Source organism: Osmerus mordax, chromosome 6, assembly GCF_038355195.1.
Source record: "Osmerus mordax isolate fOsmMor3 chromosome 6, fOsmMor3.pri, whole genome shotgun sequence".
In the NCBI taxonomy this organism is placed as follows: domain Eukaryota; kingdom Metazoa; phylum Chordata; class Actinopteri; order Osmeriformes; family Osmeridae; genus Osmerus; species Osmerus mordax.
Genome location: NC_090055.1, coordinates 13,768,348 through 13,897,196, shown reverse-complemented (window position 1 = coordinate 13,897,196; position 128,849 = coordinate 13,768,348). Strand labels below are relative to the sequence as shown.

General features: G+C 41.0%; 1 protein-coding gene and 1 long non-coding RNA gene across 3 annotated transcripts; one reads left to right on the top strand and one right to left on the bottom strand.

Annotated features, from left to right (window-relative positions):
- Nucleotides 1–12,738: 12,738 nt before the first annotated feature.
- Nucleotides 12,739–13,688, bottom strand: LOC136943729 (uncharacterized). Its single transcript, XR_010876717.1, has 4 exons — nucleotides 13,626–13,688; nucleotides 13,157–13,347; nucleotides 12,961–13,063; nucleotides 12,739–12,773 (listed from the first exon to the last, which is right to left on the bottom strand). It is a non-coding gene; the product is annotated as an uncharacterized lncRNA (long non-coding RNA).
- A 4,759-nt stretch (nucleotides 13,689–18,447) lies between these two features.
- washc5 (WASH complex subunit 5) lies at nucleotides 18,448–96,283 on the top strand. Of its 2 annotated transcripts, XM_067238387.1 has the most exons (29): nucleotides 18,448–18,495; nucleotides 18,685–18,940; nucleotides 20,913–21,058; nucleotides 21,877–21,961; nucleotides 22,254–22,354; nucleotides 22,537–22,729; nucleotides 22,998–23,150; nucleotides 33,318–33,431; nucleotides 34,235–34,406; nucleotides 61,964–62,091; nucleotides 62,257–62,386; nucleotides 69,179–69,291; nucleotides 69,380–69,546; nucleotides 73,134–73,209; nucleotides 73,380–73,490; nucleotides 78,351–78,491; nucleotides 78,743–78,823; nucleotides 79,701–79,802; nucleotides 81,180–81,359; nucleotides 81,618–81,742; nucleotides 92,914–93,076; nucleotides 94,109–94,211; nucleotides 94,301–94,380; nucleotides 94,511–94,614; nucleotides 94,809–94,938; nucleotides 95,063–95,159; nucleotides 95,354–95,507; nucleotides 95,843–95,930; nucleotides 96,035–96,283. In XM_067238387.1, exons 2-29 carry the CDS (start codon nucleotides 18,755–18,757, stop codon nucleotides 96,089–96,091), a joined length of 3,480 nt encoding a protein of 1,159 aa, XP_067094488.1. In that variant the 5' UTR covers nucleotides 18,448–18,495; nucleotides 18,685–18,754; the 3' UTR covers nucleotides 96,092–96,283. The 2 variants fall into 2 exon arrangements, with proteins under 2 accessions (XP_067094488.1, XP_067094489.1); XM_067238388.1 differs by having other exon boundaries at nucleotides 18,492–18,940.
- Nucleotides 96,284–128,849: the final 32,566 nt, after the last annotated feature.

The window sequence follows — 128,849 nt, the reverse complement described above, 5'->3', positions numbered from 1 at the left end:
GGATGCATGTAACAGGTGATGTTAATTGTAGAAACAATAATCTATATCAATATTAATTGTTGAATTTGCTGAATTACTATTTTGACCAAGAGATGGTGTACTTAGGGCAGAAGAATAAAGGCTGATCTTGTAAGGCTATCAACCTGCCCCCACCTCTCATATGGTTAAATCTGGAGTTACTGGATGGAGTCTCAACTTGATGGCTCTCACACATCATTGTGTAACTTACTGTGGCATTGCTAGTCATGTTGATAAGTAAGGGTCAAGATTGTGGTGTTATTATTTGTTTTGGGTATAAAAGGAATTGTGAAGCATCTGTGGATTCTTGATCTCCTGAGACCTTCTCCTCAGCTCTGGCTTGTCCTACTCCTTCTTCCTCACCTCTAGTTTACAATAATCATGGTAGAGTAGGTAAGAGTTAACCTTCATTGATTTCATTCATTTGCAATATGATTAAATTATTATATTATTTAACCTTACTTTGACCATTCTTGCTCTGATTTAACCCATAGAGTCGAATAACTGTAATTCCATTGGTATTGGCATTATTTGGTTAATGTTAATACACTGTTCAGTTTCCCATCTTCCTTCAAACCATAGGGGAATTAGTTTCAGTTGTTTGGCCAATATTGACCCCCTACAATGTTGAAATAGATTTGCTGAAACACCAGTTACAGGATGGTACATGGTCACAGGTGAATCATGTAAATTATAGGAACAATAGCCAATAAACATACTCATTGTTAGATTTCTATTTGTAGGCAATGAAGAAGACTAAATACAATTTCAATTATTTGTCTTTATTTCAGTGCCAAAAAGCATTTGGTCAGTTCTGAGTGCATGTCCACGGCGAGTAACATTAGCGATGTTGGCCTAAGGGCTGACAATGTTGCTAAAATACATTACAGATTGTGACGGGAAACGGTAACGTTAACCTAGGTATTCATCAGGGAATTAAAGCACATCGAATCGCAGTCTTGAAATCCTCTCCCGGCGTATAACTAAGCGAATTACATTTTGTTCGAGATCGGTTGGCTGAACCAGGAAAGGATATCCCTAGTCTGCCAACGCTATCAGGCTCAGAAAGAGGGAGGGGATAGATAAAAACGCAGAGTTTGGCATGGAAAACCTTCTAGCGAGCAGGTTAGTTTCACGGAGTAAGTTACCATGGAAACTTACCAAAAGGTTTCGTTACCTCTCTTTCTGGAACGGAAACCTCGGAGTAAGCCTCTTTTCAGGGTTAAACAACTCAAAGTTTTCACTAAACCTGCTACCTGGAATACCCCCCTGGAACCGTCTGATAGCCCAAACAATACATCCTTCCAAAACAAACAAAAATCTGCCTCAATATTTTCAGTAACAAACTTACAAATATTTAGCCAAAATTATTTTACAATTGGACAATGCCAGAATAAATGCACAACCGTTTCTTCACATTCATTAAAAAAACTGCAAACAACATCAATGTCTTTCTTAAATCTTTTCTTAATATAGCTTTTTGCTGGATAACATTTATGGATAAGTTTAAATGAAATTTCCTTCACTTTATTTGTGACTAAATATTAATTAGGTAAAAGCAAGACATTCTTCCAAACAATATCATTGACAAAACGATTCCAGTAAGGAATAACATAAGACACCGTAGTTATATCTCTCTGAAACAAAGATCGAAGAGATCTATTACTATTTCTACAAATATTGGAGAAGCAGGTTTTGCCTATGGGGGAGTCTGTACCAAGATTATGCACATGGGGCCAATGTTGGAGTGTAACCCTTGGCTGAGATTTAAAGAGCATACAAATACCAGAGGGTATTGCTCCGAATACTTTTGCATAATCCCCAGGTGTGACTTGTATCCTGTATTTAGCAATAAAACTCTTCATAAGTGAAAGGACGACCCTTCTCATTAAATAATTGATCTCCCGGCAAGATATTATTACAGACCCAATTTTCCAAAAAGAGAGATTTGTGTTTGTATAAAATGTTCTTGTTATTCCAGATCAAATAGTTGTGAGGAGAAAAATTATGTTTGTATATAAGAGACCAAGCCAGAAAAGCCTGTCAATGATACGCAGATAGTTTTACGGGAATTTTGTCAATGTCATAGTCACAAGCAAGAAAAAAGTTTAGGTCACCAAGATTAGAAAACAAAAAATTGTTTTTAGCCAATTTATCTTAAAAGTATTATTTAAAGTACAAAAATCCAATACATTTCGTCCACCATTTTCATAGGAATCCATAAGAACAGTCTTTCTTATATAATGTGTCTTATTTTTCCAGATGAAATTGAATATCAGTTTGTCTATCTCCTTTAGAAGCAAACAAGAGAGACCCTCTGCCTCAGTAATCAACACTCTACCTCTCAATGATAGATCTCTTAATAGCCATTGATTAAATATTTTTTGAGTTTTTTTAATGACAGGAGAAAAATTGTAATGACTTCTCTTATGTTGGTCTTTGGTAACTACAATACCCAAATACACAACTTCATTTTTAATTGGAATATTGTAAAGAGAAGAGGAAGTGCACTCCTTAATAGACATAAGTTCACACTTATTAACATTCTAATGTAGACCAGATAACTCAGAAATAGTGTGGTATCGTCTGCCAGCTGCGTCAATAGTAATTAGTTGCCAATTAGACAGATACCTTTCACAGCACTAGCTTTAATATGGTCAGCCAATAACTGAGCCACTAAAAGGAAGAGATAGGGGGAGGTAGAGCATCCCTGCCTCATAACTTTAGACACCTTGAATCTAGGGGATGTGCCGCCCGTTAACTTAATAGAACTATTACTATGCATATACAAAGTTTTAATAGCTGTAGAAAAGTAATTACCAAATCCAAACTTTCTCAAAGAATGCCAAATGAACAGATACTCCACAGTATCGAAGGCCTTGTAAAAATCCCAAAACAAAATAAAGCCATTATCATCAATCACATCTGAATAATCCAAAATGTCCAAAACTAGCCTTATATTATTTGTAATATGTCTTTTTGCCATGAAACCAGATTGTGTTTCATCAATAATAGAAGCCAACACCATCTGGAGTCTTTTAGCCAAAAGTAACACTAGAAGTTTATAGTCATTACAGATGACTTCAAAGTGATATCCAATTATTGTAGCACTTATTATAAAAATGTATATAGCTCTAAGTTTTGCCATAGAACTGCAGATAATTACTTGAACTCTCTGAATGTTAAAACTATCGATAAGAGCCAAATGGAGATGTGCGATAAGATGATCTCTCTACAGGAGATTAAGAATAATTTGAATCTGCTAAAAAACAACAAATCACCTGGTACTGATGGGTCAGAATTTTACAAGGCATTTGCCTTTATGATGGCTGCACATCCAGGAGCTCCACTGTAAAATACATAGTACCGCAGGGTTCAGTTCTAGGCCCTCTGTTATTTTCACTCTATATGTTGCCTTTAGGAAACATAATTAGAAGCTCTGGGGTAAATTTTCACTGTTATGCAGATGATACTCAGCTATATATGTATATAAAGTCTGGAGAATTTCCACATGCTATGGAAAAATGTGTTTCTGGGTTAAGAACTTGGATGACTGCAAATTTCCTTCTTCTTAATTCGGATAAAACCGAGGTTCAAATTTTAGGTCCTAAAAAATACAGAAATAATTTATCCAATCTGACCTTAGACCTAGACGGCGTCAAAGTCTCTCAAAACCAGCTGGTAAAAAATTTAGGAGTCACAATGGACCCAGACCTTTCGTTTGAGTACCATATTAAGCAAATTACCAGAACTGCATTTTTCCATCTACGTAATATTGCCAAAATACGAAAATTCCTCTCAAAGGATGATGCGGAAAAACTAATACATGCATTTGTTACGTCCCGATTGGACAACTGCAATGTGTTGTTCTCTGGCCTCCCAATTACCTACCTAAAACATTTACAGCGGGTGCAAAATGCTGCTGCTAGACTATTGACTAGAACAAGAAAGTTTGATCACATAAAATCTACTCTTGTCTCTTTACACTGGCTCCCTATCCAAGCCAGAGCTGACTTCAAAGTTCTACTACTAACCTACAAATCGCTGCATGGATTGGCACCACTGTACCTCTCAAGTCTCCTTGCACCCTATTGCCCCGCAAGGATACTTAGATCTCAAGATGCCGGCTATCTGGTGGTTCCCAAAATTAAGAAAAAAACAGCTGGAGGTAGGGCGTTCTCATATAGAGCACCTCTTCTCTGGAACAAATTACCTGTCTCAATTAAGGAGGCTGATACTGTTTCAACATTCAAAATTAGGTTAAAAACGTTATTGTTTAGTCAATTCTACGATTGTTAAAGGTAAGTATGTGTGTATTTACTTCTATGTGAATCTGGGGTGTGTGTTTGCCTATGTGTGTATCACATGTAACTTTTAAATTGTAATTATAGCTTATATGTTCACATTGCCCCATCTGGATGTTACATCTAGGTGTTACAAATAAAGTTAATCTGTTACTGTATATTGTCACTGTTATAGTTTCCGTTGCTGTATATTGTTACTATTATTGTTTCTGTTACTAGTTGGAGGCAACGGGGGACGGGTTGTTTTCATCCTTATTCTATAAGTATAACTTATTTTAGAGTTCTTTCCCCTGGAACAGATTTCATGTTCCAACCGAGGGGGGCTGTTTGCCTATGTGTGTATCACATGTAACTTTTAAATTGTAATTATAGCTTATATGTTCACATTGCCCCATCTGGATGTTACATCTAGGTGTTACAAATAAAGTTAATCTGTTACTGTATATTGTCACTGTTATAGTTTCCGTTGCTGTATATTGTTACTATTATTGTTTCTGTTACTAGTTGGAGGCAACGGGGGACGGGTTGTTTTCATCCTTATTCTATAAGTATAACTTATTTTAGAGTTCTTTCCCCTGGAACAGATTTCATGTTCCAACCGAGGGGGGCTGTTTGCCTATGTGTGTATCACATGTAACTTTTAAATTGTAATTATAGCTTATATGTTCACATTGCCCCATCTGGATGTTACATCTAGGTGTTACAAATAAAGTTAATCTGTTACTGTATATTGTCACTGTTATAGTTTCCGTTGCTGTATATTGTTACTATTATTGTTTCTGTTACTAGTTGGAGGCAACGGGGGACGGGTTGTTTTCATCCTTATTCTATAAGTATAACTTATTTTAGAGTTCTTTCCCCTGGAACAGATTTCATGTTCCAACCGAGGGGGGCTGTCGCTGTCTTGGTGTGTGGGGCTGCATCAAATACCCCTTTTTTGCTCTGTTAAATTGCTGCACCAGTCCACACTTGACCGGTGGGGATCTCATTCTATTATGACTGTAACTGTTAGCTGCTCCTGGCATTCTCTAATCCCTGCTCTCCTCTCTCTGCCCCCCCCCCCACACACACACACACATCCCTTGTTGTGTTGGGGGTTTGAGCTGTCAGCACCTGCCTGGTCGTCGGTCGGCCAACGCTGGACCTGGTCGCGAGTCTCCCGGTCCTGTCCTACATCTATAAAGTTGAACAATGGATTTTGGTGTTTCAAAACCCATTGACACTGTATGACTATGTTTAGCCTGTGTTCTGCTCCTCTCTCTCACCAACCGTCTCTGGAGGAGGGGATCCCTCTCTGAATTGCTCCTCCATAGGTTTCTTCCATTTTTTCTCCTGTTGGGAGTTTTTCTGGGAGTTTTTCCTTGTCTTCCTTGAGGGTTTAGGTTGGTTGAGGGGCAGTTCTATGGGCGTATGTGAAGCCCTCTGTGACATGCTTGCATGTAAAAAGGGCTATACAAATAAATTAGATTTGATCAATAAAGTACGAGTAAGAGAAACTTGAGTAACTTTAAAGTATATCACTTCTGTAAGCCATACGCCTATATCTCAGACATTAATAGCCTATCATTTCACCCAGCACCAATATAGAAAGTAAATTGCACCAATATAGAAAGTCAATTACACAAACAGCTGTTTGCTCCACCAGATACATTCAACGCTTCAATGAACCTGAGATATTGTAAGATACCCATAACAGGACTCTACCTTACAATCTTAGTAATATTCTACCCGCAACACAGTACTGAAGGTGACTTTGTGAGGTAGGTGGGGGAGGGGGGGGGGGGGTGGTTGGGGAGAAGCCACCTCACGTAAATGAGTCTCTGCAGGTTGGGATGTCTGTATATGTGGTGTCAGAAGGAGCTGTGATGTCATGGTAAATACGGCTATTGCCTCTAAACAACCCCAAATACATAATTAGTAGCCTACTTTCGGGTAGTGTCGATGGGAACCAGTTGTTTCAGAAGAAGCCAAAACAAGATTTTACCTGAAGGCCAACGTAGTTAATAAATACATAACGATTTATCTAGTCTTTCATGAGCTAGAATAGTTTGCAGTGTAAAGCAGTGGGCTTTGGTGTAATATGTGTTTTTGCTCTAGCGATCGAATCCCACTTCATGCGAGCCTGCAAATGTTTTATTTTGTCTCCATTTATTTTGTTGTGAATGGATGTAATGTAGTGCGCACGTAGCCTATACTTTCATATTCGGCGCAGCAAATATGAGATCCAACTTGAAAATCGCCAGTAATATGTTTGTGAATTTGTGACGAATCAGGTGATTGAGGAAGACTGATAAGTGAACGCACAGCTGGGGAACCAGTTAGTGTGGAAACCAGTTGGGCGATAACACCGGTGTTGGACCGAATTCTCACTCCCCCGCAGAATCCCACTCCCCTCCGCGTGAACGCGTACTGCCTTCCTAGCGTATTGCTAGTTGTAGTGTGACGAACCGAGGCGATTTTTACAAGCCTAGGTTCCCTCGTCTTAGGCTTTGAGGAAACTGTCAGTAGGCTCTTTAATTCATGTTTCATCAAAATATAAGTTATGTTGTGCTGCACTTGAGAGCCTATACGATTTGTATGTCGTGCTACTCATAAAATCCGAATGATTGTCTCAAGAAAATAGACGTAGGCCTACTTTGGAGCTGCACTTGAAAAACAATGTTGATGTTGATGTTGTGCTACACTGTCCTATTATCGGAATGAGGGTAATATGTGAATTATGTTGTAGTTGCTGTTATGTCACTGTCTGGTAAAAACGAGCATCCTTTGTATTCATTTGTACAAATCACTTTTAGTAGAACTATTCATTTCTGATTCTTGATTACGTTGTACTTGCTGTTATAGGTATATTTACTAAATGCACTATATGCCAATTAATTGTCATATAATCGTCTGGTAAATGAGTATAGCTACATTATTTTACAAATGTAGGCTATGTAAAAAGGCCCCTGCTCACAGGTCCCTCCTACCAGAATTCAACTTCTATTTCCCTCTCAGTAAACTACTTGCCACACAACTGTTTTGTGTTTACAATCATATCCATTTCATAGATCCTGCTTCCCACAGCCTAGTTTGTGTCTTCTAACTTGCAATGTACAGTGCTTGGTTTTAGTACCTGATAAGCCAAGCCTGGACCTTCCCTTTGTGAATGGCTAGTGAAAAACATCTAATAAATGACATTTTGATTGGTTCCATCACATTTATTTTAAACAAAAAACTATAATGTTATTTTTAACAAAAGGTAGAAAAAAAAAGAAAAGTGATAATTTAAATAAGAGTTTTAACAAGTTTGAGGCTTGATCATGAAAACAGGTCAGGAATGTTTACAGCAGGCAGCACAGAAATATTCCTCTCAGTTGGATTTTAGCACAACAGTGATGGAACCTTCTGAGGCAGCTGGCACAGCCAACCTGAGATTTTGGATAAACATTAAGATTAATTTGTGGAATGATAATGAATGATCAAACATTAGGAATGGCAAAAACTGTCACTGTCACCTATAATAACATTACCACTTCTAAAAAGAAATACCAATGCTTCATTATAAATGTGTCTAGTAGTTAAAAAAGTATTGTATTCAATACCAGTTGACAAGCTATTACCCAGTTAGTGTCGGCATCCAGATTGTCCACATCCCTGCATAGTTGGGGTGTGTCAGATCTTATAGCCCCAAGATATGGGGGGGGGAGGATTTCGGCAGGTATGTGTACAGTGTTGCCAAAATCCTACTCCCCTTCCAACGTTTACATTTTTGCAACTAGTATCAAAAGCTTTTTATGGCACACTTTACAGGGCATGAGGAGCCACCAAAATAATTTTGGGGTGTGTCAGATATTATAGTCCCAAGATATATTATATTATATATTTAGCAGACGCTCTTATCCAGAGCGACTTACAGTAAAGCTTAATTTATACTTCGGTCGCGGACACTTTTGAAATGGTCGCCGACGAAAAAAATAAAGTGTCGCTCAGGCTGCTGCATTTATACTTCGGAAAACAGTCGCCTGTGCTAAAGGTTGGCGTGACGTAAACAGAATCATTTTACCGTTACATTCATAGCTATGGTTACGTTGTTAACGCTTTGTAGCCTAGGTGATCAATCGGAAAAACTGACAATTTTAATTTTTCACTATGTGACGACATCCGCGCCAGTAGAAATTTCTCCTGGTAGGCGACACTTCTAAGCGACGGTTAAAAGTTTTCGACCGAGACGTCATTTCTGTCGGCGACCTTTTCAAAAGTGTCTGCAACCTAAGTATAAATTGGGCTTAAGTACAGGGACATTCCCACAAGGCAAGTAGGGTGAAGTTCCTTGCCCAAGGACACAACGTCAGTTGGCACAGCCGGGAATCAAACTCACAACCTTCGTATTACTAGCCCGATTCCCTCACCGCTCAGCCACCTGACTCCCCAGACATGGGGGGGGGGGGGGGGGAGGATTTCGGCAGGTAGGATGTTATCCACCATCATCCCTGTGCCCAAAAAGCCAAGACCAACAGGACATAATGACTACAGACCCGTCGCCCTGACCTCTGTGGTAATGAAGTATTTTGAGCGCCTGGTGCTGGCATACCTCAAATCCATCACAGACCCCCTCCTGGACCCCCTGCAGTTTGCCTACAGTTTGCCTACAGAGCCAACAGGTCTGTGGACGACGCAGTTAACATGGCCCTCCACTTCACCCTACAGCACCTGGACTCCCCAGCATCCTATGCCAGGATCCTGTTTGTGGACTTCAGCTCTACCTTCAACACCATCAACCCCGCCCTGCTTCAAGACAAGCTGTCCCAGCTGAACGTGTGTTAAGCTGGGAACACACGTCTCTGACTCCCGGTCCATCAGCACCAGATCTCCTCAGGGCTGCGTCCTTTCCCCTCTGCTCTTCTCCCTGTACACCAACAGCTGCACTTCCAGACATCCATCCGTCAAACTCGAAGTTGGCGGACGACACCACCCTCATTGGGCTCATCTCTGACGGGGACGAGTCTGATTACAGCTGGGAAGCTGACAACCTGGTGACCTGGAGCAGCCAGAACAACTTAGAGCTCAATGCTTTTAAGACAGTGGAGATGGTTGTGGACTTCAGGAAGAATACAGCCCCATTCACCCCCATCACCCTGTGCGACTCCCCAGTCAACACTGTGGAGTCCTTCCGCTTCCTGGGCACTATCCTCTCCCAGGACCTCAAGTGGGAACTGAACATCAGCTCCCTCACCAAGAAACCACAACAGAGGATGTACTTCCTACAGCAGCAAAAGAAATTCAACCTGCCAAAGACAATGATGGTGCACTTCTACACCGCCATCATTGAGTCCATCCTCACCTCCTCCATCACCATCTGGTACGCTGCTGCCAAGGACAAGAGCAGACTGCAGCGTATCATCCGCACTGCTGAGAAGGTGATCGGCTGCAATCTGCCTACCCTCAAAGACCTGCACACCTAGAGGACCCTGAGGCGAGCAAGGAAGATTGTGAACACACTCTGTTTCAGCCACTCCCCTCCGTCAGAAGGCTGCGGTCCATCAGGACCAATACCACACGCCACAAAAACAGTTTCTTCCCATCCGCTGTTGGCCTCTTCAACAAGGTTAAGGGCTCACACTGACTTAAATGACTTTAATCACAATATGCACAATGACACCTTGCCACATTGCAATTTGCACTATATTACACTATTTGTATCTTTTGTACTATTTGTATTTTTTGTGTTTTTATATTGTAAATTATGGCTACTTTATATTTTATTCTAAATACCCTTAGTATTAGCTAGACTTTGTACCTTTTGTATAGTTAGACCACATATTTAAGTTTTAAGGTTCCTATATGTTAAATGTATGCACCTTCCTGCCAAAGTAAATTCTTTGTCTGTGCAAAATTTCATGGCAATTAAAACCCTTTCTGATTCTGATGAAAAACAGTGTTGCCAAAATCCTACTCCCCCAGTAAGTTAAAAAGAAATACTGAATTGCTGCATCATTAAATAGTTGATTAGAGTAGCAGTTGGTTTTTAGGATTGTTAAATTGGTGAGGTAGCGTGTGAGATAAAGAGAAGTCATACACAGTAGCCTACTGCAATGCATACAAGGTGAAAATAATGGGGCATTAAGTTGTATTAAACATACATGAACACAGCTCTATTTGAACATTTCATGGATATAGGAGGTGGAAGAAAAGAAAATACATTTCCTATGTGCTTATGCTGATCACAATAGCCATTTCCTTATCACCTGTTCATACAGCCAACTCTAGAATTACTGGCAACACATTGGCAAATATAAGTGAACGATGTGTTAAAAAAAAATACAAATACACAGTAATATTTAGGAATTTACCAGCAGTAAAATATTGTAGCCTTTATAGATAAGGTGACACAAAGGCAATATTTATTTAACCCTATTGCAAACCTGTAGGCTGAGCTGAAGAGGAGTGCACAAGAGAGTAGGACCCTGGCGTATCGGGAGAGATTCTGTAAAGAGGATTGCTCTCTGATTCCTGACAAACCCTATTTGACTGTAAATCATGTAATATTTGTTTTCTCTATTCACTATCAACACCGTCCTATCCTCAGAGACTTCATTTTAAGTTGTGTTATTTAAACATTCTCTCTAATCTGCAGATTGATAATAGGCTTCTTATAAAACCCACAACTCAGCTTAATTTTGTAACTCTGTTAGTAAAATGACAAACACTTTCTCCATTAAGGAGTTAACAGTTTGCCCTGTAGCAGAACGGCAATAAGATGTTTTGCAATCCGCAGACATTATCCTACATAATCAGTTGTGAAACGTCGCATTTGCACTACAATGCATTTCACAATGCATTTTAGAAACAGTATAATAAAACTGAATTCCCTGAAATGTTCAAATAGAGCTGTGTTTATCTATGTTTAATACAACTAAATGCCCCATTATTTTCACCTTGTATGCATTGCAGTAGGCTAATGTGTATGAGTTCTCTTTATCTCGCACGTTACCTCACCAATTTAACAATCCTAAAAACCATCTGCTACTTGAATCAACTATTTAATGAGGCAGCAATTCAGTATTTCTTTTTAACTTACTGGGGGAGTAGGATTTTGACAACACTGTTCATCATACCTGCCGAAATCCTCCCCCCCATATCTTGGGACTATAAGATCTGACACCCCCCCCCCCCCAAAATTATTTTGGTGGCTCCTCATGCCCTGTAGAGTGTGCCATAAAAAGCTATTGATACTAGTTGCATAAATGTAAAAGTTAGAAGGGGAGTAGGATTTTGGAAACACTTTTTCATACCTGCCGAAATCCTCCCCCCCTCATATCTTGGGACTATAAAATCTGACACCCCCCCCCAAAAATTATTTTGGTGGCTCCTCATGCCCTGTAGAGTGTGCCATAAAAAGCTCTTGATACTAGTTGCATAAATGTAAAAGTTAGAAGGGGAGTAGGATTTTGGCAACACTGTTTTTCATACCTGCCGAAATTCTCCCCCCCCTCATATCTTGGGACTATAAGATCTGACACCCCCCCAAATTATTTTGGTGGCTCCTCATGCCCTGTAGAGTGTGCCATAAAAAGCTCTTGATACTAGTTGCATAAATGTAAAAGTTAGAAGGGGAGTAGGATTTTGGCAAAACTGTTTTTCATACCTGCCGAAATCCTCCCCCCCCCCCCCATATCTTGGGGCTATAAGATCTGACACACCCCAACTATGCAGGGATGTGGACAATCTGGATGGCGACACTAACTGGGTAATAGCTTGTCAACTGGTATTGAATACAATACTTTTTTCACTTCTAGACACATTTATAATGAAGCATTGGTATTTCTTTGTATAAGTGGTAACCCAGCTAACACAGTTACGTTGCCCTTACGTTGCCGCAAATTCATTCGATGACCAAACATACGTTGCCGCAATGTCTTTGGCGACGTTGTGGCAACGTGGGAAGTGAAAGACGCCATGAGGTAACGGCAACGTCACAAAATCACGTTGCCAGTCCGTAACCGCGACGTCGTGGCAACGTTATTTTCCGACGTTGCCAGTCCGTAACCGTGACCTCCTAGCAACGTAATTTTGTGACGTTGCCAGTCCGTGACCACGACGTCGTGGCAACGTTATTTTCCGACGTTGCCAGTCCGTAACCGTGACCTCCTAGCAACGTAATTTTGTGACGTTGCCAGTCCGTAACTGCAACGTTAATTAAGTAACCTATATTTTTCAATTCAACTGCTTATATTGGGGCGGTTCATATGCAGACCTCATTTGCCCAAAATGCTACTTGTTCTTGTATAATTGGCTACATGGTAGCCAACTTTAGGAGGACTATGTTTGTGTGATGTGTAGCCTAACTCAAGCTAATCATAAACAAGGAAGCATTTCCATGTAACATTCAGTCATTTTATTTCAAACAAAGTACCAAACAGTGAATTAAAATCTTCTGCCAGTCCCCACTCTAGGTCCTGTCTGTTGGCTCTGACAATGAAGCACAAAAGTTAGTGTTCTATCAACATAATTGCACGTGTGAAAGGGGCTATACAAGTCATAAAAAATCACATCTAAAATAATATACATCATCAAAAAAATATTATGGGATTCTACTTTTTTGTCACATAGCCATGTGAAAGGTTGGATATGGAAGCTGCAATCATGATTCATTCACCTGGCTTGTTTTGAATGGGCTTCCGGGGCGTGTTTGAGTGTCTCCGCTATGAGGAGCTCCACAGCCTTCTCTCCCAGTCCTGTCTTCCACTTCATCACAGTGTCTGCAATTAGAAGTCATGAACTTATTGTCAGCACCAATTTGATTGTTGAACGCTGCGTATAAGCCATAGTTCATGACATCCCCAAACACGTACCACTCTCTTTTGGAACTCCAGCACCTTAAGGCGCTCCTCAAGGTCTTGGAGTTCAGCCTGTGTTTGGGCCACCTGTAGGTCCATCACTGGCACCTCTTCAGTGTGTCTGCCCTGTAGTCGCCTTAATAGCAGAGCCTCTCGCTGGTTCTCCTCCAATGTCTCCATCTTCCGGAGCATAACCTGTAATGTGTCTGTAATTAAGGACAAGTAAAACAAGTTTACAAGAGTTTGCATGATTGGCATACACTGGTTCTTCTAGATTAGCTGTAACATTGATGTACATAAAAAATGTTACATGGTCTTTGCCCAAGATGATACAGCTGAATGGGGTATACAAAGCATTAGTATGACAACATTTGTTGTTTTGACAAATATGTTTCCCCCCACGAACAGAACAACTTAGGTATGCCTTACAATGAGTTGGCAATGGTTTGAGTATTTTTTTTGAGTGTCTTATATTTGCACTTGCCTGGCTGCCAGCTGTTTTCCTGGGCCCCATGGGTTCTCCTCCACCAAACCACAGTTGACACCTAGGGGTATGGCATCTGGTGATGCAAAAGTTTTAAAGATCCTGTAAAGTAAATTCCATGTTTTGCTTTTAAGTACATTCTATACATGTGAAATGAGTTCCTGAAAGCATGTGAAAAGCGCTAAAACTTTGTCGCACTGAAATGTGGAGTTAGACCGAAGAACAGTTTCTCTTCCGTTTTCAGATCAGGTTTTAATGGGCGGAGCCAAAAAATGCCTTATCTACGTCATTTCGCCCCATCTATGTCAGATCACTGAATGGCTCCTCCTGCTGTACTGTTATTGTAGCTTACATCAGCTAGCTAGCTAGCTTCAGGATGTCTCCCACACCCGCAACTGCATCTTCCCTGGATGCAAGAACTCCAGCTGCGCTGCAACGCCATTTAAGTTCCCTGTTGATAATGAAAGGAAAAGTAGGTGGATAGATTTTGTGAAGAGCCACGTTCATGGAAAGCTTCGGATAAACTCCAACAGCCGCCTCTGCGCCACTGACCATTTCACGGCGGACAGTTTTAACATGGACCAGAGACAGACGGGGTTCACCAACACACGGCTTCTCTTGCAGCGCGGAGCCGTACCGAGCATCGCCCCACAAGCCGTTCATCCTCCGGTTGCACCTGGACCATCCACCGCCGCCAGCAGTTCATCACTCAGTACTGTGTGTTTGTTAGAATCAGAATCAGAATGGGATTTATTCGCCATGAAAGTTTGCACAGACAAGGAATTTGCTTTGGCAGGAAGGTGCATACAATAAACATATAGGGACCTAAAATTTAAATATGTGGACTATCTATACTAAGGGTACATAAACTAGCAGTACTAAGTGGGATTAGAATTAAATATACAATAAAATAAAATATAAGTTGCCGTAAATTACAATATAAAAATACAAATATTACAAAAAATACAAATGTACAAGATACAATTTTGTAATGCAGTGCAAAAAGCAGTGTGTTTTAACCCTTGTGTTCTCTTCGGGTCATTCTGACCCATCAGTCATTGTTACCCACCGTCGTATTGCGACAACTTTACTGCATACAAAAACAAAGTGAAGCATTTTCTTTTAACCATCGGGCTGTCTCAGACCCTCCACATTGCGAAGGTTAAAATAAAATTATTTTTATTTGTTTTTTGTTGGGTAAAATTGGGTAAACACAACAATGGTTCGTTATGAACCTTTCGATCATGTGACCTGAAGGCAGCACAGGGGCCTTGTTGAAGAGGCCAACAGCAGAAGGGAAGAAACTGTTTTTGTGGCGTGAGGTATTGGTCCTGATGGACCGCAGCCTTCTGCCGGAGGGGAGTGACTGAAACAGGGAGTGTCCAGGGTGGGAGGAATCGGCCACAATCTTCCTCGCTCGCCTCAGGGTCCTTGAGGTGTGCAGGTCCTCGAGGGTAGGCAGATTGCAGCCAATCACCTTCTCAGCAGTGCGGATGATACGCTGCAGCCTGCTCTTGTCCTTGGCACTTGCAGCAGCGTACCAGGGGGGGTATTCGTCGTAGCTCGCTAAGCGGTTTAGCGAGCTCATTTTCAGGCTAAGATAAAAAACGCCCCTCTTTTTGGTTCGTGGAAGCAACTTTCGATAAATCACCATAGTAACATATCAATTAGCACTAACCTGCTCCGGAGCAGGCTAACGTAAGTGTAGCTGGATAAGCTTGCCACACCCCCGGAAAATAACATGGCAGCTCCCTTTTTGAAAGATCCCAGTTGACCAAGGAGCTATATTTTAGTTCGATTAGCTTTCCATACCAATAGAGTTCTTCGCGATTGCCAAGATCCTTTATTTCACACGGATGAGTTCTTGTTTGAGCGATATCGATTCAGCGGACAAGGACTCATTTATTTGCAAGACCTTCTCGGGCCGTACATTGCAAATATCATACGCCGCAGCAAGCGTTATGAGCTTATGCTGCTGTATGTGAATATGTAACGCTATGTTTTAAGAAATGTCTTGTCTTATCTGTTGTGCCTGTGCTTTTTATATGTTTCACTGTGGGAGAGTGGGAAACGTCATATCGATTCCTTTTTATGTCTTGGCATGTGAAGAAATTGACAATAAACTTTAACTGTGCTTCAGACTCTGCATAGCCTTGAGGTTTTTTGCGTCAGGTATAGGCTAAATTTGTATACAGTATAGGCGATGCAGAAAACATTGGCAAAGACGCAGCATGCGTTGCTGTAAGAAAAGTGTACTTGGCGCTTAACCAGCTGATGAATCAACTCATCATATTCCCTGGCCATGTCCCAGTCAATGAAATCAAAGAGGGATTTACACATAGGCCTACATGCATATACACATATATAGTACATGATATAAGCTCAGTAGCCTACATATATCCTCATAAGTGTCTATGAATTCGTATCAATTAGATACTCTTTGGCCTTGTTTTTATCTAGCCTACTTATTCTGAAAATTTCCATTAAGCCTACTGCCAGCAGGCACATTTAAAGAAATGTGATCTGATTGGGGTAATGAGGCACTTAAGATGAGCCTATACATTTCCCCAAAACTTTCGCATTTATAGCTTATCGGAAATTTTGCCAAGCTGCTTGTCTTGCTCTGGCAGCGGCGGTGTTTGACTTAGGCATGATAATATGTTTATTGTCTTCGCAGAGACAGACTCATTATAATAGTTTGCTCGGATGGCGAGAATAGCCTATCACCGCTCTCTCTTTCGTCTTTTCCGCCATCATACCGTTAGAAAATCACGGTTTTGGTGATCGACCTTTCCTGCCTTTTGAAGTAGGACGTGCACGTGCAATTTCCCTGATAAGTTTAGCCTGATTGAAATTAACCACATGATTTGGATGCGGATCAGCCGTTGACGAACCGATATTTGCTGTTCTCACTCATCTCGCTAATGTTAGCGGGCTAAAGGGACAATTGATTAACTTAGCTTCATCCCTTACGACGAACGGGGCCCAGATGGTGATGGAGGAGGTGAGGATGGACTCAATGATGGCTGAGTAGAAGTGCACCATAATTATACTAGATAACTTTTCCAGAGGTATCTCTGCTATAATTAGTGCAAACCGCTAACTTGATATTAGGCTACTCGGTGTAGAATGATGGTATTTTGGTGTAATGGTAGCTAATGTGCTAGAAGTAGTTGGAGAGCTCACTGTCTGCTGTCTCTGCTGTAAATGTTTACTCCTGTGTTACAGCTCAGGGGAATATTTTATTTATATGCATCTGTATGTTTTACTCATTGAACAAATACATTCTAATTCTATACTGTTTTGTTCGGCTTGACGTAGCGTCCATTATCTGGGTTGTAGGTAGCTTACTTGAGAGAGGCGGCACCTTCCAGCAAGGGGGCCGAGCTTCAGCTCCTTCAGGCGACACGCCCCCCCCCAGACGAAAATGTCCAATGATACTAGACACAGAAATGGCTATATTTGATTGGCTTAGATGGTTTTGGGAGCATTGTTCCCGCCTTCTTCTACGGAGACAAAACTTTTTTTTTTTTACAAGTACACAAATCTTTTTCTTCTACGGAGACACAAAACTTTTTTTTACAAGTACACGAATCTTTTTTGCAAGTTACAAATCTTTTTTGCAAGTACACAAATCTTGCCTTCTTCTACGGAGACAAAACTTTTTTTGCAAGTACACGAATCATTTTCTACAGAGACACAAATCTTTTTTGCAAGTTACAAATCGTTTTTACAGAGCTCGCTCTCCTGGCACTAATTTCACGCCATAGTTTAGTTGCAGTCAGTAGATGCGCTAGTCGCTATGTTGGGCCGTAAACACAAATCAGGGTTTCGGAAAAGATCAGAGAAAAAAGAGAGGATAGACAAAAGAGAGGGTTTCAATCAGTAACCCAGTTTTTTACCAAGAAAGGTGGGTAGCCAATCTGTGAGCTGAACCCCCTTGAAACAAGCTATTCTAAGTAACAACGTTGTCACCGGCAGTATTAGATAGAATAGCGATTGAAACAGTACCATCTGCTAACTGAAAATATGCCCCCAAAAAACGTAAATAAGCTTGACATTTATTTAGGGGGAAATGGCTAATTCAAAAGAAGTTTGCTGGAAGCGATCATTGTCAGTAACAATGCCAAATACGACCATTTGATCTTAGACTAGAGCCCTGCACGGTGGAGAAGCTGACCTCGCTAAATTGTGCTAAACTAGCCTAGCTGCTGTTGCTAGCCAAACTTAAGGGGATTGTTTGAATACGCCGGAAATGAAAAACGTTTCTTTTGACATCAAGTTTAGGCTGTGGCATTGACGACAGCGCCACACCACACAAGCTTGAGTTTAAATACATTATTTAATGTGAAATTACTTACTGTACATGCAAGTCTTGAATTACTTAAATGTATGATGCTGCCAGTAGCCTACTGTGCGCAACAGTCTTACTACATCTATGCACGTTGTAGGGCTCTTTGAGGCACTTTGAATTTTTGCCATGGGGCCCGAAATTCCTGGCGGCGCCCCTGTTTGTGATCGTCTGTCGCCATCTAGTGTCAATGGACTCCACATGTTGTCATTTTAGTAGTTTGTAGTTTTCGGTATTATGGTGCGTTATTCATTGTTTATGACGGCGACAAATACGGGTGAAAAAAGATATAGGGCTATATTTTAAGTATTACAATGTCACATAACACACAAATTTGAAATTGCATTTGATATAGGCCTATATCCGTCTGCTTATTCGGCATGCCAGGACATTAAATCGAGAACACATCTTAAACAGTGGAAAATCATGTGGTTCCTTGTCACATGACGGTAAACAGGAACTGATACAATAAAACTATTTAGCAAATGAGTTCAACATAACCGAAAGCTGATTTTAGCGGTAAGGATGGAATTTAGCACGGTTTAGATTGTTGATCGACTGTTTCTAGTTAAAACATGATTTTAACGATCACGTGAATGTGACAGTTGACATAATGAACTGTTAATGTTGTAGTCGAGAAAGACAGCCTGTTTGCATTCCTGGTAAGACATGCCTGAACAGCAGAAGTGGGTTTTGGTTCTTTTTCAGAGCCCTTTCTTTCCTGACAGGAGTGTGCAGGAATATAAGAACGCAGAAAGGCTTTCCTGTATTTTCCGCCATGGTGGATTTCCTAGCAGAGAACAACTTGTGCGGCCAAGCGGTTCTCAGGATTGTGTCTCGAGGAAACGCAATCATCGCGGAGCTCCTTCGATTGTCTGAGTTCATCCCTACAGTCTTTAGACTCAAGGACAAGATCGATCAGCTAAAATATGGAGACATCATATGTGATTTCAGCTACTTCAAGGTGAGATGGGATGAGCCGCAAAATGTGTTGAGTTTTGCAATATTGATCATATCAATATCAGCGTCCAGGAACAATTGTTTTGGGTTGATAAAACAACCGGTTACCCGGGGCATACCTTAGAAAATACCCAAATGTAGCCTACTAATCACGTATTTGGGTTTTCTCGAGGCTATAGCTATCAGTGTTGCACGCTATAGCCTACCGGTACTGGTACCGTACCGCGGTACTAGCTTTTTAGAAACGGTACGATACTGGCATTAAGAAAAAAAAACTGTACTTTTTTGTAGCTAGCGTCTTAAAGAAAAGCGGACCTGTGTGTGATGTCATGCCCGTGCTCTGCTACATGCGTCCGGTGTTACGATAATTTAGTTCCCCCGAAACCATGACGTTTTCTCCTGTTGCTAGGTTGAGCTGTAGCTATGTGATTTATACCATCGCGCGTGTTAGCTTATAGTACTTTCCATCAGCATTAGGTACATTTATTGTTGCGTGTTAGTTCATTTGCAATCAAATACAGGCTTTCTAAGAATGATCCCCCCTCCCCCCCCCAGGTTTTATTGGTCAATCGATAGTCAGATGTAGCCTACGCTAATTCTCGTGTTGCCGTTTTCAGAGTCTGAAACACATCTAATGCGTAACCTACTGTAATTTACAGTACTAATGCCCAGCTCATCAGGAGCATTCTCTTGTTCGGACGGTTGTTTGTTTTAGTTTTTAATATTCACGCTTCACTGTAGGGATGGTATCTGCCGGGGGTTGAGCGGTGCCTGATTTTCTCCAGACATGACGCTTGGCATTTAGGCCAAAGAGTTAAATCTTTGTTTCATCAGACCAGACAATTTTGTTTCTCATGGTTTGAGAGTGCTTCAGATGCCTTTATGGAAAACTCCAGGTGGGCCGTCATGTGCCTTTTACTGAGGAGTGGCTTCTGTCTGGCCACTCTACCATACAGGCCTGATTGGTGCAGTGCTGCAGAGATGGTTTTCCTTCTGGAAGGTTCTCCTCTCTTCACAGAGCAATGCTGGAGCTCTGTCAGAGTGACCATCGGGTTCTTGGTCACTCTAGGAAGAGTCTTGCTGGTTCCAAACTTATTCCTTTTACGGATGATGGAGGCCACTGTGCTCATTGGGACCTTCAATGCTGCAGAAATGTTTCTGTACCCTTCCCCAGATCTGTGCCTCGATACAATCCTGTCTCAGAGGTCTACAGACAATTCCTTGGACTTCATGGCATGGTTTGTGCTCTGACATGCCCTGTCAAGTATGGGACCTTATATAGACAGGTGTATGCCTTTCCAAATAATGTCCAATCAACTGAATGTACCACAGGTGGACTCCAATCAAGTTGTAAAAACATCTAAAGGATGATCAGTGGAAACAGGATGCACCTGAGATCAATTTTGTGTCATGGCAAAGGCTGTGAATACTTATGTACAAGAGATTTTTTGTATTTGTAAAAGATTTGCAAAATGTTATCATTATGGGGTATTATCTGTAGAATCTTTTGGATTCTTTTTTTTTTTAAATCCATTTTGGAGTATGGCTGTAACATAACAAAATGTGGAAAAAGTGAAGTGCTGTGAATACTTTCCGAATGCACTGTATCCGGATGCATTGTATGCCAAATGTGTGAATGTTGATGACCATGCACTGTGAGTTTGGTAAATACAAATTCATTTGTCGATACATGGTTTAACCCTTGTGTTATCTTCGGGTCATTCTGACCCATCAGTCATTGTGACCCACCGTCGTATTGCGACAGATTTACCACATACAAAGACAAAGTGAAGCATTTTCTTTTAACAGCTAGGCTGTCTCAGACCCCCCACATTGCAAAGGTTAAAAGAAAATTATTTTGGTTATTATATGGTTCGTTATGAACCTTTGGGTCATGTGACCCGAAGGCAGCACAAGGAAAGGCAACGTGTTAAAGAAGTTCAGTAAACTGGGTAATGACCCCACCTTTCCCATAGGGCCCTGAGTACTATGAGGGTAAGCTGGAGGCCAAACCAGAGCTTCAGGATCTGGATGAAGAATTCCGTGAGAACAACATCGAGATACTCTCAAGATTTTACCTTGCTTTTGAAAGCGTCCACAAGTACATTGTGGATCTAATCAGGTAAAAGAACACAACAATAGCTATGTTGTTTGTCATAAATTTGTATTTGCTGATCTACAGCTTATACCCTTTTGTTAATAAATGAAGACATTCATTTTAAAACAGCTATTCAAAAGTTGGAGTTGTGTGTGAACTTGCCGGTCCACAGAGGCCATGCTTTTCCAGGCCATGTCTTGATGCATCTTCTCAGAAAGTAGCCCAGGGGCCGTATTCACAAAACATCAAGTATCGATTTAGAAGAAACTCTTTAAAATAATGGGCATGTCAGTCCTAATTGTAGGACTCATAATTTTTTTCTGTAAGAGTATTTCACAAAGCAATTTTGCATTAAAACTAGCTCCTAAATCTGTGAAAAGTTAGGGGTAGTCAAGAGGACTCCTAAATCAGTAAGACCAAATCACAAACAACCCTAAAATGTCTGTTGCTGGCCATCCACCTTGGAACGTGAACATTTTAGAAAAATGTCATGATCATGAGCTTTTGAAAAGGTATCGTCGGGTATTATGATAGTAGTAGAGCTATCAGGGATGCAGTCAAATTACCGAGTACTCACTGTGGGCGTCGTAAGCTTGTTGACATCATTCATAGCAACATGGTCAACCCCACCCTTTGTCTTACCTTAGGATTTCTCTGCATTCCTTAGTGAAAGTTGGTCTCAGCAGCTTTGTGAATATGTTTTAGGAGGACACTCTTAGCAAATAACTTTTATTGCTGTTTAGGAGAACTGGTAGGAAGTGGTAAGATAGAATGTTTTGTGAATACAGCCCCAGGCCTACAAACTAGACTGACATTACTAACATTGTCTGTCACCTCTGTAGGTACTTGGACGATTTGCACGAAGGTGTTTACATCCAGCAGACCCTGGAAACTGTGCTGATGAATGAAGATGGAAAACAACTTCTGGTAAAACAATTGTGATTAGCGCATTTTAGTTATGTACTTATCAGCGTCTGTATTTACTAATCTACTTGGAGTAATACCTTTGATCTATGATCACATCCCCACCCTGTCCATTTAATCATGTGGTAGTGCAACAAAACAATCTGCACTCTAAAATGTGCAGATCATAGATTTCTATTTATAAAATGTACCCTAAAATGTTTAGTAAAAATTGTATCTACTGGCCAATCTGCCTGTGCCACCTATTGCTTTGTCAAAGAGGGATTGACTGTCCGCTGTATCTCATCCTGTCTAGTGTGAGGCCCTGTATCTGTATGGAGTCATGTTGCTTGTCATTGACCAGAAGATTGAAGGCGAAGTCAGGGAGAGGATGCTGGTGTCCTATTATAGATACAGGTGAGAGACTGGTGATCTTAATAGCTGTGTGTTCACATCGAATGAGTTGCATTTAACCATTATTTCGTCATGCATACCACCTAAATAGCTCTTTGTAGTGTTGGAACATCAAGTGTTTATTGGGTTTACTGTATTGTGCCTCAGTACCGGTTAACGTGTTCTATTTGATTTCCTCATTTCAGTGCTGCTCGTTCCTCTGCAGACTCCAACCTGGATGACATCTGTAAGCTCTTGCGCAGCACAGGCCACTCTAGCCAGCCTGCGGCCAAACGGCCAGCCAACTATCCCGAGGGCTACTTCCAAAGAGTCCCTATCAGCTCCACGTTTATCAGCATGGTGGTTGGGAGGCTTCGCTCAGATGACATCTACAACCAGGCAAGACTGGATGTGCACATTATTCTGCCTGCTCACTACAGCAGGGGTCTGTCAAAAGTATTTGCGAAGCATTTCTTGCATTTTGCAGAGTGAGACAAGTATTGTAGTACCGCCTTAATGCATCACCCAAACACCTTTAGCATCTTACAGTTGAAACGGTAAATGTTAAATACAGTTCAAAAATCTCACTATAAGGATTATGTAGAGATTAATGAAATGTTTTCCATGGGAATTTACAGTGCTCATTGTATGTTTTGTATCCAATTAGGTTTCTGCATACCCGCTGCCTGAGCACCGTAGCACAGCACTGGCTAACCAGGCAGCCATGCTGTATGTCTGCCTGTACTTCACTCCCTCCATACTACACACTCAGCAGGCTAAGATGAGAGAGATAGTGGACAAGTACTTCCCTGATAACTGGGTGAGAGACAATCTGTGATACTGGATGAAAATCTGTGGAAATTATAATAACCCTAACCTTTGCAATTTGAAGACTGGTTTCAGTCTACATTTCTGAATGAACCTGTGTGTGTATATGTATATATATATTATGTAAAAAAAAAACACATTTGATCCTATGATGATTTTGTACGTTTGCCCACTGACAAAGAAATGATCAGTCTATAATTTTAATGGTAGGTTTATTTGGACAGTGAGAGACAGAATAACAACAAAAAAATGCAGAAAAACGCATGTCAAAATTGTTATAAATTGATTTGCATTTTAATGAGTGAAATAAGTATTTGACCCCCTCTCAATCAGAAAGAGTTCTGGCTCCCAGGTGCCTTTTTACAGGTAACGAGCTGAGATTAGGAGCACACTCTTAAAGGGAGTGCTCCTAATCTCAGTTTGTTGCCAGTATAAAAGACATCTGTCCACAGAAGCAATCAATCAGATTCCAAACTGTGAAAGACTGAAATCCTGCAGCGTCCGCAAGGTCTCCCTGCTCAAGAAAGCACATGTACAGGCCCCTCTGAAGTTGAACATCTGAATGATTCAGAGGAGAACTGGGTGAAGTGTTGTGGTCAGATGAGACCAAAATCGAGTTCTTTGGCATCAACTCAACTCACCGTGTTTGAAGGAGGAGGAATGCTGCCTATGACCCCAAGAACACCATCCCCACCGTCAAACACGGAGATGGAAACATTATGCTTTGGGGGTGTTTTTCTGGGCACAGGACAACTTCACTGCATCAAAGGGATGATAGACGGGGCCATGTACCGTCAAATCTTGGGTGAGAACCTCCTTCCCTCAGCCAGGGCTGAGGGAAGGAGGAGAACAATAGGATTCCTCCATGAGGAGGAAACCTATTGTTATTGTTAGCTTTATTGGGTGTGCTCACGCCTTCGGCGAGCACAACCATTGTTCTCTCACATATATATTTATTTTTTGTTTCTTTTCCCACACCTAAGGATCTGTCAATATTTGGATTACATAGACAACGTCGGTGTCAAAAGTTTCGTCTTGGTAGCGATTGAGTTGCTTGTATTTTTATTTGCATTCCGTTGCACGGTTTAGGCTGAACTTGTTTGTGTCAACAAAGGGTACTCAGTGGTGCCAACGTCACAACGTCAGCACACGTTAGCAACGACGCATGGATACAATGTACATAGATGTGCTTTTGCACAAGAGTATCCTATCGTGCCGTGGTGTACTAGCAGCATCATACATGTACATTTAAGCAAATCAAGACTTGCATGTCCAGTAAGTAATATCACATTAATTAATGTATTTAAACTCAAGCTTGTGTGGTGCGTCGCTGTCTTCAATGCCACAGCCTAAACTTTATTTCAAAAGAAAAGTTTCTCATTTCCGGCGCATTCAAACAATCCACTCAGTGAATTTTGGCTAGCAACAGCAGCTAGCTTGCTCGTAGCAAACCTCTTTTGAATTAGCCATTTCCACCTAAATAAATGCCAAGCTTTTATGTTTTTGGGGGCATATTTTCAGTTAGCAGATGGTACTGTTTGAATCGCGATTCAATCAGAAATACTTTCGGTGACAACGTTGTTACAGTAGCTTGTTTCAAAGGGGGTTCTCAATGAATTATATGAGTAGGCTAAATGCTTGAAAAATGTCACTAGAAAAGAAAAACTTAAAGACCATATGGCAGGTTTATTTTTCCAACGAATTTGCGCTATTTGCTTGTTGGTAATAAACATTTAAACTGTTATCCATTGTATTTGATGTTGTTGGGTGTCACAAAACAGAATATAATACGAAAAAGTAGCTACTTTTTGCAATGATTCTTCTTTCCCCCACAATGCATTGCATGACGTCACGTTGGGGAGACGACCGACCAAAGCCCGCTTAGAGACCATTGAAATCGATTAGAAATAAACACTAGGCTAGTACCAGAGAATGTCTAATATGGTCTCTGCTAGTACTATAAAAACATGGGACATCTAATTGGAAATTACAACATCTGGGAAAATATTTAATTAGGGATGATCTTGGGGGGGATTTCTAGGTTGGACTGGCAAGTTAGCCCATAGCTAGCCCATAGCTAGCATGATGTCTTCTTTCTAGATAAGTTTACCGGTAGTACTAGTCTACTTATCTGAACTACAGCTAACGACATGATTGTCCGGGACAAGTGGATTTTTTTGTAGGGCAGAGAAATGTACCTGCCCCACTGGACAAGTTTAAACTCAAAGAAAAATGCCATGTTACTGTACTTGCACTGGCCAGCTTGCAAATACTGAGGATAGCCTACCGAAGTTGAGTTAGCCAATGTCGTTAGCGATGCTAGCTAACGTTAGTTTGCTAGCTGTATATAACATTTCACTGGGTCTTGCAGCTGTTTAATTGACATAAATTATTATGAAATGTCATGTTCTACTAGCCATTTGCCTACTTTTGCAAGTCACAGTATTTCCAAGCCCTGATAGTGTAACTGAGAAGACGCAGTAATTCCTCTTTCAAGTAATAAGCCCCCGTTCAAGTGTTGAGCATTAAATTAGCTGCACGGTCTGTAGAGATATTGGGACGAAGCTGCAATACAGTACATAACAAAGTGTTTCATTCTGCAGAAATTGTGTAAATGTTTAATGTAACAAATATTTTTTTTATAACACCTCAATTGTTATCATTTGTATAATATTACAGCTCATCTTCGTTGGTCAAAGGCACAATCTTTACCCGGACGTGACTTTTGTGCATAGAAAAGTGAAACGTAAACGTAGGGCTACTTGTCCAAAGGACGTGCCTCAAAAATGTAATGTCAGGCCCTGAATGATCACTGTCACTAGATATAAATAAAACGTTGACTTTCACTCGGTGCTATTCACTGACAGTAAAAATTTTTTTTTATATGTGCACTGATGTTCATGGACTAGCTCCAGAGATCGTTGCTGCGTTGCTAAATGATAGCAACTCACCAGGAAACTTCACCAACTCTCCACTCATTCTCCTCGGACCATCCATTTAATTGGCTTTGACGGCCATCAAGTCTCGGCAATTCCTCATTTGCCCTCATGTCTACTTGGTTCGAAATTATACGGCTGCGGGCCATCATACACATTAGTGGGTTTTGCCACCTCTTTTTCATCCCAGTCAGTTTCCATAGTTCTAGTACTAGGCTGAGGCTTCTCTCCTCCACGACTCCCCAACGTGACGTCATCGCCGATTCGCGCTAATATGCTAATGCTAACAGCAAAAACGACAAAAACTGGTCTTTAACACCATTTGGAGATATTTTAAATTATATACATATCTTGAGTGCTTCATGTACCCATTAATCAACAGAAGTGTTTAACCTGCCATATGGCCTTTAAGGGGACGGACCCACCTGCAACCGACACACTCTACAATTTCTCCAGAAATTGTACCCTCTAGTTTTCTTTTTTCTTGTTCCATGAGAGTTAATGGCAGCCCCAAGAACCATATGGTAACTTTTTGTGAAATTTGGCACACTCATTAAGGACAGTCCCTTCTTTATTCACACCAAGTTTCATGTCTCCCATTAGACCACTCTAGCGCACCAACGGGTCAAAATTGGACTTGTGTTTACACACGCAACTTTTGAACCATATGACCGATGCTCCTCCGCGCGCGCTCCACATTCACACACACACAAGGGGCCAGAGCCCCTTGACACACGCGCAAGCTTGGTAAGACGCACACACCCAAGCTTTTCTGAGGTGGGCCATGACCCCACCCAGACTCCTTGGTTTCTAGCATAGTAATAGCATTTCCGATTTTGATTGCAATGGTAAAAAGCCTAAAACACTGATAGTATAGGCCATGAGTAACTACCATGACACAAATGGCCCACCATTGCCCATAAGTGGTTCAACAGGCCACGCCCCAATTGTCAATTTTCAAAGTAATGGAATTTCCACCCCATCAGTCTAAAATGTCTAAAACTTGCTATACATGCTTATTTATCATGGGAAACCATACAGTGGTGACCCATACAGTCGGCATGTACGGTGAACGTTTTGAAAAACGTACCAATATCTTCTCATGAACCATGACTCCAATTTAGGGCTGCAACTAATGATTATTTTAATAATCGATGAATCTGTCGATTCTTTTTTCGATGAATTGGATAAAAAAACAAAGCATTAATTTCCAACCCTTTTTTCAAAAACAGAACTGACAGTGCAAATTCACAGTGCAAAAAATCTTCAGAATGTGCACAAACAGGCACACAATTTTGAAAAAGTTATTAATATTAGCATGGATTTAATGCTATTTTCCAAGATGAGCAATTTATTTGAGTTTTGTTTAAAACTTTATTGAAAATTGAAAGGTTGTGGAAGTAGGCCAGACTTTATTAGAATAATCTGGTGTATATTTAAGATTTTTTTGACACAATTTTGAAAGAAATTCAGATTTGCGAGGATTAAGCTATTTTCAAAGAATAGTGATTTTCTATCATTTTATTTGAAACTTCATTGAAAAAGTAAAGGCTGTGGAAGTATACCAGACATTGTTAAGATACTCTGGTGTCTGTTTGAGGTTTTATATTCCTAAAAATATTATAAAAGTCTACATTTTTCAAAATGGTATGGGTTGTTTTCACCTGGTCCCTAACGTGATGCTGCAAAGTAGCGTCTTCCGAATGTGAGACGGATGTCGAATATGAAACTAACTTCACCTCGGTCAATTAACACACTGTTTCGATGTATTTAGTGTGAAATGCTCCCACACCTTGGATGACTTGGGTCGTACTGATTTCTTTGCCTCCGCCATGTGTTTCAGAACAACGTTACTCAACAACGTCTCTCCGATGGCCTTTCCTCTACCTCCTCTCCGCGTTCAACTAAACTTTTTTTTTATACTCAAACATCTCCGCGACATATTGAGTGGCGTAATAATCGCGCGACACAACGAATCGATAATTAAATTCGTTGCCAACGCTTTTAATAATCGATTCGTTGTTGCAGCCCTACTCCAATTGACTTAAAATTCAGTATGTATGTGTAGGCCACATATGCAGTTATGCTAGTTTGGGACCACAAGAGCTATGGAAATACATGTCTGTGTCAAGTCAATTTTGAAATGGTTTGCAATGTTGAGGAGGAACCCACCATTGCTGCCTGCAGCTATATTTAGGGGCCAAGCAGCGAAGCTGCGAGGCACCTGGTGGCTAACTTGCTAGCCACAGTCACTGACATTACTAACGTCATGAAAACACGCGTGACTACCTGTAGCAGAACATTTGTTTCGCATCTGTTAACTTGGGGGATAGCTAAGCTAACTGCTTTACTGCAAGGCAGCTGCAGAAACGCCACAAGCAAAGAGGCCAGGGTGATAACTACTAGTATTTACTTATTTTACTTTGTGATATGAAACACAATTGGGAAGTATAATGTACAATATAAGATGATATTATTAAGGAAGTACATCTACTTTTGGAAACAGTAGTCTACTCACTGAAGCATTAGCATCATGAGATTAGCCTCTGTTGCCTGATCAACACATACTACAGTGGCCTATGATGCATCTGTTTTCAATCGTTAAAATAATCATTCCTCACGAATACATTTTCGTTGTAGGATTTATTATGACATTAGATTACAAGTGAACGATTTGTTGGTGAAATTATCATTACCTGTGGTTTCAAACCACACTCACTGCAAAGCTGTAGCCTACGCGAGACACAGTATTAGCTAACAAAAACATCTCCACAGCTGTTTAGGAAGTCAAACGGCGACAGAACATGTTCGGCACTCCCTTACTTAAATCAAAAGTCTTTCAATAGGTGAAACTATCTGACTACTAACCTGCACTTCATTGCCACAGCCTAAACTTTGTCAATCTGTCATGAAAATAATTAATTTCAGCCTAAACCATACAACGGAACGTTAAATCGAAATTCAACCAACGCAATTGCTACAAAGACGAACACAGCAGTAGTCTAGTATACTGTAGCAGTACAATTTACCGGGGCAGCTTCTCCACACAGGGCTACATCACATTTTGCGTTGTTACTGACAATGATCGCTACCAGTGAGCTTTTTATGAATGAGCGATTTTCCACTAAATAAATGTCAAGCTTATTTACGTTTTTGGGGGCATATTTTCAGATGGTACTGTTTGAATCGCGATTCCATCTGAGATAGCTCCTGCCGGTGTTACGTCGTTGTTAGAATAATCTTCAAAGGTTTTTTTTTATTAATGAATGAATGCAATATGAATAGGCTTAATGCCTGAAAATATCACGAGAAGGGAAAAACTTAAAAGGACATTTACGTCATAGAGATTAGGTCAATTTTTACACCGGTCTGCCAAATGTATTCGTTTTGATTCAACTATGAGGCTGCTGATCACCATTCCCTTTTGCAGGGAATTTACATTTAGTCATTTAGCAGATGCTCTTATCCAGAGCGACTTACAGTAAGTACAGGGACATTCCCCCGAGGCAAGTAGGGTGAAGTGCCTTGCCCAAGGACACCATCATTTGGCACGGCCGGGGAATCGAACTTTTGAACCGTATGACCGATTTTCAAAAATGAGGTACCGTTGGATTCCCTGGATTGAGACGAGTTCAACACACCCTATGACATCAATTTCGGTTATATAGATTTTCCGCCATTTTCGGTTTTATCAAAAACCTTTGAAAGCCTACTCCTCCTACAATTTTTGTCATATCTTCTTCAAAATGACCAGAGATGATCTTCAGACCAAGCCTCACAAAAGTTATCCCATGGCGTTTTGATTTTCTAAACCGTTTGTCCGGCACAGCCAATCAAAATCAGCAAAAAAGTAACCAAACAGGAACTTGGGTCAAATCTCAGCAAATCTTTGAGATATCAACACTAAACTTGGTATATCGGTGGACGACACTACAACATGTTACCATGTGCAAAGGCAACTTCATATCTCAAAAAATGATTGATATAAAGCAAATCGAATTTATCGCTAACGCTAAAATAATGCTTTACACATCCGCCGGTCAAAAACTGATACTTTGATTCAATCACAAGTTCATATGAAGACTCTTGAGAATGTTTAGTACACAAATCTGAGGAAAAGTTGACTGTAACATGAAAAGTCGATTTTATGTGAATATTTGAAACATGCATGCTTGGCTAATTGCTAACGAAATTTTCAATGAAATGTCTCCCCTGCTCTTCAGCGCGCGCGTGCTCCACATTCTCACACACTCAGCCTTTCCCTTGACACACGCGCAAGCTTGACGAGACGCATACACAACATTTCAGGCAATTGTGGGCTGACCAAGCCCCCACTCATTGCTTGGTCTTTAGCAAAGGCCCATGTGGATCTTGATGGTATTGCATTTCCGATTTTGTATGCAATGGTAAAAAGTTCTCAAAATCCTGAAACATTGATAGTATAGGCCAAGAGTAACTACCACACCACAAATGGCCCAATATCACCCATAAGTGACGCTACAGGCCACGCCCTGATACACAAAGATACAAGGCTTTCTGGAATGGGTCGGCTCACCAAGCCCCCTCCCTTCACTCCTTGGCTTGAAATAAAAGCCCTTGTGGATCTTGATGGTATTGCATTTCAGATTTGGTATCCCATTGGTAAGTCTGCTGCATGGAATTTTACAGTGATAATTTTTAAAGAATATACATTTTTCAGTGGTTTGCAATGTTTGGAGGAATCCGCCATTGCTGCTTGCAGTTATATTTATTATTATTATTCTAGTTATTATTATTATTCTTAAGACTGGGTGTCTATGGCAGGCCCTAGAAGCGCTTGGTCGAAAGTTGTGAAATTTGGCACACTCATTGGGGACAGTCCCCTGGTCCAATTCACAAAGTTTCATGTCCCATACTTTGGCACTCTAGCGCCACCAATGGGTCAAAGTTGGAGTTGTGTTTACACATGCAACTTTTGAACCGTATGACCCATTTTCAAAAATGAGGTACCATTGGATTCCCTGGATCAAGCCGAATTCAATGCACACCATGGCGTCAATTTCCGGTTTATAGATTTTCCGCTATTTCCGTTTTTTTCAAAAACCTTTGAAAGCCTACTCCTCCTAGAAATTGTCAAATCTTCTTCAAAATTACCAGATATGATCTTCAGACCAAGCCTCACAAAAGTTATCGAAAAGAATTTTGATCCTCACAACCGTTTTTCCGGTACAGCCAATCAAATTCTGCAGAAAAGCCACCAAACAGGAAGTGAAACCATATCTCAGCAGTTCTTTGAGGCAGTGACACCAAAGTTGGTACGCCTACTCGGAACTTTATTCTAAGGATGTCCTCCAAAGATTGTGTCATGTGACTAAAAGGGGGCGTGGCTGGAAGCATAAACGTGTTTTGGCTAATAACTGTTGAAGTGTTTACCTTAATAAAGTAATTTCTTTGTCTGTTGATGTCTTGTGAGATATCAAGCCTGACTATTAATAACTTTTCATAAAATTCGAATGGACGTGGCCGCCATTTTGGATTTCATGGAAAAGTGTAAAAACCTTTTGCACGCCCCAATTTGTGTCCAATGTTTACCAAATTTGGCAAAGATGATCTTTAGACCCAGTTTCACAAAAGCAATCAGATGAATTTTCAATTTTCAAAAAATGTTTGTTCGGTAGAGACGATCAAAAGCGGTGGCAAAGCTGCCAAACGAGGCGCAAGAGCATATCTCAGCAACCATTTGCGCGATTGTCACCAGACTTGGGTTCCATTGTTCCCATGAGGAGCAGAGGAGGCCTGCAGTGTTATACCAGAAAAATAACTTTGAACTCTCAGTACTCTTGAACGCAAACATATATTTCAAACAAACTTGGTGTGTTGCATGAGTGCAACAGGTTGTTGTGACTTAATTGTTGCACAAGTGCTATGGAGGCCATGTCCTGCTCTGTACTGCTTGGCCCCTCCATTGCTGCTATATTTATTATTATTATTCTTAGGACTGGGTGTCAATGCCAGCCCCCAGAAGTGCTTAGTCGAAAGTTGTGAAATTTGGCACACTCATTGGGGACAGTCCCCTGGTCCAATTCACCAAGTTTCATGTGTCATACTTGGGGACTCTAGCGCCACTGGGTCAAAGTTGGAGTTGCGTTCACACAAGTAACTTTCGAAGCACATGTCTGATTGTCAAAAATGAGATACCGCTGGATTCCTTGGATCAAGCAGAGTTCAACGCACACCATGGCGTCAATTTTCGGTTATATACATTTTCCGCCATTTCCGGTTTTATCAAAAAGCTTCTAAATTTTTCACAGATCATAAATTGTGTTCAATCATCCCCAGATTTTGCCCACATGATCTTCAGACCAAGCTTCACAAAAGTTATTGAAAATAATTTTGATCATCATAACCGTTTGTCCGTGACAGCCAATCAAATTCAGCAGAAAAGCTGCCAAACAGGAAGTGAAGTCATATCTTAGGAGGTCTTTGAGGCAGTGACTCCAAATTTGGTACGCCGACTCAGAACCTTATTCTGAGGATGTCCTCCAAAAATGGTGTCATGACTAAAAGGGGGCGTGGCAGGAAGCATACAAGTGTTTTGGCTAATAACTGTTCAAGTGTTTACCTGAATAAAGTAATTTCTTTGTCTATTGTCTTGTGAGATTCCAAGCCTGACCTCGATAATATTTCAACCGAATTGACGCGGCCGCCATTTTGGATTTCATCCAAAAGTGTAAAAAACCTTTTGCATGCCACAAATCGTATACAATGTTTACTAAATTTGGCACAGATGATCTTCAGACCCAGCTTCACAAATGGTACCAGATGGATTTTCCATTTTCAAACCTGTTTGTTCTCAGCAACCATTTGTCCGATTGTCACCAAACTTGTGTTCCATCGTTCCCATGAAAAGCAGAGGGCTGGGGTATTATACCAGAAAAATCACTGGTATGTTGGTAACTTGGTGTGTTCCATGAGTGCAACAGGTTGTTGTGACTTAATTGTTACACAAGTGCTATGGAGGCCATGTTCTGCTCTGGACTGCTTGGCCCCTCCATTGCTGCTTGCAGCTATATTTTGTTGTTGTTATTCTGTCTCTATTCAAATAAACCTACCATTAAAATGATAGACAGATCATTTATTTGTCAGTTAGCAAATGTACAAAGTCAGCAGGGGATCACTGTATTTTTGTATTCATTTTGTGTGTGTCAACCTTTGCTCCGTTTGTTGACATGATTTTTCTCCAGGTCATTAGCATCTACATGGGAATCACAGTGAATTTGGTAGAAGCATGGGAACCTTATAAAGCTGCCAAGACTGCCCTCAACTACACCCTGGACTCAGCCAACATTAGAGAGCAGGTATAATGACAGTTATCAAGTATAGATGTAGTACTTGTAGTACTAGCCATATTTGACATCTATGGGCTATAAATGCATTTGTCCAGGCTTCCAGTATTGAACAATTGGAAGACATCTTTAGTGCACAAGGTACACAACAGTGGCGGCTTGTGACCAAAAAACACACACAAACCCCCCCCAAAACACCTCAACGCCCTCTTATTGAAAAGGTTTGCTTCCACGCCCCCTGATGTACACTGAACTCCCCCTTGTGGGCGGTTCCGCCCCTGTTAAGAAACGCTGCTGTAAACCTTCAGTTCAATATTATGTATTTTAATAAAATGTCCGGTTAAATATTTATATATTTAGTATTTTTATCTCAGTTTTTAACTTTTTAAAAGCTTTTTTTTTTTCAATTAAATGTCACTGAGGAGGATGATCCTCCTCTTCATCCCCTGATGAGCCTCCACTGGTACACAAGTACAAAGCTGTAATGAATCTAATATATGTGAACTGAGATGTCTCAGTTTGCAGTCTATGGGAGTTTATGTGGAAAGTGTGGGGGGGAAAAGTTAACCAGAGGTTTAGCTCTTCTGAGTTTTCTCATTCCAATTGGGTCTAAAGTAACTCTTTTGATATTAATTTATCCTCTCAGCTGTAAAGATTTTACATAAAGAATGTCCCCAGAAATTGTACCCTCTCTAATTTTAAATATGTTGTATATGTTTGTTTTTATGGGATTGATTGTTTTATGTTATATGCTGCAACCAAATTCCCTCGGGAAATGTATAAAAACGAACTGAACTGAACTCTCAACTGGACAGGCATGTCGCTATGCAGCCAGCCTGGAAGGTCTGAAGCTCCAGATGCAGCAGCTGCTGAAGGAGGGATTCCTGAGGGAGGAGATCGTCCTGGACAACATCCCCAAACTCCTCAACTGCCTGAGGGACTGCAATGTCGCCATCCGCTGGCTCATGCTCCACACTGCAGAGTCTGGTGAGGTTTCCAACAGAAAGATCTCCCTTCTCCTTCCCCACTAAGAATGTGTCCCTGATTCTTACATAAGCACATTAGGACCGTCACTTAATTAAATGGGAAGATCTGTATAGTGGTAGAATGAGTGTGAATAATATAGTGAGATCCCGACCGGAATGAAAATATAGGGGTTACTTCTACTACAAGAGGGTGCTAGTGCTGAAGCAATAGGTGACAAGCTCTGGTGAAAAGGGGCTGTTTTCAGCCAAGGTCATTTCTCATTTTTTTACAGATTGTGAAAGTGCAGATTGAAAGCTTTCAAATGATGTGTCATACATTGAAATCTGTAAAAAAGTTGAAGATACGCGTATCTTAATGTTGGTAAACCTGGAATGCTCTTGCTGAAAAATCCCCCTTGAAATATTCTAGACCTTTTCAGGCCTTCAGACAGGGTTACTTGAACGATAGATAGGGCAGAGTGCCTGTGATGATGTCGGTGACACACACAGATTTCTGGAATTATAAAGAAATGGATAGATAGTGCAGTGCCCGTGATGCAGCTGGTGATGATTTCTCAGATCACACTTGAAATTATCTGTCATCTCTGAATGACTTGTTTTGCAGTATTGACATCAGTAAACACAAATTCACTGATCTATACTGAAAGTATAACCACTTTATATTGTCATTCTTTGAAAGCATTGCATCGGGAACAAAAAGGCGGTTGGGTGGACCGGTGCCTGGGTCAGGTTGATGCACTTGAGCTTGAGTGACTGCTGGCTCGATCTACCACGTAACCCCCGCTACGAGACAGGATGGAGGCAGAATAGGTTCTGTAGTAGCCTCTTCTTCATGGGGGCCACGTAGGCGAGATAAGGCATCTGGCTTGGTATTCCGGGAACCGGGACGGTAGGTTAGGTGGAAGTGGAACCTTCCAAAGAACAAGGCCCACCGGGCCTGACGGGAGTTTAGGCGCTTGGCCGTCTGGAGGGAGGCAAGGTTCTTGTGATCGGTCCAGACGATGAATTGCGGGTCAGCCCTCTCCAGCCAGTGGCGCCCCTCCTCTAACGCCAACTTCACGGCAAGCAGTTCCTTGTTGCTCACATCATAGTTCCTCTCGGGAGGTGTCAGCCTTCATAGGAAAAATTCACAAGGATGTACCTTCTGGTCAGTCTGTAAACGCTGGAAGAGCACCGCTCCCATTCCCGTGTCAGAGGCGTCCACCTCCACGATGAATTGGAGAGCGGGGTCCGGCTGGGTTAGAATAGGAGCGGAGATGAACCTGGACTTCAGCTCCTGAAAGGCGGCCTCTGCTTCCGGGGTCCAGGTGAACGGAGCGGCCGTGAAGGTGAGGGAAGTGAGTGGTGCAGCTACTCGGCTGTAGTTCCGGATGAACCTCCTTTAAAAGTTGGCGAATCCGAGAAAACGCTGAAGTTACCGGGACACCGGTTAGCAATCCGAGCCTGTATGTTCCCCAGAGCAGCTAAGATCTCCGAGAGGGCTTCCTCATGGCGGGCAAGGGCTGCACCCTGGTGTCCAAAAGCTCAACGGATTGCCTCGGCGTCGGCTGGATCCATGGTGGCCAGTTTGTACTGACACGGCTGTACTGACGACCCAAACGCACGACATACACACGTTGGTCTGGATGTGCGCTGAACTTTATTTGAGAGACGGGGAGGACGGTTGAGGGTAGCTGGTGGATGGTGGAGCAGGGTACCGGTAGAAGGAATGGAGGATTGGAAGCGGTGATCTGGTGGTACATTTACATTACATTTACATTTAGTCATTTAGCAGACGCTCTTATCCAGAGCGACTTACAGTAAGTACAGGGACATTCCCCGAGGCAAGTAGGGTGAAGTGCCTTGCCCAAGGACACAACGTCATTTGGCACAAACCAGTGACCTTCTGATTACTAGCCCGATTCCCTCACCGCTCAGCCACCTGACTCCCTGGTGGTAGATAGGAACAAGAGTTAGCACAAAAACAGGCGTAGACGAGTCAAACACGGAAAGCCAGGAATACAGACGTGAGGTTGATGATTCAACAAACTGGCGAGTAGTGGATGACAATCCGGGGTTTAAGAGCTGTGGTGTTGATGAGAGAAGGAGTGAAGAAACGGAATGGATGACTGGACCTTGAATAAACAGACGGAACAGACTAGAACCCGGCCTGGCCTAGGCCGGGGACAAGACACTCTGTTCCTTGCTCCACTAATTTACAACTCCGTTCAAACATGCTCTGACTAACACAGGTCTCTATCCTCTGTAGCAGCGTTCCGTGGGTCATTTGGTACCGGGCCGCACAGTAAAAACTAACAAACATTATTTCTATTTTTAATTTAATTGATTATCAGAGTCTGAAAGAGGTTTTATTTTGAAAAATGACTGGATTATTTCCTTCTCCACGGGACTTTTCCCCTGAGCAAAAAAGCTCTGCAAAGATGTTAGTTAACTTTTTTTTATTTTATTTTTTTTTATTTTTTTATACAAGTTTGTGGGCTTCATTAAGCGCTAACTACAGTCAGGTCCATAAATATTTGGACATTGACACAATTTTCATCATTTTGGCTCTGTATACCACCACAATGGATTTGAAATGAAACAATCAAGATGTGCTTTAAGTGCAGACTTTTAGATTTAATTTCAGGGTATTTACATCCAAATCAGGTGAACGGTGTAGGAATTACAACACATTTTATATGTGCCCCCCCCCCTTTTTAAGGGACCAAAAGTAATTGGACAATTGGCTGCTCAGCTGTTCCATGGCCAGGTGTATGTTATTCCCTCATAAAGGGAGTTCGTTATTTCATTGACAAGGAGCAGATAAAAGGTCTAGAGTTCATTACAAGTATGGTATTTGTGTTTGGAATCTGTTGCTGTCAACTCTCAATATGAAGTCCAAAGAGCTGTCACCATCAGTGAAGCAAGCCATCGTTAGGCTGAAAAATCAAAACAAACCTATCAGAGAGATAGCAAAAACATTAGGTGTGGCCAAATCAACTGTTTGGTACATTCTTAAAAAGAAAGAACGCACTGGTGAGCTCAGCAACACCAAAAGACCCGGAAGACCACGGAAAACAACTGTGGTGGATGACAGAAGAATTCTTTCCCTGGTGAAGAAAAACCCCTTCACAACAGTTGGCCAGATCAAGAACACTCTCCAGGAGGTAGGCGTATCTGTGTCAAAGTCAACAATTAAGAGAAGACTTCACCAGAGTAAATACAGAGGGTTCACCACAAGATGTAAACCATTGGTGAGTCTCAAAAACAGGAAGACCAGATTAGAGTTTGCCAAAAAACATCTAAAAGAGCCTGTACAGTTCTGGAACAATATCCTATGGACAGATGAGACCAAGATCAACTTGTACCAGAATGATGGGAAGAGAAGAGTATGAAGAAGGGAAGGAACTGCTCATGATCCAAAGCATACCACCTCATCAGTGAAGCATGGTGGAGGTAGTGTTATGGCGTGGGCATGTACGGCTGCCAATGGAACTGGTTCCCTTGTATTTATCGATGATGTGACTGCTGACAAAAGCAGTAGGATGAATTCTGAAGTGTTTCGGGCAATATTATCTGCTCAGATTCAGCCAAATGCTTCAGAACTCATAGGACGGCGCTTCACAGTGCAGATGGACAATGACCCGAAGCATACTGCGAAAGCAACCAAAGAGTTTTTTAAGGCAAAGAAGTGGAATGTTCTGCAATGGCCAAGTCAATCACCTGACCTAAATCCAATTGAGCATGCATTTCACTTGCTAAAGACAAAACTGAAGGGAAAATACCCCAAGAACAAGCAGGAACTGAAGACAGTTGCAGTAGAGGCCTGGCAGAGCATCACCAGGGACGAAACCCAGCGTCGGGTGATGTCTATGGGTTCCAGACTTCAGGCTGTCATTGACTGCAAAGGATTTGCAACCAAGTATTAAAAGTGACAATTAGATTTATGATTATGTTAGTTTGTCCAATTATTTTTGGTCCCTTAAAAAGGGGGGGGGGGGGCACATATAAAATATGTTGTCATTCCTACACCGTTCACCTGATTTGGCTGTAAATACCCTGAAATTAAAGCTGAAAGTCTGCACTTAAAGCACATCTTGATTGTTTCATTTCAAATCCATTGTGGTGGTATACAGAGCCAAAATGATAAATTGTGTCAATGTCCAAATATTTATGGACCTGACTGTATCACACGTGTCTCTTTCTCTTGACACATGACAAGTTACCTCTCAATGTTTGAGACAACAACTCTGCCAGTGTTTTGGATGAAAATCAAGGCTGAATAGCCTGAGATCGTCAAAAAAGCACTGAAAACCCTGCTTTCATTTCCAATATCCTATCTTTGTGAAGCGGGATTTTCTGCCGTGACTGCAATCAAAACAAAATCACGGAATAAACTGGACATAAAGAACGGGTGTCACTGTCTCCCATTACACCCAGATGGGACCGTTTGGTTGCACAGAAACAAGTGCAGGGCTCCCACTAATACGTCGATTAGGTATATTATGTTTTTCATGCATTTTACATTTGTTTTCATATTATTAGACACTTGTTTTCATGCTGGTCGTATCATTTTATTTTGTCGTGTTTATCCACCACACCTTGAAGACCGATCCGTGAAAATATGTCTTACATGAAACTGGTCCGTGGGGCAAAAAAGGTTGGGGACCACTGGCTCCATAGGTTCCCATTCCTATCCAGGGGGGAAAACCAGATCCCAGTACATAAAAAATGTTTTACGTCTGTACAAGAACGTTAAATTTGGGGTTTTGGCACAAACGGCCTTCCATAACTAGAGCCCGTCTACGTCTTATGTTTATTAGACATTCTCTTCAACAACCTTGTAACTCACAACAGTAACACCTGTATTTCAACTCTCCACTATTATAGGCTGATTGACCTCTATGGGAAGTGCACTAGAAAGATACCGTATTTTACGGAAAATAAGCCACATTTTCTATAATCCGCATCCCACCAGAATGGGAACTTTGTGTTTGTAAATCGGAGTCTAGGCCGCACTGGAATATAGGCCGACTGTTTATTTACCCAGGAACACTTTCACATTGGACAGCTTGGATAGCTATCTAACTAGACAACATTCACAATCAGGGTGAACACTCAAATTATCTAAACTACAGACCATAGCATTAAACATATCAAAACAGAAGCAACACAACAATAGAACTCCGAACAATGCTTATCTAACTAAGTTAATGCCCTTAACTTTGTAGCTTTTAAGCTTGCCGCGGGGCATTCTGGGTACCAAGAACATTGTCGCTACAATACCAAGCAATGCACGAATATAGGCGATTTTACAGCATTGTGTAACACACTTCGGTTGTAGACAGGGTTCTAAATTAACACCCGCCAACCCGTCAAATGCGGGTTAAAATTCATTTTGGCGGGTGTTAATAAAAACTCACTAGCCAGTTTGGCCGGTGATACATGAGGCATTAGATGAATGATACATAAGGCTCTGTTCTCGGCATGGTTCTCGGTCATTTATCCCCCTGGCAGTACTTCCTAAGTTTCCCATGAACACTGTGCCGTAATGCTACGTGATAACGTTTTATACGCCCATTGGCTGCGCGCAGTTGAAGTGAAACCGGCGCGAGTAACCGTGGAAACGAACGGAACGCCCACCAGAAAACACAAGGAACAAGTCAAACGAAGCATAGTGGATCATAGGAGGTAATAAGAGCTAGCTAGAGTAGTAAAGTAAAAAGTTAACTTAATGCGGCGGTGATTAGGGCAAACTTCTGGGGGCGAGAAGAGGAACGAAGCAAGGGATGAGGATATTGATAGTACTAGAGAAACGAAGAAAAGAAAATGTAATGCCAAATGGCTGATGGGTCGGGAATGGCTTGTGTTTGACAATGAAAATGTTATGTTTTGTAAGGATTGCCGCATGTAGTCTACGCATAAGAAAAAGTATGTTGCTTACTGACACAGTCTAGTGTAATGTAAATACACTGTTCCTAATAAAGAGTATATTAGGTCAGTTTAATTAATGCCTGCTTAGGACAAAACGTTACTGTAAATCACATACCCTTGCATCATACTTCTGTGCTTCATTTTACTTCATTTTCTGTGTTTTTCATGCCAACAATGTTAATAAAATGATCAAATGCATTCAGTGAAACTCGTAATTGTTCTTATTTTCACCGGAAAGAATTTGGCTCGTGGAAATTCTGATTGGCTGGTAACTTTAGAAAGTTACCAGCCAAATTGGCTGGTGATCAAAAAAGTTAATTTAGAACCCTGGTTGTAGATAGTATGTCCAGAAATAGAGCCAAGTCACTAATTTAGTGACAAAATCCATTTTTATGTCCACAAAATTATTATAAATATAGTTTAAGTTTAGCTAGCTTGCAAATCCTGAGGATAGCCTACTGTAGCAAACCTTTCTATGTTCAACTGAAAAGGGTGTTTTGTCCCTCGGGAGTTGCCATAGGAACAGCCCTCAGAAGTGGGAAAATACAAGTTGTGAAGAGGCCGCGTCCGTGTCTTATTGTCCACACGACCATATACAATTATATATAAAACAAACCTACAAAGAACTCTGTTACACTACCGAAGTTGAATTAGCCAATGTCGTTAGCGATGCTAGCGTTGGGTTGCTAGTTGTATATAACATTTCACTGGGTCTTGCAGCTGTTTGATTTACTGAAATAATTGGGTGTGCTCAAGCCTTCGGCGAGAGCACAACCTTTGTTTTCTCACATATATATTATTATTATTGTGAGAATGCTTAACAGCCTTCTCACTATTGTTTTCCTGTTTCTCTTTATTATTATTGTTGGAATGCTGCTTCAGCATTCCAAGTATTGTTCTTTGAATATTTATTCAACTTCTTCATATTCTTATTCTATTTCTTCCGTGACACCTTTCAGCGCCTTCAAATCTTTAGCTATTAAAACCGTTCAGCTATCAAAAACTTCAGCAGTTTCAGGCTATTCCTGCTATGACTTTTCAGCTTTGTACCACTTATGCTTGAAATAATATAAATCAATATCCATAATATTTTTAACATGGTTTTCCAATGGAGTGTTTTTTCAAATCCTTTCAAACTTCTTTAAACTTCAACTTTCAAGTCCTTCTTCTTCCTCAATCTTTCAGCTAGAGCCACCATTTAAACTTTAGAAAATTCAGCTTTTTGATATCTATTCAACTTTTTTCAATATCGCTGATTGTGTTTCATGACCTTTTCAAGCCGTTTCTGAGATTTACATGGGTGTGTACGTGAAAGCCTAGAGTGCAGACTGAAACGCTTAGTGGAGGGGAGCTTGTTGGAATTTTTTTTCTAATTTGCCAGCATTGCCACAATTTTCGCTCTTCATGCTTCATATTTGGATCAATAGATAGCAAATTTTGTGCTGGTCATAGACGGTTGTCTTTTGAATCCAACAGACGTACACATTTGTTCAGAGCCCCATGAAAGCGAGACAAAGTCCAACTCTCGCCCCATAGAGACCAATGCAAATCTGGTGACAAAATCGTCAGAGAAAGCAAAAAGAACAAGATTTTGAAACTGCCGGTATAGTCGTATTTCTGACCGCACATAAATATAAAGGACATCTCTGGTTTCGGCAGAGTCTTGCGTCTCGGAAAATATCCTTATATTTTGTATTGGACGTATAGTTTTGCGTCTAGGTTAACTTGTTTGAGGTGTGGATTCAAGCTACATTTCTGTTATTCTCTGCCCTCAGCGCGTTAGCAATCATAGCTGCGCCATCACCGTGGCAACGACAGACACGCACCACTCAGTCTCTCACACAGGTGATTGGTATTAGCTGATTAGTGGTCACAAGACAGAGTTTGATAGTATTTCAACCTAATACAATTTACAATAGGTGACTGCAGATGCTGCTAATATCTCTTTTACTACTATTGCAAATGGAACTGTTTTATTCTACTACGCCACTGAGTGCGTTTACTTGACCATGAGAAACCCGATTACTAGCAATTGTCGGTTTATGCCAATAATACGATTACTCAGTTTACATGTGTAATTAGTTAAGCGATTACTCAATAAACGCGTCTACATGATTCTTTTTATTAATCGTTGTATGCTCCACGGACAAAACTTGCACCATCATCCTTCTACAACCAAGTGTCGCCGTGTCTTCCTGTATCGGCCCTACTGTATGTTTCATTCAATCAACACATTGAATCCTACTAAGAAAGCCGAGTAAACACACTCAATGATAGGCTACATCTGCTACTGCTAAATAAAAAAAAAAAAATTACATCTTTTAGCATTCCAACGCATTTTCTGCAGGAAATGCCTTTCTAGTTCAACTTATTGTTGGAATGCTGCTTCAGCATTCAAAGTATTGTTCTTTGAATCTTTATTCAACTTCTATTTCTTCCGTGGTACATGTCAGCGCCTTCAAATCTTCAGCTATTAACACCGTTCAGCTATCCAAAAATTCAGCAGTTTCAGGCCATTCCCGCTATGACTTTTCAGCTTTGTACCTCTTATGATTGAATTAATATAAATCAATATTCATAATATTTTTAACATGGTTTTCCAATGGAGTTTTCTTTTCAAATCCTCTCAATCCTCTTAAACTTCTTCAACTTTCAAATCCTTCTTCTTCCTCAATCTTTCAGCTACATCCACCATTTAAACTTTAAAATGTTGACAAAACCCTAAACTATTTTCTACAAATTCAGCTTTTTGATATATATTCAACTTTTTTCAATATCACTGATTATGTTTCATGACTTTTTCAAGCCGTTTCTGAGATTTAAATGGGTGTGTACGTGAAAGCCTAGAGCGCAGACTGAAACGCTTAGAGTGGAGGGGAGCTTCGGATGTTGTTGAAAAAATATTTATAGTTTGCCAGCATTGCCACAATTTTCGCCCTTCATGCTTCGTTTTTGGATCAATAGATAGCTAATTTTGTGCTGGTCATAGACAGTTGTCTGTGGAATCCAACAGACGTACACATTTGTTCAGAGCCCCACGAAATTCAGACAAAGTCCAACTCTCGCCCCATAGAGTCCAATGCAAATCTGGTGACAAATTCGTCAGAGAAAGCAGAAGGAACAAGATTTTGAAACTGCCGGTAGAGTCGTATTTCAGACCGCACAGACATATAAAGGACATATTTTTTGGATTGGACGTATAGTTTTGCGTCTAGGTTAACTTGTTTGAGGTGTGGATGCTAGGTACATTTCTGTTATTCTCTCTGCCCAGCTCGTTAGCGATCACAGCTGAGCCATTACCGTGGCAACCAAACAGACACTCACCATGAAAGCAGAATTGGGTACACGTTTTAGAAACTGCCGGCAGAGTTGTATTTCTGACCGCACAGACATAGTTATAAAGGATATCTCTGGTTTCGGCAGAGTCTTGGGTCTCGGAAAATATCCTTATTTTTTGGATTGGACGTACAGTTTTGCGTCTAGGTTAACTTGTTTGAGGTGTGGATTCTAGCTACATTTCTGTTATTCTCTCTTATAATCGAGCTAGCGTGATGGCTCTCCATAACTAAAAACGGTTCGACTTTTTTTTCCACAATCGACCAAATTGGCCAAACAAGGTATGTACATTGAGCTTAAAGTGTACATAATCTAGCTAGATCGTTTTTATTTTGCCAAGTTTCACTGAAATCTGCAAAAATCGAGGCTCAAGACTGTCATAGCTGACCGTCACGAACAGCCAAACGGGGTCGCGTAAGTGTTTGCTGCAGCTGGCGTTAATCCTACGAACAAACGCTTCGTAACTGGAAAGTTTTTACTTTTAATTGACGATATTGAACACAGATGTTAAGTAACTTGTCTTTACTCTAAATATCTTCTCCGTTTTCAATTTGAAGCAGTAAATCTAACACAGTAGTAATTCTCCCACGACATCCGCTCGCTCTGCTTTGACTAGCAAATATGTTTTCTCAGTCCACCATACATTAGACAAGCTCATTTTCAAGCACTTTCGATACAAGATACAGGCCATGTTAGAGTTGAGAGATATATATATATATTGTGTGGGCAATATAGAACAGCAGACAGATTTGCAATATGATCTTTTGTTATGGCCATTCTAGTGACACTACAACTGTCTAGTGACACTACAACTGTCATAATACGGCGAAACCAGGGGCCTGTACTACGACTCATCAAGATGTGACCATAATTACACGTGTGCATTCCATAACGTTAAACTTTTGTTGCTGTATTATTTTAGTTGCAACCCTGGCAGTGGCAAACGATCGTGGGAGCAAATAAAAAATACATATAAAACCATAATTCAAAACACTAAGTAGGCAATACTTGCACATATTTTAAGGCCAACAAGTACAAGGCTGAATTGCCTGAGTCAGTCCCTTTTGTAGGATATTGGTATAGCTACAAAGGGCCTATGGAACACTGAAATTGCTTGCAGCCAAAAGGAAGAAAAATTTGAAAAAGAAAACTGGGGGGGCCCTCCTCCACAGGACTTAACTCCTGCTGAGGCGCTGGCCCTCTCCAGCTATCAGGGTCGCCCCATGATGGAAGGAGTGGAAGGGGGCATTTCTTCAGACCCTGGTGGCAGCATCTCGGAAACCCAAGCATATGGAGTCAGATGGCTGAGCGGTTAGGGAATCGGGCTAGTAATCAGAAGGTTGCCAGATAGATTCCTGGCCGTGCAAAAAAAAATTACGTTGTGTCCCTAAATAACCTTACCAACATGCCAATTTTCATCATATCCCATTTTTAATCCTTATCCAACCAGGAATCTCCCTTTTTTTTTACAAAAAAGATTGAAATTTCTATCTGTCTGCAATACCGCTCTCGGCCTCTACGCAACTCGGCGCTCTCACGCTTGCCAGGCATAGACAGTAGAAGAAAGCACACGCAGCAATTGACTGGTTGGGCAACCCTGGATACAGGACTGTTAACGGTGTGTTTTTCGCCTGGAAGTCTCTAGAAATCTGGCACCTTATTGAACGAAATCAAAAAGAGTGAAAGAGTTCACAGACACCAGAATGAACGCGTTCACAGTATCGTTCATCAGGCAGTAATACAGTACGTTCAGTTCAAGTTCACCAAAATTATCAACAAGTTCATGAAATTTCGTTCAATGAACGCGTTCAGGTGCAACACTGGATTTAACCCCTGCTGGAGAGAGTTGTGGGAGACGACGATGATTGGTCAAAGTTGCGGGAAAATTGCGGTGATTGGTTAAAATTGCAACGTTGCACTGAATTTGCGGGGAATCGTTGAATTCGCATGAATTGGTGCGATCGCAACATCGCGAATTCCTGGAGGGTCTGACTAACCGCGCACCAAGCTCCACAGGATCTTCTATGAACGGTGACGGCATTATCCTCAAGAATGAGTTAGTGGGCGGGGCTTTTATACCGGTTGATCTCTGATCTCCAAGTTAACCTGCTCCCGACCGGGTTAAGCCATTCAGCATGTGTTACCATGGCGATCTACCCCTGTAACAAGTGATCCTCCGTCGTAGTACAGAAAACCCTGGGTTGAACCTGAAGTTACCTCGCTAACGCCAAATCTTGATTCGTAGTACAGGCCCCAGGTCACATAGCTAGCTATGTTTTTCCAGACATAATATTCGTTACCTAGCTACAAACAAATGCTTCGTAACTGAAGAGTATTTACTTTTTATTGGCGATATTGACAACAGAGGTTAAGGAACTTGTCTTTAATCAAAAGATGGTCTCCGTTTTCAATTTGAAGCAGTGGATATGGCTTACTGTAGAAAGTCTCCCATTGCATCCTCTCTAGCTTCGCTTCGGCTACAGATGGACGACAATCACGATGCATGCATTATTCACGCCTACGGTGTTAATACAGTCTGTAAAAATACCACTTTGACACACTTGCGAGATGATCCGCTGGTTAGATGTAGCATGATCTTATTTACTACCCACAATAGTTCAGCTTTTTTTGCAGCAGCATTTTAATCAGAGTTAGCTCCAGGTCCTCTCTAAAATACATTTCAGACCTTTTGAAACCTGAGCAAATGACTTTCTACTACATTTTCAAATTCTTCGGAATTATTTATCTTCTCTTTTCTGTAGTTTTATGCTTTCGTCCAGCTCCAGCCCCTTTCAAAAATACCTTTCGGGTGCTTTGAAGCTTCAGCTTATAACTTTCTACAAAATTTTCACTATTTTCAGCTTTGTAGCATGGTCAGCTATCCCCATTCAGGTTTTCAGCATTCTCACTGCTGTTTCGCAGGAACAGCCTTTTCTAGTTGGGTGTGCTTTGCCTTCGGCAAGGGCACAACCTTTGTTCTCTCACATATATATTATTTATTTTCCCACCCCTAAATCTTGGTCAATATTTGGACTAAATAGACAACCTAGGTGTCAAAAGTTTAGTCTTGGTAGCGATTGAGTTGCTTGTATTTTTATTTACGTACCGTTGCATGGTTTAGGCTCAAGTTAAGTTTTTGTGGTGAAAAGTGAAGCTAACGGTGGCTAATTTGCTAGCCACAGTCACTGACGTTACTAACGTCACTACGTCACTAACGTCACGAAAACTACCTGCAGCAGAACATTCGTTTCGCATCTGTTAACTTTGGGGATAGCTAGGCTAACTATAGCTTTACTGCAAGGCAGCTGCAGAAATGCCACAAGCAAAGAGGCCAGGGTGATAACTATTTACTAATTTTACTTTGTGATGTGAAACACAATTGTGAAATGTAATGTACAATATTAGCTGATATTGTTAAGGAAGTAGGCCCACATCTACTTTTGGAAACGGTAGTGTACTATTTCACTGAAGCATTAGCATGACATTAGCCTCTGTTGCCCGGGCAACACATACTACAGTGGTCTATGATGCATCTGTTTTCAATCGTTTCAATCGGATTTATTATGACATTACATTACAAGTAAACGATTTGTTGGTGAAATTATCATTACCTGTGGTTTCAAACCAGTGTGGCTCACTGCAACGCTGTAGCCTACGCGAGACACACTACAAAAACATCTACACAGCTGTTTAGGAAGTCAAACGGCGACAGAACATGTTCGGCACCCCCCTTACTTAAATCAAAAGTATTTCAATAGGTGAAACTATCTGACTACTAACCTGAACTTCATTGCCACTGTGGGGAACATTTTTGGGCATTCATTTGAGCGCAAATTTCATTTTCATTCATTTTTGAGCTCTATGTAAAATAAACCGCTGCTGTTTTCCAATTGGTAAAAACCTTGTCTATGAAGGTGATGTCTTTATCATTTCCGGCTGCAAATTGTCGACAGGGGAAGCAGAAACATGCATGTAGTTTGGCTGAGTTCTCTAACCAAGTTTGAGAGCGATGCCTAGGACCTTGGCTGAAAATGCGCATGGGGTACATTTGTATGGAGGATTATAGGGGCCAAAACTAAATAAATAAATAGTTGGATAAATAAATAATTATATAACACAAAGCTTAAATAAATGACTAATTATATAATGAAATGCCTAATTGTCATACAAAATATATAAATTACAAATTAAATGAGACACTAAATATATAAATGTTATATGTATTTGTGTGTGTGTATATATATATTTACGTTTTAATGTGTTCACATTTATTTATTTATCCTTACATTTATTTATTTATCCTTACATTTATTTATTTATCCTTACATTTATCCACAGTGTAACTTGCTGCAGCAAAATAAATCCGTCGTCTACGTCACCAAGTCAGGGGGCGGGTTTAAGCCTCTGATTGGTGGTTCAACCTGAATCAACTGCTTTTGACTCATTCAAGATGGCAGCATCTCGTGCGGATTCAATGAATAAAATATTGCATGCTACAGTGGTCGAAATGTTGTCGGTAGCTGAAGAGATGGAGGCAACTGCCAATTCACTTTTTTTTTTTTACATCATATTGAGAGCTTCGCTGAAATTATAGCAATGATATCGGCCATGACTGACACAGACATCAATGAAAATGTGTTCACGATCCTCGGCGAGATGGTACAGCATAGGGGGTGGGCGAATCGATCTCAAGACTGATAGTATCGATACCAACGTTGGTATCAGTAGCCTATTGATTGATACTGGCGTGATAAGATCAATACTTAAGTTTCAATTTCTGTTCTCTACATTCAGTACAAAATTCCCTTTACATCATTGTGGTTGTAACTTGTGCAAACACCGTCTAACTTCGCCCAAGCTCACTTTGCCCCTCCCCTGCTAGGCTGTGAGTTGTTGCCGGCGTGACAAAACTCTTTGTCCTGTGTTTTATTATGACCATAATCACGAACAAGTAATTAAAGGAAAAATCATTAAATGATCATGAAAATTAAAATTTTACATTTTAATTCAAATTTTCATATTGATGTTGCATTCACTTCATAAATTGAGGCATTGCGCCCTCGACACAAAGGTAGATAAACTGCTTTTCTAAGTAAAAAGTAATATTGCAAATCAGCAATATTGGTATTGGCAGGGGCGCCATATGGCCCTGTGTTTACTCCTTGGTATCGGATCAATACCACATTTTACAGTATCGCACACACCTAGCAGCTGCAGAGTGAGGCGATAGAGGACCCCTCTAGCTTGAAGAGAGCTTGATCGACTGGTTGAGCCTGCCTGGTGTGTAATACTGTTCATTCACCAATCAGAGGCTTAAACCCGCCCCTTGACTTGGTGACGTAGACGACGGATTTATTTTGCTGCAGCAAGTTACACCGTGGATAAATGTAAGGATAAATAAATAAATGTGAACACATTAAAACGTAAATATATATATATACACAAATACATGTAACATTTATATATTTAGTGTCTCATTTAATTTGTAATTTATATATACTGTATGTCAATTAGGCATTTCATTATATAATTAGTCATTTATTTAAGCTTTGTGTTATATAATTATTTATTTATCCAAGTATTTATTTAGTTAGTTTTGGCCCCTATAATCCTCCATACGTTTGCAGAACAGGCTGCATTGGATTGCTGTCATTCAAACCATGCTCGCCTTCACAAACAGCAGCAGTAATGTTGGTACCGAGAGACAGGGAAGTGCTTCCACTAGGACCAGCACGCTCTGCCTGCTCTGGAGTATGAGTTTAATATCCCTTGTTGCAGGGGCAGTAGATGGTTTGGGGATCAGAAATCGATGCATGATAAAAGGTTTTTCTTTGTAGGTACAAACACGCACGCAAAGAACAATCGATGGCTAACGAAGCTAAAAGACTACTGTTAACGTCTTTAAGCCGTGTATCTTCTATGAAAACAAATAAAGATTACAACTGAAACAGAAGTATGAAATTCCAGGGTCTAACATTAAACACCAATGCTACACCGACTATTCGTCAAAAGCCCTCCACAAAAGACCGATATACAATAACTTCGAGAACAAGTGAGTGAGTGGCAAGAGATTCGAGGTCGATTTCACTTTCATCGGTAAACGTGGATGCGGAGCTCTAACCTACGTTGCCCATTATCAACCAGACAATCACTGGGGAATCTTTTAAAAAGATTGGTTTAAAAAAAGCATATTACTGAAAGCACTAACAGCGCGGCAGAAATCTGGGGGGGCACAGCCCACCCCAGCCCCCCCCTGGATCCGGCCCTGTTGCCACAGCCTAAACTTTGTCAATCTGTTCATGAAAATAATTAATTTCAGCCTAAACCGTACAACGGAACGTTACATCGAATTCAACCAACGCAATCGCTACCAAGACGAACACAGCAGTAGTCTAGTAGGTGTACTGTAGTAGTAGAATTTACCGGGGAAGCTTCTCCACACAGGGCTATATCGCATTGATTTTGGGTAAAATCAGGGCTATATCGCAGGTGGGTAAAATCCGTCAGAGAAAGCAAGAAGGAAGACGATTTCGAAACTGCCGGTAGAGACATATTTCTGACCGCACAGACATATAAAGGACATCTCTAGTTTCGGCCGAGTCTTGGGTCTCGGAAAACATCCTCATTTTATTGATTGGACGTGTAGTTTTGCGTCTAGGTCAACTTGTTTGAGGTGTGGATGCTAGGTAAATGTTCGTTTTTCTCTCTGCCTAGCTCGTTAGCTATCACAGCTGCGCCATCACAGTGGCAACCAAACAGACACCATGAACGTTTTTGAAACTGCCAAAGGAGTTGTATTTCTGACCGCACAGACACATAAAGGATATCTATGGTTTCGGCAGTCTTGGAATGAAATATACGTAATTATGTGGGCAATGTAGAACAGCGGACAGATTCGATATTTGATCTTTTGTTAGTTATGGCCATTCTAGTGACGCTACTGTCATCATGGCTGCTAATAGAACGGCGAAACCAGGTCACATACGGTCTAATAACTATCATTCATTACCTAGCTACAAACAAATGCTTCGTAACTGAAGAGTATTTACTTTTTAATTGGCAATATTGACAACAGAGGTTAAGGAACTTGTCTTTAATCAAAAGATGGTCTCCGTTTTCAATTTGAAGCAGTAGATCTAGCTTATGTAGGACATTTTCCATTGCATCCTCTCTATAGCTTCACGCCTTCGGTTATTATTCAAGCCTACGGTGTTAATACAGTCTGTAAAAATACCACTTTGACACACTTGCAAGAAATGATCCGCTGGTTAGATGTAGCATGATCTTATTATTTAAGTATAAAAAAAACTCACCAGGGACAACGACAACATTGGCAACCCTGCACTATTATTATTTTGATGTCATCTTAAATTAAGGGTCTGAACAGGAATGGGTGTGCAGGCACACATGATTAGTTTCTCCTCCATCTTGAAGCTGAAACCTAGATTCTAGGTTAGAAATGTTGCCAGTCTGTTGCCAATGACCAACGGTTGCTACGTTTTTCCAGCAAGTTCAAGTCATTCCAGTGTTGTCCTTTTACCTTCAAATTCGTTCAACCCAGACTTCAGCAACTGGTTTTTCTGCTAAATTTTCACATTTTCCTGCAGCTCATCTTCCTGAATGTTTGCCCTTATTGTTTTGAATTTTTCTTCTTTTCTTCTCTTTTCTTCTGTTTTCTGCCTTTATCTTGCTCCAGGTCCTTTCAAAAATACCTTTCACAGCAGTACCTTCCAACTGCCAGTACTTTTGCATTTTTCTTCTCTTTTCTGCCTTGCTGCAGGTCCTTTATAACATACATTTCAGGCCTTTTGAAACTCCAGCAAATAATTTTCTGCTAAATTTTCAAATTCTTCAGAATTATTTCTCTTTTTGTATTTTTCTTCTCTTTTCTGTAGTTTTATACTTTCGTCCAGCTCCAGCCCCTTTCAAAAATACCTTTCAGGCGCTTCAGGTTATAACTTTCTACTAAATTTTCTAAATTTTCCGCTTTTTTAGCATGGTCAGCTATCCCCATTCAGGTTTTCAGCATTTTCACTGCTGTTAGTTATTGTTTATTTTCGCCCCCTAAGGATCAGTCAATATTTGGACTACATGGATGTAGCGGGGTTTGCTCGTTTAAGATTAGCAATACTTAATTTATAATTAAGTATGTAGTTCTTATTTGTTAAAGGGACAGAGGAAACCTTATTGAATACTAGCCTTCGTAATAATCAGTCTAATCTTAAGTAGTGAATTTCTATGAAAGTAGAGCAGATCAGATAACGTGAGGGATAACGCGAGTATTATAAACAATGATTTATTTAAGGAAATGTAATTGGGATGAACAAATACCAGCGAAGTTATAGGTTAGTTGAAAGTGAGTTGAGTTGAACTGTATACAGTAGGTCCTAAACTATGATGAGGGTTGGTACAAGATGGTAGGTTGAGAGAGTGTGGGGAGGGGGAAGGGAGAGAGAGAGAGAGAGATAGGCTTCTGGAGAACAATGGGAGAGTATGTTAACTAATCCTAACGAAAGTTAGGTTAAATAATTTGCAAACTAAAATCAAACGTAACAAATTAAATCACAATATGCCAATGTTCACAAGTAAGAAATGTAGCAATATCGCAGTTACTGTTGTCAGTTTGAAGAAGAAGAGTCAAAGTTCCGTTCGTCGTTGTCAAACGGTTAGAGCAAAGGAATCTTTCGTTCAAGTTCCTAGTGGTCCAGTGAGTTGCTGATTGAGAAGGATAGGTCAGATGTGTCGCGAACACTTCCGGTGAATCCTTGCGAAAAAGCCAGGATTGCTTGTGCGTCGAGGTTTTATAATCCTTGCGAAAGGGGGTATCCTTTTGGAGGTGACCTCTATGATTGGTCAGTTACTCCCACCTGCGCGTCCATCCTGAGCTTGACGTAAGGGTGTGAAGTGGTTGATAACTTTTCAGTGTTCAGCTATTTCAAATGTCCATGTATTGCTTATACTTCAAAATATAACAATACAACATTAATAAATGGTTTAGTTTGTAGATTCGAATCATTTTGATATCAAGATTGACTGATTTATCATAACAGGAAAGGAAGTTACATTAAAACATCAAATTATATCAACACAGCATTAAAGGGAAAGCATACATTATAACACATCAACTACTGTCATTGAAATAGTGTCCATGAGCCATGTAGTCCTTGAGAATATGTTTGTAAATCCAGAGAAGTTAGTTCTTCCTTAAAATCCTTTGTCTCCATACTGTAAGGCCATTTTGGTCTACCTTCTGACCCCATGCTGGGCCAGAAGCTTTGAAGCTCCTGCTCTGGAGATAAGGACAAGGGGGAAAACCCCCTTTCTCCTTGTCGGGGGTAGGGGAAAGGTGTGATGGTACGTGGTTTGTCTGTTGGCTCTGCTACATAGACAACCTAGGTGTCAAAAGTTTCATATTGGTAGCGATTGCGTTGGTTGTATTTTTATTTACGTTCTGTTGCATGGTTTAAGTAGAAATTGTGTTTTTGGGGTGGAAAGTGAAGCTAACGGTGGCTAATTTGCTAGCCACAGTCACTGACGTTACTAACGTCACTAACGTCACGAAAACACGTGTGACTACCTGTAGCAGAACATTCGTTTTGCATCTGTTAACTTGGGGGTTAGCTAGGCTAACTATATAGCTTTACTGAAAGGCAGCTGCAGAAACGCCACAAGCAAAGAGGCAGGGTGATAACTTTTTACTCATTTTACTTTGTGATGTGAAACACAATTGTGAAATGTAATGTGCAATATTTGCTGATATTATTAAGGAAGTAGGCCCACATCTACTTTCGGAAACGGTAGTCTACTATTTCACTGAAGCATTAGCATCATGACATTAGCCTCTGTTGCCCGGGCAACACATACTACAGTGGTCTATGATGCATCTGTTTTCAATCGTTAAAGTAAACATTCCTCACAAATACATTTTCGTTGTAGGATTTATTATGACATTACATTACAAGTAAACGATTTGTTGTTGAAATGATCATTACCTGTGGTTTCAAACCAGTGTTGCTCACTGCTACGCGAGACATTAAAAAACATCTACACAGCTGTAGGATGAAGTCAACCGGCGACAGAACATGTTCGGCACTCCCCTTACTTAAATCAAAATTCTATCTAACTACTAACCTTAACTTCATTGCCACAGCCTAAACTTTGTCAATCTGTTCATGAAAATAATTAATTTCAGCCTAAACCGTACAACGGAACGTTAAATCCAATTCAACCAACGCAATCGCTACCAAGACGAACACAGCAGTAGTCTACTGTACTGTAGTAGTGCAATTTACCGGTGCAGCTTCTCCACACAGGGCTACATCGCACTTTGCGTTGTTACTGACAATGATCACTACCAGTGAGCTTTTTATGAATGAGCGATTTTCCACTAAATAAATGTCAAGGTTATTTACGTTTTTGGGGGCATATTTTCAGTTAGCAGATGGTACTGTTTGAATCGCGATTCCATATTCTACTGCCGGTGACGTCGTAGAATAATCTTCAAAGGGGGTTCTTTATTAATGAATGAATGCAATATGAGTAGGCTAAATGCCTGAAAATATCACGAGAAGGGAAAAACTTAAAAGGACGTTTAAGTCAGAGATTACCCTTACAAAAAAGAAGTATATTTCAAGTTTATTTTGTAAGTATATTTAGTATAAAAAGTATACTATTATCATGTTACTTAAAGTATACTAGCAGTGTACTTATTTATATACTATTTTTGTACTAAGTAAACTGAATTGGCCCACTTTTAAGGTCACTTAGTACACTTTAAAGTACATTCATAGTGTATTTCAAGGTTTACTTTTGAATACTGTAAAGTAGCCTGTGTAGTGCACTTTTAGTTCATCAAGTATACTTCCTAAAGAGCCTCAAAGTATACTGGGCAATACTTTTAAGTGCACTTTCAATTAATGTAAGTACTTCAACTTTATAAATTAAATTTTACTATTACTTATTAATATATTATAATGTTTAGGAGCCCCTCAAACGCCTCAGATTATAAGGCACTTAGCGACAACGGGGGCCCTTGCAAAGTTACCCTGCAATTTCTTAGCTGAAAGAAGCTATTCACTGCGCAAGCTTTGACGTTTGAAGAATACAGCTCTTCTTATGAAACGTAACAGTAATTTAACTCATGGTTACAATGGTAAACCACCACAACAATGACCACGCAACAAGACACTACATTCTAAGCAGACACGTTTTAAAAATGAAATTCATGAAGTTACATTTGTATTTCGAACAAACGGAAAACTTATCAGCAAATTTTAACACTATTTACCGCCTTGCATCATGGGAATTGACCAGCCAATGAGCCACGCTATCTTCATTTTTTCACGTTGTTATTTCGTTCTTCAGACAGTTTGACAGTATAACCTTCAAATGCATAATGCAACCCTTCTGTCTACTTCTTTCTCAAGTAGCTTTTTCTTTTTTTTCCCATTAATACTCCAATTGATAGTTATTAGTATAAGATTATAGGGCTTCAGAATGTTTTGGCAGTAATTAAGGTCACAGTTTCAGTACCAAAAAAGATTCAATGTGCAATGCATAATAGATTTTCATAGACATGAATAATTAGAATGAGATGGATCTAAAAAATGTAACCTGTAATGTACTTATATGTAATTATTTTGACAGTTTTTGCTGTATAATAATAGAAAACGTACATCCTACTCCAGAAGAAATGTATACCATTTTCTGTTTCTAAGCATACTTCTTAAAAGTATATCAAAAGTGAACTATTTTCTAAGTATACTCCTTAAAAGTATATCAAAAGTGAACTATTTTCAAAGCATACTTATAAGTATATGAAAAGTGAACTATTTTCTAAGTATACTTCTTAAAAGTATATCAAAAGTGAACTATTTTCTAAGTATACTCCTTAAAAGTATATCAAAAGTGAACTAAGTGTATTATCCATATTTTAGTACTTATTTTTTGTAAGGGACGGTCAATTTTTACACCGGTCTGCCAAATGTATTCGTTTTGATTCAACTATAAGGCTGCCTCTTGCAGGGGAAATGAGAAGACATCTATTTCATTCGACACTTCACTCGTATTTTGAGTTGTAAATGAGCAGCAAAAAAAATATGTATCAGTTGTAAAAATGTCATAAAAAAACGGACCCCCCTGTGCAACCGACGCAAGCAAGCACACCCTACAATTTCCCCAGAAATTGTACCCTCTCTAGTTATGAAATGTTATGTTCTACTAGCCATTTGCAAGTCACTGTATTTCCAAGCCCTGATAGTGTAACTGACACAGTAGAAATAATTCCTCTTTCAAGTAATAAGCCCCTGTTCAAGTGTTGAGCATTAAATTAGCTGCACGGTCTGTAGAGATCTTGGGACAAAGCCACTTTTTTGTTCTAAAACCGGGCTATAAGCCCCTTTGAATTATAAGCCGTACAACCACAAGAAAACTGTAAAATCAGGGTACAGGCAGTGGCTTTATTTCTGAAAAATACGGTAGCCTACTTAATGGAGTTTGGAAATAAGGGTAGAGTTCGGGTCTGAAACGATTCCTCGAGTAACTCGAGTCAAATAAATGATAAAGGCAAATTCCTCTGCCTCAAAGCCTCTTTCGATACATTTTAAATCTCATGTCACGTTCTTTCGAAATGATTATTTTTTGTGTGACACAACGCGTTTACGTCACCCACAAAGCGGAAGGAGACGCAAGGAGTTAGCGGTGTTTTGATGGAATGGAAGAAGGGAGTGATAACAATGGCAATGAGCAAAAAGAAGAAACAAACTAGAGAGGGTACAATTTCTGTGGAAATTGTAGGGTGTGCTCGCTTGCAGGTGGGTCCGTCCCCTTAAGTTTTTTCCCATCTAGTGATATTTTCAAGCATTTAGCCTACTCAAGAACCCCCCTTGAAACAAGCGAACCCCCTTTGAAACAAGCTACTGTAACAACGTTGTCACCGGCAGTATTTCAGATGGAATCGCGATTCAAACAGTACCATCTGCTAACTGAAAATATGCCCCCAAAAACGTAAAGAAGCTTTACATCTATTTAGGGATAAATGGCTAATTCAAAATAAGTTTGCTACGAGCAAGCTAGTTGCGGTGGCTAGCCAAACTTCACTGAGTGAGGGGATTGTTTTTAAGCGCCGGAAATGAGCATGTTTCTTTTGACATTTTTAGGCTGTGGCACTGAAGCCAGCGACACACCACACAAGCTTGAGTTTAAATACATTCTTTAATGTGACATTACTTACTGTACATGCAGGTCTTGATTTGCTTAAATGTACATGTATGATGCTGCTAGTACACCACGGCACGATACGATACCCGCTGTGCAACAGCACATCTATGCACATTGTATCCATGCGTCGTTGCTAACGTGTGCTGATGTGGTGACGTAGATAGCACTGAGTACCCTTCGTCGACTAAAGGCACTTTTTTGCCACAAAAACGTTGTAACCTCCTAAACCGTGCAACGGAACGTACATAAAAATACGAGCAACGCAATCGAGACCAAGACAAACATTTTGACACAGGCGTTGTCTATGTAGTCCAAATATTGACTGATCCTTAGGGGGGCGAAAATAAACAATAATAAATAATTATATATGTGAGAGAACAATGGTTGTGCTCGCCGAAGGCGTGAGCACACCCAACAAGAGAAAACGACAGAAAATGTCCAAGGTTTGGGATCATTTCAAATAGAAAAGTAAAAAGAACGCTGTGGTGTGTGTCCATTGCAAGATCGAGCTAGCATACCACAACAGCATGTTGTCCATGCTGCAGCCTCTCAACAGAAAACATCCACTCAAAACATCCACATAAAAAAAACAAAAACAGTTCACACTGATTAATTAATATGCGTGAGTAAGTAAATGTTTTGATTTCAATAGCAATGAATATGAAAAGAGGTCATTACGATAGTAATAATGCTCTTTTAACCTGTTTTTCGTCTGCGTACATTCCCAAGGGTTCAAAGTATCTAACCATGTAAAGTAATTCGTCCAAATACAATGTTTTACATTCATGAATAGCCATTATCCTTTGTTTCATTATGCAACTTAGCCGACGGAAGAAACAACTTGTTCACATAAATGTGTTCTCTTCTCCGGTTAGCAACGGAGTATTTACGATATGAAGGCATCAAAATGTCCGTTGAACCCTCCCCTTTTGATTGACACCTTGTTTGACCCAATAGGAGCTTCCATGCCCCGTTGACAGCCCTCTAAAGCCAACTAGGTCTGTGCGTCCTGCCCCCCCCCCCGCCCCCCCCCCCCCCACACTCGTTCTAAACTAATTTCTCGAACTGGCTTCAACTGGCTCTGAAATTAGCTCGTTAGCCTTGTAGCTGACAGCTAGCTGAAAATGCCAATACCTCATTTGTATGCGTCTGTGGAGCCTTCAAAATAAGAGTCGATTGCGCAATATGGTTGACAGAATCAGTTTTCTTTGTGCGCCAATCCTGGGAAGCAGATAAAGCACTCCAATGTGTTCATGCTTCAATTTTTGTGTTTCAGTAATACTAATTAGGGATTTAACTATTATATATGATAGTTATAAGTACCACCTTTCATTAGAGATAACAATTATGAAAAATAATACCTTTTATCCTGAGTATTTGACCTTGGTTACAAAGGGTCATTTTGGAGTCTCCAAAAGGCCCTTTTAGAAAATGCCTGGATGTACTCTTATAAAAACATGTGTCAAATATGAATATATTGTGGTATTATGTTTGACTTTTGATTTGAATTGGGTAAGGCTTCAACCTGTGGTCCAATTTAGTCTTTCAGCTAATACCTACCACCTCTAGGCCTCTTCAGGCCTCTGTTTTCAAAACAAAATCTAGGCGGAAATAGAAATTTTCACTTTCCTTGTGTTCAAGCTTCTATTACTCAACACTAGTAGGACTGACAGGGGTCCTGACAACAGGGGACATAACTTCAGAGTGTCAGCTTTCAAAAGAGATCATTTACATGCATGTACTCCAAATGGTTCAAGAACAGCTTCCAATTTACTTTGGGTATGCTGTTTAGGCGTTTTCAGGCAAATTTAACAGGACAATGAAAAGGTTAATAGGCTATATATCCCTTGATATGTACGGATGTACGGTGCATAACAAAATAATAAACTAATCTAGCATAATAAATACATTTAAAAGCATAAAATCTCCACAATAATACTGGTAGACACTCCGGCCCATGTAATGTTCTGTTACAGACCAACCCGGCCCCACATTAAAGAAAGGAAAAATGATCTGGTCCTCGCAGAAAAAAGTTTGCAGACACCTGCTTTAAAGCGATGATTTTCACTTTCAATCCCAAGTACGAGCTTCCTTCAAGACCCTTCTTCAAGAAAAAGATGGAGAAAAAGTATGAAGACATCAAAGGCAAGTTGAAAAAAGCCCTGCAGGAGACTGACAGCATTTCACTCACAACTGATATTTGGACGAGTGTTGCAACAGAGACTTATTTAGGGGTGACGTGTTATTATCTTGGGGAGGATTGGGAAATGGTGTCCCACTGCCTGACAACAATGCCCATAGAAGAGAGACACACCGCTACAAATATTGCAAAGTGGATTGAGGATGTAACTGCCAAATTTGACATTCCACCAGAGAAAATCAATGTTGTTGTTCATGACAACGGTGCTAATTTCGTAGCAGTAGTAAAGGTTTTGCAAGAAAGGCATGGATGGGCATCAGTGCGATGTGCAGGGCACACCCTCAATTTGCTTGTACAAAGCTCTCTAAAGATCCACCAAGCTATCTGCAAGTGTGTGGCTGCTGTGCGATGCCTTGTTGAACATTTTAAGAAGCGTGAACTGGCATGCACCAAGTTGAAGGAGAAGCAGAAGCAAATGGGCACCAAGACAAACATGCTGGTGCAAGATATATGTACACGCTGGAACAGCACCTATCAGATATTGTCCAGGCTGGTAGAACAAAGATGGCCGGTGACTGCTACACTCTCTGACCCAGCAGTGACTCAGAGAGGGAAACTCCACCTTGATCTCAAGCCTGAACAGTGGATCCTAATTGAGGAGCTGAGCCAGGTCCTTGAGCCCTTTGAAGCAGCTACAGTGTTTCTGAGCGGACAGCAATATGTTACACCCTCTGCACTTCCACAACTAGTGCACAAACGAACAACATACAGAGTCCAGCTTTTGAGACTGCACTAGTGAGGTCATTCCAGGCTCATGCGACAGAACAGATCACAGCAAGATGGCAAGGACTGACAGAGTTTACACCTGAATCTCCAAACATCACCCTGCTGGCTGCTGCTCTGGAGCCCAGGTTTCGAAAACTGAAGTTCTTGCCTGCTGACCAAGTATTCAAGGTCCAAAGCACAGTACAAACCATGGCACTTGCTGTTGCTGCCAAAAAGCAAGCGAGGCAGCCCACTGCAAGTGAAAATGGAGCATCCAGCACAGCACACAACTCCCCGAAGCACATGTCAAGAGGGTCACCGTTCTTCGACATAGTGGGATCAGACTCCAGCACCAGTGGTGAAGAAGAGGAGGAGCAGCAGCAGCTAAACTAAGCTTTGCCGACCTTTTTTTTTTTTTTTTTTTTTTTTTTTTTCGTTGTCACAACTATTCCACAGATCTTGATATATTTCGGAGAACATCCCCTGTCCAAGAAGGAGAATCCACTGTCATGGTGGAAAATTAATGCAGCACGCTATCCAACGCTGGCAAAGTTAAGTTGCACGACTTAAAGGCAGTGTTTTTGTATTAGGCTATTATTATTTATTTTAATATATGCCTTAGTTTTAAAACTTAAAAAGTCATTTATTTTTATGTTTTTTGCATCTCAGAAAATGCTTTCTTTAAAACCCAGAATGTATGGCACTTAAATGCACTTAATTCATCTCAGTCAACTTTGTATTTGTTCACCGTACAAGTAAAGACAGAGAAACAATGGGTAATAACTAAATGTTTATTTTTGATAGAAAATATATTTTTTGTGTTTTTCTATAAAAGGAAACCTATTAGTTGTTCATTTTAGGAGACCTGTCTTATTTTCTTTTGTATATTTACTATTGCTCTTTAATTAAGCAAAATTACATTTTATCCGATTAATCGATGGAATTTTTGGTAGAATACTCGATTACTAAAATATTCAATAGCTACAGCCCTCTAGTAAACTCTAGTAGGGGAGTCATGTGGCTGAGCGGTTAGAGAATCAGGCTAGTAATCAGAAGGTCGCTGGTTCGATTCCTGGCCGTTCAAAAATGACGTTGTGTCCTTCAACGTACCTCCGTCCAAGGCACTCCGTCCTCCAAGGCACTTCACCCTACTTGCCTCGGGGGAATTACCCTGTACTTACTGTAAGTCGCTCTGGATAAGAGCATCTGCTAAATGACTAAGTGTAAATGTAGTAGAGTTTGCTTCTGTTATGACATAATGTTCGCTGTCTAACTGTGTTTCTAGTTGTAAATAGGCCACCAAATTTTGTTTGCACACAATGCTCTACTGCTCATGCGTAATCCGAGATCCACACTCCCAATGTTACAGTAACAAATAAAAGAACGGATTTCAGAAGAAATTTGAGAATTTGCACTAGTTACAGTTGCCTCTCATATTTGCAATAGCCCTACTTGGACCGTGCCCTGACAATTAATTTTGAACAATAAATGTTTAACCAGGATAACTGGATCAATCAGACCATTGAATGTTTATGATGTCCCTGTGTGTTTATACTTTTGACTCAGGACAACGACGTGAACATTGTCAGCCGACAATAGAATGTTCATAATATCGGGCTACGCATTTATAGACCAACTGCAGTCTAACCCTTAATGTGTGTGACATACTTTATAATAAATAAAATTTTGCTGAGTGATTGAAGGGCTAGACAATCGTTCTTATAAAATAGTCACGACTATCAACACGGAAATGAATGACAGATTGATGAAGGCCACTTCAGTTTCCAAACTGGCCTTGGCTGCGTGCAAGAAGCACCATCTAGCAATCAGTAGTGGACCATTGACCCCCTATCCGTGCTAAAAGTAGCCAGCTGCACAGTGATGCAAATCACATCAGCATTACGCGCCCACAACTCAACTGGAAGCTTAGGTAAACAAGAACAAATGGAGTATTTAGTGATCCTAAACATTTTGTAATATGCAAGAAAAAGAAAACTGTAAAAAAAAAAAAAAAAAAAAAAAAAACTTTAGGCTCCTAGCGGAAAGTACGAAATGCAGACAACAGCCCCTTTTCACCAGAGCGTGTCACATATTTAGGGGGTTAATATGGTATTTAAAGTATTATGAAAGCAGAACTTTCTCCATCATGAAAGTGTCTGACAATTTCTTTTTTCTTCTTCATGTAGCCTATGACCTGAACAACAAGCGCATGCGCCAGATCAAAGACCAGGTGATCAACGATTCCAAGTACAACCCCAAGATCCTCTTCCAGCTTCTGCTGGACACAGCCCAGTTTGAGTTCACCCTGAAAGAGGTCTGTCTCATGAACATAATTTAAATGTGTTATGTTGGGGGGGGTCCAGGTATATGTGTGTACACACAGGTAGGTACACACACACATATAGCCACAAACTAGACTTTGAAAGTGGTTGTTGGTCCACATTTAAACATCTTGACCATTTGCTGCCGTGTCCCCTAGATGTTCAAACAGATGCTGACTGAGAAGCAGATCAAGTGGGAAAGCTACAAGACTGAAGGTTCTGAGAGGATGACTGAGCTGGCAGAGGTTTTCTCTGGAGTGAAGCCCCTTACCCGGGTAGAGAAAAATGGTAAGTCCCATTCAAGTCGCAATTTCAAACAAACAAATTTAAAAAAACAACTATGCTGCATTGAGCTACACCACATTTAACCCTTTTCCACCAAAGCCGGGCCGGTTCTGGGCTGGGGCTCTTGCGGTTCGATGCTGGTTTTAATCTAAGAACCAGCTCGATTTTCCACCGACTGAGAGCCAGAGTCGGGCTACGTCTTTAAACATGTCATACGCCTCCGTTGTCCTAGCAACGCGTTATGAAGTCATTGATTGTAACAACAATGGAGGAATACCTACCAGTAATTTTAATGTTGGCTATACAAACGTATACTGCACTTCGTAGACGTGCATTTACAGCTCTTCATGGTCGCTATGAAGAGAGGTTACGTTCAAGAAGAACGGTAATTATCTTGAACGTTTTGGCTGTTAGTATTATAGCTTTTAGCTGGCTTGCGATAGCCATATCTATTGATAACATATCAATGCTAGCTACTAAACGTAGCAGCTCATATGGACTCTACCTGTAAACAAACCAAAACATACATGATTTTACCTTTGCAGATCGTATTATGGCTGAGGGCAAGGTGGAGGTCACATGTTGTGTGGACATATCCCCGATCACGCTATTGGTGGGACACAGTTGTGCCGGATTTCATCCCTGCACAGTTTGTTCAAAACTTTCGAGTGTCCCGGGAGTATTTTGAATACATTTGCGATCAGGTCAGGTATCTCATGGGCAGAGTGAATACAAATTACCGTCTGGCTATTCCTGTGAGAAAACGTGTATCATTTGCTCTCTGGAAGCTGACCACCGGCAGCGAATATAGGTCCATCAGCCACCTTTTTGGTGTTGGTCTAATCACCAAAATGGCCATCTCTGGCATTAACGTTGGACACAATATTTAATTGGTGACCCGGCTTACCCCATGCAGAACTGGCTTATGAAGCCATTCTCCGACACTGGTAGACTGTCAGAAGAGCAACATACATACAACTACAGACTGAGCAGTGCGCGCTCAGTTGTAGAGATGGCTTTTGGGAGACTAAAGGGGCGATGGAGATGTCTCCTCAAAAGAAATGACTGCAAGCTGGAGCTGAGCAAGATAATGACCTTGACCTGCTGTGTACTTCATAATATTTCCGAAGAGCATGGTGACAATTTCATTGAGGAGCACAACAGGTAGTTCAACATTCAGCCTCCAGGTCAGGCATTGCCTGAGCATGGTGAGCTGGAAGGGGCAAACATTAGGGCAGCCATAATGAGCTACTTCAACAGAAGAGAAGAATAAATGTTTGTACTGCATACCACTGTCCCTTAACTGTAGGGGGTCAGATGGCTGAGCGGTTAGGGAGTCGGGCTAGTAATCAGAAGGTTGTTGGTTTGTTGGTTCCCGGCCGTGCCAAATGAAGTTGTGTCCTTGGGCAAGGCACTTCACCCTACTTGCCTCGGGGGGAATGTCCTTTGTCCTGTAATTACTGTAAGTCACTCTGGATAAGAGCGTCTGCTAAATGACTAAATGTTCTGTTCTGTTTACCTGATAAAAGCTGCACATTTCATCAATTCAAGTTTGAGTGATAGGTGAAGTAGTTAGATGATGGGTAAAATAGCATGTGAGCCTTCACATATTTAAAACTGAAGAACAAAAATAAATGGATAAATAATTATATTTTTATTAATAAATAGTTAAATATAATAACAAGAATAAATAGATAAATAATTATATTTTAAATTAATAAATAGTTAAATGTAACAATGCATATTTCATTTATTAGCTTGGGACTCCATCGCTGTCACCATGCGCCCCATAAGACCAAGCAGAGCGCCCGTATCTGCCTCCATTTTCTGCATCATCTCCCTGCTAAAATCTAAAAACGTTGTGTCCGCCTTCACCATATAGTCGATAAGGTCCTCGTTTGCACGCTTTCTTTTTCCTGTTCACAAAACAAACAAAGGTCAACAGTAATGACTTCACTTGGCTTACCAAAACATGAGCATCTTATATTTTGTTAACAAAACATTATTCCATTTATGCACAACAAATCTTACCTCCTTTGGCTTGCTGTACAGAGGCCAATCCACCAGAGCTAGATGGTGCCTGTGAGCTGCTATTCCGTGGCAGCGGCAAAGTTTTTTCCTCACCCTCCACCACTTCCACATCAGTGACAGACAACTCTATAAATAGCCAAATCAAGAGAAGTGTGTCTTAAACATAGTCTTGCAAACTACACTTACATCAACTTCAGTCTTTTTGTGGTGACAAACGTCAACTCGTGAAAACATTTACTTTTTACTTTTGTAGCCATGGTTACGGAAAGTTAGCTAAATAGCAAGAGCTAACCTACCAGCTGTTTTAGCAACTAGCGTCAGCTGCTAACGTCAACAACTTTAACGTTACCAAGCGATTTAATGTAATGTTAAAAGGAGACACAGTCAATAAATATATTTAATGACTTGACGTAATGAGAAGACCTACCTGAAGCAGCGAAACTTTGTCCGCTGTCATCCATTAATTCCTCCACCATTGCTGTGGCTGAATTCAGCGCCCCCCTCACCTGACAAGCCGGTCCGTCACCTAATATCGACTCCAGGATAATAATAATGTTTTTTTTCTAGGACGACTACTGCCCAAGGTCCTTCTTCTGGTTCCTATATTCTTTTTTTAATTTAAATTTTTAATTTATTAGTTGTTTTATACCTCTCTTGTAGCCAGCAGCGGCCATCTCCAGCTTTATCTTTTCAAATATTGGTTTTGTTCTAACGGCACCTTCTAATTTATTTTGAACTTCTGTGGAGGACCACAGAGCCAGTAAACATCTCGTTTCCTCCTCAGACCATTGCTGTTTTAGTTTAGCTTCCATTTTGTTAGCTGTTGTACTGGTCTTTTTAAAAGTGGTGGCGTAATGTAACAAAAACAGTTTCTTCCCTTCCGCTGTTGGCCTCTTCAACAAGGCCAAGGGTCAACACTGACTCTAATGACTTCCTGCTTAAAACACACTGCTTTTTGCACTGCATTACAAAATTGTCTCTTGTACATTTGTATTTTTTGTAATATTTGTATTTTTATATTGTAAATTACGGCAACTTATATTTTATTTTATATTTTATTTTATTCTAATTCCACTTAGTACTGCTAGTTTATGTACCCTTAGTATAGATAGTCCACATTTTTAAATGTATAATATGTTTATTGTATGCACCTTCCTGCCAAAGCAAATTCCTTGTCTGTGCAAATTTTCATGGCGAATAAATCCCATTCTGATTCTGATTGTTTTGGCACGGGACGGGACGATAATCCCGCCCCCTGGCGCCCAACGTCACCGGTTCTTGTTTCTGGCCCACCTTAAAGTTGGTGCTGAGTTGGAACCTGTTTTTTGGAACCGGAGCCAGGTTTATTTGTGTGGAAAACCGAAGAACTGGTTCGAGAATTGGAACCAGCACCGGCCCGACTTTGGTGGAAAAGGGATAATTGATACCAAGGGTTAGGCCGAATCCCAATACTCTGTCTTACCCCTACCCCTTACCCCTAGCCCTTAGTTTACCCATAGCCCTTATGTCTTGAAACTGAGGGGTAAGGGCTAGCCTGGGTGCCAGCCAAACTTAGCCCGCCCACAAAACATTTTGGTTGGGTCTGGGGTCGCTCGGTTGGGGAAAAACTATGTCCGAACAAGAGCTGTTCGGACCAATCAAATTGTCAGGGCGGGCTTTATACGATGATGGACAGATGATCAACAGTAACATAATCAACCACATCACCAAAGAGCGCTTGGGTTGAATTAGTTTTCAACAAACAACATACTACGTTGCTCTGATTGATTGTAGGTCTATCCAATTGAGTGAAGAGGCATTTTTTTCCGGGTTCGGTTGAAACACGCCCCATACTCACAGCCCAACGGAGCGGTACAGACTCATATTCTGACTAGAATTATGAGTATGACAACGTCAGGCTAGGTAAGGGCTACATAGCCTTATGAAATGAGACGCCACTTGGTTACGTATATCGATGTCTCCAAAGCAAGTAGTGTTATGCACTGATATCAAACAAAATTCGTTTGAAATTTGCTGCTAATGGAGTTTAATTAAAACTGTACACGTGCATGGAGTCCATTCAAGGCTAATCAGTGAGATGCGGGACTGTTGTGCAAATCAGCAATGTAATGTTAGCGCAGTAAACTAGAGATTTAAAAAAATGTTTAAATTAAGAACATGGTTGCAAATACATATGTACAGGACTGTGTAGAGCAGAAAACAAGACTGTCATAATTTTTTTATCAATTATTTAAGCCGAAAATATTACATTTATTGGACTCTCTGAATGATCTGTCCGACATTGTTGCAGGTAGCGCAGTATTCACATACCCCTAGGTTTCAAGTAAGCTCCCAACCTTACTTGGTTTTAAGGGGTGTATACCCCTTCGTCTTAGCCGTACCCCTAGCTCAAAAAGAGTATTGAGACACCACTTACTTTCACGGGAACGTGCAAAACTAAGGGCTAGGGCTAAGACAGAGTATTGGGATTCGGCCTTAGTGTGCCAATAAAGGTAGATATAAAGTTAAAGATGTTTAGCTACGCACACTATTACTTTACATTTACATTTTGTCATTTAGCAGACGCTCTTATCCAGAGCGACTTACAGTAAGTACAGGGACATTCCCCCGAGGCAAGTAGGGTGAAGTGCCTTGCCCAAGGACACAACGTCATTTGGATTGCCGGGAATCGAACCGGTAACCTTCAGATTACTAGCCCGACTCCCTAACCGCTCAGCCACCTGACTCACTTTAAAACCAAACAAAAATATACATTATTTGACGGCATGCTATATAGTAAGATACATAATCTTACAACATACAGTTGTAAGATACATTATTACGAAGGACATTATTAGGAAGGGCAATAAACAATGTTGATGGTCACTACTACTCAGTTTATTAACAATTTCATTCAGTCAATGCAAATAGTGTATTTTTCGGAAATAAAGCCGCGGCTTGTACCCAGATTTTACAGTTTTCTTGTGGTTGTACGGCTTATATTTCTAAGCGGCTTATAGCCCGGTTTTAGAAACAAAAAAGTGGCTTTGTCCCAAGATCTATACAGACTGTGCAGCTAATTTAATGCTCAACACTTGAACGGGGGCTTATTACTTGAAAGAGGAATTATTTCTACTGTGTCAGTTGCACTATCAGGGCTTGGAAATACAGTGACTTGCAAATGGGTTGTCATACATAACATTTCATAATTATTTCAGTAAATCAAACAGCTGCAAGACCCAGTGAAATGTTATATACAGCTAGCAACCAAACGCTAGCATCGCTAACAACATTGGCTAATTCAACTTCGGTAGTGTAACCAAGCTCTTTGTAGGTTTGTTTTAGATAGAATTGTGTACGGTTGTGTGGACAATAAGACACTGACGCGGTCTCTTTTCACAACTTGTATTTTCCCACTGCTCTTCCTGACATTGCCATTCGACAGTCCTCACTGACTTCACGTAATGCTTACATCAGCATCATGCCTACGGCAACTCCCGATGAACATAGAAAGGTCTGCTACAGTAGGCTATCTTCAGAATTTGCAAGCTAGTTTAAGTTATACTATATCTAAAATAATTTGGTAGACATAACAATGGATTTTGCCACTACATGAGTGACTTGGCTTTATTTCTGGACATACTATCCACAACCGAAGTGTGTTACACAATGCTGTAAGATCGCCTGATCGATGTTAAACTCTTTCTCCAATCTGCAGATTGATAATACAACCAGAACTCAAGTAAACGCAGTCTTTCCGTTAGTAAAGAGGCAGACTAAAACCCTTTCTTCAACAAATATTTAATTCAATTATACAGTTTGGTCCGGATTTGAGCATTGGCGAAACTGAAGGTGTCAGAATAAATACAAAACATGCGTCAAAGTTGTCGTGTGAGTCTGGCCAATCATGAAATAGCTGTGTCGTCATTAGAACCCATGCAGTTTCTCTTGAGAAAATGCGCTCGGCTACACAGCCGGCTGTTCTCGAATCGATCTCACGGTACTTTGATGGATACGTCACGATGGATAGCCTCAACGCCGTCTCAAGTCGGACAAAAAGTCTAACCAGAATTCACTGCTTCAAGTCAGTTGGCTGCAGCCGGCTGTGGCGCTGCTTGAAGTCGAACACACCTTGTGCTCTTGGTACCCAGAATGCCCCGCGGCAAACTGAAAAGCTACGAAGTTAAGGGCATTAGCTTAGTTAGATAAGCATTGTTTGGAGTTCTATTGTTGTGTTCGCTCTGTTTTGATATGTGTAATGCTATGGTCTGTAGTTTAGATAATTTGAGTGTTCACCCTGATTGGGAATGTTGTCTAGTTAGATGGCTATCCAAGCTGTCCAATGGAAAAGTGCATCTGGGGAAATGAACAGTCGTGAGCAATGTTCCGCTAAATGCTAGCCAGCGCTACGGTATCGCTGTTCCCGATTTAAGTGCGGCCTATATTCCAGTGCGGCCTATCCTCCGATTTACAAACATGAAGCTCCTATTCTGGTGGGGTGCAGCTTATAGAAAATGCGGCTTATTTTCCAAAAAATACGGTACTCAAAATACAAGCACCGATAAAATAGTAAGAAGTTGGGCAAGCATGCTCAGACTTGTACACCTCCAACTATGATGTTCCTGAGCCTACAACTATGGCTTGCGGTAGCCGAGCCTCTCCCATGGTCCGACAGTAGGAACTCAATCGTTTTCAGTTCACTGAGTTTAGTTAGGGTTGTGGTGGTCATTTGAATTTCCTTTCTTTTGACTCAACTCACCAGAAAATCCTTGTTGTGTTCCATAGAGAACCTCCAGGCATGGTTCAGAGAAATCTCAAAGCAGATAGAGTCTCTGAACTATGAAGACTCCACTGCTGCAGGGAGGAAGACGGTACAGCTCATCCAGGCCCTGGTCGAAGTAAGAACTATAGCTTTTTACACTCTCTACTTCTCTATGCTGTGTTATAATACCATAGTACTATAATGTAATTTCCCCTTACACTCAGGTCCAGGAGTTCCACCAGCTTGAGTCCAACCTGCAGGTGTGCCAGTTCCTGGCTGACACCAGGAAGTTCCTGCACCAGATGATTCGCACCATCAACATCAAGGAAGAGGTCCTGATCACCATGCAGATAGTAGGAGACCTGTCCTATGCCTGGCAGATCATAGACAGGTAGGGGTTGTACCAGACCTGGTTTACAAATTGTATGTAGACATTGTTGATAAGCATCATAGTTTGTTCTGTCCATCCATCCATCATCTTCTGTTTATCCGGGGCTGGGTCGTGGAGGCAGCAGTTTAAGAAGGGTATTCCAGATGTAGGGGGTTAAATATTGGCCAAACAACCAAAACGAATTCCCCTATGGTTTAAAGGAAGATGGGAAACTGAACAGTGTATTAGCATGAACCAAATAATGCCAATACCAATAGAATTCCAGGTATTTGACTCTATGGGTTAAATCAGAGCAAGAATGGTCAAAGTACGGTTAAATGATAATAACATTAATAACATTGCAAATGAATGAAATCAATTACAAGGCAAACATGTTACCAGGGATGTAGTGGGAGCTAAACGCACGTAAACGCCGTTTACGCACCTCCCGAAATTCGTAAATAGTGTTTATCCACCTCTAAATAGCGTTTATGCGCGTTTACGCACATCTAAGTTCTCTGCGCCTTGTATTCTGCCGTTGGAATAATCCGAAATTAATTTGGTGTAATTTTAAAACACCAAAGACTAAATTTCATATTGTTTAACATATAAACGCTGTAGTCTGAAATCATTTCATCTGCGCTGTATGGTCTGTGACCCTCCAATCAATGCGTTGCGGCTGCGGCTGCGACACCAATCAGGATCCACGAAGTATGTACACACATACACATTGTGGATTAGTCTACCTGTTCAGAATGGATTAATTAGCCATGGATCTCAGGCGATTTTTGAAGAGACCATCGAGTGCTCCCACTCCCACAGATGCCCGCAAAAGGCCTCAAGTACAGAGTAAGATCAATTCACGTTTGTAAACGTTGTTTTGGTTTGCACAACATCGCTTTAAGACAGGGACAAACGGCTAGCCTACTATTATTAACGTTCTTTTAAATACGATGATGCAGATACAAGCCAACCTTACCGGTTCCATCCAAATAGGCCTAATGAAACGTAAAAATGAATAAATAAACAGGGTTCTCAAGCCTCTGTGAAGGGGCTGAAATGCGTGTTTCTCACGGTCAATGCGTGGGGGGGGGGGTTTGAAACAGACGTGAAAGCTCGTCTGGGGGGGGGGGGGGGGTGATCTGGGGTCTGAGAGAGTCGGATTGGATACAAATGGAAATTAGTGAGACAGTGTCCTAAAACTCAAATGGAAAAAATAGGTCAACAGTATTACTGTTTCATTTGTGTTTTGTTTATTTTGGACCCAAGAAAACTGTTTTGCTTTAACAGCCATATTGCTTTACTTTAATTCCTGTTCCCCTGAACCTTTCTGTGTTCCATGGGAACAAAAGGGGGAAACTGTAGGGCTGTTTTGGCAGCCCCTTGTCACTGGTCACCCAGACACTCGTCTGGGACAGTCGTTCATTTGCATGAATGATAAAATGACAATCACACCTTAATGACACGCCTCTGGAAAGGTGGTCTCAACAGTTGAAGAGGAAGGTGGACCGAGGAAGACTCTGAAATTATCATTAAAAGTTGTGTCCTTCTAAATATAGTTCTAAACAGCTTTTAATGTCATGTTTGATATGATTTTGTTTCTTTTATGTATTACATTCTAGTAATAATTCTAATACTGTAACATGTACATTTACAGGGTTTACAGAGTTTGTGCTTGCAGCAGACCAATGTGTTAACATATTCCCTTGTCTTGCAAGGGCACCACTTGGTCTACTGCAGCCTTGATTAATGATCCAATTTGAATTTGTATGCGTTAGACAACCTTTCTGTCATATGACCGGTGTCCCCATTTTAGTCAGGTTTGGGTGTATATTGGAAGAAGTTTTTACCACTCACTTTGAGTTCTGTTTACGATACAGCTCCGGTGCGTTAGGTGCCTAGTCTTCATTGTGAATACCTTTGTTAACCATTGCTCTGAAGGTATGTTTTGTATTTGATGATATTTCATTATCATTGTATTGATTATCTTACTATTTAGATAATAAACTATTATTGTGCATTTTAAGTTACTTGTTCTCCTTGAAACGTATCTATCACGCTACGGCGGTGAAAACTTTGATCTAGTCTGGTTGATGCGGCTAATACTGATTATAAACAGACTTTTGAAGTAGGTTTTAACTTAAGGCCTCTGAGTTACTTACGGTGGATCTCCACGCTCCGAAGGAATTTACCGGAGCCTCTGAGTTTACATACTAGGTCTACTATGGTTAAATCCATATTATAGTAATGATAAACGACTGATTAGTGAACACGCATACTTTAGGGTCGATGCTCTAATCAAGCAGACAATTTTTACCATTAACTGTTTAGTGCTCAAGGTTACAGGTAACGCACTTGTGCACATTTCTAAAATTGGAGTCAGATATTAACAAGTCAATTATTTCCCTGAACATCTAACCAGAATTGAATTTCCCAAGCCGGGGACAAACACCAAGCGTCTCCGGCCTTACGATCCTATTACCTACACAGACGTCCATATCCCCTGCAACACTTTTCAGCTCTTCCTGGGGGATCCCAAGGCATTCCCAGGCCAGCTGATATATAATCCCTCCATGCTCCTTCCTCACTTGTGAACAATATCTTGACCTCACTCCCAACCCTGATGGAGCAATCTTCTTTTTTCCGGCAGAGAACCATGGTGTCAGACTTGGAGATGCCAGCCATTTCACACTGTGCTGCAAACTGCCTCACCATGTGCTAAAGGTCCTGCTCTGATTAAGTCAACAGAACTAAGTCATCTGCAAAAAGCAGAGACGCAATGCTGAGGTTCCCTAACCAGACATCTGCCTCACCTCGGCTGTGCCTCAAGATTAGTCCTGCTCCTCTCTTTACCCTAGTGTCCAAGACATATGTCCGTAGGTCTGATAATATTACATCAAAATCAATCATCGATCTTTGGTGTAAGGTGTTCTGGTACCAAGTTTACCAAGTAGATATTTATTTTATTTATTACTTATGCTCGAACATGGTGTTTGTTATGGCCAATCCATGACTAGCAGTCCAGTGGCTAAGCAACATTCAGGTTCAGATCCTGCAGGCCGTTCCTCCCAGTCACCCCCCTCCAGCTTTCTCCATCATTGCCCACATGAGCATTGAAGTCTACCAGCATAATTATAGAGTCCCCAGGTGGAACCCCTTCTAGGACGCCACCCAGAAACTCCAAGGCGGCCGAGTACTCTGACCTGTGGTTCGGTGCATAAGCACACGACAGTCAGAGTTTTTCCCCCAGCATCTTGCAGCCGCATAGATGCAACCTTCCCTGGGGAGAACTCTAACATAGTGGCATTCAGCCAGGGGCTTGTGAGTATTCCCACACCCGCCCTGTACCTTTCTCCCTGGGCAACTCCGGAAAAGAATAGTCCAGCCCCTCTCTAGTACTCTAGGGCTATGAGTAGAGGTGAGCCCACTATTCCTGGTTCCAGGAGGTTGCCCCGGTTTCCCTTTTCTGGGCGAGGGGCTGCAGCTGTCTATTTACCTTTTCATATGGGGTCATGTGAATCGCTCTTAGTCTGAGTTTGTTCTGTTTGGACTGTTATTGTCAGTGGATACCGTAATTGTTTGAGATGTTATTATTTTGCTACCCACAGCTTCACATCCATCATGCAGGAGAGCATCCGAGTGAACCCCTCCATGGTGACTAAGCTGAGAGACACATTTCTAAAGGTAAAATTCGCATTTATTGTACACATATAAATTAAAACCAATAACATACACATAATCAATAGAGGATAGGGTGCCATCAAATGTATTAGCAGAGAAATTGGTTGTGGGATAAAAAAGATAACATAATATACTAAAACCTGCACTGGTGTCAACATTTCTTAAACTAACAGTTGGCATCTGCCTTGGACCTGCCACTGCTGCGAATCAACCAGGCCAACAGCCCTGATCTGCTCAGTGTCTCCCAATTCTACTCTGGGGAGCTTGTGGCCTACGTCAGAAAGGTAGTGTTTAGAAATTGTTATGTTTCCCACATGAGATGTTATCACTGGGTCTTTTCAATATATTTCTTGAGTATTTGAGTATTCTCTGTTAAACGGACCACCAGCCGTTCGGCTCCATTCGGAATTTTCCGGATTTCGTGGTGTCAAAATGGCCACTGCACTCTGACCTTTCGATTGACCAATTAGGAGCTTCCATGTCCTGTCCATAACCTTCTAAAGCCAACCAGGAGGCTCCCAAAATCTGTGTGTTCTCCCCCCCAAAATGGCTTTGACCAATCCTACCTTAGCTACCGGTCATTACTTGATGGCTGAGCGGTTAGGGAATCGGGCTGTTAATCAGAAGGTTGTCGGTTCGATTCCCAGCCGTGCATATTATGTTGTGTCCTTGGGCAAGGCACTTCACCCTACTTGCCTCGGGGGAATGTCCCCCTGTACTTACTGTAAGTCGCTCTGAATAAGAGCGTCTGCTAAATGACAACATTTAAATGTAAATGAAGAAGCTCTGTCAAGCTTTCCGTCGTTAAGGTGCAAAATGCCATACAGAACATACAAATCTGATAGCAAGTAGTACCTCAGGAGTTTAGAGGGCAGTCAATTTTTCCCTTTCCACAGCCCAAAATCCAAGAGTAAAACATTGTAGAATTCAGCTGAATATCTTAAAGATCAACGAACATACTTTTGTCTGTTTCAACGTATTGTGTTGCTATTGTACTCTCTCTGAAGCCCTACGCTAGCATCACATTAGATGTGAGATTACATTCGCAAAACTGAATATAAAAATTATGGTTACTATTTACTAGTATGATTAGGCCTACTTCTTTATCTTAATAGTAGCTAATAGTAGCTAGCTTTTAGAGCTACTATTACCAACAAACTAAACTAACCGCTGTAAAAAAAAAAGTTTAGTTGAGCGCGGAGCGGAGGTAGAGGCAAGGCCATCGGAGAGACGTTGGGTAACGTTGTTCTGAAACACATGGCGGAGGCAAAGAAATCAGTACGACCCAAGTCATCCAAGGTGTGGGAGCATTTCACACTAAATACATCGAAACAGTGTGTTAATTGACCGAGGTGAAGTTAGTTTCATATTCGACATTCGTCTCACATTCGGAAGACGCTACTTTGCAGCATCACGTTAGGGACCGGGTGAAAACAACCCATACCATTTTGAAAAATGTAGACTTTTATAATATTTTTAGGAATATAAAACCTCAAACAGACACCAGAGTATCTTAATAATGTCTGGTATACTTCCACAGCCTTTACTTTTTCAATTAAGTTTTAAATAAAATGATAGAAAATCACTAATCTTTGAAAATAGCGTATTCTCGCAAATCTTAACTTTTTTCAAAATTGTGTCAAAACATCTTAAATATACACCAGATTATTCTAATAAAGTCTGGCCTACTTCCACAACCTTTCAATTTTCAATAAAGTTTGAAACAAAACTAAAATAAATTGCTCATCTTGGAAAATAGCATTACATCCACACTAATATTATTAACTTTTTCAAAATTGTGTGCTTGTTTGTGCACATTTTGAAGATTTTTTGCACTGTGAATTTGCACTGTCAGTTCTGTTTTTGAATAAAGGGGTTGGAAATGAATGCTTTTTTGTCTTTGTTTTTTTATCCGATTCATCGATTAATCAAAAAAAGAATCGACAGATTAATCGATTATTAAAATAATCGTTAGTTGCAGCCCTAGTACGCTGCAACATTTTGGTTGGCCCAAATCTCACTCCAAGGTTTTTTGAAAAGTTGGCAGCCCTGTAGCCAGCTACACTCCAGCAGTACGTATTTAACTCTAGTAAGTCTGTGCTGGAAACTTCACATTGCCTACTTTTATTTCGGAATCATAGATTATAAACTTGAACATGATGCCATAAAAAACAATTACGAATTGATTTGCTTTAATCACTGAAGCAGTTTAACCTTGACCCTCTACTACAGGGGTCCCCAAACTTTTTTCTGTGAGGGCCAGATAATTTTTCTTTTCTTTAATGTGTGGCCGGGTCGGTCTGTTACAGAAAATTACCATAATACTGTCTACCAGTATTATTGTGGAGATTTTATGCTTTTAAATTTATTTATTATGCTAGATTAGTTTATTATTTTGTTATGAAAATATTGAAATAAAATCATTTACTTACTTATGCATATTAATCAGTGTGAAACTTTTTTTATTTTATATATATATATATAGTCTTAGGCACAATAAAAATAAAAAAGGTTAAGGAAAAATGCTTTAAGAAATAATGAAATATTTTTTTTTTACAAGTTTATCAAAATTGCACTTTTACACTGCTGCACAAATAAAAAAATTATATTACATATATTCCTTTGATTAAACGTTGCATTCAAATCTGATACACTTAAACGAAAAAATGCAGCAACATTACATTTAGATTTACTATAATTCTAATGTATTTTTACTACAAATAGGTACGGTACAAAACTTTCTGCACCACTATTAGTATCCTCATCTGCCTCCTCACCGACGAGACACCAGAGATGTCGCCTACTAATTAATAAACTGCTTTGCGCAATTCCTGTGTTGTTCTTAATTTACGAATTAAATAATAATAATAAAAGCTGCCCTCGTGTACACACCGCCCTCATCGAAACATGTAATTCAAGAAAATATGTAGCATTTAATTGAAGATATACAGTATAACACATTATTTGTGTAAAAAATCTTGGGTGCCCAAGACTTATGCACAGTACTGTAATATATATAAAAATAAATGTCTCTGGCATTGTTCAGAGGGCCGGTCCAAATGAATGGGCGGGCCGTATTCGGCTTGCGGGCTGTAGTTTGGGGACCCCTGCTCTGCTAGTACTACTGTAGTGTAGTACAGTATGCTTTGCTTTCATTATTGATATGTCCCCTTCCTTGTTGATTTGAATATTCTGAATATATTCACTGCATATTGCAATCCGTTTCCCCTCGATCTGGAAGTATTACTCTGATTAAATCTGAGCAAGAATGGTCAAAGTAAGAATGAAATAGATATTTAATAACATTTCAAATGAATGAAATCAATTACAAGGCAAACATGTTACAAAATTAAGGTTTAAACTCTTACCTACTCTACCTTGATTGTTGTAAATCAGAGAGAGAAGGAGGAGTAAGAGAAGCCTGAGCTGAGGAGAAGCCCTCAGGAGATCAATAATCCACAGAACAATGCTTCATATTCCCTTTATACCCAAGAACAACCAATCAGACCACATCTTGACCCTTACTTATCAACATATGACTAGCAATGCTACAGTAAACTAGAGAGGGTACAATTTCTGGGGAAATTGTAGGGTGTGCTCGCTTGCGTCAGTTGCAGGTGGGTCTGTCCCCTTAAGTTTTTTCCCATCTAGTGATATTTTCAAGCATTTAGCCTACTCAAGAACCCCCTTAGAAACAAGCGAACCCCCTTTGAAACAAGCTACTGTAACAACGTTGTCACCGGCAGTATTTCAGATGGAATCGCGATTCAAACAGTACCATCTGCTAACTGAAAATATGCCCCCAAAAACGTAAATAAGCTTTACATCTATTTAGGGAGAAATGGCTAATTCAAAAGAAGGCTAGCCAAACTTCACTGAGTGAGGGGATTGTTTGAAAGCGCCGGAAATGAGAACGTTTGTTTTGACATAAAGTTTAGGCTGTGGCACTGAAGCCAGCGACGCACCACACAAGCTTGAGTTTAAACTTTACATACATTCTTTAATGTGACATTACTTACTGTACATGCAAGTCTTGATTTGCTTAAATGTACATGTATGATGCTGCTAGTAGTAGTACACCACGGCACGATACGATACTCGCCGTGCAACAGCACATCAATCCATGCGTCGTTGCTAACGTGTGCTGACGTGGTGACGTAGCTAGCACTGAATACCCTTCGTTGACTAAAGGCACTTTTTGCCACCAAAACGTTGCAATGGAACGTAAATAAAAATACAAGCAACGCAATCGAGACCAAGACGAACATTTCTTTTTTTTTTTTTTTTTTTTTTTTTTTCAATGAATAAACAGGAGCACAGGTACATGGAATGTATAACAAAAAAGTATCAAATACCCCTCCCACCCACTTACCCTCCCCAGCCCACCCAAGTCCCTCCCCCCACTCACCCCCCCCAACCCACCCAAGTCCCTCCCCCCCACCCACCCCCCCAGCTCACCCAAGTCCCTCCCCCAGCCCACCCAAGCCCCCCAGCCGACCCACCCCACCCCCAACCCATCCACAGGTTCACTGGTTATGAGCAGTGTACTGCCTATTGACTCAGACCAAGACGAACATTTTGACACAGGCGTTGTCTATGTAGTCCAAATATTGACTGATCCTTAGGGGGGCGAAAATAAACAATAAATATATATGTGAGAGAACAATGGTTGTGCTCGCCGAAGGCGTGAGCACACCCAATTACACAATGAGGTGTGAGACCCATCAAGTAGAGACTCCATCCAGCATCTACAGATTTTAGCATATAAGACGTGGGGGCAGGGTGACACCCAGCCTTACACCTGTTATATGTTTTGAGTTCCGTGTGTAGTCCTAAACTGTTATGACTGAATGTTAAAAGGGAGTACCATAAAAATAAGCTCTCAGGCACCAAAAAATGATTTGATCTCTCAGACTCTAGTTGAATGACCAGGAGTCATATTTTAATCTGACTCGAATCATCTATGAATATGGTCTCAAACCTGTTACGTAATCTTACATGTGGCAAATCTGGTCAATCAGATTTGAGTCATAAATAGGTATCCAATTACAAAAGATAGACTAAAATCCAAATGATTTACCTTGTTGACTCGGGATAAATACAAACATAATGTATAAATGTTTCCTTAACTTGCCTAACATTAGGTGCTGCAGATCATCCCAGAGAGCATGTTCACCTCCCTGGCCAAGATTATTAAACTGCAGATTCATGATATCATGGAGGTTCCTACTCGTCTGGACAAGGACAAGCTAAAGGACTACTCTCAACTAGGAGCTCGCTATGAGGTAGGCTTTTATCTGTCAAGTGTCTCTGAGTAGGTGTGCTAATTGAGGGACTGATGTGCCCTGCAAATTGAATATTCTGAAATATTCATAGGATGCCACATGTAATCTAGATTTGGTGTGTAGCACAAACAATCTAGTGGTGGTGGGGGGGGGGACAGTGGACTGTGAATTATAGTAGGACACACATTTAATAACTCAGAGGCAAAACTTGCCATCTCACTGAATGTTCCTTATCATTTTTTTGTAAAAAGGTGGCCAAGCTTACCCACGCCATCTCAATATTTACAGAAGGGATTTTGATGATGAAGACCACACTCGTTGGGATTATCAAGGTAAACTAATACTGTCCAGTAGTCTGTCACTAAGGGCCAATCCCAATACTCCCCCTTACCCCTAGCCCTTAGTTTACCCCTAGCCCTTGGCCCTCGAAACTGAGGGGTAAGGGCTACATATCCCTAAGAAATGGGACGCCACTTGGTTACTGGTACATCATCTAGCACGTATCGATATCTCCAAAGCAAGTAGTGTTATGCACTGATATCAAACTAAATTCGCTGCTAATGGAGTTTACTTAAAACTGTAGACATACTAGTGAGAGAAATGCGGGACTGTTGTGCAAATCAGAACTGTAACATTAGCGTAGCAAACTAGCGATTTTTAGAAACGTTTTTAGAAACGAAAATGGTTGCAAATATATATTTAAAGGACTGTGTATAGCACAAAACAAGACCGTCATAATTTTTTTATCAATTAATTAAGACGAAAATATTACATTTATCAGACTCTCTGGATGATCTGGCCGCCATTGTTGCCGGTCGCGCAGTATTCACATAGCCCTAGGTTTCAAGTAAGCTCCCGATCTTACTTGGTTTTAAGGGGTGTATACCCCTTCATCTTAGCCCTACCCCTAGCTCAAAAAGAGTATTGGGACACCACTAGCTCTCACGTGAATGCGCAAAAGTAAGGGCTAGGGGTAAGGGGAAGGGGTAAGGGGGAGTATTGGGATTGGCCCTTAACCTTACATGTGAGCATGATACTGTGGCTAAAGCACTGTTACGGAAAGTATATTTCTGAAACCTGATTTATGATGGAGTCATTTTCCAGTTTAGTTGGAAAAATGTCCCAACCCAACCAGAGAAAAACATTGTGGTGTGTCTGGTAGATCCTCCACAAAGTTGTCTGACTCCATTTGTGGTGTTGTGGTTTTAGGTGGATCCCAAGCAGCTCCTAGAAGATGGCATCAGGAAAGAGCTGGTGAGGAGAGTGGCCTACGCTCTGCACAAAGGTCTCATTTTCAACCCTAAAGCCAAGGTAGGAGATGCAACCCATCAGGACAAATTTAGAAATACAATAATATATACGGTATACAATACTGAGGAATACTTTTCTATCATAATTAGGGATGCGTATTGATAAGATTTTAACGATTCCGACTCCTTATCAATTCCTGCTTATCGATTCGATTCCTTATCGATTCTCCCCTCTACAGCCAACTAGGTCTGTGCGTCCTGCACCCCCCCACACACACACTCGTTCTAAACAAATTTCTCAAACTGGCTTTGACTGGCTCTGAAATGAGCTAATACCTACCACCTCTAGGCCTCTTCAGGCCTCTGTTTTCAAAACAAAATCTAGTCGGAGATAGAAACTTTCAGTTTCCTTGTGTTCAAGCTTCTATTACTCAACACCAGTAGGACTTACAGGGGTCCTAACAACAGGGGAAATAACTTCAGTGTCACCTTTCAAAAGAGACCATTTACATGCATGTACTCCAAATGGTTCAACAACAGCTTTCAATGTACTTTGGGTATGTTGTTTAGGCGTTTTCAGGCACATTTAACAGGACTATTAAAATGTTAAACAATTAAAATGCTAAGTTTAATAATGGATTAAAAATCGATATGCTCAGTTTAATAATGGGACACGCGAACGTTTGCTGATAACACACGCCGCCCCGATAACGTGAAATGATCAATAAGATCAATACTAATGGGAGACGAATGCCGGAGCTAAAATGCTTCAAACGACGGGACAGAAGATAACTAGATCGACTACACACAATAAAGGCAAATTACTTCACACAGTAACAAGTGGTTGTGATCACTTTTGAGCAGTTTAGCTCTACCTTAGATAGTTATAGAGATGAAGCGTGAACGTTAGCTGCGCTGCGGCATGCATCGAACACATGACGTTCCAGTAACTTCATTCCATGCTGTGTGTTCAAATGCTTCTTCATATTTGTAGTATTTCCTCCCTTCAACGAAATAGACTTTTTACACACGTTACAAGTGGCGTTGTCATTTTGTCGTGTGAAATACAACCAAACTTTAGAACGCTTCTTCCTAGTTGCCATGTTTGCTGCAGTCTGTCTGAATAAACTATAAAAGTTCACGCATGCGCAACGGCACAGAGAATCGTTAACAGAATCATTAAGGAATTTTGCTAACGATTCCAAGGAATCGATTCACTGGGATACCCATCCCTAATCATAATCATATGATTATGAAAGCAGCATGTGAATGTATGTCCACTGAAGAAAATGCTTGAGAAAGAAAGGATTTTAAAAAATGAATCACATGAACCTACCGGTTTCATCCTAGTCTATGGATACAATCAGTGTTATTGTCAGTAAACACATTAGCAGAATTATTATGTTGGGAACTGTATGGGACTGAACCTTAATTGCAGCCCAGTGAGCTGATGCCCAAGCTGAAGGAAATGGCTGCCACCATGGATGGCTTCTACCGCTCCTTTGAGTACATTCAGGATTATGTCAGTATCTACGGGCTGAAGATCTGGCAGGAGGAGGTATCTCGTATCATTAACTACAATGTGGAGCAGGAGTGCAACAACTTCCTCAGAGCCAAGGTAGGTTCCCTGCTACACATACAGAAACCATTTTTTTTCTTTGCATTTGGTATATATATATATCTGTGCGTTGAATAGTGGTAGGGCAATTGTGGTGGCGGCTGAATTACATAAATTAATCAATTTTTCAACTCAGATGCGTATACTTTTGTGATTTCATTGGATTTCCATAGGTTTTTAGGTTGAGAGCGGATGAAAATGTTGCAGAAAGTGCCTTGGTCTCTCTAGTTTATTCAACGTGAATGTGTGTTTGTTCAGATCCAGGACTGGCAGAGCGTGTACCAGTCAACTCACATCCCCATCCCCAAGTTCCCCTCTGTTGACGAGTCAGCCACTTTTATAGGTCGGCTCTGCCGGGAGATCCTGCGGATCACTGATCCCAGGTAGGGGCTTGTTCACAGTAAAAGTAGTAAATATATAGTCATGTGAAAAAGAGGTTTTCATGGGGTATCCTTTGTCCATTTTACTTTTTTATATATGGAAGTTTGATCTTCATTTTAACCATTCGAGAGATGAAGGTAATCTCTGTAATGATGCCAGAAATCTCTGTCTGTGTGTGTGTTGAAGGATTTAAAGTCTGTGTGTCTATTCCAATATGTAATGATGGTATTCAATGACACAAATCTGTGTTCTACAAAGAGTGGTCTGGAGTTGCAGAGGTCCGATAATATCAGCTTTAATGCAGCAGTTGGAAATCAACAAGTACAGAGCTCTGGGGTTGTCTAAGTTTCCCTACCCGCAACAGAGTTTTGGGCTGGTTCACGAAGTCCAACTGGCTATCTGTCCCTCCCCAGCATATATTTATACAGTGCAATTGAAACACAAGTATTAAACAAGGGTTGAGCTTGTTCTCTCGTACATCAGGGAGTTGTTCTTGCCTACGCGTCCCACCTGCTCGGGTGCCATCTCCACCCAGATTCAAGGTTGTTTCTGAAAATGAAGAGATAGAGACACAAAGAACAGCCTGCTTCCCACACCCAGTGTGAGACCAAATGTTTAAGCCTGAGCACACTTCTAAGTTCATAACTTTAATAAGCACAATGCATAACTTTAATAAGCACAATATATTCTTTAATCCCTCTTTTGATCTCTGAAAACACCAGAGATCAATCAACATAGCCCGGACCAACCACCGCCTCCTCGTCCTGGTCAGCCAGCCCCAGCAACGGCATTTGGAACCCCTTCGTCGGGTTCTCCTCAGCCGAGACAATGATCCTGTTACACAGGGACCTGATACATGGGATACAGCAACAGTCATGTTGATATTGATATAGCACACTCTTAAGTAAAATAGCGGAAACCTTCTTAGCCCAGTACAATTCTAGTGTGGTCAAGCAGTATCACTCTTGGCCTAATCGTAACCCTCTTTTCCGGACTCTCACATTCGTAGCAATAGCAAAAGGTTCACTGGCCCTTCTCCACCAACTCCTGCAACGTACAACTGGATTCTGGAGCAGCACAACACATGCTCCAGTGGTACCACGTACTTCCTTTCCCCAGCACCCTTAGGGCGTGCAAGGTTCTCTCGATGACCTTGAATGGTACTGTCCATAAATGTACAACAGGCTTTCCCGAACATCTGATGATGTATTGGGGCAGGTGGGACAGGGTCTTCAAGGGGAAGGGGTAGATCATCCAGTGAGAAAGGGGGGGGACATGATCTCCAGGGGAATGGGGCCTTAGAACAGGGGTTAGGTAGTCAGACCCGCCGGTCTGACTCGTCCTGAAGCAGAAAAGAGTTACAGTCCCAGCATCACCTTATCTCCCATGATCAAGCAGTAACTGAGTCAAATGAGATGCGAACAGTCGAACACCAATGATTAAACACAGATATTGAAATCAAGAACCCATTTAAGGATTTAAAGTGGATATTTTTAAAGTTCAAATAAATCCCTCCTTTCACACCCTTTTAGGGTGTGACAACAAACACAAATTTAAAAATATCCCATTACTGATTACACAATGTTGGCATACAAATCAACAATAATGATGAGACTATGCAGCGTTATGGCCAAGTTGTGAGGACACACTGGACACAGTGGGAAAACCCTAATGATGTTATAGGGGAAAACCCACCGTCACTCCACAGAGTGGACATTCGACATCCATGTATCCACGGCAGACCTGGACATGCTCACAGGCCCCCTTTACCACATACAACTTTAGCCAAGCTTTTAGAATTGTAATAAAATAAACTAAATTCGAAACAAATAGAAAAACCAGAAATTAGACAGGATATTTTAAAGTTTTCATAAGATCCCTCCTTTCATTGATAACTTTAATCAATACCCAATCTCCTCGTTTGACTCCTCCACTCTTTGGTTTACTGCTTCACCTGGAACAGAATTTAGCAGAAGACTTTGATTCTAGTTAGCATTTTTTATAAAATTGGTTAACGGTTTGATTCGCCTCTTCATCATGCTATGTGAAAGGTTTAAGTTGTGGTATTACATATGATCTCCAATAAATCAATTCAAATGGTGTTATGCATCTGGTATAGGACTGGGAAAGACTTCAATTCACATAGTAAACATACTGTATCTATAATTACCAGGCAGTATTGACCCTTCAGTTTTCTTATTGTTGAGCAAACACATGTAACAGCATCTAATAAGACCATACATCATCATTTGATATTCAACTCCTATTAGTCATGCCTAGAAATGACGATCTGTTTCTTTGTTCCCTTCTTTAGAAAATCAACTGTTAGTCTAATTTCTTTCACTCCAAAAAACCTTTTTTGTCTTTTAAAACAGTTAAGTTTAAGACCAATATTGTTTTAGATTCTCTATTTTACCAAATCACAGCTCTTTTTATCAAAGATATGATCAAAGCAATTTTCATTATGCCAAACCAGAATCCGTATGCTTCTTAAATACATTTACATTTAGTCATTTAGCAGACGCTCTTATCCAGAGCGACTTACAGTAAGTACATGGACATTCCCCCGAAGCAAGTAGGGTGAAGTGCCTTGCCCAAGGACACAACGTCAGTTGGCATGACCGGGAATCGAACTGGCAACCTTCGGATTACTAGCCCAATTCCCTCACCGCTCAGCCACCTGACTCTAAATGAAATATAAACCAAATCATGTTCTTAATGTAGCTATTAACCAAACATTTTTCCCAACTATATTTTCTATAAAGGTCAGATAGGTAGAACTTCATAACTCGTTTTGCTGCAGTTCAAAACGAGCCAATTAGCTCAAACCATCATAACCACAATTTATCAGACTTGATGAGTCTTCCCAAATTATTTCAGAACTGAATGTTATAATAACCCTCTTCATAATACAACATTATCACAGCCTAACTGTTTATCCCAAACAGTATGCCAGGCTCTGATATAACTCTCAAATAAAACTTAAAACCAAATTATAATTAAACTCCAAATAAAAGTACATTTAGTTATTTTCTCATTTTTAACCAAATTACATCTAATACCTTTATCAAAACTCTTAAAAACCCTAGATTTTACTATTTTGACTTAAAATGTTATCCCATATACCTTCAAAGTATATTCATAGTTTCCTCTTCAAAACATCAGTGTTTAAACCAATCATCTCTTCACATCCACAAAACGTTCTTGTTTTATTTCATAACCTTCCATGAACCTCTCTAAACCAATCCTTTATGTAACTTTCCAATTGCTTCCTCATAATTTTTCACATACATTTCCTCAAACCATTCTTTGACCAACACAGCTGTTTAGCGTTTACCGTCTATTCACTTAATTTTGCTCTAGTATAACTCTTCCAATTGTATTAGAACCAATTTATAAACCAGGGGTATACCCTCTGGGATAACCTTTGTAAGATCTCAACGTAACTGACTCTTTTAGCCCCCACCTTTCTCCAACTCTCCTCGGGATTTCTTTAACTTCTTGGTCAAAGGAAAAAACACACCACACTCCTCTCTATTTTGATTAAACTCAATCTGACTCCACACAAATAGACAGTGTTCAGGGATTCTAACCCTTGGAGAGGACTCTAACCTCCCTTTGGACAAAGACAACGAGTTCAGGGACTCTAACCCTTGGAGAGGACTCTAACCTCCTCTTGGACAAAGACAACGAGTTCAGGGACTCTAACCCTTGGAGAGGACTCTAACCTCCCCTTGGACAAAGACAACGAGTTCAGGGACTCTAACCCTTGGAGAGGACTCTAACCTCCCCTTGGACAAAGACAACGAGTTCAGGGACTCTAACCCTTGGAGAGGACTCTAACCTCCCCTTGGACAAAGACGAGTTCAGGGACTCTAACCCTTGGAGAGGACTCTAACCTCCCCTTGGACAAAGACAACGAGTTTAGGGACTCTAACCCCTGGAGAGGACTCTAACCTCCCCTTGGACAAAGACAACGAGTTTAGGGACTCTAACCTCTGGAGAGGACTCTAACCTCCCCTTGGACAAAGACAACGAGTTCAGGGACTCTAACCCTTGGAGAGGACTCTAACCTCCCCTTGGACAAAGACAACGAGTTTAGGGACTCTAACCCCTGGAGAGGACTCTAACCTCCCCTTAGATCAGTGAATTGTGTTACATAAATTCATGTGTTTACTGATGTCAAAGCTGCCTGCACATTTCAAATGTGCACAAACTCTTAACACCAAATCAACTACGACATTATAATCACTAGCTGTATCACGGACATGTGCACTATTGCTCCCACTTTAGTCTCCTTGGTCGGTTTCTTGAGGCAAGGACAGCAATCCACAAATGGGCATACGACAGGAACAATGTTCGTACAAATTTAGTCTCCTCGGCCAGTTGTCGTGTCTTACTTATGCGATACAGAAAATACAAGACTATTTTACAGCATTGCATACCACAACGGAAAAAATCTAAACGTTCATGTAAACATAGCAAACACCCCTGAAGCAGAACTGTACATGCAAGCGCTGTATGGTGAATTAGACCTACAGTATGACAACTAGCTCAACTATAGTGCATTAACTAAATGTCTAGATGTTTGTGGTGGTAAGACAATTTAACAGAGAACCAATATAACACATTTTGATCAAAATAACATAAGCAATTGATAACATGGGAAACAGCAGACAAATGAAGGCTACGTAAGGCTACATGAAGCACAGCATTGGCAATTTGTTTAAAATAATTAGAAATGTATTTTATGATGTGCACAAGTGACTAAAATAGATTATGTGGAGGTTGAAAAAGTATCTGAAGCCTACTTCAGAGAATTTCAATTGCGAACTGAGAAATATAGGTACCAAAGCCACTGAGAAGAACTGGCATCACCAGCTGCATCACCAGCTGCAATATCCATAATAGTCGCGGGCAAGATGCTTAAAGAAGTGTACAACAATCCTAAAATGTAATCTTGGGACAGACGGGTAGTTCTTGACACAGTTCATGTCAAAGTAAATGCATCTACCATCAGGAGACTGCACAAGTTTGATTTTCATGGGAGGTGTATTGGGATGTGGTCATTTAAGAATACATATTTTTGATCTATAATCAAGTATTCAGTTGAAACCTTGAAATTGTTTTAGGAACCAAGGAATACTAAAGTTAATATATAATAATCAGTATTCTAAAGGAATGAATTCGTTATAAGAGTACAGCAGATCAGATAACGTGAGGGAATAAATTACATGAGTTAAATTATACACAATCATTTAGTGAATTGGAAATAAAATGAACAGTACTGGATATATTTGTTATTGGTTTTAGTAAGAGTTTTATAGGCTAACAAATGAAACCAAACAAACAATAGCTCAAAAAAACATCAGGGAAAGACTTAAGTTTGCCAGAGAACACAGACAAATACAAGGACTTCTGTGACAATGTGCTTTGGACAGCTGAATCCAGAGTTGAATTGTTTGGGCACAGTAACAGAACACATGTTTGGCGCAAACCAAGGACAGTATTTGAGCACAAGAACCCTCATACCAACTGTGAAACATGGGGGTGGAAATGTAATGGTTTGGGGCTGCTATTCTGCAACAGGGCCTGGCCAGCTCACTATTATATAATACACTAGGACTTTGAAGGTGTTTGAGGAAAATGTAACACCAACACTTAATATGAAGCAGATGTGGACTATGCTACATGACAATGATCCAAAAAAATCCATTAAATCCATCAAGGAATGGCTCAAAAGAAAGAAATTGAGAAAAAAGTCAATCAGAATCAGAATGGGATTTATTCGCTATGAAAGTTTGCACAGACAAGGAATTTGCTTTGGCAGGAAGGTGCATACAATAAACTTATACCTAAAAATTTAATATGTGGACTATCTATACTAAGGGTACATAAACTAGCAGTACTAAGTGGGATTAGAATAGAATTAAATATACAATAAAATAAAATATGTTGCCGTAAATTACAATAAAAAAATACAAATGTACAAGATACCATTATTGTAATGCAGTGCAAAAAGCAGTGTGTTTTAAGTCATTAGAGAAAGCCCTGATCTTAATCCTATTGAAATGCTGTCAATGCCGGACACTGGTAGACAGTAGGGCTGGGCAGTATGACCTAAAATGTACATTACGGTATAGTTCTGAAGCACAATATTAGTTTTTCTTAAAATTTCATGACAATGCAATCTTCACTGCTGCAGCTGATCTACCGCACTTGCCTGGATTTGGATGTGGTACGGCAGGTGTGTCAAATGAGTGAAATCTTTCCAACGTTTGCAGTGCTTTGCCATGGAAGAAGAGCTAATATGTAGCTTTCAACAGTAGACTATGTTTATGGGATCACAGGAAAACTTAGCTAAATATTTTTTGTGAGCTAGCTATAACAAATTATTACATTACAATTATACTGAACTAGTGTATAGTGCCTGTGATAAAATTGGTGGCACACACACACAGATTCCTGGAATTATAGATGGGCCACAGTGCCCGCGATGATGTTAGTGACACACACAGATTTCTGGAATTGTAGATGGATAGTGCAGTGCCCGTGCTGCAGCTGGTGATGACATTTCTTCTCAGTGGTTTTGGTACCTATATTTCTCAGATCACAATTTAAATTCTCTGTCATCTCTAGTACTTGTTCAACCTCCACATCTATTCTAGTCAAATTGCCAATAAGGTGGTAGCATACATTCATTCAAATGATTATGTAGCCTTCATTTGTCTGCTGTTTCCTATGTTATCAATTGCTTATGCTATATTGGTTCTCTGTTAAATTGTCTTACCAGGACAAATATCTAAACATTTTATTCATAACAGAAGTCATTTTATGCAAAATGGTTGAGCCAGTTGTCATAATTGTAGGCCTAATTCACCATACCATACTTGTCAAAGCTGCCAGCACATTGTAAATGTACATCAGTAAACACATTAATTTAAGTAACAATTCACTGATATATATATGAACGTATATCCACTTTATATTGTCATTCTGTTAGCTAGCCAGCCCCTTCGAAAGCAGCTGAATATCGGTTGTAGCCTAAAAGCGAATATGCTTCTAAGTTACGAAACAGAATTTCCGTAATACGCTTAGTTTCATTCAATTGCGAATGCCTTTGTTAATCGCATTAGTTAAATCGCGATAGCCTACTGCACTCTGTTGGTTTATAAAAAGGAAAATATTAACTTTGCAGAGTGCCTGGTTCTCAAAATATCAGATCAAATACGTTGCAGAACAGAGGACCAATCAGAGTGAAGGGGCTGTGATGCGAAGAAAGAAAGCCAAGATGCAGCAAATTATTTATTTTTTTATTTGATGTCAAAATGCTTATCCAAACAACGTCAATCCCGGCACAGCACTACGTCGGGTTATAAAGAGAACATGAACAAAATTGAAGAGTGTCGATTGAAGAGGGTTCGAGTTAAGCGTGGGAAACTAAATCCATTTTAATTTCTACACACACACACAGAGATTGGTGTAATTATAGAAAAATACTCTATTCTGTTGACCTACAATAAATTTTTTTAACCCAACACAATTTTAACCAACCTGGCATCATTGCCTGTATGGCTACACTCTTCCATGCTGCATTTTTTACGTTTAAGTCTCTGTAAACACCAGATAAATATAAAATAAGCTATTACTAATAATAAGTCTCGTGTCACCAGTCCTGTTGTTACCGAATGCCGATATAATACAAAATGCCTGATTTGTTATTATGTATTATCTCTTACAATGTACTACAAATAAAAAATATGGTTTGATTAACATGCAAATCATCAGAGCAGCTGATCACTGCCTGAAAAAGTGCAGCATGCGAACTTGCGTAGAAGCCGAGGTAGGAACGGTGCAACAGAGAAAGATTTTGTAGTCTTGGCCGGAGAATATAATGTCATTCGATTTGGATGTGATTTTTATAATAGGCATATTCATTTTTCAACCCGGCGCGTTAGCATGAGCGAAGTAGGCCAACTTACGGTTTTCAGGTGGTAGGCTTTGATGTCGAACTATGAAAAATAAACCGTTGTTTTTCAAAGCAGAGTTTGCATTCAACGTTTTTCGAGCCACCCGGTACTTTGTAAATGTAAATATACTTTCATGAAATGCTGCCATACCACAGATTTATTTTCCATTTTGACTAATAACACCGACAAAGTAGGCTATACAGAGTTTGTAGTTCGGCAGCCAATTGTTCTTGTGCCATGTGCAAAAAAACAAAAAAAACTAAGCGCAGATTAACGAAAGGGAAAACAGTAACACCTTTTCTTTTAAATTACATATTTTTAGAGTTGCTTTATTTGTCTTAAATAATATAATCTACAATTTCTGTAGAACATTTCTTTAATTCAGCAATGGTGACACAAGCGGGAATCAGATCTCACACTGCCAAACGGCAGCCTGACTAAAGAAATGTTAGTCGACCAAGAGCATATCGACCAGAAAATCAACTAGTCGACTGAGTGGGGACAGCCCTAGGGCATAGGGTGTCCAAACCTTTTCCTTAGTAGGAATTTGTGTTGTCACGATACCAAAATTTGGACTTCGATACTGATACCAAGTGTAGTATTGCGGTACTCTACTGAAACTATACTAATGATTGAATTGAAAGTATTTGACAATTGTTTAGTCTTTTATTTTCAATTGGAACTTTTTACAAAGTGTATAGAAATGTAAGCATAAATAAAATGGTTCAACCAGGTGGTTGAAACCCTGTTCCCCCTGTGCTCTGTGTAAGAGACTGTTGTAAATATAAAATTTGTTTTGAACTTTATTAAGTATGAGCCTATATTTAACACAAATGTAATACACAAGCACTATACAGCAAAAGTTTATAAAATGTTGCGCTGATAATGCAAGTGTTTTCATACTGCTGCGAGTCCAGGGTATTGTGCAATAGCCAAGAAAACACGCATCTCAACCTCGCGTTCTTCGGATTGATAAACAGCCTTTAGAAAGGCTCTGCTTTGTATTTGGCGCTGCCGCGCTAGCGTTGCTGGGAAAGATGAGACATATACAGTGACGTAATAATGTGGCTCTGTTGTGGCTCTCTAGCCCGTGGAAAAGCAAACCGGTTCTTAGAAGGCTTGCAAATTGAACCAGCTCCGAAACCGGCTCTAGCACCAGCTCCGATCTAGCTCCCAGTTCACTTTGGTTGAAAGGGGGTATTGGGGTAAGAACTCATTCCCTACCCGGAGTAAGCACTCCATTGGTTTCCTGCTGAGAATCATGGCCTCATATTTAGAGGTGCTAATCCTCATCCCCCGCTTCACATACGACTGTGAAAAGATCCAGTGAGTGCTGAAGGTCATGGACTGATGATGACTAGAAGACCACATCATCCACAAAAAGCAGCGATGAAATCCCCAGCCCACCGAACCTCAACCCTTCCCCACCCCGACTACGCCTCGATATCCTGTCCATGAATATCACAAACAGGATTGGTGACAAAGCATAGCCTTGGCGCGACCAACCCCCACACTAAACAAACTAGACTTCATGCGGAGGGCCCGGACACAGCTCGCGCTTTGGGTGTACAGGAATTGGATCGCCCTAAGAAGGGCTACCCTCACCCCGTACTCCTGCAGCACCTCCCACAGTATCTCCCGGGGGTCCCGGTCATACGCCTTCTCCAGATTCCCAAAACACATGTAGACCGGATGGGAATACTCCCAGGCCCCTTACAGGATCCGTCATTCCACGACCAGAACGGAACCCCCTTCCTCTTCAATCCGAGGGTCGACAAACGGCCAAACCATGTCCATATTTCCCAAAAAATAAATAAATATTTCACAGGGTGTTTGTTCACATGACTGTATATAGTTTGCTCTGAAGAGTTTAACCTAGATGGCTTGGATAACTTGGATAATCCTTTTGTCTTTTTAGAAATCTCAGCTAGGATTTCAGCTAGGATCTCAGCTAGGATTGAGGCCTGCCTCACAGACATCTCCGCCTGGATGACCGAGCACCACCTCCAGCTGAACCTCGCCAAAACAGAACTTCTCATCATCCCGGCTAAACCCTCCATCTCCCACGATCTCTCAATCACCCTGGGATCTGCGACGGTGACCCCTTCATCCTCTGCCAGGAACCTTGGGGTTACCATGGACGACGAGCTCTCCCTCACGGCCCACATTGCTGCGGTCTCCCGGTCGTGTAGATTCACCCTCTACAACATCCGGAAGATCAGGAGATACCTGTCTGAGCACTCCACCCAGCTGCTAGTCCAAGCACTTGTCCTCTCCAAGTTGGACTATTGCAACTCGCTGCTCGCTGGTCTCCCAGCATGTGCAACCCGCCCTCTTCAGAGGATTCAGAACGCAGCGGCCCGCCTGGTCTACAATCTACCCAGACGCTCCCATGTTACCCCGCTCCTCGTCTCTCTCCACTGGCTACCTATCATGGCCCGTATCAGATTCAAGACCCTGGTATTGACCTTCTGAGCAGTGAACGAGACTGCACCCGTCTACATCAAGTCTCTCCTGCAGCCTTACACCCCCACCCGTCACCGGGCGGTCCCAACACAAGCTCTTCTCCTGTCTGGCCCCCCAGTGGTGGAATCAACTCCCCACCTCCATCAGAGATACTGACTGTCTCTCCACCTTCAAGAAAAGGCTCAAGACGCACTTGTTCCGGGAGTACAACGGTACTTAGGAATGGTTCGCTTGACCCGATGTTAGTTTCCTCAAGGATCACAATGACTCTTGCTTAGAGACTTGTTGCTCTTGTGGTTAGTGGTAACTGTTGTAAAAAAATAATTCTCGCTGTGATATATTGTTTTTATTACTGTTGCTTGCTTTTTTTTTTTTTTTTTTTCACAGGTACACTTGCACTTATAGCGGTTCATGTTGTTTAATTGTAACTTGTTTAACTACATGCTCTTATGGTTCTTCCCTTTGGCACTTACTTTGGTTGTTCACAATGTGTGCTTCATGTTTTGGCTACTCGCGATGTTTTTTGGCTATCTTGTTGTTATGATCAGTGACCTATGCACTTTGTAAAGCTCTCTCTTGGAAGTCGCTTTGGATAAAAGCGTCTGCTAAATGAATAAATGTAATGTAAATGTAGAAATCCTACCTACAGTCTTACATACTGAGAGTGGGGCCGATAGTGGCAGAACTTGGTAGTAAACTTTGTTCTCAGTGCATGTCTAAGCGTTGTATATTTTCAGAGTGACCTGCTACATTGACCAGATGAACACGTGGTACGACATAAAAACTCACCTGGAGGTGACCAACAACAGTCTTTTCTCAGAGATCCAGGACACCTTGGGAACCTTTGGCCTCAATGGCCTCGACAGACTCCTCTGCTTCATGATTGTGAAGGAACTACAGGTAAGATCAGAAGTAGAGACAAAGTTGCAAAAGGATTGGATTACAAAAGGTGTTGGTTGCTGTTTGCTGACATCTTGAACAAGTCTCTCTTGCCAAATTGCAAGTCTTGGGTAGTTAGGCCCAATCTCCCCCCTGAACCCTCACAGACTTACTTGATGTCACATGGTAAGTGATTAAGGGCTGCAAGGGCTCAAATTGCTATGAATAGGAATGGGACAGCACTTTGCTGCATTATCTGCAAAATAGTCATGTTGTTGGATCAAATCTGATAAAAGCGTATTTGGAATTTATCATCAAAGGACAAGCTACACACAGTTCTGGCTATGTTTAGCTATGTTTATGGCATAAATATGGGTTTAGCCAACTACCTTTCCATACTTTCGCCATACGTAACACTAGCCGCGATACACATTTTTGCTATGTAAAACACTAGTTTAACGTAAGTTATTAATATAAATACAAAACATCCTCCGACCAGCGGGGACGGTAACACCTGGATGAGAGGGACCTGAGTAGAGAACAGCCTGAGGAGAGAGGTCTGCAGTTGAACCCATCTCCAAAAATGCTTATGAAAAGGGTGCATAAAAGGCTTAAAATGTCAGCACACTTGACGATTTCACAATGGGACAACCATAAGCCCTCACATACTTAGCGAGAATGCGCCTCAAAGTCCGTAAGTCTGTGAAGATGAACATTGGGATTGGGCCACAGTTGGTTTTTATCGAGACCTATCTGTATGTAAAAGAAAATCATAACTTACATCAGGTGGAATTCACCAGTGACTCAGAAGTCATTCTAATTGACAGCTCGACATGGCTTTTGTGATTTACAACAAAGAGTAATCACACAGTATAGTATTTTGTGGTGTGTAATTAAAGTGTAATGTTTGCTCATTCCCAGACAATGGGCAAACATATAACCAATAACTCTACTCAAGTTATTGGCATAATAAGTAAATTGTATCAGATGGTTCACAGAACATTGTAGGGTACTGTATGGATAAAACAAATGTTTTCATTTATTTCCCATCAGAATTTCCTGACAATGCTACAGAAAACCATCTTAAGAGACAAGGCAGTGGTTGACGTCTTTAAAGCCATGTTGAGTGCCGTCAACCCAGTTAAAGGCATTGTTGGTAGGTATCATAATAGTTTTGTCAGAAGCATTGTAAATAATACCCTGATCCATCAAATGTAATAAATTAAGGTATTTATTCCATCCCAGCAAATGCTAGTAAAGTCTATGCTAGTGCTGTGGCCAAAACACAGAAGATCTGGGGCTCTTACCTGGAGGCCATCATGAAGGTTTGTCATACCTTTCTGGTGTTTCACGACAATCCTCACTACTTGGACACTGTAATATTGTGCTCTGTGAGATTGCAGCACTTAGAAATCAAGGATGAATGACTAAATGTTTTTGTTGTACACAATACAGGTGGGCCAGATGCAGATCCTAAGGCAGCAGATTGCCAACGAGCTGAATTACTCTTGCAAGTTTGATTCCAAACACCTTGCTGCAGCTCTGGAGAACCTCAACAAGTCAGTCTCCCTCTCAACACCCACCTTCCCTTTTCGAAATGATTGTGCAAACAGGAGAGGACAATGCTGTTGTTTACAAAATGTTCATGCATAGCCTGCAGTATGAAAACATTTTCCCCTACAATGTAGCAGGTTCATTATTAATGTATTATGCATCTGTGTTTGTTAACTGGTATAAATATATATGCTTGTAGTTCTCTGCTGGCAGACATTGAGGCCCACTACCAGGACCCATCACTTCCTTACCCCAAGGAGGACAACACTCTCTTATACGAGATCACAGCATACTTGGAGGCTGCTGGCATACATAATCCACTCAACAAGGTGTGTACAGAAGGGAAGACAGCAATATAGTGATTTGGTTTCCATTTGAACAAAGACAACAATCGTAAGAGATTGCAAATGACTAACAAATATAATAGAGAATGGTCCAATTCATGTCTTGTAGATCTACATTACCACCAAGCGCCTGCCTTATTTTCCAATCGTGAACTTCCTCTTCATCATTGCGCAGCTGCCCAAACTGCAGTATAGCAAAAACCAAGGTGAGCCAATGTAACAAAGATGGTTTGATAAGTAAGCCAGTTTGAGGCCTGAAGACCTTTCCAGAGCTTACTGTCATAACACATCCTTTATACTCAGTTGAGACCGTTGCAAGAACAGCCACCATCTTATCTTATCACAAACTGGCATTGCGTTTAGTTTCTGCATTTTGTTGAGTTATTTCTGTTTTGTACAGGGATGACATGCAGGAAAGCCACAGACCCTGTTGACTGGCCCCCACTGGTGCTTGGTCTGCTCACCCTTCTCAAGCAGTTCCACTCCAGATACACTGAGCAATTCTTAGCTCTTATTGGTCAATTCATTCGTTCCATAATGGAACAGTGCACCAGGTAAATATTATGTTAAATCAAAAGCTCGAAATGGTTTAATATTTTGGCCATCAATTCAATTTTCTTGTGTTTTTGTTTTGGGGGATTTCTTTTAAAAAAGCTGTATTTTATTTGTATTGCATATTTTTTATTAAATAATTGTACATTGTATAGTAGTGGTTAGAATTATTTAGATACTGTCGTACATTTTCTATAAATTTTTTATTTTCTACATTTTATATTTAAAACTGTACATGTTTACCGTGTATACCTTCCTGCCATAGTAAATTCCTTGTTTGTGCGAACTTACTTGGCGCGTATAAAGATGATTCTGATTCTGAGTGTTGCCATTCCAGTCAGAGAATCCCAGACATGCCATCTGATGTGGTTGGAGCATTGATGTTCCTAGAAGATTATGTTCGGTACACTAAACTTCCCCGCAAGGTAGGAATTGAATAACAACAAAACATGATATTTCCTCAGTATTTTCTTTGTTAGGTGATATTGAAAATCATGCATCGTTTACTGATTGGTATTTATGACCATAGGTGGCAGAAGCTCATGTGCCCAGTTTCATCTTTGACGAGTTCAGGACGGTCCTGTGAAAATCTGGATGAAGATCTTTTCAGTCTAATTTCTGTTGTTCATTTGTTTTACTTGAGGCCTCATTTCACCAACAATGTATCACTAATGCAATAATGAAGTTGTAAATTAGATTAACATTTTAAATAACCAACATTGTTTTGCCAACTTTGTGCTGTAAATGTGCCATTGTCTAATGAGATTATACATCTTTTAACAAATAATATGCTTTTTCTCAGTTGATTACACTAACACTGGAACACTTGCAGACACAAAATGGGGGGGGGGGGGGGGGGGGGTTCTTAATGTTGCGGGGCCGTAGGGACGGACTGGGAGTAAAAATAGGTCATGCACATTCTATGTTTGATGTGATGCTAGTTCGTGACAACGCTAGGATACTTAATGCGAGCGCACGTAGCGTGCGAGACAATTTTTTTGCCTTTATTTTAGCGCAAAATAGTTTTTTGAGCTTTATGTAAAATGAACATAGCCGTTTTTCAATTGGTAAAACCTTGTCTAGTGAAGGTAATGTCTTTTTGTCTCAATTTTTCAGCCCCACCCTTACGTTTCTTAGCCTGGTTTTCCATTGTTATTCTTCTCCCGGTGCTCCCGATGGCCAGTCCGCTTCTACGGGGCTGGGCTGTGCCGCGGTGGTGAACACATCGGTTTTGTGCTCCCCACCGGCATCACAAATGCATACTTGTCTGAAATTAGGTATTTTTGGAATCAACTTTTCGCCGGGTTTAGAGCACGCCATGTTTTTCGCTAAGGAAGAAACAGGTACTGTTAGGAAATCGATTAGCCTGCGTTGTTGCGAATGACACACACAACCTGACCCACAGAGGTTGCGACCAACTTTCAGTGAATGAGTTGTCATGGTGATTACAGTTATTAAAGCTCCTGATTGGACCTTTGTATTGGACACGTAAGATAGAAACCACATTTAGTTGGAACAAAAAGATGTGCCGGTTAAAATGGAAACGTTCCGTACACATCTGCAGCGCTTGGTGATGCAAATAACTTATATTGACAGAGAAGTTCAAGCATTTTATAAATTATATTACTCTCTACATTAGGCTAAGTGTGACAGGTAAGAATAAAGTGATGAGTTTATATAACGTTATAATAGCCTAACGTTAGACCGTTTCCCAGGAGGTACGCTAGCTCTACAGTACACATTACAACGTTAGCCTACAGTATACACAAATAAGTTATCAATGAAATATATGAATTCAGCAAATTAATTTAAGAAGTAAAGAATGTATAATACATTACAACACATATTCTAGAACTGTAATCACCAGCTGCATATCAGGCACGGCACTAACTATGATCCCAGTTATTAATATGTGTGGCATTTTAATCACTGAATGCATCACGGGCACTGTGCACGAGTGAATATAACAACAGGATTTATGAAGGAGGCATGTCTTAAAGTTATGTATTGTGCTTATTAAAGTTATGCATTGTGCTTATTAAAGTTATGAAACTTAGAAGTGTGCTCAGGCTTAAACATTGGGTCTCACACTGAGTGTGGGAAGCAGGCTGTTCTTTGTGTCTCTATCTTTTCATTTTCAGAAACAACCTTGAATCTGGGTGGAGATGGCACCCGAGCAGGTGGGACGCGGAGGCAAGAACAACTCCCTGATGCACGAGAGAACAAGCTCAACCCTCTTTTCATCTTTCTGTTTTAATTGCACTGTATATTATATGCTGGGGCAGGGAAAGATAGCCAGTTGGACTTCGTGAACCAGCCCAAACTCTGTTGCGGGTAGGGAAACGTAGACAGCCCCAGAGCTCTGTACTTGTTGATTTCCAACTGCTGCATTAAAGCTGATATTATCGGACCTCTGCGACTCCAGACCACTCTTTCTAGAACACAGATTTGTGTCATAGAATACCATCATTACTTATTGGAATAGACACAAAGATTTAGAATCCTTCAACTGGTGACCCCGACGCTGAAAAGAGGGAGTCCAGAGGGTTCCGGCCCGACCGACGGATCGGGGGAGAGACCCATACACCGGTGCGAGGAGACAGACGTAATCGTCAGAGGCCTCAACATAAAAAAAAAGGTAAGCAGACACCTGTTAATTCAAAGTACTGCTATTCGGAACTGAGAACCAAATTTAGACGATTACTATGTTTCATCGTACCTAGTCAAACCAACAGTGGTGGGAAATCAACCGTTTTTGTGTTTTGTCTTGTCCAAGGGGAGGTTAGAGTCCTCTCCAGGGGTTAGAGTCCCTAAATTCGTTGTCTTGTCCAAGGGGAGGTTAGAGTCCTCTCCAGGGGTTAGAGTCCCTAAATTCGTTGTCTTGTCCAAGGGGAGGTTAGAGTCCTCTCCAGGGGTTAGAGTCCCTAAATTCGTTGTCCTTGTCCAAGGGGAGGTTAGAGTCCTCTCCAGGGGTTAGAGTCCCTAAACTCGTTGTCCTTGTCCAAGGGGAGGTTAGAGTCCTCTCCTGGGGTTAGAGTCCCTAAATTCGTTGTCTTGTCCAAGGGGAGGTTAGAGTCCTCTCCAGGGGTTAGAGTCCCTAAACTCGTTGTCCTTGTCCAAGGGGAGGTTAGAGTCCTCTCCAGGGGTTAGAGTCCCTATATTCGTTGTCTTGTCCAAGGGGAGGTTAGAGTCCCTAAATTCGTTGTCCTTGTCCAAGGGGAGGTTAGAGTCCTCTCCAGGGGTTAGAGTCCCTAAACTCGTTGTCCTTGTCCAAGGGGAGGTTAGAGTCCTCTCCAGGGGTTAGAGTCCCTAAATTCGTTGTCTTGTCCAAGGGGAGGTTAGAGTCCTCTCCAGGGGTTAGAGTCCCTAAATTCGTTGTCTTGTCCAAGGGGAGGTTAGAGTCCTCTCCAGGGGTTAGAGTCCCTAAATTCGTTGTCTTGTCCAAGGGGAGGTTAGAGTCCTCTCCAGGGGTTAGAGTCCCTAAACTCGTTGTCCTTGTCCAAGGGGAGGTTAGAGTCCTCTCCAGGGGTTAGAGTCCCTAAATTCGTTGTCTTGTCCAAGGGGAGGTTAGAGTCCTCTCCAGGGGTTAGAGTCCCTAAATTCGTTGTCTTGTCCAAGGGGAGGTTAGAGTCCTCTCCAGGGGTTAGAGTCCCTAAATTCGTTGTCTTGTCCAAGGGGAGGTTAGAGTCCTCTCCAGGGGTTAGAGTCCCTAAACTCGTTGTCTTGTCCAAGGGGAGGTTAGAGTCCTCTCCAGGGGTTAGAGTCCCTAAACTCGTTGTCTTTGTCCAGAGGGAGGTTAGAGTCCTCTCCAAGGGTTAGAATCCCTGAACACTGTCTATTTGTGTGGAGTCAGATTGAGTTTAATAAAAATAGAGAGGAGTGTGGTGTGTTTTTTCCTTTGACCAAGAAGTTAAAGAAATCCCGAGGAGAGTTGGAGAAAGGTGGGGGCTAAAAGAGTCAGTTACGTCGAGATCTTACAAAGGTTATCCCAGAGGGTATACCCCTGGTTTATAAATAGGTTCTAATACAATTGGAAGAGTTATACTAGAGCAAAATTAAGTGAATAGACGGTAAACGCTAAACAGCTGTGTTGGTCAAAGAATGGTTTGAGGAAATGTATGTGAAAAATTATGAGGAAGCAATTGGAAAGTTACATAAAGGATTGGTTTAGAGAGGATCATGGAAGGTTATGAAATAAAACAAGAACGTTTTGTGGATGTGAAGAGATGATTGGTTTAAACACTGATGTTTTGAAGAGGAAACTACGAATATACTTTGAAGGTATATGGGATAACATTTTAAGTCAAAATAGTAAAATCTAGGGTTTTTAAGAGTTTTGATAAAGGTATTAGATGTAATTTGGTTAAAAATGAGAAAATAAATAAATGTACTTTTATTTGGAGTTTAATTATAATTTGGTTTTAAGTTTTATTTGAGAGTTTTATCAGAGCCTGGCATACTGTTTGGGATAAACAGTTAGGCTGTGATAATGTTGTATTATGAAGAGGGTTATTATAACATTCAGTTCTGAAATAATTTGGGAAGACTCATCAAGTCTGATAAATTGTGGTTATGATGGTTTGAGCTAATTGGCTCGTTTTGAACTGCAGCAAAACGAGTTATGAAGTTCTACCTATCTGACCTTTATAGAAAATATAGTTGGGAAAAATGTTTGGTTAATAGCTACATTAAGCACATTATTTGGTTTATATTTCATTTAAGAAGCATACGGATTCTGGTTTGGCATAATGAAAATTGCTTTGATCATATCTTTGATAAAAAGAGCTGTGATTTGGTAAAATAGAGAATCTAAAACAATATTGGTCTTAAACTTAACTGTTTTAAAAGACAGAAAAGGTTTTTTGGAGTGAAAGAAATTAGACTAACAGTTGATTTTCTAAAGAAGGGAACAAAGAAACAGATTGTAATTTCTAGGCATGAATAATAGGAGTTGAATATCAAATGATGATGTATGGTCTTATTAGATGCTGTTACATGTGTTTGCTCAACAATAAGAAAACTGAAGGGTCAATACTGCCTGGTAATTATAGATACAGTATGTTTACTATGTGAATTGAAGTCTTTCCCAGTCCTATACCAGATGCATAACACCATTTGAATTGATTTATTGGAGATCATATGTAATACCACAACTTAAACTTTTCACATAGCATGATGAAGAGGCGAATCAAATGGTTAACCAATTTTATAAAAAATGCTAACTAGAAAAGAGATGTCTTCTGCTAAATTCTGTTCCAGGTGAAGCAGTAAACCAAAGAGTGGAGGAGTCAAACGAGGAGATTGGGTATTGATTAAAGTTATCAATGAAAGGAGGGATCTTATGAAATCTTTAAAATATCCTGTCTAATTTCTGGTTTTTCTATTTGTTTCGAATTTATTTTATTTTATTACAATTCTAAAAGCTTGGCTGAAGTTGTATGTATGTGGTGAAGGGGGCCTGTGAGCATGTCCAGGTCTGCCGTGGATACATGGATGTCGAATGTCCACTCTGTGGAGTGACGGTGGGTTTTCCCCTATAACATCATTAGGGTTTTCCCACTGTGTCCAGTGTGTCCTCACCACTTGGCCATAACGCTGCATAGTCTCATCATTATTGTTGATTTGTATGCCAACATTGTGTAATCAGTAATGGGATATTTTTTTATTTGTGTTTGTTGTCACACCCTAAAAGGGTGTGAAAGGAGGGATTTATTTGAACTTTAAAAATATCCACTTTAAATCCTTAAATGGGTTCTTGATTTCAATATCTGTGTTTAATCATTGGTGTTCGACTGTTCGCATCTCATTTGACTCAGTTACTGCTTGATCATGGATCATGGGAGATAAGGTGATGCTGGGACTGTAACTCTTTTCTGCTTCAGGACGAGTCAGACCGGCGGGTCTGACTACCTAACCCCTGTTCTAAGGCCCCATTCCCCTTGAAGACCCTGTCCCACCTGCCCCAATACATCATCAGATGTTCGGGAAAGCCTGTTGTACATTTATGGACAGGACCATTCAAGGTCATCGAGAGAACCTTGCACGCCCTAAGGGTGCTGGGGAAAGGAAGTACGTGGTACCACTGGAGCATGTGTTGTGCTGCTCCAGAATCCAGTTGTACGTTGCAGGAGTTGGTGGAGAAGGGCCAGTGAACCTTTTGCTATTGCTACGAATGTGAGAGTCCGGAAAAGAGGGTTACGACTAGGCCAAGAGTGATACTGCTTGACCACACTAGAATTGTACTGGACTAAGAAGGTTTCCGCTATTTTACTTAAGTGTGCTATATCAATATCAACATGACTGTTGCTGTATCCCATGTATCAGGTCCCTGTGTAACAGGATCATTGTCTCGGCTGAGGATAACCCGACGAAGGGGTTCCAAATGCCGTTGCTGGGGCTGGCTGACCAGGACGAGGAGGCGGTGGTTGGTCCGGGCTATGTTGATTGATCTCTGGTGTTTTCAGAGATCAAAAGAGGGATTAAAGAATGTATAATACATTACAACACATATTCTAGAACTGTAATCACCAGCTGCATATCAGGCACGGCACTAACTATGATCCCAGTTATTAATATGTGTGGCATTTTAATCACTGAATGCATCACGGGCACTGTGCACGAGTGAATATAACAACAGGATTTATGAAGGAGGCATGTCTTAAAGTTATGTATTGTGCTTATTAAAGTTATGCATTGTGCTTATTAAAGTTATGAAACTTAGAAGTGTGCTCAGGCTTAAACATTGGGTCTCACACTGAGTGTGGGAAGCAGGCTGTTCTTTGTGTCTCTATCTTTTCATTTTCAGAAACAACCTTGAATCTGGGTGGAGATGGCACCCGAGCAGGTGGGACGCGGAGGCAAGAACAACTCCCTGATGCACGAGAGAACAAGCTCAACCCTCTTTTCATCTTTCTGTTTTAATTGCACTGTATATTATATGCTGGGGCAGGGAAAGATAGCCAGTTGGACTTCGTGAACCAGCCCAAACTCTGTTGCGGGTAGGGAAACGTAGACAGCCCCAGAGCTCTGTACTTGTTGATTTCCAACTGCTGCATTAAAGCTGATATTATCGGACCTCTGCGACTCCAGACCACTCTTTCTAGAACACAGATTTGTGTCATAGAATACCATCATTACTTATTGGAATAGACACAAAGATTTAGAATCCTTCAGAAGCTCATTTTAATTTACTGTCATATCCATATAAATCATTATTCTGGTTTCTATGGCTAGGACTTGCAGTTCCTAGAAGGAATTAAGTTCACTAGCCTACTACTAGACAAAAAAAACGTTAAAGTTAGCAGGTGCATAAGATTACGTTACCGACAAAATTTACCTGTCAGGGTCTTTGGGAAAGCGATGAAAGGCATAAATACTGTCACATTGGTAGTTGTTGCAGTTGATTGCCGAACACTGCGTTCTTTGAGTCCACTTGGACTTTTTGTCATATTGTGTCTCTTTCTGTGTAACTGTTATAACTAGCTAGTATGTAACTTTGTTAATATTAGTCCAGGCAAAGTAGCGTTTTACAACAGACTAATTGTAAAACTTTTTTTTTTTTGCAGCTTAGATCATTTCTATGAGGTGTCCAGAACAACATACTAAAAGTCCTAAGAAATCCTAGTTGAGGAAATATGTTAAATTCTCATCAATCCGAGATGTGTGCCAATAAGGCCAGGCGACATTACACCCCAATGGGGCTATTTTTTTCCTTTACTCATATCAAAATGAAACTTTACACAGTGAAACTACCCATGACAAGTACAAAATTTTGTATTACAAGTTTCTTTAAAAATGAATGTTAATATGCAAATGAGCTATACACTAATCAAATATGCCCAAAATACACCCAAATAGGCTTATTTTTTTCCTTTACTCCTACCACAATAAAACTTAACATAGTAAAAGTATAAATGAAAAGTAACTTTTTATTACAAGTTTCTTTTGAAAGTAATTTGAATATGCACAAGCTCCACACTTATTGAATATGCTCTAATTTGAATAGGCAGAAACACCATTCATATGACAAATACATCGGCCCAATCTTCATCCAATCATCCTTCTGCCAATGACCTGATGGTCATTATTGGCATAAATCTCCCATCCAAAACATGCCACCCCCAGTCTTTTGGTCCATACGTTCACTTCCCCCTTTCCACTCCATCATTTGGCAAAAGACCCAAAGACTATGGAACTTTGCAGCTGTTGACGTTGGAGGGATAGTTACATTCATGCATTTAGCAGACGCTTTTATCCAAAGCGACTTCCAAGAGAGAGCTTTACAAAAGTGCATAGGTCACTGATCATAACAACGAGATAGCCCCAAACATTGCGGGTAGCCAAAACATGAAGCATACATTGTGAAAAACCAAATAAGTCCCAAAGGGAAGAACCATAAGAGCATGTTTAGACAAGTTACAATTAAACAACATGAACTTCAGAAGTGCAAGTGTGTACCTGTAGAAAAAGCAAGCAACAATAATATAATTCACAGCGAGTACAATAACTTTAAGTCAGTTACAACTAACCAACAAGAGCAACAAGTCTCTCAATAATAGTCATTGTGATCCTGGAGGAAACTAACATCAGGTCCAGCCAATCATTCCTAAGTACCGGAACAAGTGCGTCTTGAATTTACAATTTTTATTGCTGCATATATAGCCTAACTCTTACATACATATACAGTACATTTGCCTCAACCCTTACTGTAGTTCTGGGCTTGTGCTATTGTTGTTCAGTTTCTGTGCAGGCATGAACAGGGGGGACAACCTGGATATTGAGCTCTGAGTAATGAGCTGTCTGAAAGAGCAGTGCAGCAGTGTCATTACACACTGCTGTGCCAGCTTTGCACGAACACTGACTGGAGGTCATGACGACAGGTTCTGAATCACGTAGCACTATCTGTGTAAAATACACAAAGAGTCAATTAGACAAACATTGATACTGATGTATCCTTTGAAGTGTTTTTGAAGTGAATTTTGCTACTATTCAGACACCGCTGAATTAAGAATTGGCCTAGTAAAGTTGCTGAGGTACGTTTGTTGACAAGGGGTTTCCTACAAATCTATTACAATACGAGGTGAGGTATACCATACCAAATATGTTGCAATACAAAGATTTACTGTCAATCAACTTCGCCCCAATTACCTTACTTCTCCACTAACAGGTAGACTATAGCCATTTATCAAGTGTCTCAGAAGAATGTTTACATAGTCGAGAACATGCTCATGGTCAAATGAAAGCAGTTGTAATGTAAATATTTTCGTTCTGAGAGGCTTGTTGAACGCATGCTATGCTGCAGTCATTGAACTGGAACAGACTGCAAAATTGAACAGAATACCCAAACCCATCGCTAAACATTAGCCTACTCTCAAGCTGTGTGGTTTTTCATTCTTCTGCATGGACCTGTGACAAGCTGCTCTGACACTGATAGTACCGGTCAACCTGTCTTTGTTTGAAACTGGTGGACAAGAAGATACAGCATTCATCCACTCAGTACTTTTATCATTATTCTAACAATATTTTAGAAATATGAAACACCTGCCAGAACAGCAGTCTACATTAGACCTACAGTCGACACATTAGACCTACAGTCAGATGGATTACATAACGGTTGACCAGCATAAACACACAGGACATCGTAGTAATTATACTGTTGGTACTATAACCCCATCGCTAAAATGCAGTCTTCGTTTGACTGTTTTAATCGTCTGCGAGCAAAAATAAGACTAAACTACTGCTAGCATTCAAGTCTAAACTACCTACTGATAGTTAGCTAACACTATTGCTATATCCGATGCCATTAGCAAAAGCAACACATATTACATACCTTCATAATTATGAATAAATGAGGAGGCGTAAAACTTAAATACCTTGTCTAACAGAGTACTCGGGGCTTTGGACGTCCGTTTGGCAATACGGTGTACATCGGAAATTGTAATTAAGGGTAACGTTAGCTCCTGTAAACACCGAAGGTGGCCATTACTACGTTGTGTTTACATCAGTAGCGGACGGCCGGAAGTAGTTACATCTGTTTTGTAGAACCCGGAAGAATGTTGCACATAACCCCTATTAGTGACATGAGTAACTACAACACCACAAATGGCCCACCATTGCCCATAGGTCGCGCTACAGGCCATGCCCCAATTGTCCATTTTCAAAGTGATGGCATTTCCATCCCATGAGTCAAAAATGTCGGAAACTATACATGCCTTATTTATCATGGGAAACCATACAGTCCGCCATGTACGGTGAACATTTTGAAAATGTACAAATATCTTGACCATGAACCATGACTCCAATTTGGTATGTATGTGTAGGCCACATGTAGTTATGCTAGTTTGAGACCACAATAGCTATGGGAAAGAGAGTGAATGCAATAAGGAGGATGTTGAAACTCAGTTTACATTCACATTTAGTCATTCAGCAGACACTCTTATCCAGAGCGACTTACAGTAAGTACAGGGACATACCCCCCGAGGCAAGTAGGGTGAAGTGCCTTGCCCAAGGACACAACGTCATTTGGCACGGACAGGAATCTAACTGGCAACCTTCTGATTACTAGCCCGCTTCCCTAACCACTCAGCCACCTGACTCCTGACTGAACGTATCAGGTAAATACTGTTCAGTCAAGACACTCACGTGATTGATTTCACCATTTATTCTTATACATGAAAAATAGGTTTAACATTGGTGGAATGGATGTACATGGGGCAACGAGTTAAATCCCCCACAGGGAGTACAGACAGACAACATGGGGGAGAAGGGGTTGGTGGTGGGTGGCAGCAGCGCAGAACACAAGGTAATCGAGGATGCATGTGCGTGAGAGTTTAGGCAGAGGTAGTCTTTTAAACCTCTAGGTAAATAAAAAAATCTGATTTGATTGGAACACTCTTTTATACATTTATAGTTGGATTTGACATTAAACAGACATTTAATTCATTTAGCAAGTTGTTTAACTCAAACAACCATAACACAGTACATATGTTATACAAAACTGCATTCAGATTTGGCGAAATTGCTAGCTTGGATGTTATTTTTACATATAGATGGGGTCTTGTGTTTACAAACAATGAGGATGCGCACGCAGCTTTAAGGCAGAAAGATGCGTTCCTGTATGTTCCTCCACCCCCCGCTTTTCTGAATAAAGTTCTATTGATCTGACTTGTTGATTTCTGTTGCTATGAAAACCAGTTTAGCCAAGCTAACTAACATTGTTTTTAGCTAGCTTGCATTACCATTCAATCACTAACAAAACATTAGTAGAAATAGCTAGCTAATCAGGCAGAACTGGTTCATGCAGGAGACTCCGAGTCGGGGCACACCTTCTTAGCAGCGCAGGCTATTTAAACAGGATACCACTGCACTCTGCATTGCTTAGTGCGACACAGGATGCTCACTGTTTCAATCTGCTGCCTCTGCCTCCCCGAGAGGGAGAATGCGTTCGCTGCTCTCTGCTTGGATGTCGAGACAGTTTCTCTGTTGGGTGCGGCAGGGAGCCGCTGCGAGCAGAACCATTATGCCAAAATGTGTATGTAATAAAGGATCAAGTAATCACTACTACTGAGTCATCCTGCCTGAACCTCAATTATGTCATACGTTGCTGGCTGAACTGGTTTCGATTACAAGGAGTACATGCGAAAATTGGTACTAGCTGATGGCAATACGCTTCCAGACCCACACCATAGCCTACCGGATCATTTATGGGTTGACGACATGTCAAAATGGCCCTGTATCGAATGGCCAAATATCTCAAATGATCTTATAGAAAGCCCAAGTGTATATACACGCCAGAGTTTAGATGCATACAAGTCGCTGGATGCAGTAAATGATATCCTATGTAAATACGATAATATACTACGACGCCAGGAAACAGTTTTGTGCATTAAGAGCAGGTGTCCTGCCCAGCCAACGACAAAGACTAAAGGATCTGTATGATGCCTGGATGTATGTACATAAATAACTTGGTTTCATCCTGACAGCCAACTGCACTTGTATGGCTGGGTAAGTGGCAGAGCAAGTGGTCTAAGAGAATCAAGATCAATAATGACAAGTCACCTTTACTAATGTAGACCTATCCTGTAGGTTGGCTTCATGCTGCAGCCATCATGTGCCAGGTCAAAATGTCAGTGTAACAGGCCAAGCAGGCACAGAAGTGGTTGCGTGCACCTCCAAGCAAAATGCTGTTCCGCAAAGGTCGGGCCTCAAAAGCTTGGTGGTATGAATTTCAACTGACCTAAACCACACTTCACTGAGATGCCCACTTCCCGCCCCACCTCCAAAAGTATACTAAACGTATCAGGTAAATACTGTTCAGTCAAGACACACACGTGATTGATTTCACCATTTATTCATATACATGAAAAATAGGTTTAACATTGGCGGAATGGATGTACAGGGGGAAGCGCTCCCTGCTTTCACTGCAGCATGCATGACATGAGGCAGGGAGCAACGAGTTAAATCCCCCACAGGGAGTACAGACAGACAACATGGGGGAAAAGGGGTTGGTGGTGGGTGGCAGCAGCGCAGAACACAAGGTAATCGAGGATGCATGTGCGTGCAGGTGTGTGACTTTATAGCGCCGCCTATCGAGCTAAGCCTATGGGCTAAGAACACGGCGATGGGTGATATGACGCACGCTGCCCGAGTGCCATGCCTGAACTTGCTTCGCTCATTTCAGTCAAGACACTCACGTGATTGATTTCACCATTTATTCATACACATGACAAATGGTTTAACATTGGCGGAATGGATGTACATGGAGAAGCGCTCCCTGCCTTCACTGCAGCATGCATGACATGAGGCAGGGAGCAACGAGTTAAATCCAGAAAACACAGACACTCCGCCAGTCTATACTATGTGTAGAGCGGAGTGTCGCTCCTCCTGAGCCACAGGAGGACCACATGACATCCCACTATTTACTAGTGACGAAAAACAAGGCGTCTTCTGGATGCCCAGGTCATGCTATCATTACCGATGACTAAGGCTATGTGTGTACATCTGTCATGTTGCATACCATCTGATGCGCAGTCTACGAAACCGTCCCACGCACACGTCCCATCCAGACCCAGTGCTCGACGAGACGTGCGCCCGCAACCAGCCCCATACACCGATCATCTCTCCGGTACCCTTCTCATCCAACGCGGGAAGATGCTACCTCTAGAGCAGTGCTGACTCTCTAGCGGCCCATCGTCATGCGCCCAGGATGTACACAAAGGCAGCACAAAGACGCTATGCTGGAACACGGGGGATATTTTATCTAGTGGGAAGGAACAAGGTGTGTGTGTCAGCAGCATGCTGTTCCTGGCCAGTATCCGGAGTATCTCCTGAGATACCTCCAGACAGATTGTCATAGTGCATGCACAATATACAGTTAGGTCCATAAGTATTTGGACATTGACACAATTTTCATCATTTTGGCTCTGTATACCACCACAATGGATTTGAAATGAAACAATCAAGATGTGCTTTAAGTGCAGACTTTCAGCTTTAATTTCATGGTATTTACATCCAAATCAGGTGAACGGTGTAGGAATTACAACACATTTTATATGTGCCCCCCCCCCTTTTTTAAGGGACCAAAAGTAATTGGACAATTGGCTGCTCAGCTGTTCCATGGCCAGGTGTATGTTATTCCCTCATAAAGGGAGTTCGTTATTTCATTGACAAGGAGCAGATAAAAGGTCTAGAGATCATTTCAAGTATGGTATTTGTGTTTGGAATCTGTTGCTGTCAACTCTCAATATGAAATCCAAAGAGCTGTCACCATCAGTGAAGCAAGCCATCGTTAGGCTGAAAAATCAAAACAAACCTATCAGAGAGATAGCAAAAACATTAGGTGTGGCCAAATCAACTGTTTGGTACATTCTTAAAAAGAAAGAACGCACTGGTGAGCTCAGCAACACCAAAAGACCCGGAAGACCACGGAAAACAACTGTGGTGGATGACAGAAGAATTCTTTCCCTGGTGAAGAAAACCCCCTTCACAACAGTTGGCCAGATCAAGAACACTCTCCAGGAGGTAGGCGTATCTGTGTCAAAGTCAACAATTAAGAGAAGACTTCACCAGAGTAAATACAGAGGGTTCACCACAAGATGTAAACCATTGGTGAGTCTCAAAAACAGGAAGACCAGATTAGAGTTTGCCAAAAAACATCTAAAAGAGCCTGTACAGTTCTGGAACAACATCCTATGGACAGATGAGACCAAGATCAACTTGTACCAGAATGATGGGAAGAGAAGAGTATGGAGAAGGGAAGGAACTGCTCATGATCCAAAGCATACCACCTCATCAGTGAAGCATGGTGGAGGTAGTGTTATGGCGTGGGCATGTATGGCTGCCAATGGAACTGGTTCCCTTGTATTTATCGATGATGTGACTGCTGACAAAAGCAGTAGGATGAATTCTGAAGTGTTTCGGGCAATATTATCTGCTCAGATTCAGCCAAATGCTTCAGAACTCATAAGACGGCGCTTCACAGTGCAGATGGACAATGACCCGAAGCATACTGCGAAAGCAACCAAAGAGTTTTTTAAGGCAAAGAAGTGGAATGTTCTGCAATGGCCAAGTCAATCACCTGACCTAAATCCAATTGAGCATGCATTTCACTTGCTGAAGACAAAACTGAAGGGAAAATGCCCCAAGAACAAGCAGGAACTGAAGACAGTTGCAGTAGAGGCCTGGCAGAGCATCACCAGGGACGAAAACCAGCGTCTGGTGATGTCTATGGGTTCCAGACTTCAGGCTGTCATTGACTGCAAAGGATTTGCAACCAAGTATTAAAAGTGACAATTAGATTCATGATTATGTTAGTTTGTCCAATTATTTTTGGTCCCTTAAAAAGGGAGGGGCCACATATAAAATGTGTTGTAATTCCTACACCGTTCACCTGATTTGGATGTAAATACCCTGAAATTAAAGCTGAAAGTCTGCACTTAAAGCACATCTTGATCGTTTCATTTCAAATCCATTGTGGTGGTATACAGAGCCAAAATGCTGAAAATTGTGTCAATGTCCAAATACTTATGGACCTAACTGTATACTACAGATATTCTAGCATTGTGATGATCCGGTAGCCTTCTCATCCATACAGGGCAGATTTATGCTACCTCTAGAGACCCGCCCTCTAGCGCCCGTCGGCAACCCAAAGGATATTGTAGCAACCCAGGGGACTTGAAGGCCCGATTCACAATGAAATAGGACTCAGACATTTGTTGTTAACATAAATTGTCCTTTAATATCGGATCTCAGGGTAAGGGTAGTGGGACAAACTTCAAATCTGGATTCTTCCCATCCGGAGTCTGTTGGCCTTCATGGGGTGTGGTCCTGTGGGGGGGTAAAAGCATAGAGAGAGGTCAGTCGTTTCTAGCCAGTCTCTTGTCTGAACAACTCTCCTCCAGGGTTGTCACTCTGGTCCTTTGTCTTTGTATGCGGCCTTGGGCTGGCTCCTTACATGCCTCCCCTGATCACCTGATGGGGCAGATAGACTCCTTCTATCACCTCCCCTAATTTAAGTCTATGGACCCGCCTTCTGTGCCGGATTGGCTGGTCTGATTCCCCTGGTTTGCTACAATGTACGCGAAGGTGCCTGTGTGCGCAGACATGGGATGTTAACTGAGGATGTGAGAACAAATGTGTCAGCGGAGCATTCGCTCTTCCCTGGGAGTCCAGGGCATTTCAACGGATATCCCGATGTAGACACTGTGGATTCTGATGGCTAGCTTAGCGCATCAGAGCACGTCTGCAGATCACCACGGCTACATGGAGATCCGAAGAGACATACTAGCATTAGCAATGTACGAAGCCACCCAGCCACAGGTTACATGCGGACCACATTGGTCGCCGGAGGGCTCAGACCCACTTGGCTTGAGCGCTTGCTCAGCTTGAGCACTACGCCTAGAGTAGACAGTCGCTGAGCGTTATCCAATGCAAGCCTCTTGTGTACCAGCTGCAAACATTGCCCGACACAGTCAGTCTCTGTTCTCAAGCGCTCATGAGTTCTGCGCTTCCACAACGTCCAGCGCGGATGTGGACACCAGAAGCAGAGGTGGCCGCCCCGATCCAGAAGGAATGCGCCGTATACAACTCCGTGGGGTTGCGTGAGCCACAATCTGGTCGTGGCCTTGCCGGCTGCATCACTGGTAAACAGGGGCTCATCAGGTGTCGCCCGGGGGCAGTACAGCAGGTACCGGCGCATGAAGGAGAGGGGACAAAAGGTAGTTAGTTTGGACCATCACAATGGGGGTGCCTTTACACATCACATCAGTTTTGAAGTAGGCCCTACTCCGTAAAACAATGAACATCCCACTTCCCATTATGAAATTGGACATGCATGGTGAGATCACAGACGGATAGAAAGTAGTGCATCTAGAGGGGCATGTAGACATATTCACCGTACCGCAGAAACCCAGGAAGCACCGTGTCTTGGAGCGGACACTGGGCTACAGTAGTTGTGCAGTAAAGGGAGAGTGATAGGGAGACATTGTAGAAAAAACATCACACTGTTGTAATTATGAAGATGGAGAATGATTATGGATTATATGATTGAAAATTAACCTCTTAATCACTTTTTTACTTTTATATGCTATATTACTGAAAACTGTTGACTGATTAGTATTGCCACTAATGTGTAGGAGATATTAAGCCCAAAGTGCAAATCTGGATAATTAGGGGCTGGGGGCGAGAAAAGACTGTGTGGATATGCTTCTTCCATGGAAAACTACAAGGCCCAGCTATCATGAGGCAAATTTACGGCCCTATGCCCAGGAACCTAGTGCAGCTGGCCTTCAAGGTCGGAGCAGGCCTAAAAAAATAGGAGTTTTCTATGCAACTGTTATCTGAAGCCCGTAGAGTAAGAGTAGCCTGGTCCTAACCAGACTCTCGTACATTTCATTTGTACAGCGAGTCTGGGATCGCTCCATTGACAAGCGTTAACTTCCTTGAAGGCGGGTACTCTGTTGAAGTTTAAAACTATTGGATCTGCCCAGAGTATTATAAATCTGCAGATTGGGAGAGGAAACCAGTCTTCTGACCATAATATGACAACACAACACCAAGCTTAGGTCTCAACCAGGGGCCTGTACTACGAATCAAGATTTGGCGTTAGCGAGGTAACTTCAGGTTTAACCCAGGGTTTTCTGTACAACGACGGAGGATCACTTTTTACCGGAGTAGATCGCCATGGTAACACATGCTGAACGGCTAACCTGGTTGGGAGCAGGCTAAATTGGAGATCAGAGATCAACCGGTATAAAAGCCCCGCCCTATAACTCATTCTTGAGGATAATGCCGTCACCGTTCATTGAAGATCCTGTGGAGTTTGGTGCGAGGATAGTGATAGGTGCACTGAGAAGAGCCAGAACATTTAGAGACCGACAGTACCCTTTCGCATTCCCTCATGAGTATCTTTATGAAAGATATAAATTCTCAGCAGAGGGAATTACGTATCTTTGCCAGCTTCTTGAGCCGTATGTTGCCAATGCGACACATCGAAGCCGTGCGCTCACAGTCCCACAGACTATACGTTTCGTTATTTCGCTACCTACTTTTATAGTGTGGGTGATGCGGAGAACCTGAGCTAGAACACGGTCTGCCGCGCAATTTGCAAAGGATTTTCTTCAATGGCTGTTGCCACCATATTCTGATTAATGGAGTGATGAAGAGATATCCAAAGTGCCCTTTGTAAAAACTTTGGACTCTAATATGTTGACAAAATGAAACAAGGATTTTCGTTCTGTCTTCATGCAATGTTCTGATTTCCGTGCAGAATGTATGCACATGATATCATATTTTACAACTTAATGCATCATTTGCTCATTTAAACATACATTTACAGGAAACTAGTAATGAAAACAATATTTGACCTAATATTAGTTATCAACTGGGGAGGTTTCATGTTGATATGCTATCCCTATTCACTAGGGTGTTTCCCCTTAACCCATTCTGTTGTCCTTGGGTCGCTTTGCGCCTTTTTCTAATCATTTCCATATCAAAAATGTGTGTTTCTTTCAACCAAAAAGAACAATGTGCATGGTACCATACAATGCTCTTCACAAGTTAAATAAATGATAATTTCACTACTTTCATTGAATTTGGATGTTTCATTCACTTTTATAGCATTTTTGACATTGAAAAAAAGAAATGGTGAAAACCCCCACAAAAGACTCAAAATGCACAACAAAAAAGCCACAAAAAGGTATAAAAAGAACAAAACGTCGAAAAAAGTTTAACAAATACATCCTTATGTGTTCTCCCTTCCCTAGGAACACAGAAAAGCCAGCCTTGTTTTTTTATTATTAAAAGCCTCTTATACTCTATATCGAGCTCCAGGGTTCTTTTATACAGGGCCCTCACATTGTCTGCACCAACCTGAAACAAATAAAGAACATTTTCCCTTTGCAAGGCACACTTGGAGAAAGTTGAAGGTGTCCATTTGACTACTATGTTTCAAGGTTCATTGCTTATAATTTGTGTCTTTGTCTTGGCCTTGAAGTGGAGGCCCTAGGCTAAGGGGGAGGAAGACGTTCCTCTTCCTGCTGAGTTTAACACCATAGCAATTTAATCAATTGAGTCATATTTGAAATGAGCACTGTAAGGACTTGTGTCTCATGTTCATACCACCACCATTAGCAAGTAATTACAGACACTTCAATCACAGCCACACGTTCACACACACTCTCACCATCTGTGTTGCAAGTGGTAAATAAAATTCAAAAGTGTACCCCCAAAATTCTCTCTGAGCTTGCAGACACAGTTTCCTGATCATCTAGGACCTCCACTTGAGAAAGTAAATGGCATATTTGATCAATATTCAGCAACCACATACATACTGGCGTAGGACTATTAGTTTCACTGTTACCTCTGTATGGCACAGTGGGACAACAGTGGGTGGTGGCAGCAACACCACTGTATTTCCTGTCACTGCAGAGAACAGTAATACATTTCACTCCTACAATATTCATAAATAATTGTTGAATGAACATGGTCACATAGATTACTTGAAACATACATATGCTTGGGTTTCCGAGCTGCTGCCACCAGGGTCTGAAGAAATGCCCCCTTCCACTCCTTCCATCATGGGGCGACCCTGATAGCTGGAGAGGGCCAGCTCCTCAGCAGGAGTGAAGTCCTGTGGAGGAGGGCCCCCCCAGTTTTCTTTGCCTTATTTTTCTTCCTGTTGGCTGCAAGCAATTTCATTGTTCTATAGGCCATTTGTAGCTATACCAATATCCTACAAAAGGGACTGACTCAGGCAATTCAGCCTTGTACTTGTTGGCCTTAAAATATGTGCAAGTATTGCCTACTGCTACTTACCGTTTTGAATTATGGTTTTATATTTATTTTTGATTTGCTCCCACGATCGTTTGCCACTGCCAGGGTTGCAACTAAAACTAGAGAGGGTACAATTTCTGGGGAAATTGTAGGGTGTGCTTGCTTGCGTCGGTTGCACAGGGGTTCGTTTTTGAATGACATTTTTACAACTGATATTTCTGTATATTTTATATAAAAATGCATACTTATTATTTATAAAGATTACATAGATTTAAAAGCATTTTCTTTGCTGCTCATTTACAACTGAAAATACGAGTGAAGTGTAGAATGAAATAGATGTCTTCTCATTTCCCCTGCAAGAGGCAGCCTCATCGTTGAATCAAAACGAATAAATTTGGCAGACCGGTGTAAAAATGTACCTAATCTCTATGACTTAAACGTCATTTTAAGTTTTTCCCTTCTCATGATATTTTCAGGCATTTAGCCTACTCATTGCATTCATTCATTAATAAAGAACCCCCTTTGAAGATTATTCTACGACGTTACCCGGCAATAGAAGATGGAATCGCGATTCAAACAGTACCATCTGCTAACTGAAAATATGCCCCCCAAAACGTAAATAAGCTTGACATTTATTTAGTGGAAAATCGCTCATTCATAAAAAGCTCACTGGTAGCGATCATTGTCAGTAACAACGCAAAATGCGATATAGCCCTGTGTGGAGAAGCTGCCCCGGTAAATTGTACTACTACGGTACAGTACTAGACTGCTGTGTTCGTATTGGTAGCGATTGCGTTGGTTGAATTGGATTTAACGTTCCGTTGTACGGTTTAGGCTGAAATTAATTATTTTCATGAACAGATTGACAACGTTTAGGCTGTGGCAATGAAGTTCAGGTTAGTAGTTAGATAGACTTTTGATTTAAGTAAGGGGAGTGCCGAACATGTTCTGTCGCCGTTTGACTTCCTAAACAGCTGTGTACTGTAGATGTTTTTGTAGTGTGTCTCGCGTAAGCTACAGCGTTGCAGTGAGCTACACTGGTTTGAAAACACAGGTAATGGTAATTTCACCAACAATTCGTTTACTAATGTCAGAATTAATCCTACAACGAAAATGTATATGTGAGGAATGTTTATTTTAACGATTGAAAACAGATACATCATAGACCACTGTAGTATTTGTTGCCCGGGCAACACAGGCTAATGTCATGATGCTAATACTTCAGTGAAATAGTAGACTACTGTTTCCAAAAGTAGATGTACTTCCTTAATAATATCAGCTTATATTGTACATTACACATCACAATTGTGTGTCATATCACAAAGTAAAATGAGTAAATAGTTATCACCCTGGCCTCTTTGCTTGTGGCGTTTCTGCAGCTGCCTTGCAGTAAAGCTATAGTTAGCCTAGCTATCCCCCAAGTTAACAGATGCGAAACGAATGTTCTGCCAAAGGTAGTCACGCGTGTTTTCGTGACGTTAGTGACGTAGTGACGTTAGTAACGTCAGTGACTGTGGCTAGCAAATTAGCCACCGTTAGCTTCACTTTTCGCCACAAAAACTTAACTTGAGCCTAAACCATGCAACGGAACGTAAATTCCAATAGAAGCAACTCAATCGCTACCAAGGCGAAACTTTTGACACCTAGGTTGTCTATGTAGGCCAAATATTGACTGAGTTTTAGGGGGGCAAAAAGAAATAATAAAAATAATAATAATATATATGTGGGAGAACAAAGGTTGTGCCCTTGCCGAAGGTAAAGCACACCCAATAATACACCAACAAAAGTTTAACGTTATGGAATGCACACGTGTAATTATGGTCACATCTTGTGCCTGGGGCACAAGATATCAATAAGTCATGTAGCTTACGCATTTACAGCGTCTGCTATTTTCTGCCAGCTTGGCAGCAGCGACTTTGTTGATTTTTGTCTGTATTATATGTCTGTATTCCTGATATGTTTGTATTACAATATTTAACGCAGGAGGAGTAGACAAAGTTTGGAAGATTATTGTCGGCTCCTGTTGCGTGAAATATGCGTCTCGTTTTGTCCATGTTTGCGATTGGACATACGGTGCAAACACCGCCCCTTTATGTGAACGCGCACGTCTCTAGATTGGAAAGATCTGGGTTGAGTTAGAGAGTTGATAACCGCCGTCGTGATACCACTTATCATGATTGCGATTGTTACGCTTCGCGTAGCCGGGTAACTGAAAGTGATCCAGAGCATGTTGATCTTGATTCGTAGTAAAGGCCCCTGGTCTCTCACAGCTCTGAAAGCCGGAGGACCATCTTTATAGGGCACAAGAATGTAAACATAGATTGTGACAGTCAGGCAGGAATGACGTTACAACAGTCTCAGAGATAAAGATTCACTGCTCCCAACACATGACAACTCTCACACTAGAGAGTTCATAGTTGGAGTTCTCCTAGTAGTCATGACAAGGAAACGTTTAGCCAGTACCTTCTCCTGACCCCGAACATCCATTAACCTGACACAAGCTTACATGAGAACGTACTAACTAGTATCCAATGACTAGTTCTATTGATTAGTGAATAATGTAAGCACACAGGAAATCCCAATTTCTTCCACAGGCCCCACCAAGAGCGAATATAGACATGGAATGCACTCGGGCCCAGACTCTTAGGAGACAGTAAGGGAATTGGCAAGACTATATTTTATCTCACTTGATGACTGTTGATTGTTTGCAATACGAAAGGCCAACCCTTTCTCATTTCCAAGTCATCAAATAACGACACTTTGTCACGGCCCTAGGCGTCAGATGCGGATGCACAGGGTACCCTTTTGCGTCAGTATGAGACGTATAGGGGTTTCAACTAACTCCAATGTAAACCCATTCGCGGCAATATTGGATGCTTTGAGCATCATTCCTATTGGATAAAGGAAGGGTGGGATGCAGTTGTATATGGAAGAATTTTCTTATATCCTTAAATATTTTTCAACCCCAAAACACGAAAGTATCCTTGATAATTCACCAATACGTTTTTAGAAATTCTGCATCGATTCTGAAAAAAATAATGGAAAAACTTTTCGGATATGTAGCGGAAAATCTTCAGTCGAGGTGGCTAGACGATCTATGATTTATGTATTTATTAGGATTTCACGGTAATTATTCAGTGCGTTTTTATCCCTCTCCCGGTAAATTAACAAAAATATCTTGCTCTGATTCTGGCATGCAAAGTTGTGTTTTGAGGAACGTGCATGTTTTATCTTTAATATTAAAAGGGACAATGAGTGTTGGGTAGTGTTTGCCAATGTTAAGATTATTCGCATTCAGGTATTGTCTGGTGTACCCACGCTAACCAGTTGTTTTCGATGAACCCAAAACAAAATGTTGCCTGAATGCCAAGGTAGTTATTAAATACGTGACTGAAATCGTAATTACTCCATGAGCTTCAATAGCTCGCATTGTATAGCAAAAGACCAACAATCATATGTGTTTTTGCTCTAGTGCGATCGAATCCCACTTCATGCAAGCTTGCAAATGTTTTATTTTCTCAGCCTACAGCAGCAAATATGAGATGCGACTTGAAAATCGCCGATAATGTTTGTGAATTTGTGACGAATCTGGTGATAGAGGCCGACGGCAGCTGCTGCTGTTAGGTGCATGGTACATAAACATGGCATATATTTAGGAAACGTGTTATTCCAACAGCATCCCAGCATTGATCCTTCTCTATGTTGTCCTTGTAAAAATCCCTGTGCTTTTTAACTTTGAGAATTAATTTGATGTCGTCCATCTCCTTGAATTTCTCGCTGATTTTCAAAATCGACTTACGTATTCTCTCTCGGTAGGCTATGGGCAGTGCCGGTCCTTCCTATAGGCGACATAGGCAGCCGCCTAGGGCGGCACGAAGAGGGGAGCGGCAATTTCCCAAGTGCATCCATTAATTAACCCTCCCGAACACCATCAGAGGGCACCATATGTCAGTGTTGTGGTTGGGGGGGCGGCACCACGATTTGCGCTGCCGGGGGGGTGGGGGTGCTGTTGATAAATCTTGCTTAGGGCAACAAATGTGCTAGGACCGGTACTGGCTATGGGTCAGGGTATATTGTGGCCAATCGTTTTTACATCACATTTCGCAATTGGCAAGGCATATATTTGTAGCCTGGTCCTAACCAGACCCTCGTACATTTCATTTGTACTGAGGGTCTGGGATCGCTCCATTGACAAGCATGAACTTCCTTGAAGGCGGGTACTCTGTTGAAGTTTAAAACTATTGGATCTGCCCAGAGCCACTCTGATCTGCCATAACCAATCGCTAGCGTTCGCCTTAGCCAATTCCTTCACCACGGACCTAGCTGCCGTAGCTGGAAAATCAAACTTTTCCCGAACCCCATGGGGAGGAGGGCCACAACATCATGACCACCAACAAAACTCAGCAAGGACTGTTCTTGCTCCGGCGTTAACTTATGGATATTCGGCAGCGTTGCCACTGATGAAGAATTATCAACACACTGTTGTAATTATGAAGATGGAGAAATGATCATGGTTTATATGATTGATATAGAACCACTTAATCACCTTTTTCACTTTTATATGCTATATTATTGAAAACCAGATGCAAAGCTGTTGTTGGATTAGAATTGCCACTAAAACACTAAAAGGCCAAATGTGGAAGTCCAGATAGATAGGGTTTGAGTGCCAGAGAGAAAAGTATGTGTGTAGGCCTCTCCCATGAAGGACTACAAAGTCCAGATATTGAGAACCATTAAGCGCCAGATATCAGGGGACAGATTTATGTCCTTAAACTCAGTATCCCTGTGCAGCTGGGCGGCAAGGCCTCACGAGGACCCTGGAAGGGGAAGATAGAGGAAAAGTACTGGCAATGTAAATGTTGTGACCATTGACCAACCGGGTGTGAAATACATAAATGCATCTGTGACCAGATATAATGTACCAATGACAAAATATCAGAAAATCATGGAGAGTACATATATAAGCAAATGTCCAGAGAAAAATTCCAGTCTGATCTCGAGACCACACTCACGTTTGTTGGAATCAATCCTTTGCGTTAGATTTGAATAAACACTTTGCATCATACTTTGCTGCCGTTTCTGTGCTGTTTTAAAACTTGGATATTGGGTAAAAACTTAGATTATTAATCCACAACACCACAACCGCAGAATAGCTTCGCTCGCATCTTTCTCCGCCGCCATTACTGAACTACAACTCAAACTAGTGCACGACATCAACGTCATCGTTCTCAGCCACTCCCTCTGTTCGCTGATTGGACCTACACATTTTTTTTTCTGAAAACCGACTGATGCACTGAAATCCCAGACCTAGTACAGAAACAAAATCCAAATTGAGCGGAAGTACGTAGGAGGGCAGCGCCAGGCTAATATATTTGAGCCCTGCGCTACCAATTGACGCTTGGTAATTCGCGAGACACACCTACAAGTGTTTTCGTTCCCCAATTCCCATCACAAAATCGGCAAAGGGGAGACAGATGATACGTGAGGGGGGTGAAAGGAGGGGCCACCATTAAACATATTTCAAAGTAAGAGCTGTATTTTAGTTTGACTGTTTCAGTATTGTGTCGGATTAAACTGTAAACTTGAATATCTGGCTCCGTCGTTGTTCTAGCTCGGCAAAGCAAGCTTAATTAAGCTGTCGTGAAAAATATTCAACATTCACACAGTCTTCTTTCGCCCTGAGCCCCTAAATATCCAGATTTGCACTTTGGGCTTAATATCGTCTACATATTAGTGGCAATACTAATCAGTCAACAGCTTTGCATCTGGTTTTCAGTAATATAGCGCTTAAAAATAAAAAGGGTGATTAAGAGGTTAATTTTCAATCATATAATCCATAATCATTTCTCCATCGTCATAATTACAGCAGTGTGATGTTTTTTCTACAATATTTCCCCCTGTGGGACTGACAAAGTCCCAACACAACCCATACTGGAAACACTACTGTAATTATTCAATAGAAACAAAACTGGAAGAACATAAATGCTGATAGAATACAAAACTTTCAAAAACACCTTAGGCAACTCAATCATACACTTCCCAAGTATGCATTGTAACAGTAGAACCATCACAAATACAGAACAGGGTATTGTTAATTTCCATCTTATATATGAATGTCATCATGTGCAAAGCTCAACCGTGGTGGCCTTGGTGGACTTTCCTACTTTTCAATACTTGATTAAGCTATCAGCTTATTGCAACGCATAGCGGGGTGTTAAGTAAAAGGGTCCATCCACCATCCACATTGAGTAGCTCAGCACTGAGGTTCTAATACTTCAAAAAAAAGTATTAGAACCATCAATAAAATTGGTCCGTTTCATTAGCATAAGTGTTTTTCATCATGACAGCAAATATCTCTCACACAAGGTCTGTTGGCCCCTTTCCACCAAAGTGAACCGGGAGCTAGTTCGAGCTGGTGCTAGAGCCAGTTCGGAGCTGGTTCAAGAACGGAGCCTACTAAGAACCGGTTTTCTTTTCCATGGGCTAAAGAGCCACCACAGAGCCACGTCATTACGTCACTGTATACGTCTCATCTTTCCTAGCAACGCTAGCGCGGCAGCGCAAAACACAAAGCAGAGCCCGTCTAAAGGCTGTTTATTAATCCGAAGAACGTGTTTTCTTGGCTATTGTGCAATACCCTGGACTCGCAGCAGTATGACAACACTGGCATTATCAGCGCAACATTTTATAAACTTTTGCTGTATAGTGCTTGTGTATTACATTTGTGTTAACCCTCGTGCTGCCTTCGGGTCACATGACCCAAAGGTTCATAACGAACCATCGTTGTGTTTACCCAATTTTACCCAATAAGGGCTCGCAAAGGTGCTAATTTGAGGGCATAATCACAAATCCATGGTCTGCTGTATCCCGCCATTCCCACCAAGGTAAGCATTTACCCTACCGGTTTCTGAGCCTTGGCTATGGCTTCTATCTGTGACAAGGCTATCTGTCTCTTATCCCCACTAAGCCACCTGCCTAGATAATCAACTGTCATCTGACAAAACTGTAACTTGGCTCTACTTACTTTACCATCTCGATTCATGGACATTTTCGGTATATTAACACATAATGTCAATTGGTTACTGGTGTGTTGTATCATGTATGTCTGATACTTTATTAACATGTATGTATTACATGAACTTCTACATAACGCAATATTGTGAAGCAGAGCTAGAAATGGCTATGCTAGCTACCATACTGTACAAACTGTACTATACCATACTGTACATAACAAACAGTAGCCTAATGAGGAATATATTGTTCCACTTAACGTTTAACCTTAGACGGTTGAAGTAAATGGTTCTTGTTAAACGTTTTTTTATTCATCAGCCCACTTACAATTTAGCCTACCACATTAACAACACTTATATTTACAGGAGTCAGGTGGCTGAGCGGTGAGGGAATCGGGCTAGTAATCCGAAGGTTGCCAGTTCGATTCCCGGTCATGCCAACTGACGTTGTGTCCTTGTGCAAGGCACTTGCCTCGGGGGAATGTCCCTGTACTTACTGTAAGTCGCTCTGGATAAGAGTGTCTGCTAAATGACTAAATGTAATGTAAATGTATATTTGTAGTACTTGATGCAAGTTGAATCTAACCATTATCACCAGCTGCTCAACTGCTCAATTTAAGACAAAAAAGGAGTTTGGTAAATAGAACAGAATTAACAAGGCAACCAACTGCATTCAATAAAACATTTTATTGTACAATATGTCCTGTGTTCTTCCACTACTTTTGTTTGTAGTGATCCGGTGATCTTCTGGCTATGATACATGTACAGCTAGCTAGAGTAAAAGTGTTGCTTACGTAGACCTACAGTCTAGCTCCAACTGCATTTAGAATCTAACAAGCTTACGATAAACTTTAACTAAAGCTGGCTATATAAAATACTACTAATAACAATTTATATGTGGTGGTGAAATATGAAAAAATGCAGGATTTTCGTGAATTTACCAGCTAACTTGCTTCGGACTACTTAATTTGCAACTAACTGACTTCTGGGGCCCGTTCTCCGTACGTCGCTAACTCAGTTAGCTGGATTTGATTGTTGACGATTTGTCATTATCTTGGATTGTTCGGTTCTTCGAAGCTCATCCTGGACTTGCTGTCATAGCAACAGGTCCGTAAGCTTAAACCTGCTCGGGAGCAGGTTTATTTTATGTAAACACGATTACATTGAGGCTTTACAAGCAGAGGTGATACAGGAAGTCTGTCACAGACATGTCTTGTCCGTTTTTACTACAGTAACCTGTTGCAGAAGGTGCAAGAATAATTAGCAGAATTTAACATGAAACCGAATTAATTGCTCATTGCGTGGGGCTCCTTAAGCACAGCGCGATATGCTAGCCTATACTTTTTGAAAGGATAGCCTATCGTTTTTTTGTGAGGGTGTCATTTACATAATACATTTGTTGAAACCACATCAGATGACATTAAAGATGATAAATAAAAATATGAAAGTATGAAAATAAAAAAAACATAGGCCTATAGCTTACTGTAATAAGCGATAAAACGCGTCACTCCTCTACATTTAATTTGGTCTGCTACTTTTTGCCAGCCCTCTTTCTTGGATTTTGCAGACTTTGAGGTGTTCCCTGGCGTTCTTATAAAATCTTCAAATTCGGAGTAACCTTCGAGCAAGCTGTTGCTCTGTTGCGGAAAAAACAGGGCGCTCATTCTGGCCACGGTGAGCAGCCATAGACTTATGTGAGCAGCCAATAGCAGCGTTGCTGATCAAGGTTTCTACTATCGATACATACCCCCTTTTAGACCAACGTATAACTCAATCCAGCTATACTAATCATAAACAACAAGTGTGTTCGAAGAACCGAATTAGCCAGATCATGATAAGCAAGATGATGTCATCTTGGATGTGTCATTTGATCTCGGATGTAATAAGCGACGTACGGAGAACGGGCCCCTGGTTATGATACACGTGCTCTCTAGCTAGCTTCAGTAAAAGTGTTGCTTATGTTAGATACTAGCTAGACCTACAGTCTAGCTCTAACTGCGTTTCGAATCAAACAAGCTATAATCTTACGATAAACTTTATCTAAAGCTAGCTATATGAAATACTACTAATAACAATTGATATGTGGTGGTAAAAATATGAAAAAATTAAGGATTTTCATCAATTTACAAGCTAACTTGCTTCGGAGACACTGAAAATGAATGGGGTTGAACGGTGGAAAATGCAATGTTTGGAACTACAGGTCGCATGTGACACGCTTTACTTCCGCATTCCTCAATAACAATGGGAGTCTATGGAAGTGTCGCAACTCTCTTTTTCTATGGCTCTGATTCAGACTACAGCGTTTATATGTTCAACAATATGAAATTTAGTATTTGGTGTTTCAAAATTACACCAAATTTATTTCGGATTATTCCAACGGCAGAATACGAGGCGCAGGGAACTTAGAGGTGGATAAACGCAATTTCCGCAATTTAGAGGTGGATAAACGCTATTTCCCAATTTCGGGAGGTGAGTAAACGGCGTTTACGTGCGTTTAGCCACCACTACATCCATGCATCACATTGACCAGAGGCTTTGCCTTTACTATTTGTGCTCTCACACTGCCATCTAGTGGGCACTTTAGCGAACTTAAATGTATACCTTTTTCGAAATGTGAATGATATAGTATACAAACAGTTATTTTTTCAGTAGCTTACAAAATAGCCTACAGTTGTTGATAATGTCACTGCCAATTTATATTAGCCTATTTCTTAACCTTAATTCAATCAAGATCGGTTGTGTGTGGACAGGTTTTCTCTCTTGCAATGATCGTTATCTGGTTTCCCCTCAGAAACGAATGAAGTGGTAGCACCCAATTTTAAACGTGTACAGACGTTAAAAACGGCCGTGTACAGACGTCAAAACGTGTACAGACGTTAAAAATTGATGTCTGTACACATTAAAATGTAACGTCTGTAAACGAACGAGAATTCAGACGTTTTGGCACAGTTGGCGTTCCATATTCCATAGTCGTGTGACGTCTATGGGGGGCGGATAGGGACATGGAGAACCTGCCGAGGGAGACTGTCGTGTGACGTCTACTTCTGGATAAGTTGCCTACATCGTCGCATCTACTTGTGGATAACGTCGTCGCCGTACTTTGAAGTAAATTTTAGAGTAAATTTATAGTTATAAAGTTTTTGCGCGTTCAGATCATTTTGGAGCTTTTAACACAGAGAAAGTTAAGGCAATGTCAGAAGATGACTTGCCTTCTCAATGTGTCATTCATTTCCGTGTTGTTAGTCGGTGATTCATTACAACATTTGCGGTCTAGCCTTAAAAATATTTTAGAGTCGGTTGACTGATCGCGTTTTTGTACCCAGTCAAAGGAATTAACACACAGGAACGTCATAAACATTCAATGGTCTAGCGGCAGTTATCCTGGCAAAACATGTAACCTAATGTTCTTTATGTATTATCAGGACATGGTCCAAGTAGGCATACACATTATAGGCTATGTTACATGTTGATGTTCATCCTATTCAATTTAACAACTTTCAGAAGGACAAGACAGGCAGTGGAAAATATCTTAATATCTTTTTTTTGTAGCCTATGCCACTTTCATTGTATCCTTTGTGTAGCCAAAACACTGCTTTTTTAAAGACTGAAAATAGATTAATATGTAGTCTACATGTTATGAACTTGATCTTTTTCCCATTTTTGATACAGCCTTACATTTTGTTTTGGAGGTGTAGCCTCTGACCCTACACCCCTAGGCTACTGTGTATTGAAGAGGTTTGTCCTTAACCACTGATCAGTTAACAACAATTACATATAATGATTATTTTATTACTTTTATACTGTTTGGAATACTCTGAATATAATAAAAAAAATGTTTGCTCTATACCCTGCTTTTTTTCAAGCTAATGAAAACATAACCCTTGGTCATGTCCAAGAGAGAAATATAGAGAATCTATGAATTATTTTGCTTGTATCATTGATAAACTGACATTTTCTGTTTGCTTATGCCTGCATAGCCATAAGTTAGTTCTTTGTGAGGTGTGACTAGGAAATGCCTGTGACACTAGTGTAGGTCAGAGGTCACAATATTACCAAAGTGTATAATGCCGTGCAACTTTGAACAAGGAAAATAGAAGGAGCGTCAAGGCCATTTCTAGGAGCCCTATCTAAAGGCCTAAACATTTACATTTAGTCATTTAGCAGACGCTCTTATTCAGAGCGACTTACAGTAAGTACAGGGACATTCCCCCGAGGCAAGTAGGGTGTATTGCCTTGCCCAAGGACACAATGTCAGTTTGCATGACCGGGAATCGAACTGGCAACCTTCGGATTACTAGCCCGACTCCCTCACCGCTCAGCTAAACAAAAGCTATCTAGACTAGCATGCAGCGTCTTCATTCTGTGCTTGCAAAGCTATGTTGATTGTTATCCCCCCTGATGTTTCTTGTGAGAGTAAAACCCCCCATATTGTGATACTATTTAACTGCCCCTGCTCTTAACCCTGTAAGTTTGTCTGCAGTTGTAATTCGATGGTATAGAATCATGTGTTAAAGCTTAATATTATGAGCAATATCAATAGGCTAGTGACAAATACACTTTTGTATCATGTTCTAACAGTCTGTTGGTTTCTGTTAGTGTAGCGTCCACACAAAAAATTGAAACCACTGATGGTCTGAAGAATTGGGTTAGGCTGCCGTAGCGGCAGCCTAACCATACAACCATACCATACTATACGTCGCCGCTATCAAAGTTTCCTCACGTACTAAGTCGCCACGTCGCCGCCATCACCCCCATTGGGAACCAATGATAAAAAGGCTGAGACGACACGCACATTGTGGGCAAAGCTAGTATACAGTGTATGCTGTTCGGGCGTGCAAGGGCACTTGTCACCCCCCATAAGCTTATTAGTGGAGACACAAGACAAGCTATTCAGTCAACTCGTCTCATTAAAAGACTAACAGTGCGTGTCCACTGCAGCGACGCAAATCGCTTGCCATCGCTCGCCTTCCCACAGTTCACCACGCTCGGGGGCGTTTCAAACAGATTAATGTAGAATGTAGTTCTCTAAAGTCACTGTTGTAGTTGTCATGGACAAGTGTGCAGACTTGGGTTTACGTACTCGCAGCATCGATCAAAATACAACTTGTATACAAAATAGAAAACTGTTAAATAGACGTCATTAAAAAACGTTTTATTATATTACTCAAAGTCTCTGCTAATCAGTCGATACTGTTGTGTCTGTTAGTCAATCAGACGAGACGTGTTCCAAACTAGTTGTTCTTTTATTCCACTCCGTGCTGCTGCTTAATCACCGTCACTGCTCTCTACACGTCGTGCTATACATCTGCAAGCGCATGCCTAACTCCGCTGAGCATGCTGGGAACTGGAGTACTAAATAACACCACAGATACAATAGGGAGTTCCAGCCGGGCTAGCTAGCTAGTTACCACAGAACGAAGTTACGTAATGTGACTAGACTGAATTTGAAAGTACAAGCACCAACAACTTCGGCAACCTTGCGCCATGCATCGCTTTTTATTAACATCTCTGTACGAATACAGATATGTATCGTACAGGACTGGTTAAGCAGCCACACAAACGATTAGTTTCTCTTCCACTTTGAAAGCTAGAAATGTTCACCATGGTTGCTACGTTACGAGAAACAAGAAAACACTCCGAAACACTCCGACTCCAAGTTTCTATGTAACCACATTAACCAACATGATAAACCTTTACTTTCGTATACATTATCTATTTCCCCCTACTTAAGCATTCAGGACCCTAGGCCCTAAACACTATAACATTGTCAGGTTTCACATTTCAACATTGTCATTACAACTCAACATTTCCTTTTTTTTTTTCTCTCAGGAACTCATATAATGAATCAGTCAGTGTTTCTTTTCAGCAATTCTCAATCAACCTCTGAGTTGGCTTAATCTCCCTCCTAGGTCTGGAAAGTCTCTCAGCAGCTGGCGAGCTGGACACCACTGTCAGACCACTGTCAGCGTGGTCTTGTTCACTGCTGACTGGTACAGGAGATTCTGGAGTGTGTTGCGGAATCTCCCTCTCCTGAGCTGTTGTTTCTTCATCAGTCTGTTGTAGCTTAAGATCAGTGCGTTTTCTCCTTAAAGACAGTCCACACTCCGTCTGGACCCTGTAGGAACGTGGAGCAACTTCTTTCTCAACGCGTCCCATCAGTCTCCATGTGCCTGAGTTGATGTCTCTGAGACGTACTCTGTCTCCATGCTTCAAGGTTGCTGTCCTGTCATGCAGCCGTTTTTGTTCCTCCTTTTGCTTCACTTTTTCCTTTCTGATCTTGTGTGCACCCTTGGGCGTCAGCAAATCCTCGCTGATTGGTAGGTTGGAACGAATACGCCGACCCATCAGCATCTGGGATGGTGACAGGCCGTTCTGGAGAGGCGTGCTCCGATAGATCAGTAATCTTTTCTGAAAGTCATCTCTGTCCTCAGCCTTTTTCATCAGACCTTTGACTGTCTTGACAGAGCTTTCCACCAGGCCATTGGATTTTGGGTTAGTGGGACTTGACGTTGAATGCTGGATTCCCCACTCCTTGGCAAATGAAGCAAACTCACCGCTAGAGAATTGTGGACCATTGTCTGTAAACAGTTCACAGGGGACACCGTGTCTCACGAACACAGTCTTAAGGTAGCTGATGACTGCTTTGCTTGATGTTGACTGCAGTTGTCCGACTTCGGGATAATTAGAAAAGTAGTCTGTGACCACAATGAAGCTCTTTCCGTTACAGTCAAATAAGTCAGCTCCTACTTTAACTCTTTTCCCCATGGAACGCCTTATAGAACTACCCTTTTAGAACATTCCAAGGCAACCCATGGAGTATTATTGAATAAAACAATTAAAACTCGCCAGGTGATTACAAATGAATGATACACTCCATCAACTTACCTGAAACATAGTCATGTTATATATTTTTAGAAACCTGAGGTTCTGAGCTATCTATTATGACAATGTCCATTTGTTTTAAATAATATATAGGCAAGTCCTCACCATTGGAACATTTAAAATTCTCTAAACTAGTGTTTAGTTTTTTTAAATAAAACATACTCTGCATTTAATATATACATG

What these genes read in the sequence shown, in the direction of transcription:
- washc5 (XM_067238387.1), top strand. Translation starts at nt 18,755, where the DNA reads ATGGTGGATTTCCTAGCAGAGAACAACTTGTGCGGCCAAGCGGTTCTC. An exon ending in GTGATTTCAGCTACTTCAAG is followed by an intron (nt 18,941 to 20,912) that starts GTGAGATGGGAT and finishes CCTTTCCCATAG; the next exon opens with GGCCCTGAGTACTATGAGGG. An exon ending in TTTTCAACCCTAAAGCCAAG is followed by an intron (nt 79,803 to 81,179) that starts GTAGGAGATGCA and finishes CCTTAATTGCAG; the next exon opens with CCCAGTGAGCTGATGCCCAA.